This window comes from Gymnoscopelus microlampas (genome assembly GCF_963454915.1).
Source record: "Gymnoscopelus microlampas genome assembly, chromosome: 21".
In the NCBI taxonomy this organism is placed as follows: Eukaryota; Metazoa; Chordata; class Actinopteri; order Myctophiformes; family Myctophidae; genus Gymnoscopelus; species Gymnoscopelus microlampas.
This window is the reverse complement of record NC_139958.1, coordinates 15,000,854-15,129,831: the sequence shown is the minus strand read 5'-3', so window position 1 is coordinate 15,129,831 and position 128,978 is coordinate 15,000,854. Positions and strand designations below refer to the sequence as shown.

Genomic DNA, 128,978 nt, shown 5'->3' with positions numbered 1-128,978 from the left:
CCAGTCTCCACGCTAATTATTGTTATGTTATTGTAAAAAAAAGTACATATTTCTCTATACAGAAATTACTTTAACCTGATGCCCCTATTTTGATTATTAAAAGATGTTTGGAAAATATTAGATTTTTGTAATTCTTTTGCACATTTTTAGACAATAGGTCTTCAGTGATTAACAAGTAAAAACTGTTACCGTCAGATAAGGTGACATACAGTATCAAAGCTGTCTGTTTAAGATAACGTCACATACAGTATCAAAGCTGTGTGTTAAGGATACAGTCCCGTCCAGGGAAGAGGATTTTATGGCGCACCATTTCTCCCATAATGCACCCCACCGACCATATATCCACTGCCATACGGAGGAGGTGAGTGAGAAGAGGGAGAGAAAGACAATAGAGGAAAGTTAAAAACACAGTGTTAGATAAAGGTCTACTCCTCTGAGAGATGAAACAGTGATTAGACGCTCTCTTTTATTCAGCGTGGGAGAAAAAACATTATTCAGAAAGATGAAACACAGAGATATATTATTATGAAAAACAACAGAAACAGATGGTAGAAAACCGTGTGTGTGCATGTGCGTGTGCGTGTGTGTTACTGTTAAGACAGAAAAAGGACAGAGCAGCAGAAGAAAAGAGAAAGCAACAAGCAGCAGCACAGCAGAACTACAAGTAATTCCATCTCCCTCGCACATCCATATTAACATTATTGTCAGACAGCAGCAGCTAAAGCAGACTACTAAATGAGTGAAGAGGTAGGTGATTCAAAAGTATCTAGCAATTCAAGTGGCCGTTACTTTTTGCAGGGATGCAGATCATTGCAACAGTTGTTTAGCCTCAAACACCTAGAAAGGGTTTCAACAGATCTACATTATCGCGGCAATTATTATGACGTATCTGTTTGTCTGTCGCTCTCACACGTGTTACATTCTCATATACCGCAGGCATGACCTTCCAATATCAGAGCGCTGAGGTCCCAAATGACATCACAACACATATGTTCACTCCTTTTGCGTGAGTATATAAAAGGTAGGCCTGTCAAAAAAAATCGATTCATGAATAAATCGCGATTCTTAATGCCACGATTTTAAAAATCGAATCAAAATATTAAAATCAATTTTTTTATTATTTTTTTTTTTTTTTTTTTTTTTTTTTTAATTTTTTTTTATAAGTTAGTACCTTTTTCACTGGCACTTTGTCTGAAATCAATGTCAGAAAGACTAGATGTTCTAGTATAATTAAAGCAAAGTGATTTGGGGTAGAAAATCGCAATAAATCGCAGAATCGAATATCAATTAATCGCAGAATCGCAATTTTAATCGAATCGGCACCCTAGAAAATCGCAATAAATCGCAGAATCGAATCGAATATCAATTAATGACAGAATCGCAATTTTAATCGAATCGGCACCCTAGGAATCGATTTTGAATCGAATCGTGAGGTAAGTGAATTGTGACACCCCTAATAAAAGGGCATTCATTTACGAAAAAAACTAAAACATAAAAGGATGAAATATGGATGGAGATACAAGGTCAACAGCGACAATATGCACAGTATCACGTGAATATTAACAGTGTATGTACATACAGTACAGCACACACTCACCGTTCTCCTTGTATCCCATCCCCAAAATGACCTCTGGGGCTCTGTAGTATCTGGTCACCACATAGGGGGTCATCATGAAACTTGTGCCGGCGGTTCTGGCCAGGCCAAAGTCCAGGATCTTCAGGGTGCAGTCTGACTTCACTACTATATTGCTTGGTTTTAGGTCCTAGGGAGGACATTGAAATGATTGTGACTTTTAGGATCAGTGGAACTATACGCAGTACAGTTAAAGTTCCTAATTATCAGTATCACAATGGAAATTCATAACATGACATTTGTCATACATTAATTGTTTAATATTAATGGCACATTATTATCAATCTGGCAACCCATTGGCACATTTTTGCTGAATCTGTTTTGAGAGATTACATTATTAACATCTTAGTGTTTTGCAAATTATTTGGGGGCCCACTTGCACAAGCTCCCAGCCCATACCTCCAGTGTTTATTATGTCCTACCCTGTGAATGATGCCAGCTGAGTGCAGGTGTTTGATTCCACAGAGCATCTGGTACAGGAGGTAGGACATCCTCTCATGGTCTAACTCCATCTGAATCACCTGGCACAGGTTAGCGTCCATCAGCTCCATCACGAGGTACCTACCGAGAGGGAGGATGGACGGACGGACAGACAGACGGACAGACGGACAGACGGACAGACGGAAGACAGACAGACAGACAGACAGACAGACAGACAGACAGATTCTCATTTCTCTGCATGATAATCTAATCCAAGAGCTCATTGAATGAGATTACATATCAAATATAAAAGAAAGGATTTAACCTTGATAAAACAGATATTCGTATTGTTATGGCATTTGTATTCAATTATTATTATTCTTTTTGATTCTTTTGTTGTACTTACACATCCTGGAATTCCTCTAATGATTTCTGTTGCGTGAAAACATTTAATAAACTGATGATCTGTAAGAGAAGAGACAAGAAGACAGAAGGAAATGGTTCAACAGCATATTTATGTACATAAACATGTACACTTACTAGATTACTTTGGGATATATTTTCATTGGAAGCATTCAAGGAACTTTAAAGGAATATTACTTTTTGAACTGAAAGAGGGGCAAAAGATCTGGGTTTGCTAAATTTCTTCTAAATTAGAAGTGACTTCTAAATTAGAAGTCAATGCAGTGATTGTTTATTTGAATTGAATGATGAATTTGTTCGATACATTTTGGGAAAAGAAATTAGCATTTATAAAGAAATCAGTTTTGTGTTTTCATTTTCATTCATTTTGGTCTAAAATACAGAGTTTAATTACAGTATAAATATTACTCACACAGGTACAAGACCTTTATTAATTGAATGTAACTCAGACATACAATTTATGGTTCTGATTGTTATACCCTGACAAGAAACTGCAGCAATGGATGTCTCAAAGAACTCCTTCTCTCTCTCCCTCTTACAATTCTACCTCACTTGTATTGTGAACAGACTGCAAAATGCTGAACGTTCATTTCACCCTGAGGCTGTACACATTTTTTAATTAGCATTCAGGTTTTTACAGCATACTGTAGCTCTTAGACATTGGGTATGTGCCACAAAAAGGACTTAAACATCATTCCTCCACTCCAGGCAAATGCTATACTCTTTTGTTACTCTCACGTTACCAGACGACAGAGATCTCTGACCTACAATACATCAGTTGACATCTACTGTAAATTCAGTGTAGTTGCTAGAACAGTGGCGAGAATGGCTATTAATGTAGTTGTATACAACATAGGTTCAGGAGTAGACACCTCTGCTTATCACAGCCACTCCCCGTCCTTAATCGCTTCCTTGTCTACCACACCTACCTTCACTCATTAGCCACTCCCCATTCATAATCACACGTATCCACTACACCTGCCTCCACTCACCTCAGCCAATCCTTGTCGCAATCACCACAGTAAATACACCTGCGATCTCTCAACTGACTTGTTCACTCTGCAATGGCGGATCGCGTTAGCAATATTATTGTTCCAGTCGTTTGACGGGACCCTCGACCATCGCCCAGACACCCTTTGTTTACATCCGGGTCCTCGTGGAGGCTTACACAGCTCTAAAACGATCATCGTAAACGGTAAGAAACGCTGGCACTGGATGTACCCTGTTTTAAAAAACCTCTGGCACTTGATGTGTTAAGTAGAGGTGTGGTCTCTTACTAGTGAACAAACCTATGTCTAATGCTGTGAAAAAACAATCATATCACCGTCCAATAATGAATGATTGGTTCTGCCATGCATGCAGAGTGTTTTCATTTTATTTAAACTCTCATATTGTTTCCGCCCAGTTTTAGCAAAAAAAGCAGTGAGATGGTCCTCTCTAGTTGAGTGAAGCGTTTAGAGACTGAATTGTGAGTTTTGTTATCTATTGACCCATTTGCCTTTTCTTCCACACAGTTACTTACATTTTTGTGATTGACACATTTCATAAGCACCAACTCTCGGTACGCCCTCTTGGCATGGGTCTGGTTCTGGAAAGGCCGACTCAACTTCTTGATGGCGACGTTTCTGTCCAGGACGGCGTCATAGCCTGCACTGCAACACAACAACAACATCGAGAAGAGAAGGCAGGAGGACAACATAATAAATCAATCAGGAAGAGTGAGAGAGAACCTTTAGGGTGACATTGAGGGCGGAAAACTACAACCTCCAGCTGCCCTACAGACACACCTGCACGTTAATACTCCAATGCATAAGCAGATCGGCCATGAACATAAATATAGTGATGATGGGATAAATAAATAAAACAATCAATCTATCTTAACGTCTCCCTCTGACATTCAGAGAGAGAGAGAGGTAGAGAGGGAGAGAGAGAGAGAGAGAAAGAGAGAGAGCGCAAGAGAGATTTAATGGTGTCTGTCATTGCGTCACCAACCTTCAAGATGTCACGATCACGAGTGCAGCTAACTCATCTACACAATAAAATTCTCGTTGTTAATTTGACTCTGAGAGTGTACAAAGGTAACCAAATGGACCTGGTATGGTCTATGTATTCTTTTTTGCTTTTTAGTTTAACCCCCTTTTCTCCCCAATTTAGTCGTTATGGCAATTAATTTCTCCCCACACACGACACATTTGTGTGTTGTCGCTGCTGTTGTATCCTACTGACTCACCTACCAGTGAGGAGCCCCCACCGGGAGGACGTAGAGCCATCGCCCTACTCCTCCCACCCAACACTCCCTGCTGACAGGTGCCGCCCCCCAGCCCGTAGGAGTACATGCAGTGACAAGTATCGCCCTCCCAGCACGGCTTCCCTCCCCCAACCACGGGCCAATTGTGTTCGTATAGACGAATCCACAGACGTGCTGCCTGTAGCTGCCTGTAGGCGGCCATTGCTGCGGTGTCGCGTCCGCGGAGCGTTGACACCGCAGCAATGGCTGCGCGCAGGGCAGCGCTCCGTGGATTCGTGTATAGAGACGCTTGACAAAGCCAGACGCACCACGGTGCATTAGAGGTACTTTACCACTGTGCCACGTATTCTAAAGAAACCCCAAACATTATAGACTATAGAATTAGGAGGAATTTAAATGAATGGTTCCATGTGTACATTGATCCTTCTGGAGGAGGATCCGAAAATATTTTTCACACAATGATACGGTATGTGTGTGTAAATCCAGTGTCAAAGATCAGTATAGCATTCAAATTAATAGCATTAATTGTGTAATACTAATAATTGAAGCTTTGAATTGAGTGCAATTTCTGGACTCCAGTGAGAGTACGCAGCAGAGTAATAACAGTAAAATACAGTATACTTAACGTCACTTGTAGTAACATCTAGTATTGTAGTACTGCTGATATACCAACTTAGCACAAAATGATTTCTAGCTACAGGCGATTAGAGAACAACTGTTTCATTCCCAAGAGCCGCCACAGGACTAGAAATAATAAGTGACTCTTTGAACGCCTTGCTGCAGGGTTTTCACAGCTAAAGTAAATCGAACACATTGCAATTTCAGGGACAACAGATACTAACATCCTCTTATGAATTGCCAACCAGACATTATATCGGCCTGCCCTGAACTATACCTAAGCTATAAATTGCTTGCAGTATATAAGGCCAAGGAAAGTAGCTTTGTGATTTCTTTCACTATAATTTCACAGCTGAATCCCCGCGGTGCTCATTGCTTTTATCTGGAGGAAAGTGTCAGAACAGGATTCATTCAGTCTCTTTCACAAGGATATGGAACAGGAAGTCACGGAGAGTCATGACACTAATTTACTTGCCTCTCCAAAGGAAGTAGTGTAGATAGAGCAGTGATTCTCAACCCTTTTTTATTTCAAGGACTGGCAGTTTGATATGCATCAGGCCAGAGACCCCCATTTAAAACCTTTTTTTTAAATCTCTGGGACCCCAATTCAGACGCACATTATTGCATACACGCCTAAGGTTGGGCACAACTGGTCTCACCAGCAGCTTTTTCAGAGCACATTTGTCACTCAGAGAAAGCAGCCGGTGTCATATTTAAACCCTCACTATGTAACTTTTTTGAATGATTACATTTTTATTTTATTCAATCTTTATGGTAGAGTATGTCAATACAATATAACTTATACAATGGGGTGGTTGTATTTGGTCTCCTTGCTCTTGAGACATTTAGATCGTGTCAAAGGACATGTCTCACCTAGACACAGTATCTGCCACGAATTTTGACCTGATGGCCAAGATTCAATTTATCCCCGAGCAAACAAGCCAGAGCCGGCTCTATTAGCTCAATGGTAAAAAGTTCAGCACTTAAGCAGGAAACCAGGTTCAAATCTGGGGTAGAAGAGGAAAGTTACATAGTGCTGCTTTAAATGAATCATATCAGCACCTTTTTCTATTGTCTCAAAGCCTGTATCAACTGAATACGTCATAGACAAGGGAAAGTAAAGGTTTACCAATTAATTTCCATTCTAATCACGTAATACTTTGGCATGTTTAAGTGTCAAATTTTGAATGTAGGAATTTTACTTGAAACAGGGTATTTATACACTGTGGGATTCCTGCTTTTGCCCAAGTGAATGATCCGAGTACTTCTTCCACCACTTGTATTAGAACAGGGGTCTTCAACAGGGGGTCCGCCAAATCTTTGTGTGATATGATTTTTTTTTTGTTTAACCACTTGTACTCTAGCATCCCTTTTCTGAGGAGAACTTAAGCCAAAAATAGCAGATCTACAAGCTCACAACGCCTCGCACTGCGAGGCGTTGTGAGCTTGTAGATCGGAAATTTTTGGCAAAGAGTTATAGGTGTAGAGGGAAAAAAGAGCAGAGCACGTAAACAAAAAATGTTGAATCTGAAACACAATTTTATACGATATAGAGGGGGGTCCCTGCTTCATCTCTCTCTCAGCTAGGGGGTCCTTGGCCTGAAAACGTTGAAGACCCCTGTATTAGAATAAAAGGAAACAGGCATGAAAATATCAAACATATGTATTCACCAGATCACTTTTACTTGCCGTTTCTCTGTAATTCAACCTGGTAAAGGTTTGAAGCTGTTTTTTTCAAGCCAATGCTATGCTACGTGTGTGTGTGTGTGTGTGTGTGTGTGTGTGTGTGTGTGTGTGTGTGTGTGTGTGTGTGTGTGTGTGTGTGTGTGTGTGTGTGTGTGTGTGTGTGTGTGTGTGTGTGTGTGTGTGTGTGTGTGTGTGTGTGTGTGGTTAGTGGGTGGGTCTGTGGGAGTGGAGGATACAGTACAGTGCAGCTTCATCATCATATCTCTATGGAGAGATGCTGTGTGGCCATGGAAACAGCAGAACCTCTGGAAAAGCATTGAGCCAATAGGGATTTGGATATAAGTCCTCCTAGCTCTCCGAGCCTAGTGAGAGATGATGTCAGTACTCAGCTATAAACTTCTTAACGCATCCATCCATCTTACACGGCTTCATGAAGCTCCTCACCAGTGGTGGAAAGTAACCAAATACATTTACTTAAGTACTGTACTTTTAAGTACAATTTTGAGTTATTTGTACTTTACTTGGTAATTTCCAATTCCCAATACTTTTACTTCTACTCCACTACATCACGGATCCAGTACTTTTACTCCACTACATTTATTTGACTTTAGTTACTAGATTTTGATTATTATTACAAAACATACATTAAAAACTTCAAACATACATTTCGGCCATTTTCAAAATATTTTTTATAAATGTTAAACATTTGAAAACTTGTGAAATGGGACATTCTGCATAATGAGTACTTTCTACTTTTGGTACTTTTAAGTACATTTTTAAACCAGTACTTTTGTACTTTTACTCAAGTACATTTTTAATTCCGGACTTTTACTTGTACAGAGTTTATCTACATTGCAGTATTGATTTGAGTACTTCTCCACCACTGCTCCTTACCCTGACACAGATTATGCTGATTGTGTGGGGTCAATTGCAGATTAAGTCTCAGCAGTGTCAAAGACACAAGTACTGTATCTCTCTTTGTTTCTGTTGGGCGTTTCTTGGGCTTGACGTTACATAAGGGAAGCATGACGTGAGGCATAATGATGTTGATGTTAGCATTCAGCCTTTGCCATCATATCTTAGCTGGTAACATTGTTTGCGACAGGGCCTGATAGATTGTACTGCAAGACACTTAAAATGTCATGGACATTTTTTATTATTTATTTATTTATTTATCTATTATGAAATTATTGAAATCTGAAATCAGTTTATGGACATATACTTATGTGGATGTTGATAACCACTTGGAACCCAGCATGCCTATTCTGGGGGGAACATTCGCCAAAAATAGCTGATCTACAAGCTCAAAACGCGTCATGTTGTGACTTGTGACATATTGTAGATCGGCTACTTTTGGCAGAGATTTGGTGTAAATGGACAAAAGCAGTCCAATTTTACTAAGCATAGAGGGTGGTTAGACCTCAGATCAAGAAACTTAGAAAAACCCTGTTGGGTATAACAGTGGTTATTATTTGTTAAAGGACAAATTATAAGTAGTTTATGATTCTAAAGTTTTTGTTTGTTATATTGAGTGGATTTTTCAACATTTAAACGTGTGCAATATGGAAATGTCAGTGATTTGCGTTATTTCATGTTTGCCTACTTGTGTCTATAGCAGCACATCCTATCAGACGCTGTCACATAATGATGTATTTTCCCCTGGCAGTCTGCTACTGCAGGATTTCATCTATCTAGCAATTCTCTGAATTAAATGCACTTAAATTAACTCTCTCCTTAATGAATTTTCATTTTCTGGCATGAGTATCCAGACTGTCCACCATTGACAATGTTTCAGTGGAAATACCAAGCTACAAGCTCACACATGACATAGTGTGAGTTTGCACATTGGTTATTTTTGCTTATTCATTGTACAACGATGTACCGTACTGTATACTGCATTGGTTCTCAAAGTGGGGTCCGGGGACCCTCAGGGGTCCTTCAGGGAGTTCCAGGGGTCCCCAGCAAAATGATGGATAGTAAGGAACCAAATGGACCCTCATGGAACTGTAACTCTGAGAAATGGAACCGTTAGGGTCCATTTGGTTCCATTTGTACACTCTCAGAGTTAAATTAAAATTGATTTTACAATATAAATGTGGGTCCCAGAGATAGAAATGCCATTAAATAGGGGTCTGTAGCCTAATGCATGTCAAACTGGGGGTCCTTGAAATCAAAATGGTTGTGAATCACTGCTAGAGTCTTCTCTTATGGGGTGATATCTTTTCAAATGGGGGTCCGCGGGCTAATAAGTGTCAATTTGGGGGTCCTTGACATGAAAAAGTTTGAGAAGCAGTGGTATACTGTATAGTGCTTAAGTATAGAACCCTCTTTCCATCTAAATGCATATATGTCTGTCAGTCAGTGAGTTTTATCTAGTTTATGTCGTCCTGTAATACCATCACATGTGACACAGAATGACAGCCTCACGTATAACCGAGGGCAGCGCCGTCCAGAGCTCAGGCGGAGCAGAGGAGCAGAGAGGAGGTTAAATTAGATTTCCTTCTCTCTCTCTCTCTCCCTGCCATCCATCGCGCCGACGTCCCTCAGACCCGATCCACACATTAGCAGTCATAGCCTGTCTAAGCTCTTCAGCAAATGTATACAATTACTTTGGAAGGGGACAAGGAGATGGAATGAGGCCACGAGGAGAACGTGACGGGACGGCTGAGGAAGGAGTTATGAGAGAGGAGAGGAGAGGTGGAAAGCAGCAGGTTATGGGCTCATTTCTAACAGAGGTAGTCTGATATATCGGGCCGTTATTTGGGTTTTGTAGCATCTAGTCGGGAACGATGCAAGTTGGGAATGCATGCCCCACCCCAATAATATGCAACAACCATTGTACGTACTGTACTGCAGTGGTTCTCAAACTTTTTTATGTCAAGGACCCCCAAATTGATATGTATTTGGCCGTGGACCCCCATCTCAAATATTTTGTTCCAGGGACCCCTAGAAGCAAAGATTTTAGTTACAAATGTTCACTTAAAAGATATATATATATATTCATAGGTTTGCACACATTTTCCAGATAAAAATAAATTAGCAGATCTACAAGCTCATAGCGCGGCACTCGGTGCCGCGCTATGAGCTTGAATATCTGCTATTTTTGAGCGGTGCAACCGCTCCTATAAGAGGGTTTAGGACCCATCCGTGGCGAAAGTTTTTCTTTCCGTCGTGAAAATTTGTCTTCCGCTGTGACGCCATGCTGTGGAAAACACGCCCATAGGCTAAGCTCTGCAGGACGTGCTGTGATTGGCTAGCGAGACGCATGATGAAATTAATAACTCATAAATATCACCGCACCTATCAAGGTTAAAATTATTGTGATGTTATATTAACACATTTTGCTGGGGACCCCCTGGAACCCCCCCCAAGGACCCCTGGGTGTCCCCGGACCCCACTTTGAGAACCAATGCTGTACTGTACGGTATGTGTTTCCACTCATCTGAAAGCCCGGTGACACTGGTGAATAATAACTGTTATGATCATCCACCCACACAAGCAGGTTAAGCTAAACGCTAACTAGAGGGCTACATTTCTCCCATTATCTCAATGACGATGAGATAGAAAACAATCATAAGATGATACGATGATGATGATGATGATTAAAACAACAGTAAAAAAAATAATTCACTGTTGAATTCTTACCAGACGATCCCCTGAGCCCCAGAGCCGATGGGCTTTAGGTTCTGGTACCGTTTGAGGACCGTGAAGGTGGAGTCTCCCACTTCCACACTGTAGAACTGGTTGTCCACTTTGCTTTTACTCATGTTGTAATGCTTGGCGATGTACGACACATCCACTTGTTTACCAAAACCCTGCAATGAAGCAAAACACAACGGAGGACATACATTAAGATTGATTTATTTTCTTATTATTCTCTTTTCTGCAGTGATACATTTGTTAACAGTCAAGATTCAACTGACTTCAATCGAGTAGCTAGTTTACATTTAATTGAATTGCTAAATTAATTGGTATCACTTTGTGCACTAATACACGTAATGCGACTGAACAATATTGTAATATAGATTTTCCACAATAGAGCACAAAACACCCTATAGTCCATGTGCAACTGGCATGTTTTCTGCTTATTCCTCTCACTTATCAGCAACTAAATTGTTGCAGATTTCTACAGTATATAATAATATTTCTAACCACTTTTCATCATGAATGTTATGTTTTTTAATCAATTACTTATTCACACTTATTTAATTAATTACCTGTTAGTCCAAAAATCTAAGCAATAAAAAACAAACAACAGACAGATAAAACAATATTATAATATTGTTTTATTATACGTGTGCTGCGTGCAAACAATGGTAAAAACATGAGGGCATGGTCCCGGAAACAAGACATCATACAATTGACAGGACATACATAGGTGCAACACTTTTATTTATTAGACTTAATTCTGTAATAACCAGGCAGTGCCTCTGTTAGCATTATTTTATATTAGAGAGGAAATATTGTTCTGGTATGTCTGTACATACACATCAGCAAATCACAGCCTAAATAATTGCAAGATAGCTCACATAAGGCAGTATCACCAAGGCAAAACCATTTGAAATCATCTTTATGAAGACTATTTGAATTAATGTAAGGGAAAAATACATTTCACCATTATTTATTGCAATATCAAGTTCAAAGTTTGTGATTGCCAAAATATGCAGTTAAATACAGTGACTAACTGAAACGGAATAACTTTAGAATGACCTCAAGTCAGAGCAGGATAACGCAATTCCAACAGCACACCATCTCTCACACATGTCTTAATAGAATGTGCCCTTCATATAAACATCCTTACATTATGATTACACAGCCCACAATTCAAATACAGATCAACTTAAAGGGAAACATTCATGCTTTTTAAAGCACATTCCAGTTCATTTTAGATGATTATCATAGTCTATAGATAGAAACAACAATATTTATAATTACTCATGTTGACAGAAAATCCCCCCTTCTGTCTATTTTGGCTGTTCTCTAGTGTGTTCCTACAATTCCCATTATGCATTTTGTGGGCAAGCGCGGGTATGGGTAGTCCCATACGTTCTATGATTTAATATGGTTACATCATCCTGAATAATCTTTTCTGAAGTAAGAACTCTATTTTGCCATAAGCACACCGAGTAATTAAACAATGTTGTGACACTTTCTTTTTATAAATAAAGGTTGCTTTTGTTCAAAGCGCACACAGTGGTGGAAAAAGTACTCACATTTTTTACTTAAGTAAAAGTATCAATACTGCAATGTACACACTCAAGTAATCAAAATTTACTTGAGTAAAAGTACAAAAGTATTGGCATCAAAACATACTTAAAGTACCAAAAGTAAAAGTACTTATTATGTAATCATATGTCAAAAATGTATTAAAAAATCTTTTGAAAATAGCAGATCTACAGGCACACAACACGTGTTGTGTGCCTGTAGATCTGCTATTTTCAAATAAGTTAAAATAGGGCTGAAGTGGTTAATGTATGTTTTGTAATAATAATCCAAATCTATAAAGTAACTCCTAAATAATATTTTTGAATAATTGTAGTGGAGAAAAAACAAAACAATATTTTCCTCTGAGATGTAGTGGAGTAGAAGTAAAAGTATTGAAAATTGGAAATACTCCAGTCAAAATTGTACTCAAGTACAGTACTTAAGCAAGTAAATGTTACTTTCCACCACTGCATGACGCACATAACACATAACAATGAAGGGGAATGGAAGGGAATGTATACTGTACCTTATATTACCTGTACGGAACACACACCTGACAAAAGGCTATCTTCACATCCAGGATTGGTTGGCTGCAGTTATATAAGAAATGTCTGCTCATAAATACCTGCAAGACAAGACACAAGCACAGGAGAACACACCATTGTTCATTTGGATCAGTGGTTCTCAACCTGTGTCCCCATCTGGGTCCCCAGATGACAGTGTAGTGACAATTTATAGACTTTTAAGACCTTTTTAATACCTAAAAAAAAACAAAAAAAGACAGAAAAGAAAAAGAGCATTACTGCATCAAGAGTAATCAATCAAATCTCTTGTATAAAAATGGTCAAACATTGGCCTAATTGTCAAATAACATAAGAAAGAGGTGAAGATTGTGAAAAGAGCCGATCTACATAGAGCGAGACGTTGTGAGTTTGTAGATCTGCTATTTATAGATATATTTTTAAATATCTTTAAAAAAATAAAAATCTAATCAACTCGTAACTGAGGATTTTGACGATTGGGGTCCCAGAGCCAAAATGTTTTATCAAATGGGGGTCGGTGGCATAATGCATATCGGACTGGCGGTCCTTGAAATGAATGAAAAAGGTTGAGAATCACTGGTCTGGAGTAACAGCCACCAGGAACTTGTGTGAGTTGCAACGGTTATGGTAACTTTTTGTGTTTACTCTGCCATTTTTGGAAGTCATCCGATGCATCGTTAATTTATCTTATCTTTTTTTCTTTCATTTTGTTTTTACCAAAGGAATTCAGTGTCAGCAGCAAGTCAGCGTTTATAAGCCTTGAACTAGAAATTAATTTCGTTTTTTGGACAGACCTCAGTTGAATTGGATTGACCTTAACCGTGTGTACGTGCAAGCGTGTGTGTGCTCCTTAAAACATTGGTATGTTATGCTGTTATTAAGGACTTAACCTACATTGGTTGTTGTTAAGTGACACACTAGATGTACAATAATTGGCACATTGTTCATTTGTTCACAGTCATCTCACGTTTGTAATTAATCTATCATTCACTGGTCAAAGGTATCATCATTCTCCACCTGTCCTCTGATATTAAAGCTTAATATCTTGGTCAAATCCAGTGGGAGCAACAAGGCAGTTTTAAGAAAGTGATGTGGGGCAGATTTTTTTTCTGGCCTATTTAGGTCACCCATTCAATGAGACCTAAGCAGCCATTAAGTGTACCATTCTGAAGTTAAAGGAATATATACTTCACCCCCCAAATTACTTTTTTCTATTACTCACCACGTGAGAGAACAGCTTCTCCCTAAATTAAAGGCTTCAATTATATTATATTTTTAAAAGACATTTTTGGGGTGACGGATTCCTTTAAAGGAGTAGTTCACTAAAAAAAGTCTTATTTTCTATCAATTACACACCCCAAGAAGCCTTGAATTCATGGAGATTTTTCAGTTTTTGTTGCATTCCTAAGCCAATAATTCGATGACCGGTGGAAAGATGCTAATGTCTCCGGTAGGAGACTCCACAAGTCATCATGGTTGATGGTTAGAGGTGCTGGGCTAATCAGCTGAGAGGACGACAGAAGTATTTAACAGAAACAAACCCGTATGACTAATGAATATGGAGCTGTGGCATAAACAAGGGCAGAACATGAGAAAGTAAAGGAGGGGAGACATTAGAGAAAGTTGAGAGAAGGGAATAATGTAGACAAACAACCAGTCACGATGTCCCAGATAAATATTTTCCGCCTATAATGACGTTGCCAAAAATAGGGACACCAGGGAGGAAGAGGTACTTTATGTTGTGGGTCAAAGAGAAATGTCATTAAGTAGGTATTAGGCTATTTGGCTGCATAAATGCAGTGGTGGAGCACTCGAATGTTTTACTTAAGTAAAAGTATCAATACTGCAATGTAGAAATAATCTGTTACAAGTACATTCTAAATTTACTTGAGTAAAAGTACAAAAGTATTGGTATCAAAAGTAGAAAGTACTGATTATGCAAAATCTTTTGAAAATAGCAGATCTACAAGCTCACAACGTGTCGCATCGCGACACGTTGTGAGCTTGTAGATCGTCTATTTTCAAATAGCCAAAGTTTAAAGTGGTTAATGGATGTTTTGTAATAATAATCAAATCTGCAAAGTAACTAGTAACAAAAGTTTTCAAATAATTCTAGTGGAGTAAAAGTGCAATATTTGTCTCCGAGATGTAGTGGAGTAAAAGTAAAAGTACCTCAAAATTGTACACTGTAAGTACAGTACTTGAGTGCATGTACTTAGTTACTTTCCACCACTGCATAAATGTATTGTAATGCTAAAAGTCAGTTCCACTCTGCAAGCCTACAAGAGAATGTTGAACCACAGCTGTATGTGAGGCATGGCTAACAGTACCGTCACCACATTAGCACAGCTCAATATTTGCTGTTAATCCAGCGGGTCAACATTGACTCCACACACTGCACCATGTGTGGACATAAGATATTGAAACTCCTACATTGCTTGTCTTCCAAGATTATTAACTGGGAATGATTCAAATTACCCCTGAAAATCATCTCTGGAGGATTGCCCTCACCCAGGGTGGTCTAAATTTGTCCATTTCACAAACAAACAGAAACTAAATGTGATTTATGTCAAATTTGCACTTGCATAATATAATCACAAGAGGGGACGAGTATTGGCTTTATAAACCAAACAGGAGTATTGTCTATCATAGTTGGACAAGAGCAACGTTGATGTGTTCTGTACAACACGCAACATAAAGATGACTTTATGTTGCGTGTTGCGAAGACTTTTCTAAACTTGAAGATCAGCTATTTCTGCCATTTCTTATATTTTTTTAAAGTATAAAATGATTAAAGGTGTCAGTAATGTCTTTGTATATTCTCATCATATCTGCCCTGTGCAAATGTTGATCACAAAGCCAAAAAGGCCAAACAGTGCAAGGCCATTCTTTTTTTGGGGGGCTTTTATGCCTTTATTGATAGGATAGTAGTCTGACAGGAAATGGGGAGAGAGATGGGGGGTGACATGCAGCAAAGGCCGTCGGGATCAGGACTCGAACTTGCAACGCGCTGTCAGGCTACTTTGGAGCCTAGGTGCCTGGACCACTACGCCAGCGGTCCAGGCCATACAAGGCCATTCTTTGACCAGTAGGGTTCATCCTCCATCACCAGGAACAATTCCATGACAATGCAACCAGTAGATTAAGATGATCTTGTGTGGACCAAAGTCTGAACGGACCGACCGACCGACCGACCGACTGACCGACCGTCATCACCATCCCTATAGAGCCCTGCTGCTAGCAACCTATCGCTTCAAACATCAGATAAAATTAACCAGTGTGGTAATACAGAATATGATTAGAGGGTGTTAATGACTATCTGAAGTCGTATGACATTCTGCTCACACTCTTCTTCATGCTATATATCATCATCATGACATGATCCTCCCATTGACCACAAGGTCATCATGGACATTTACATATCTGAACTTGTAAGGCTGACGTACAACGTGACATGAATACTGATCCAGTACATGAATACGTTGATACTTTTCCTAGAATCCATAGAAAATGAATTTAGAGCTCAGGAAAGCACCGATTCATGTTCACAGCCATAGATAGGAGGTATTGATGCTGTATATCACCCTATAGATGTTTGATGTTAATACCCAATAAAATAAATTAAATGGACTTATTCTACTAAATCCCGCTTCTGAGGGGATGGGGCAAACAGTGAGGAGAGAAAGGCTGATGCCGCATGAGGATCACCACTGTAAGGAATTCAGTGGTGGAAAGTAACTAAGTACATGTACTCAAGTACTGTACTTAAGTTCAATTTTGAGGTATTGTTTTTACTTTACTTGAGTATCTCCAAGTAACTTACAGTACTTCTACTCCACTACATCTCAGAGGCAAATATTGTGCCAATTATTTGAAATCTTGAGTTGCTAGTTACTTTGTAGATTTGGATCATTAGCAAACATGCATTAACCACTTCAGCCCTATGTATACTTTAGCTATATGAAAATAGCCGATCTACAAGCTTGGACATTCTGCGTATGACTACTTTTACTTTTTGTACTTTAAGTACGTTTTGATGCCAATTCTTTTGTACTTTTACTCAAGTACATTCTTAAAACCCGACTTTTACTTGTAACAGAGTGTTTCTACTTGTGGAATTGATACTTTTACTTAAGTAAAACAGCTCAGTACTTCCTCCACCACTGAAGGAAATGCACAATGCACGAATATGTCCATGATGAACGGGTAGTGAATGTGCCGGGTCTTGAACCTGCATTTGTGTTAAGCTAATTGGCAGAGCTGTCAATATCCTGAAGAGTACAGAGTCATCTTTCATAAAGATCATTCCCAGAGCTCTATGTCTGTTCAGATTCATATATTCTGTATGGATAATATTTTTGTAGGGCCTGCTACCTTACATCTGTTTATCCTAATAGATCACAATGTTATGGACTGATGGAATTACACACCGTGAAGCTGGAATAAACGCTGCTACACAGATCATCATCTGCTGCACTAGTCTGAATGCACATTGTAAAGTAGGTTAGGACGACCTAGTAATGACCAAAACACTGTACTGAATGTATATTTGATCTCTGGTATGAGATAGGACATTGTAAAATGCTGTGATCAGAGAGAGAGAGGGAGCGAGAGGAGGATACAGGATAGGGATAGAGAGAGGGACAATAACCCTGAACATGGTGATTGTATGTTGCTTTGCAGAAGCATTTTCAGAACAATAACCCCGCAATGCTGGGCAAGCTGATACGAAATGAAAAGAACAATAACGGATTTAGCTGTGTGCTATGTCTGGTATAGGTACAATCCTAATGTTTTATCAGCTAATTCTCTCCATGTCTCACAAGATACAGAATGAAAAAATAAGTACAGATAGGTACTTTCCCCCCATTTTTTTAAATCACCTATCTATCACCTTTACAGGATGATTCATTTACAGCTTTATCACCAAAAGAGGGTCTCTACTCAAATCAAAAGAGCCTGTTCATCATCCAAAGCATTCTGGAGATATACAACCCAACACCCATTCATCATTCCCCACGCTTCAATCTCATGACAGCGTTATCTTCCCTCCCAAAAGCAGCTTTATTCCCAACTCAACCAGTCCCTGAAAGTGTCTGATCCAGACCCTAATGAATATGCACTAAAATACAGAAGGAAGGCAGAAGGTTTGCCATGAATTAGAGTAGGTATGAATTATATTCACGAATCGATGACAGTTCTGGTGTTCCTGTGATGGGTGCCAGTGAAGATGACTCTCAGACTGAAGTCTCATTTTAATCAGAGACTTCAGAGTTTTTTATCAGCCCACAGCTCAGAAGGTGCTCTAAAGGCTTTAGTAAAGACATGTCATAATGATGGAGGTGTGCTATGGACTTGGGGTGGTTTAAATCAAAAGTATGTTCTCACTATAGACCTGAAGTTGATTCAGATTCTGTTTTTGGCAGTGGTGTAAAGTAAAGTGCTGTACTTAAGACCAATTTTGAGGTGCTTTTACTTACGATACTTTATACTTCTACTCCACTACATCTCAGAGGCACTTTTTACTCCACAATTATTTGAAAACTTTGGTTACAAGTTATTTTGTTGATTTAGATTATTACAAAACATACATTAACCAATTAAGCCTATGTTATACTTTGTCTAATTTGAAAATAGCCAATCTACAAGCTCACTAGCCTCTATCTCCAGGCTTTTATTGTTTAGTTTTGCTAAAAAATAAAAGCCTGGACCAGCGCGTTGGTGTACCCGGCATAGGAAGTGTTTCATTTCCCCAACCAACCAGAGTGCAGTGGGCGTCGCTCGTAATGTTGTGTTGACGGGGCGGGGGCTGACGGACAGATCGGTGAACCAATGGGATCACACGCATTCTCTCGCCGGAGATGTTAAACCCGCCCCTCTAGGCACGAAAGCAGGAGGGCTAGTGCAGCCTACAAGCTCACAACACTGCGATGCAATGCATTGTGAGCTTGTAGATCGGCTATTTTCGACTGCAAGTACATATATTTTGATGCCAATACTTTTGTTGTTTTACTAAAGCAAAATTCTGAATAGAGGACTTTTACTTATAACAGAACATTTGTACATGTGCTGGTATTGCTAAATTCACTTGAGTAAAAATCTGAGTGCTTCATCCACCACTGTGTTTTGGAGGGGAACACAAGGTGATGCAATTCCACTCTACGACAAATGATTAGCAAATTGATGAATCCTCTTGTGCTCTGCTTTACCAGGATATTATTAACTGACATAATTAAAGTACAAAATCATGGCCTATTATGGACAATTGCCCACTTTGCAATTTTAATGTGACCTTGACAGGTGCAGTTGGACTTATAGTTTACGCCCAGCGAAAACGGCATCAACATTAAGCGTAAGAATTATAGGGGAGAGAGAGAGAGAGAGAGAGAGAAAGAGAGAGAGAGAGGGAGAAAGAATAGACTTAATAGAGGAATTAGAATGGTATTATTACGTTGCCTCAAATCAAACATTGTACCTTACTTTATAGTCATGACAATGTATTTTAGGGCTTATGGGTTTATGTATAGCCGGTCTGTTTTGGACTAGATAAATAAGAGAATGGGTTTATATGAATCTATTATATTGAGCATGTGCAGTGGGGTAATGCTGGTCAAGATGGAATCCGTTCACAGAGAGCAATCATTCAATATCAATAGATTAGCAACCCTCTATGAATATGTAAAAACAACAAAGTACAGTGATCAGCAGCCTAGAGACAGCTCAGGCTGCTGTTGCCATTTCCTCCACCAATACCAATATTGGTTTTATGTAAATTAAGCAGTATGGTGTAAAGTAACTAACTACATTTACTCAAGTGCTGTACTTAAGTACAATTTTGAGATACTTTTACTTTACTGGAGTATTTCCAATTGTCTATAGTTTTACTTCTACTCCACTACATCTCAGAGGCAAATATTGTGAGCTTGTAGATCGGCTATTTTCACAATATTTATGTGTAGAACCGAGAGAAACTAAATGTAATGCCTCTACTCAAATATGATTAATTTGGAGGGTCCCCAGTTAAAATATGATTATTTTGGGGGTCACGGCCTGAAAAGGTTGGGAACCCCTGTTCTAGACGGCTGCTCTCCTAAAGAGCCACGCAGTGAAAAATTGGCTAATTTAACACTGTTTAATCCATTAAGGCTCGTAAAGCATTTACTAGCGTACAGTACACACAACCGCACTTTGTTTACAAAATGAAACCAACGAGTGGATTCATTTGGTTATGGGTGATATTTCATCGCGAGCACATAATAAAAGCGACGATTCATAAAACGCCTGTGATTGTGAGAAGCTGTGCTGAGATCAGGGGGAAAAGTAAAGATACAGATTATCTTCAACTAGATACAGCTGGTAGTTATTTTAATTCACACACACAGTACAGTAACCCAAAACCATCCAACTCCACCATTTTAGAATGATGCTTAGGGAGGATGGATTGATGCTTTGGGATGAGAAGTGAAGTTAGTTACATTAAGATGTTTCACAATAAACATATGTCAAACAAAAAGACAGCTAGAATGATGTCTCACGTCTCAGGTATAGTGACCCGCAGACCTAGTTTCTTTCCTTCCGAATGCTGATTCAGTCTCATCAAAACACACCAGGTGGCTCGTTTATCCCTCCCTGAACTAAAACCTGCTGACTATTGTCAGAGTTTAAGTGCTGGTCTGGTTCTCAGCACCATGCCCCACAATGCACATTCATCATTCTGATTACACGGTGTCTAATCAGGACAAGCTGAGTAAATACAAGAAGAGAACAAAGTATAAAATAGGGCTTATGAGAAAAGAGACTAATACAGGCTATTTACTATTTAGAGCTACAGCTATTTACTATTTACTTTTTGCCTCCGCCAGGAGAGTTTGTTTTCACTTTCTGAAACTGGGACTAACATTGGTCAAGCCTCACGTGACACGTGACAATACGGTGAAATAGTGTGATCTGATTGGCTAGTGACGTATAGCGGCCTATAAATACATGTGTCACTTTGAAAGAGTCTGTGCCTCTTTCAAAGTGAGGTAAGACAGGAATAATCACGAAATGGCTGAGAAATGGCGGATACTGTAACAATTGGATAGGACACTTACACAGACAGGACGGATAGGACACTTACATAGACAGGACGGATAGGACACTTATACAGACAGGACGGATAGGACACTTATACAGACAGGACGGATAGGACACTTGTGTCATGTTACTATGACACAGTAACATGTTCTATTTTTTGTAAGAATTAGAACATAAGAATTAGAACATTCCCAACATTCCCAACACAAGTCTGCTGGCGGAGACTTGTGCTCCGAGGAGCACTTTTTCTAGTTCTTACTTTTACTTTTACTTTTTTTAAATTGGCTTAAGGGAGGCCGGCGGGCGGGCGGACGGACCTCTGACGTCACGCTCATGTCACCATGACTCAGTCATTACCATATAAGGAGCTCCAAATGCAGCTACGCACAAATATGGAGTGTGTTGTCTAACCTCAATGTGTATACTGATGACATCAGGGATCTCCATATATGGGCATAAAAGGGACAAGGACTGACAGTTACAGAGATCTCCATAATACAAGTATGGGCATTTCAGTCGGTAGTTTATATATGCGATGAGATGCGAGAGTGTGGACTAGTCAACACCAACTCCTGGATCGCTGTCCTCCACTCCCTATATCAAGCATCAGGGTCCGGAGCACTGCAGTGTTTCTAGCTCCACTGTCACACAGAAGTGGGTCTACAGTACGTAGGTGGGGCGCCTACATGTATTTCCCCTCCAAGTGTTGGCTCCCGGTGTCGGTTCGCTCGTTACCAGTTCCGGGGGCGGGGTGCCTGACACAGTGCCCTGCTAGCCTCATCCTTCTCTCTCTGACCTCGTCTGTGACCCATGCCGTGGAGAGCCTCCGTAGAGGTCCACGTTTCTGATACAGTCCGCCCATGTGACATCAAGTGTATTAACACACTCTGTCAGTACAGTATACAGATTGGTTAAAATACATTTTTAAAAAGTTATAGATTGCAGGAATCCCCTGAAATGTGTAAAAGAAAGTCAAGTTAATCAAAATGTAGTCATTATGGAGAATGCCTATATCACCAGCATGATACTGTAGGTCAATCACTGGGATTATTACCTATCTGCCACACCCCCCATGATTAAATGGGATTTCTTCATAATCTGTCCAGATGGAGGAACATTTTTTGATATAATCACATTACTAGATCAAATATAAAATTATACTGCCCCCAAATCCTCATTTGGTTTGGAAGGTCATTATAGTGCTTAATTATTCATGACATTATGTAACTCTTGCTAAACTAAAGTAAACCTTTAGAAATGGACGAACAAATTCAGAAAAACTAGACAAATGTGGAGAAACTGCCAGATATGCATGATACTGAGGTATGCACATTGAATATAACTTTCTACAGTTTCATTATATGTTTACCTACCACGTAGATGTACACACACACACACACACACACACACACACACACACACACACACACACACACACACACACACACACACACAGTACATACAAAGTGTGAAGTATGGGGTATCATTAATGCTTATATAAAGGCGCTCATTCATTAAAAGATTGAGGACACGCTAAATCTTTTATGATGAAAAAGACATGCTGTTTGTTTATGAAAGTCAGATTTTTTTTTGCACAATTGTGAAGAGAATGTGCTAAATAAGCATTGTAATTACTTGTCGAGTCTACAAACAACCACACATAGCCAGAAAGACCAATGGGCACTCAGAAGCCCCAAAAAAGCAAATACATTTGATTAACTATGCTAAAAGGGATCCATCCATTTTGAAATAATCATGTTAATACATGAACAATTTAATATTGCCGGTCCTAACAATTGCATGCCAAAATCTGTATACACTGACAAGTGGCTTATGAGGAATATCATTCATTCATCAACCGCTTTCACCCTGGTTTCTCTACTGACGGCATGACATACTGTAGGTGAAAAAGTGTTAGCTCGTAGATTAGCTATTTTTGAAGCCGATAAATCAGTCCCAAGTGGTTCAATTCATTCATTCAAGAATGTACCTCAGTCACCCAACCATTCCACTTCCAGAATGTAAAGACACACACACACACACACACACACACACACACACACACACACACACACACACACACACACACACACACACACACACACACACACACACACACACACACACACACACACACACACACACACACACACACACACACACACACACACACACAAACAAACACACACCTGTTAATGTCCCAGTATGCATTCACCCATTGAAGACAACAGCTTTTGTACGGAGTAAAATAAACTGAGCGAGAATGAAGTGAAAAAGATGAAGGACCTTTTAATGGTCCTGGATCAAGTCAAACCCTATTACTAATGGAGAGGCCCATTAATCTTTAAGTGTAGGCCTGCCAGTGCTGAGTAGCAGAGAGAGAGAGAGAGAGAGAGAGAGAGAGAGAGAGAGAGAGAGAGAGAGAGAGAGAGAGAGAGAGAGAGAGAGAGAGAGAGAGAGAGAGAGAGAGAGAGAGAGAGAGAGAGAGAGAGAGAGAGAGAGAGAGAGAGAGGATCCTGGTTACTTGCTATTCAGATTCTGTCCTTACTAAAGAGTCTAGGAAGTAAACACCGGAGAGCACGGGAACAGGACACTGCGTTACACCATGCTAAGTGCTGGACACACTAAGTCATAGCATGGCTGGAATATCACAGTGACCTAAACCAGTTATCCTCTATGACAGTGGTTCTCAACCTGTGGGTTGTGATGATTTTGGGGGGGGGGTGTCCCCAGATGATAGCGAAGAGACAATTTAAGGACTTTTTTTTAAGACCTTTTTAATACCTAAAAACAAAAAAACAAAGAAAAGACAAAGACCATACTGCATCAAAAGTATTCAACAAACTATACTATAAAACATCGGCCAAATTGTCAAATGATATAAAAAGAGGCAAAACAATTGAAAATAGTTGATCTACAAGCTCACAACAAACCAATGACTTAGTAAAGAAGCATTGGGTCCATTGTAGGACATCTGCTGATTAAGATGTGATCCCAAAAAACTGTCCAGCTGGTATGAATCTACACTCTATTCTGTGTGAATAAACGTATGTAAATGAATGACTCTTGATAGATTAAAAGAACAGTATTCATAGTCCAAAAATGCAAAAGCCTGTAAGTATGGAACACACCTTCAGAAAAGCCTTTCTGTCATTTTCCTGCATCAGAAGGCCTGTGTTATTTCTAGGGACTATGTGCCAGTATGTACTGTACATGCAATATACAATGTACAAGATACAGTACAAACATTTATAATTGATTTATTTTTCCAATCTGTCTCATAATAGAAAACAGTGTGGTAACAGTGCTGCCATTCATTAGCAGCATTCAGGTTTATGACATTCATAAAGTGTTAAGTGTGTGCATTCTGCACACATTTAGCAGACTGTCTCTAACACAGTTTGTCAATTAGACTTTTGTCAATATCTTTGTCATTGCCAACCACTCTGGGGTTTGGCAATCAGATGATTAGAGTAGTACCATACTTTACTATACACTATTTCAGCTTTACTGAAATCACTGTAATTTATACTCGTCGTACAATGAAGTATGAATCAGCATGTTACTGTACCCGGCCGCGATAGCCAGTCAGCTTAGTCTCTGCAAGACAGACAACTCTTCCACAACCTTCAAATGCTACAGAGAGTCTGTAACTATCCCTCCTGAAAGTCACAAATGGAAGCTGGAAAATGTTTTTTATTTTTGTTCAAATATCTTATATATAATATATATTTGTCCATTTCTGCTAAGCAGCAAGCTAGATATTCTTTGACTAATTTGATTTACACTAGAATTTATTTACGCGACTGTAACGACAAACCAGACGTGTGTGTGTGTGTGTGTGTGTGTGTGTGTGTGTGTGTGTGTGTGTGTGTGTGTGTGTGTGTGTGTGTGTGTGTGTGTGTGTGTGTGTGTGTGTGTGTGTGTGTGTGTGTGTGTGTGTGTGTGTGTGTGTGTGTGTGTGTGTGGGTGGGTGGGTGGGTGAGGGGGGGCACATCCGCTGTAGTTTCTGTTTCTTTGCATTTTCAGCCCTTCCGTTGCACAAATTGTTAAGCGGAAAATTATGTGAGCCAACATTCTGTCTTGGGAGACTAGACTAATATCAGCTTATTTATCAGCATGTCAACTGATCGTACAAGTCTTACGTAATATTGTTCCTAGACCGTAAATAAGCTGATAAAGTGCTAGAAAGGTGGAGGGGAAAGCACACTCACTCACACTGTCTATTCCAAATGCCTGATATCAATTCTGCAAGCTGCATGTTGTTTTCCTCCTATCTTCTTTGTTCATATCCCTCCAATCTCTTCTCTCTCTACATGAGTGACAGACACACACACACACACACACACACACACACACACACACACACACACACACACACACACACACACACACACACACACACTTGAGGCAGAGCTAGGCTCAAAGGCAGCCGGCAACACATTATTACATGAATGTCAAAGAATGTCCCCGGCTACATTCTCATTATTTATTTCTTCATTCATTCATCCCTCTCTTCATCCACAGCTCCACACAGAGCCTCTCCCTTTGCCCACCCCCATCCCACACCATCCCACACCATCCCAGGTCCCAGCTCCCACCCCTGACTGCAACCCTCGCTCTCTCTCTCCCCTCCCCCCCCTCGTTCAGCATTCCATTGTGAGTGCTTGGTTCAGCAGCTCTCCTGCAGTATGCAGCCTTCCCCTTCCACTGAGTGTGCAGTCTGTGAGGCAGAGCCAACCACGCCGCACAGCCTCCCATCTGGGCTCAGGGGAGAGGGGAAAGGGAAGGGCTTCATCAAAGCTGTAGGGCCCAGTCAGGAAAAACAACACACATAACACACTGACACTCACACAGTTGCTTGCTTGCCTCATCTACATGCAGTGGGAACCAGAATGGCCACCATGTACCGAGAGATCTATTGATTTGTTTTGTTTATGAGTGGAAAATAAGAACACACAAAGGATGACTGTCTGACTGTCTTCCTCTGTTCCATCCTTTTGTTTTCCGCTTACGGTAATTAACCCGTTAAGACCGGGAACGCATTTGTGTTTTAGATTTATTTGGCTATTAAAAAATAGCAGATATACAAGCTCATAGCACCAAGTGCCGCACTATGAGCTTGTAGATCTGCTATTATTGAAAAATTGTGAAAATGGGAGCAAATCTTCGAATATATATATTATTTTAAAGCGAACATTTTTAACTCAAATCTTTGCTTCTGGGGGTCCCTGGAACAAAATATTTTGAGATGGGGGCCCGTGGCCAAATACATCATTTTGGGGGTCCTTGACATGAACAAGTTGGAGAACCACTGATAATGCAACATTTTATTCTATTTTTTTCAGAAAACTGTAGATAGAAGACATTTGTAGAATCGGCCTTAGGTCTAAATGGGTTAAAGGATTTGTGTGATGAAAACTTGCTGACATTGCAGTTTCCAGATGGTTTGGATGGTTGACATGCCGAGCACAGTGGCGGAGGAGGATGCTTGGATTCATTTATCCAGTATCTAATCTGCAGCACCTCTTAATCAACAACAAGTTGAGGAACACAGATTACACAGTGGGAGTTGCAGGCATGGTGCTGAGACTATTCAGCCCCTTTCTGGCACAGCGTCTTACACACAGCTCAAAACAAAGATGAACATTTTTTAATGTTTTTGTAGTGATTTCTGTTGTTTTAAAGATTGCATGTACTCGATAAACTAATTGCAGTAGATAATGCATTCTAAAGCAGTACTACCACAAGGGTAGGGTGCTTTAGTATTCAATCTTTTACTCATTGGGCTAAAATTCTTGTCAGACTGTGGCATGATGACAAAAAGATCATGATTTCTCGACATCTACTCATTGGCACGATGATAGAAGATCACATTTTCCCAATTAACTAAGGATTGGTTAGACATTCATAGGTAACCAAACCCAATTAGCAAGCACTGTATCACAGCTCGTTCAGATAGGCTAGTACACTGCAGTAATACAAGGTAGATTTTCAGGGTTGTCATTAGTCCAGGATTACTACTCCCCGACTGATAAATCCTTTGATGGCTTCGGATGTCGCTACATTGTTTGACCCTCTGTGACTCTTAATTCTCTTTACAGATGTGCTGCTTTTTGCAAAGGGACTGAGCTTGCATTTGTATCAGCAGCACAAGCTTAACGTCCTGCCCTCAACTGACTACAGAGAAATGAAAGCCGCACATACATCAGATCAAATCCATTTATGTAACTATGCGTCTGACTCTATATAGGCTGGGTTTGTCCATCGCAGTAAGCTGACCTAGACTGCATTACTATATTATGCAGACTGCATTACTATGCAGTCTAGGATAACAGTTGCATGTCGTACGATGCAAGAAATTAATTTAGTTTGCATGCATTTTGAAAGTGTGTATTAACATCATAATGATATGGTAGAGTTTAGGCTATACAGTAAATCAGGCCAAAAATCGTTGTGCAGGATGTTCATAAACATAATATGACAATTTCAACAGAACCGAACTTTGAAGGCCAATCGTAGCCAATCGGAATGGAATCTGAAAGATCTGACAGATAGTATACATCTTGATCACTTGACCACAGCTATAAAATGTACAGATTTGTGTGAGTTATGGACAGAAAATCTTGTCGGGCAGATATGGGCGTGGCCTAAATAATTAATAGCGTCATGAGCCAAGGAATCCAGAGGAAAATGTTCGATTGTACGCGCTACGGAGAGTTATAGGCCAAAACGTGAAGCACCACCATGAGGCCAATTTGAAAGATAGAGAGCAGAGGCTCTTCCTTGGCCTACTGGGAGTGTGTGTGCAAACACTGGTCAGTCCAACAGTGCCAGAGATTAACTGATCACAGACACACACACACACACACACACACACACACGTGCGCGCGACGGACGGACAGGAGTGAAACTGAAAACATAGTTTCCGGCCTTAGGCGGAGACTGTGGCGGAGACATTGATATTAGGGAAGGATAGTCGAAACTAAGATAAAACACTGTTCTTACTGTAAACAGCAATGTTATGAAATGATTTATCGACGACATCCATCATTGATACGTTGGAAAGCACACATGAAAGATAATTAACATTATATTATTTACACACACACGCAAGTACGCATGCACGCACGCACACACAGTGTTACACAATACAAACAATATTACCTATATAATGGGCCTATAATACAGTATCTATATGGACCTGATATGACCTGACCATGATGGAGCTGCTGCTATGGGATTAAAACTAATATTGATGCCATTCCGTTGACGATAAAGCAGCACTGAGTTTCCTTGTGTATGAATGAATGCTTAGTAGGTACGGTACACTGTGTGTTAATGCTCCTTTCTCAATCCCTATTATTGCAACCTTCCTTCCCCTGTAATTCTTAACCTCTCCAATGTGAAAGCTAAAGAACACTGACTGTAGCACCAGCTAGTAGCAGAGCATCAACAAAGTTTGGCCTGCTGTATAGGGGCGCAACAGTTAATCAAACTAATGATTTGATCAATTATTTAAAAAGAAATGTTAATTTGATAAAAGAATCTATAAATAATTGATCCCTATTTTGGGCATTATAGGCAAAAAGTTTCCAACATTTCCCCCTAACCATTTGCGGTTAAGCGCATTACTTTCTTTTTACATTTCTTTTTTAAAATGTCTGCTTTTTGCCCTTCTCTTCTCCCCAATGTAGTCGTTATGCAAATGGTTCCTCACCTCACACCTCCGTCCTATACTCCTCCCGCCCATCAATCCCTGCTGACAGGTGCCGACCCAGCCCGTAGGGGTACGCTCAGTGACAAATATCACCTGCCCGGCTTCCCTGCTCCCCCAAACACGGGCCAAATGCGTTCGTAAATAGACCCTCGCCAATGCCGGATGCACCACAGTGGATTCAAACTCCTAAACTCTGTGGTGTTGGGCGCTACGTACAGTGGATTCCTTACAAAAGTGTTAAATGATGCCTCTCTACATATGTTACATTTGACTTATATTCTATTATTCCAGAACCCATACATCTGATCTTTGCTTCACTCTATGCATATATCCCTATTCCTTTATTTTGGTGCCTACCCGAGTGTTCATAGCAGTGCTGTGATTACTATATGAAAGGTAAAAACGTATATCAGTGGTGGACAGTAACTAAGTACATTTACTTGAGTACTTAAGTACATTTTTCTCAACTGCAATTTTCAATTGCAGTTGAGTAATAGGAGTATCTATACTTTGACTCAAGTACTGGGGTTGAGTACTTTGTCCACCACCACTGAATGTCATACAGTTAAGGGTATTCAAAGGACTATGGGGATATTACGGTCGGTAATACGTAGCTATGGAATGGAGATTGAGAAATGCTATAATATGCCAGGATTCTCAGTCCCTGACCCTGTATAATCATCCCTCTCTAATGAGCATTTTGTCATTTCATGTCACTATAAAACACCACACAATTACTGCATTCATTAGCTGCACAGACATCTATGTTGACACCCAAGACCCCCCCCCCCCCCATATGGGATCAAAATGATTGATGACAGTCTGACACTGTTTTAAGAAAGCACAGTCTGGACACGTTAATAAAATAATCACCCTCATAATTATGGATAACAGCTGATTAGTATAATGGTATCAGGTTTTTTTCTGGTTCTGATTCTGCTTCTAATCCCTTAAGTCCAGAGATATGGTACAGTGCAAAGGTTAGAACATTTATAAATATATAATATATATAATAATAATATAAATAAATATTTTCCAACATCTCACCTATCTCACATGCCCAAAATAGGGACACCAGGGTTAATGTGCATGATAATATTCTTGAAAATTAGGTCTTGATTGTTAGTAAGTGGTGTGTGAGTTGAAAAGTTGCCGCTGTGTTCCAAGACATTTTTATATAACTTCTCAGACAATTACACAACACATCAATGTTTTACTGCTGCCTATCTACTGTACTCTACCGATGAAGTTCCCCTCACTCTTTAAGCAGAACATGGGGGGGGAAATGCATTATTCATGTATTGCACTGGCTTGCATCCTCCCATTCCATCATTATGCCATTTTACAGGCTACATCATATTATTTTAGTTATATAACAAAGCATTAATATTGCGATGATTATCCCATAATCCTGATTCCCAGCAAAAACACAGGCCTTTGACTACTGTGAGACAACAACAGTCAACAACAGTCTGACCATTTTCATTGATGATGCTCCATTTGATAAACAAGCAGCCTACCTCAAAATCAATATCAGTGATCAACAGATGTTTTGTATAAACCTCCGAAGACCAGATATTGTCATTTTTTTTGCTGAAATACTTCAACACTTTACCAGGCAATTAGATTTATCTGCAACACACAACTGATACATTCAGAATGAGGATGGTGTGAATGAAGAGGAGGAGGAGGAGGAGGAGGAGGAAGCTAGCTAAAACACATATTTGCTCAAGCTTTGTTTTAACCCATTCAATCCGGGAACGCTTCTGGCTATCTTGGCTATTCAAAAATAGCAGATCTACAAGCTCATAGCGTGGCACTCGAAGAAATCTAAGAAATTACACAGATGCGTTCCCGGTCTTAATGGGTTAATTGTCAAGGGTGTTTGTTACTACAGCATAACAGTTATGGGAGCCTTGCTTCTCAGTCAATTAACACACAAGGTCACAGTTAAAAAGAAAACCTCTCTTTTTACCAAAGGGGTTGGTGACGAACACCTTGAAACCTTTCCTGACTTTGTGGCATCACACTCCATAGGTTTATTTGTGAATGACTTTGGGGCATAAAGCAAATGGGGTCTGGGGGAGCCCCAGGGGTCCTTGAAGCAGTTCCAGGGGGTCCCCAGCAAAACGAGAAACAGCTTTAACCATGTAGGGCCGCCCTAAGCCCTACTTTGTACTTAATCAAAAAAAAATAGAGAAAGCAGCCAATTTTGTGAGCTTGTAGATCGGCTATTTTCTAAATAGGGATGCCAGACTGAAAGTGGTTTCATTATTGTTTCACTGGCTAGAAGTTAGTTCAATGAGAGAATGTATAAGAATGACTTCTCTCTCTCTCCACCTACAGTTTGACAGCTGTATTCTCTACTAAATCTAATCTAACAACAAACATCTTCTCTGATGGGGGTTTCTCTGGCACAAAATATTTTCAAATGGGGGGCAGCGACCTAATAAGAATTGATTTGGGAGTCCTCTACATGAAAATATTTGAGAACCACTGCCACATAAAAGTGTGACAAATGTTGAAATTTGCAAACGTGTTTTAATCAGCTAAACAGAACCCAGATGTTGTTCTGTTCACAGTGTTCCTGTTCACGTACCTGTGCAATCTACATAAAAACTAATGACAGACTGTCCTTCCTATGCATGTTGAACAGGATTTTGAAAACCAAACAATTGCCAACGTCAGACTTGACTCTTCCTTAGCATTTGAATGTCCTGTGGTTGTTCCATATGGTGGTGCATTAGCAGCACTGGGTATTATTAGGCCTATGTAGATCTTATCTGGTCTGCAGTGTGTTAACTTCTACCTCCTTTAAATAATTCTAAAGGCAGCTCCATCCCAAAATCTAGCCTCACTTAGATTTGGATGAGGTTCACAAGAAGACACAGCCTGGCACTTTTTTTTCCTCCTTTTTTTTTTACCTATAAATCATGCAAACTTTACTTTTCTTTACAGGCCCATCATGCAGTCTTATCACCAATATTAACCAATGATGCCAATGATGATGAATGATAATAGATCGGAGTCCTATGCTATATCTACGTTTATGCAATGAGTTAGAGGCTATGTAGGCTACATCTTCCTCTATTTAAGGTGAGATGGGACCGGGAGAAATAAAGACTGCATGATGTTCAAGAAAGATACGCAGCTGACTTGTGACTGTGAGGGGGAGGAGGGAGGAAGAAGACCTTGATGGAAACGATGGCTGCATGTTGTTCCCTTTTTATGGAATAAACTAAAGGGTCGTATGGCTGCTTACGTTTTGGAAGAGCATCACATTCTCCCACTCATCCACTCCTACCTATACAGCATAAGCACATTGCTCATAATAACGCCAGGCTTCATAACATCCTAGGAACATATAGGCCAAAAAAAGCATGATGCAAAATTCAGGGGAGCAGCCAAACGAAAGGTGTTGGGTTTCATTTTGATGGGAATTTATGACAAAAACCGAATTCCCAAAGTGAAATAAATAACTAAATAAAAAATCCAAATCAATGTCTCATCATCATGATGATATTTGATGTCCTGGATGTTTAATGAAACATGTCAGGAAATAGCCTACTAAATGATAATATAGGCTATTTTATGAATATTTTGCCTTGTCTTTATAGGATGGATAGAGATTGAATAAAGCACTATTCTGCCTGCCGGGTCAAGACAGTTCAACGCCACCCTAAAATGTCCTCACACTAGTCCTTGTTGTTGCAATAACAACATAATCTACTCTACGCGATGGAGTTATCAAAATGGGGGTTATTATTATTGCCGCTGTCCCTTTCAACTGTCAGCCGACTTCATTAACCTTCGTTGTAATCAATATTCATCACCCCACCCTCCTCCAGCCAGAAAGGCTATACCGCATCTAGCTCTGGTCCATAGCGTTAGAAGGAGTTCTCCTTAACGCTATATGTTACTTTCCATGCGTTGCCCGCACACCCCCGGTAGCGCAGCGGCCGCAGCCTCTCGTTTGAAGTAAGAATAAAAAGTACACTTTCGCTACTCACCAAAACAAAGACGGGTTTAAGATGTTGAAAGCCTACTTTCCTTAGTGGGAACACTCGGCGCCTCCCACCTCACGTCTAAAATACACTTTTTTGCCAGAAAAGAAAATATTTCACTGGAAGGAAAAAATGTTGTCAATAGAAAAGTCCCATTGACCAGATCTGTAGGGGGTGCAGTGGAGTAACTAAAACATTTTTCCCTCCGGTGAAATATTTTCTTTTATGGCCAAAAAGTGTGTTTTAGACGTGAGGTGGGGGGCTCAGAGTGTTCCCACTAAATAAAGTAGGCTTTCAACATCTTAAACCCGTCTTTGTTTTGGTGAGCAGCGAAAGTGTATTTTTTATTTTGACGAGAGACGAGAGGCTGCGCAGCCTGCGCTACCGGGGGCGTGCAGGCAACGGCTGGGAAAGTACCATAGCGTTAAGGCGAACTCCCTCTAACGCTATGGACCAGAGCTAGGCTATGTACCGCATCCACGGACCGACCTACCATTCCGTGCCAGCTGGTTATACGATCCGGAGTCCGGTGACAGAGTCCTGCTCGTTCAAAACATTCCGACGGGAAACATGTTGGAAAAAAAAACACTTGTCTTGTCTTCTATGAATTTGAAAAAGCAAAAAAAGATGGAGAAGAAACCCGGAAAACAAGTAAAAACGGCGACTAGTAGGAAACAAAAACGGAGGAGGGGGGAGAGAGGAACCGAAGCGATGCTGAATCACTCCCCGCTGCGCTGCTGCTGCTCACACCACCTTGCAACCATTGTGCTGCTGCAAGATGCTGGCGGCGTTGCCAGGTTGTGCGAGAGAAACAAGCAACCAGGTCTAAGGAAAACAAGCCCAAAATCAATCAATCAATCAACTTTATTTGTGTAGACTCAGGGGTCCATTAAGAAAAAAATAACAACAACAAAAAAACTATACAAACAAAAGAAAAGAAGCAACTTAGGCCACATGAGTACTTTAAAGTAAACCTATATGCGTCGGCTTCGGCTATTTGAAAATAGCCGATCTACAAGCTCACAACACGTTGTGATGCGATGCGTTGTGAGCTTGTAGATCTGCTGTTTTCAAGAAACCCACGTGGAATATTTGGAATGTTTTTGAAACATTCTCAACACAAATGCTCCATGGGAAAAAAAAATCATGAAAATATCTAAGAACCACTGGTTTAAATAATAATTAAACATTTTAGAAGAAAGCCTACATAAGCAAGTAGACTTTAGAAACAAGCCCAAAAAACCGCAACCCAATATTTTCAACCGACTTTACAGAAAAATAAGCCCAAACTCGCTTATAATAAGCCGACATGGCAACACTGGATGCTGGCTGGACCATTGTGGAGCTACTGGAGGAGAGAGGGAGGGAGGGAGGGAGGGGGGTTAGGGAAATATGTTGCCATGGCAACCGAAAAGGGAGCACATTCTGACGTCAAAGCCCTGGGAAGAGGAGGTAGAGATCTGTGTGGATTGGATGGGATGGGAGGGCAGGGAGAAGCCTCTCGTCTCTCTGATCCTATACACACACCGTCCCGCTGAATGTGAACATGAATGCATTAGTAGCAGTCTTCCAACGTTTTTCAGGCCAAGGACCCTCTAGCTGATGGTGTTGCAGATTAAACCTTTTCATATAGATTTCATAGATGGCTTCATAGACCTGTTTGACAGCATCAGTGTTGGTTCATCATGTTAATGTATATATTCAGACATTTAACCACTTAAACCGTCAATACTTACCAAACTTGACCTTTCTCTGCTCTTTTTTCCCTCTACACCAAATCACTTTCCCGAAAATAGCCGATCTACAAGCTCACAACGCCTCGCAGTGCGAGGCGTTGTGAGCTTGTAGATCTGCTATTTTTGGCCAATGTTCTCCTCAGAATAGGGATGCTAGGATTCAAGGGGTTAATGTAAAAAAAAACATCCTATCACCCAAAGATTTGGCTGACCCCCTATAGTAGCTCTGAGGACCCCCTTGGGGTCCCGTACCCCCTGTTGAAGACCCCTGGCCAGGCTGGCCTACAGTAGAATTCGCAACCTTTAGTTTCAAGGACCTCCAGTTTGATAGGCTATATGCGTTGGGCCACTGACTGACCCCCATTTGATACGATTTGATCTCTTGTTTGACCCCAATCTATCTATACTGTATAGAACTATATAACCACTATTGCTTTAACTCTGAGAGTGTAAAGGCAGGTGTCTGAGAGTGTAACTCTCAGAGTTACATGGTCCATTAGGTTCCTATGGCTGACAATCATTTAGCTAGATGGACCCCTGGAGGAACTCTCAAGGGCCTCTTGGGGTCCCCGAACCCAACATTGAGAACCACTGCCTTGGCTATACTACCTTTTACGTTGTCCATCACAGGAGCAATCCTCAAACAGTAGCCTACGTGCACACACCAGCTAGTCCATTAACATAACATATAGTCAAATCAAAATGAACCACAGCATAACAAAAATTCACTGACATCAAATGGAAAAGTTTTTTTTTTTTTTTTAACTTACAACAGAATTGACTGATAAGCAACCACATCAATAATGTTTTCATTGTGTGCTTGCAATATTAATATTAATATGCATATCAAATCATGTACCACTGCAACTCTGCTGATGACAGAGGGAGGACATGGACTCTCAGTCTCTCACAACAGAGGGCGAAAGCTCATTCACTCACTACCACGAGCAACTGGTAATACTGTTTATATAATCCACTGAATGCAATGCTGTGTGTTAGCCACTAGATGGCAAAGGCTGAGTGAAAAATGGAAGAATGGGACAGTTGCATAGTTGCATGGCACTCCAAGAGGAAGGAAGTACTCAGCAGTGAATTGCTTCCTGACTGCTGGGATGGGAACTTGCCTGACTCCCAAACAACAAAGGCCCTTGATGTGGTTTTGTGGTATGCCTTTAACATGGGCAGTGTGCTCGTGTTCTATTGGGGTTGAACGATGGGGATTCCCGTATACAGCTTTCCTTTAGATATACAAGTACACTTGTTATATAATATAACTTATTTATTTTCGCACCCTGTCTTGTCTGAAAGGAATAATTGTAAACAGTTCAAATGCTTGTTACTGCAATATTGTAAGATAAATCATAATATCAGCCCTTACTGAGAAAAAACATCGCATTAGGCACATGAAAGGCATTAAGGTTAAGTGTGAATAACACTGAAATTCAAAAAACTTAAGCTTCTTGTGTTCTTACAGGATCACTGAATAAGAACAGACTAAGTCCACTCATTAGTACTGTGCAAGGAACTCTTATTTATTCATTTATTTATTTATGGGGGTGTCCTTTCGGCAGCAAAATAAGTCTATATACCAGCCTCGGTCACATTGTTCAACAAAAAAACAATACATAATACTGTACAGTTTTCTCTTCATGTGTAGTACACCACACTGCTCAAGCTATGTTATGTTTCTGATTCTTACAAGAACTGCAAGGTTGCAGAGCTCACAGCTTAATACTGGAACAAAAACGCTGTGGCCTCCTGCTTGAAAAATAGCCCAGACTTTGCCTCCCAGTCTTACATTTCTAACAAAGAAAGTGTAGCAAGGGCTTAACAAAAACTGTCGGACTCGGGTGTATTTCCCCACCAAATTCCATTGTTTGTGGTACAAAACAAAACAAAAATCTCCTCTGAAGTCATAACTTTAGTGAAAACTTGACAGTGGACTCTATTTAATGCTAGTCACAGCAGACCAAGAACATTTGTGCCACTATAATTATGTCTTGCTATGACCCATGATTATGTGTATGCCAGTGGAATGAAGGGAGGCTAAAGGCGATTGGCGGGGGTGGGAGGTGAGGCAGAGGGAGATGGTGAAGGGCAGAATTACCTTATCACCCGGTCATAACACTTTTATGGCCTAACACAGGATTTGAACCCGGCTCTCTCCTGCACGAGAAACCACATTTCTACAGCACTGACCAGACAGAATGTCCATTCCCCATTTGATCAGGGGAGATATTTCGTCAGGCAGTACTGTTTGTTAACCACATGGGTCATTGTGTCCTACATGACACACAAGGGTCTAGAGTATGTGTCATTTTGACCAGATTGGTAAAAAAAATATGCTGTATTCATTAAAATAAGTTCCGGATTGCAGCTTTAATTTATCCATACACCCTCAGAGTTAAATTAATAACAGTGACAAACTGACTATCTTTTTTTACTGTGTAGGACAGGTGTCTTCAACAGGGGGTCCAGGACCCCTAGGGGGTCCTCAGAGTTACTACAGGGGGGGCTCCAAATCTTTGTGTGATAGGATATTTAGTTTTTTACATTAACCACTTGAACCCTAGCATCCCTATTCTGAGGAGAACTTTAGCCAAAAATAGCAGATCTACAAGCTCACAACGCCTCGCAGCGGGAGGTGTTGTGAGCTTGTAGATCGTCTATTTTCGGCGAAGTGGTTTATTGGTGTAGACTATAGATCGAAAAAAAAGAGCAGACCAAAAAAGCAGACAGAGAGGTCAAGTTTACTAAGAATTGGCGGTTTAAGAGGTTAAATGTCTGAAAATACACATTATCACAACACTACACAATGACAGTGCTGGCAAACAGTCTATGAAGCTATCTATGAAATCTATGGAAAGGTTTAATCTGCAACACCATTTTCTACAATATGTAGTGGGGGGGGGTCCCTACTGCTTCATCTCTCTGTCAGCTAAAGGGGTCCTTGGGCTGTAAAATGTTGAAGACCCCTGGTGTATGATAAATACAGGACCAGGCTCTCTCAGTATTATTTTCCTCCTGGTCGCAGGTTACTATAGAGACGCCACGCCTCTTGTAATACGCTCCTCCCCCAGCAGAGAGCCAATGAACGGTGGTAGCGGGGTGTCTGGTTACTCCCAGTCACCAACGAGTACATTGAACAAGGAGAGGCCATACAAGTCACGTTCTAGGCCAGTGGTTTTCAACCCTTTTCATAACAAGGCAAGGTCCTAGACCTGTCATACTTAATTCAAGAATTGTTTTTTTGATCAACGTTTGCCTGTTATCTCTCCTATGGTACTACATCAATACAGCATGGAATTGTGGACAAAATCGTATCCAACGATAAGAAATCTCTACTAAATCTCATCAAATGGTGGTCCATGGCTCAAATGCCGAATAATTAATGGACCTCCTAGGAGGATTATTTAACAATAATGTAACTCTTGAGAGTGTAAAATAAAACCAATTTGGTTTAATTTTACACTCTCAAGAGTTAAAGATCTATAAGGTCCATTTGGTTACCAACTCTCCATCATTTAGCTGGGGACCACCTGGAACCCCCTCAAGAACCACTGGTGGTCCCCGGACCACTGTTTGAGAACTACTGTTCTAGGCACTGGGAGCTAAAAGTCTGGGATCGAGGCAAACTGGCGTTATAAGTTTGATGGAATACATTGAAGTCAGTGTGAGGACCACAAATAAAAAATCTTTTAATAAAAAAAGGGGGTAAGCTACAATAATTGGCTACTCTAAATACATTTATTTTAATAGAAATAAATAAAAATACTAATATTAACACATAATAATAAATAATAATAAAATATTGTTTACACATGTCCACTTCCAGGTCCAGTTTGCCTCCCATTGCCTAGAACGTGACGTCTACGTGTCCTCTCCTTGTTCAATGGTACTCCCGTCTGCAGTCAGAGATGCAGTCAGACGTTCCAGAGGGAGGGAGCGGGGAGGGAGGGGTTAAATGCTACTCAGAAACGCAGCGGTAATGGGAACTTTTGCTGCCAGAGGAGAGTAGCTCGCTGTGTTAGAGCTCTAAAAACGAATTTTTTATTCAAAACTAAAGACTTTTATTCGGTTTCGCTCGAGCGAATACTAAAAACCATAACAGCTTAATAGAATATATTCTAAAAACGCTACCCGGCGTTTGTTTTTAAACAGCCGAATGTGCTCACGAAGAAGGTAAACCTGTTGCCTGTTCCAAGATGTTTCATTGTGGTGGATGGGATGGCGCTGCGCAGCATTCCTCCTCCTAGACGAGCAGCGCTTCTCTGAGAACATTACTTGCCTGGTAAGTTTTGTTTTCGTGCCAAAAAGTGTCAAATAATTAAAGACAAACCACTTAAAGCTCCCTTTTTGTTTTTTTGGAAGAAGTTCCATTGAATCTGCTGTTGAAGCGAAACCGCCTGCTGGCTGCCACTTGGCATAATGAAAACACATAGACAGACAGACACAGTGCTGCTGTTGCTCTGTTGTTGTAATGTTGATAAACAATGCGTTTATTTATGGGTGTCTTCGTCATAATTACAGCTATAATGTGCAGAATAAATACTGCAACAGTGTCTGTAGCACAGAAGGCATCACAGAATTGACTAAAGCTGATGTAATGTTTTTTATTTATTTATTATAAAACAGGACAGCAGTTGCAATACAGTTTTCCTAAGTTTTACATAGCAATGGACGTCATACTATTTGCAGAGTGTAAGTATTCAGCCTTCACAATTATGAATATAAAAAAGAATTGATGGCAAGTTGGTTAATCTATCAGTAGACTGTGTGTGTATGTGTGTGTGTGTGTGTGTGTGTGTGTGTGTGTGTGTGTGTGTGTGTGTGTGTGTGGTGGTGGGGGGGGGGGGGGGGGGTGTAAGGTGCCAATTTGTGTGACCCCCCCCCTTCTTCATTAACATGGGAAACTGTTAAAGTTATTTGGAGCCAAAGGTCATTCAGCTATTGGTCTATTTTTAGTCTATTCAATGCTAGGTGACCATGATGAGATGATGGCAGTGACAGACTAAAAAACACAGGTTTATACTGGACACAATAAATGAGGCATTAGATGTTTTCATCTTCTGGAGTGGCTGCCTGCACTGCGATGAAGACTCTTGTGAGAGTTGGTGAAGAAAGAAAGGGGAGTTGAGGAGGAGTGTGGTGGTGGGTGGAGTTTGGGGGGGTCGGAGTGTGGTTTAGTAAAACCATGCTGTGCATGTCACGGTCCCCATAGCAACCCTGTGATTAGCAGGAATTGGGCGGATGAGGTTGAGACCAAAATGGGAGCTGCAGAGGGCTGTCAGTCCAGAGCTGCTGGGCTGATGGGGTTAGAATAATCCTCGATCTGCCTTTGACTGGCCTGACCCGGGCTGCCCTTGAAAACACAGGGAGACACAGGGATGACACTGACCATCAAGATGTCTCCCTTTTCTATGGGGGGGGGGGGGGGGGGGGGATTCCACTATGTGAACGTGATGTTCTTCTCTCTCTTCCCTTTTCAAGATGACTAATCCAAAGAGCGTTCAGTCAAACAGAGACAGGAGCAAGTTCTCCTTAATCATCACTGTGTGGCCGGCAGGCAGCGCAGAATATACATTTAAAAGTGAATCGTATTCTTTGTTGAAAAGGCACATTTACAAGCTTTCATACCGCCAGTCATCTTCTTCAAAAGATAATTCTTTGTGTGTGTTTTGAATTTGAAGAGATTGTTTGCAGGCTGAGGCAGCATTCTATCGTTCTGGGAATAGAGGTTCACTCAGAGTGTGTTGCTGAATTTTCCTGGCAGGAATGACTTCAGGGAGATTTTCACCTCAAATTTGGCACATAAGAATTTCTTTCTTACTGGTTCCTCCTGGCCCAAATGTCTTTGCCAGCTGAGACCACAGCTCTAATGTATGGAGGAAATTAACCAACTCTCTCTCGTTCTCATATCTTGGAATTATGCTGTTGGAAATAGTCAGTTGGAGCTTTGCTTTTTCACAGCTGATTGTTTCAGGAGGAGTTGTGGCTCCTTAAGTTCTCAAGCGATGTTGAGGTCGGAAAAAAGAGGATTTGGAGAGAGAGCGTGGTATGTGAGTTTCCTATGTCTTTGGTCTCAGAGAGATACAGTACAGAGCGATGGGCTCTAGAAAGAGGACTGTAGAAAATTAGTTGCGGTAACTTTTCATGAGATGATCAGCCAAAACGCAATTTCTTTTAGAGCTTGTTTTCAGATCCATTTCATGTCTTAACGGCTGCATCATCATAGAATCGCAGACTGGGAAGGAAATGTAACGAGTACCATCACGTTTCCAGGATTATTTTCTTTAAAGTCCTTGTGACTGTGGCCGAGACTTGGAACACTGAGCAGCAGCAGCCTAAAGCTTTGTTTGTGAAAGAAATCTGTTAGTGCTGCTATGCGTGGGTTGTATGACTGTCTCCAAGGTCTGTTTTAACATGCACATGTATAATGTTTTTTATATTCGTTTCATCATCAAGTAGCCATCTAAATATAGGTATTTTCCTGTATTTTTTTGCCAGAAGAGTGGCTTTTATCTTTTGTTGCACTTTTGGATTCCCTACCAAAGAGCATTTTTGGACTTACAAGCACCAAAGAGATTTTTCAGTTTTTATGAAGTTCATATCTGGGAACAACAAACAAACATCCCAATTGCAGGAAAAAAGAAAGGCGTAGACGATGTGAACAATGTCTGGTCTTTTGGTCCACTGCTCCCTAAAGCCCGATTTTTATGTTTAGTCGTACAATGGTGTCCCACGTCGAAAACAGACGATCTACAATCTCACAAGGCTTTGCATTGCAAACGCATTGTGAACTTGTATATCGGCTATTTTCTGCGCGGGACACAGGCACGCAACAAACTATAAATCACGCTTAAGCCCCTTCAATAATGAGCAGCACCGCACCACAGGCCAATGTGAGACAAGCTGGCCTCCACACCGCAGCAGCATCAGTGTGGATAAAAACATTCCACTGTAGGTCTCTGTTGAAATAACAAGGGCCGCAAAACAATCAGCCTTCACAGCGCCCCGCTCAGCCCATTCTCATGGGTAATGAGCCGGATGGGTAGTAACCCACTTTCACCCTCACTCCTCACTCACGCCTCCCATTGACCAGAGTGGTTAACATGCATTCCTGCATAAACATGTATGACATGCTTATTCATAAATCTTCTAAACTAAGAATGACCTGTAGGGCGGCTGGTGTTGTCCCATCTCACTCATATAAAAGAAAGACGGCCTACGTGGGAATGAATGAGAATCGGGGAAATAAGTCCCAAACTTGGTCAATAGGAAGTTTTATGTCCAGAAGTTTGATTGTCAGAATTAAAGATCCGCTGTGGTCAGAATATATTAAGCCTTCCATTGTAATCTTTTTAATATCATTTGATCTGAACTTGCAAACAGCATTGACCATTAGCATATGCACACAACCATGACGCCTGTTTTTCACTTTCCCAAAACCTTTGCTGTTTATTACAATTCTGTTGTAAAACCGGAGATTCAGAGTCCGGCCTATAGGATCTGTCGTCATGGTTACAGCCCTGCAGCCTATGGGATCGTAGCCGCTGGCCAGACACTGCCACACAGAGAACGCCACAACACACACACACGCAGGGGTGAAACAGCGAGACTACAGGCCATTCATCTGAACTGTCACATTTCCTATATAGCCTCAATTTACAAGCCGGATGCTAGCCCCTTGGTCCACACACACAGACTGTGTTTTAAGAGCGGGAGGGCGCTTTTGATATCATCTTCATAGCACTAGCACGCAGATTGACACGTGCAATGTTCGAATCCAGGTTGTGTTATTTGCACACATAGCTTAGCTCAAACAGCTTAGACATCAACTTCTCATGGTTGTGGGAGAGAGAGAGAGAAGATGTGATTTCATACGTAATTAGGCTATTGTTTCATACTCTAGGTTTAAGAAACTGAACACAGTTATAGCAAAGGCATCATGTATGTGAGTGAGCGAGTGTGTTTGCTTGCAAGTGAGTACACAATAGAAATGTGTGTGTGTGTGTGTGTGTGTGTGTGTGTGTGTGTGTGTGTGTGTGTGTGTGTGTGTGTGTGTGTGTGTGTGTGTGTGTGTGTGTGTGTGTGTGTGTGTGTGTGTGTGTGTGTGTGTGTGTGTGTGTGTGAGCAAGAATAGTGTATTGTTGTTGCATTGTTTGTTTGTGTGTTTGTGTGTTTGTGTGTGTGTGTGTGTGTGTGTGTGTGTGTGTGTGTGACTATGTGCATGCATGTGAATAATTATAGTCTTTTATTGTCTTTTATTGTATCTACCATTATGTACCTATTGTATGTTTTAGTACTGTATTTATTGTCTATTGTGCACGTTTTACTTCTACTCTACTTACTCTCTGTGCTGCTGTACCCCCCTGAATTCTACCCTGGGGTAAAGTGTGTAAAGTCACCAAATTCATGGCCGGTAATTTACAGTTTACTTCAAAACAGATTTTAAAACTCATTTTGCAGACAAAATATTATCAATAAGAGTTTTTTGTATGCGTGTCAATTGCCTGAAATGTACATCTGAAATAATAATTCATGAAGAATTATTAGCTTGTTTCTTCTTTCTTTTCTTTTTCCTTTATTTATTCAGGGAAACCCATTGAGAGCAAGCTCTCTTTTTCAAGGACGACCTGTAACAAACATTTGAATCACATTACAATGTCACAACTAATTTAAACAATAAAGCAAAAAAGAAAAGCAGAAGCATAAAACAACATTAAAATAATCGCAAAAGGCGGTGAATCAGACAGTACAGTGAAGACATAGATACTTTTGTGAATTCACCCAAAAAGCTTCATAATACCTACACATAAATTAGTCATTACACAGTGGCTATTTCTAACTTGTCAACATTGGATAACACATGGCCACATTGTTTAATGTAACATTCTAACTGGAAAAGTGCCTAGTACCCAGGGCTGAGTCAGTTGTTGGGTGCAGCCGTCAGGACACGAGGAAGCCGAGATCAAGTGTACACAGACAGACAGACAGACAGACAGACAGACAGACAGACAGACAGACAGACAGACAGACAGACAGACAGACAGACAGACAGACAGACAGACAGACAGACAGACAGACAGACAGACAGACAGACAGACAGACAGACAGACAGACAGACAGACAGACAGACAGACAGACAGACAGACAGACAGACAGACAGACAGACAGACAGACAGACAGACACACAGACAGGGGTGAAAACACTATCTCACTCTCTACATTCACTTAACCCTTCAACCCATTTTGACCTGAAACCCCATTACGTAACTATACCTTTCAAGTTTTTCAGAAAACTTAGGTCAGAATTTAGAAGACGTTTTTAGAATTGGCCTCGGGTCTAAATGGGTTAAGAGTAAGACCTGAGGCCGATTCTACAAATGCCTTCTAAATCAGTAGATTTTTCAAAAAAATAAAAAAATAGCAGATGTACAAGCTCGCTGTGAGCTATTTTTGATATAGCCAACACTAATCTAAATGACACAGATGCTTTCCCGGATTTAATGGGTTACGGGAAACGAATCACTAACTCCTAGTCAATTTGACCACATTTTCCTGACACTGTATTTTTAGATTATGCTCATGTTCATGTCTGGAGATGTTTATTACAAAATGAATAGCTTACACTTTTGACCTCCCCTTCTACGGTGATCACCAGCTGTCAACATTATGACATGTATGTATTTAACCCCTGCTATCGTGACCGTAAATACCCTCCCATGAGAAGCCATGCTGGTGATATGCCCCAAAAGTGAACATTTCTCACCACCACACTGCAGTAGTACACCACAGTAGACCATCAGAGAAGCAGCCCTGTGACACACACACACACACACACATACACAGAGACGCACGCAGCTATTTAGGCTAGGTGCTGATGGTTTTTGCCTAGTCAAATGTAATCCTTTAAAACCAGAGCTTCCTATTCCTCCCTTGCATCCCGTCACGGTGGGATTGGGTGGATTTCGACATCATTGTCACCGCAGCACGGCAGCTGTTGTGTTTTAGGGCCACGCGGTGACAGATGAGGGGTGAACATATCTCGTCTATCCCATTCCATCATCGCACGGCATTTCATGGTTGATTGACTGCCTGCCTGGTTTATATGGGCACTTTTAGTCAGCAAATCACTTGGTAAACATGGGCTATTTTAGCTTATCTTCTGGGACAGGGGTCTTCAGCGTTTTTCAGCCCAAGGCTGAAAGCTGAGAGAGAGATGAAGGGACCCCCTCTATATTATATAAAATTGTGTTTCAGATTAAACTTCATTTTTTTAGTTGGTCAGCTCTTTTCCCCCTGTACACCTATTACCTCTTTGCCAAAAATAGCAGATCTACAAGCTCACAACGCCTCGCAGTGCAAGGCGTTGTGAGCTTGTAGATCTGCTATTTTTGGCTAAAGTTCTCCTCAGAATAGTGATGCTAGGGTTCTAGTGGTTAATGTAAAAATAAAAAATCATATCACACAAAGATTTGGCGGACCCCCCTGTAATAACTCTGAGGACCCCCTAGGGGTCCCGGACCCCCTGTTGAAGACCCCTATTCCAAGAAGATGAAGGATAAATGCCAAAGCTAAAAATGTTGGATGAACTTCTTGTGTCTACACTAGGTCAAGTCTTATAAAACAGCCTGCTGTGGGGCCTGATGAGTGAATTCAAAGAGATCTCTCCCTTGAAGCACAGCTTGTTGTGGCATGCCTGTAGTCTGAAGGTGTGTGACGGTGCTCCTGTAAATAAAATCGGGCTTCGCCTCCTTTCAGCCAAACAGAACAACAGAACTGAAGCTGCTGTATTATTACTCTTCTCTGCAAGGTGATAATTGCGCTTAGTTTAACCACGTGAGCCCTGTATACTTTTATCACACGACAAATGGCGAAAATAGCTGATCTACATGCTTGTGAGCTTGTAGATCCCTAAAACAACTGACACGTGAAAGCAAGTTGAAACGGAATAAACAGTGTTCGTTAGGATGTTTAAGTAAGTGGCATGATGATGACTACATTGTAACTTCTTCTACTTCAAGGTGACTCCCATGAGTGATATCTGGGCTGTCACACTCATGTAAACAACAGTAATGTCCTCTGTCGTCAGAGATCACATTTGTAATATCTTAGAAGATTTAGTCATTTCAAATATCCGGTTAAGTGAACTGATAACAAAAGAAGCACTGTTGGAAGCTGCTGTCCTGACAATAGAACTGGAACTTAGAATAAATAATGAGCAGTTACTAAAGAATCTATGAGTAGTTACTAAATAATCTGAGCAGTTACTAAAGAATCTACGGAGTTACTCAAGTAGAATTGTGCAATTGTGTAAAGTAACTAAGTACATTTACAAGTACTGTACTTTTGGTACAATAATAATATTTTCATACCAATACTTTTGTACTTTTACGCAAGTCAATTTAGAATTCCGGACTTTTACTTGTAACAGAGTATTTCTACATTGCAGTATTGAAACGTTTACTTAAGTGAAACATTTTAGTACTTTTTCCACCACTGGAATTGTGCTGTACTGTGTGTGTGTGTGTGTGTGTGTGTGTGTGTGTGTGTGTGTGTGTGTGTGTGTGTGTGTGTGTGTGTGTGTGTGTGTGTGTGTGTGTGTGTGTGTGTGTGTGTGTGTGTGTGTGTGTGTGTGTGTGTGTGACTTTGAATCAGTGTGTGTGTGTGTGTGTGTGCTCACATCATGTGCTTGCACCTCCTCAGCTCCAGAGCATGACTCACGGCTCAGATGTCAAGGTGGTGGGAGTTGGCCTTAGAACTGACATTGCGAGGATTTTATTTTTCTCAGAAATAACTGAATAGTCTTCTTTATCTTTATTAACAAAGTAGCTCGCCTAAATGCCTAAGACTGATAACCAGAATCCCAGCTAGTGATGAATGTTGGTGTGATTGGAGTTTTTGTAACTGTATGCCATTCCTAGGTTATCAGACGGCATACTGAAAGGTTTTTCAGACATCAAGCTCGATAGTGTTGTTTTTGCGAAAATGCTGTACATTTGTTAACCCATTCAATCCAGGAACGCATCTGTCCTTTTAGATTTCTTTGGCTATTAAAAAATAGCAGATATACAAGCTCATCAAATCTTTGAATATATATATTTTTAACACGAACATTTGTAAAATATTTGGTTCCAGGGACACTCCATAAGCAAAGATTTGAGTTTGCTTTAAAAAATATGTATTCAAAGATTTGCTCAAATGTTCAAGATTTTTCAAAAATAGCAGATCTCTAGCGCTATGAGCTTGTATATCTGCTATTTTTGCATAGCCAAATTATAAAATATGACTAAAATCTAAAATGACACAGATGCTTTCCCGGATTGAATGGGTTAAAGGTGATGTAAGTGATATGTAAGTGTTCATTTTGTATAATAGTGTCTATGTTCTGATGGCTATCATTCCTATAGTGCATGTTTAGTAACAGGGGTTGGGTCTCTCTGTCTCTCTAGTAAACAGAAAAGGCATTTTCAGGTTGGTATACCAATTGTATCCAATCAGCAGAAAAAAATCATACAGGATAAAAAAGTGAAATTGGAAGGTGATGACTGACTAGGCAATGTGCCAGACAACACTGGAACTGGGACACAATCAGATTGAAGCTGATCTTGGATACTGTCTCCTGATTGGATGAAATTAGCTAGCAAACCGTCTGAAAATGTGCTATTTTCTGCTTATCAAAGATCTGGAGAGATGAGGAGAGACCCCGTGTTATTGAGCAAACACTGTAACAACGTTTCTTAATTGCTGATTCTTATGAAGGTAATTTTGAGTGTTTTTGCTTTTAATGTCGAACAGACAATTATGAGGCATTTGTGAATGTAGTGCGTAGTTTATACTGTCCGCCACAACAGATAGGCAGATCTACAAGCTTCCGCAAGCTCACATCCGCACATCAGTATTGTGAGCTTGTAGATCGGTTAATTCTGGTGAAGCTACATCATCGCACGACAAAGTGTAAATCAGGCTTTCAGGGTATGTACTGGAGTACTTCTGTGATGTACTACAGATGCTATTATTTTTCATGATTTTCACAATCTCTCCATGTGCACACACAGGGAAGATGCACGTGTCCCTGGCAGAAGCTCTGGAGGTGCGAGGGGGTCCGCTGCAGGAGGAGGAGGTCTGGGCGGTCCTCAGCCAGAGCGCAGAGAGCCTCCAAGAGCTCTTTCACAAAGGTATGCACATAACTGTTGCCAGGCCAACAATAGACCGTATTCACATGATGGCAGACATTTTGCTCTGGCTGAACTTCATACAACATGCACGTTCACAAATAATATATGTCTGTTCATATATTAAAATCATATTATATCGTCGCTTTTGGGTTGGAAATCCCCTTTTACTTTTCAGGAAATGAGAAAAAAAACGGTGTTCCAATGGATCCAGTGGAGTTACGAGATTTATTCAAAAGCTCTTGTTATTCATTTTCATTACATATTTGTGAAACCCACAGACGGACGTAAAGGGTGACCAATGATTTAGGAATTGATTTATGAACACATTTAATGAAAAAACAAAAGAAAACCTAGGTTTCTACCCCACAGCGATGATATAATATTAATGATATCCCCGTCATATTGCATTCTTATATGGAGTCTTCTACTCTCCCTCTTTTGGTTGTGAAATTAAATTGCTGAACAAGAATCTGGCTCAGCAGCAGCAACCATGTTGTCCCTCAGGTCAGCAGAACTAGGCATCATGGTTACCTAGTGATACGTATGCAGCTCTAGACATCACACAGGGACTAATAGATCTGACACACCACCTCTCTCCATTTGGCCCTGTGTTGTTTTTTTTGTTGTGGTTGTTGTGTAAGGCATTGGTTCTCAAAGTGTGGTCCGGAGGACCCCAAGTGGTCCTTGAGGGGGTTCCAAGGGGGTCCCCAGCAAAAGTAGTTAATTTAGCATCACAATCATTTTAACCATTTATACGTTGGCTATTCAAAAATAGCAGATGTACAAGCTCACAGAGCCACCGCTGCGAGCTTGTACATCTGCTATTTTTGAAAATATTTGAAAAATATCTAAAATGTTTGGAAGAATTTGCATTATTGTTGAATTTTTTGTTGAAACACAAATCTTGTCTTCCGGGGGACCCTGGCCCCAAACAATTTTCAGATGGGGGTCCGCGACCAAATACATATCAATTTGGGGGTCCTTGGCACGAAAAAAACGTTGATAACTACTGGTGTAGGGAAGGTGAATAAATGTCATTCAGGCTGTAATGACAAACTCTAACTCTACTTCTTGTTTCTTTCCCCCTTGTTTTTGCTCGTTTGAAAGTTTTTAAATGCTTAATTCCTGAAATTCTAACCTTTTCCAGAGATGGCTTTTTAGAGATGTTTATGTGACAACAATAGCATGTGGTTCAGCCTGTCTCTGGCGGTATGCCACATAATCCTGTTCCCTGTTTAGCTTCCGTGTTGTTATTGGATGAGAGAAGTAACAATTTCAACCCTCCTAAATGCGTTGGTCACAATCCGTGACGCCTTGATTTATCTTTGCGTGACGCCATGTCGCCATCCACACCCACTCACACTTACAGTATGTGTCATCGGTGCGGTTCTTTTGAATGGCCAGTGTCACCTGACTCTGAATATTTAGACAGGCTGTAGGAAAACAATTCAACTCTGTGTCTTTGGATTCAGAGAGTGACGTGCGAGTTCTTTCCGTTTCTGTTGCATCAGCTTGATATAAGATCTCTGTGTAGTTCAAGGCAACTGGTTTTCGATATGTAATCTAGTTGTTTTCTAATTGTGAGAGAACATTTCGTCAAGGAAACTTTCCACATCCTGCATTTTGTGAGGCAAAAGGCCCACACTGACTTGTAGGATAACCATTATTCTGTCTTGTTTTGTCAGAGACATTTGTAACTCAAATCTTTGCTTCTGGGGCATACCTGGAGATGGGGGTCCACGGCCAAATACATATCATTGTGGGGGTCCTTGACATGAAAAAGTTTGAGAACCACTGATTATAGCAACATACCTTTTTTTTCAAAAAACTGTTAGGATTTAGAAGACATTTGTAGAATCCCATTGGACATTTGTAGAATGTAGATTTGAGTTACAAATGTTCACTTTAAAAACATATATTCAAAGATTTGAAAACATTTTTTTTCCTTTTTTCCCCCAGATCCACAAGGCCATAGCGAGGCACTCGGTGCCGCACTATGAGCTTGTATCTTGTATCTGCTATTTTTGAAAAGCCAAACTATAAGATAATGGTTAAAGTGGTTAAAATCTAAAATGACAGATGCTTTACCGGTCTTAATGGATTAACTGTTGTGTGAACTTTGAGGCTAATCAGGGAAGGTGTTAAACAGAATTTGTCAAAGGCATTACCAATACTCAAATGTAATGTAAATAAGCAGACTGCAGCTATGCTGCCTCACAGCCAACGAGAGTAACCTCAATACTGTATTGCACAGTTGAAATATTTGACTCATGCATTGCTAAATAATTGCCCCGTTTGAGATAGCTTGGTTATTGTGGCTTTTGAGTCTTATCTTTCACATGCCTCTTGTGGGGTTTAGAACTATTTGCTTCCTTTTTTAATGGATTTTGGTGTTCAAGGTATTCACTGTCTTTAGGCAAAATCTTCATGGAGACCTACACCCCGAGATTGGTGTATATTGTGTTTTTTTGACATTTGACCCATTTGGACCTGGAACACCTATACGCTGTTATACCTTTTCAATCCGGGACAGCGTCTGTGTCATTTTAAATGTTAGATGAAGTTTTTCAGAAAAAGTAAAGGTTAGGATTTAGAAGACGTTTTTAAAATCGTCCTCAAGTCTAAATGGGGTAAACGGCAGTGTAAAGAGGAAAGAGGTGTTCTAGAGACGGGATGATATTTTACACGGGTCATGAGACAGATAAATATAGCAAATTAAATAAAAACCTGTAAAAAAAAAATATATATATATGGCTGTATTGACAACGCCAGGTTGAAGTACAAACCGATTGGAAACCACAAGCGTGCAACCATCTAATTTATTAGATGACAGAACTTTAGTGACTGCTTTAGCCACCAGGCTTCCCAAAATGACCATTTCCTCAACATGAAGCACATTGCTGTCCAGTCATTTTATTCAATGAAATGTATTGTAGTTCACTGTCTGACTCAAAGCTCTTACGCAATAAATGGGAGCATTGAGCATTCATTGTCTTTTGATTTATACCCCAAGCTGTTCTGCTGGACAACGCAGTGTCCATACTGGGTTCCCAGATAAGGCTTTAATGGTCATGGCTCTGGAGCTAGCATGTTAATCTGGAGACAATAGCTTCTTTATTGTTCACAGATGGACAGGATTCTCATGGAAGACGTTCAAAGCAACCAAAACCCTCTATCGTTTAAGTTTCTTCTAATCTACGGATGGCAGCCATCTCAATCTCAGATTGCTCACATTTGAGAGGGAGTCCCTCACAACAACCTTCAATAGTTTCATCTACAAACTCATAATGCATCGCGATGCGTTGTGAGCTTGTAGATCTGCTATTTTTGAAGAAAGTTGCCCAGGGTAGGAACGCTAGCATTCATGTCGTTAATTTTCAAACTGTAAACTTGACTGGAAAAAGTTTCATGCCTTCTGATCTGAAAGAGAATTGGGCCAGACGGGAGCCAAAGAATACATAAATCATAAAAAAAAGCCTAGTGTTTTGAGATCAGCATGATGCATTTTGTACTAGGAAATAATATATAATAGCAAAGCTGAAATGTATGTAAAATGGAGGTTAAATACTTGAAATAATAAGCCATCGCATTTTCCCCAATACCCATCAAGCGCATGTTCAGGAGGCACAGTTGAACTTTACATAACGGAACAGGATTAAATACTAGGAGAAGGCTAAGTGTCCTTTAGGGAAAATAATAATCCTTGTTTTGAAATCTGGAAATTGACTACTGTACCCTAGTGCTATGCCATGCCAACTCTGTGTAAACCAGGGAACTCATTATTGTGGATGTGGACTGAATTCTTTTTTCATACTTTAATTCAGAACATTTTCTGTCCAATAATATAAGGACATCTTAGTTCAACATGTCTAACCTACCGACCCCTCGCTTGAATTGAGGGATTTTGCACGTGCGCAGGCACACACACACACACACACACACACACACACTGTCTGTCTGTCTGTCTGTCTGTCTGTCTGTCTGTCTGTCTGTCTGTCTGTCTGTCTGTCTGTCTTTCTGTCTCAATCATATGCTGTATATACAGTACTGTATAGTGCATGACAAATGACATCACGTCACCCAAAAAGAACACACACTTTGTGTACAACTAGACCCAGCAGCAGTTTTGTTTTGTGTCTATACTATTGCATCGATCGTCGTCTCTTCCGTGTGTGTGTGTGTGTGTGTGTGTGTGTGTGTGTGTGTGTGTGTGTGTGTGTGTGTGTGTGTGTGTGTGTGTGTGTGTGTGTGTGTGTGTGTGTGTGTGTGTGTGTGTGTGTGTGTGTGTGTGTGTGTGTGTGTGTGTGTGTGTGTGTGTGTGTGTGTGTGTGTGTGTTTGATGATGCAGCAGTAGCAGGCTTGGCATGAACATAAAGATTGCCACTATCCTGAGAATGTTGGAGCTGGCCTCAGGCCAATAGCTCCCGACTGGTCCTACTGCAGACATCCTTGACATACACTCTGACTCTGGACTATGTACTTTCTGCTGATGTCACAATTTTTGGTAATTAAGGATTCCACTCCAAGGCCTAGTATTTCAGACTCAAAAACCCAAGGTTGAGTCCTTGGAGCATTGCTTTGAAAGTCTTCACTTCAAGGGCCATTTCCCAATAATGTTGTTTACATGGCATTTAGCATGGTACTGCATTGATTGCGTAGGCCGCTCTGTCAGCTAATATTGTTAACTCATGTTGTTGCGTAGCCATATTGAATAGATTGTGGTCTCTCATGTGCACGGTTTAGGAATGCTGAGTGAAGCTTAAATGTGAAAAGCAGATGTCAGAAGCAGTTCTTTTCATGCAGCTGCTTTACTATGTTAAGGCATTTGTACCTACAGATTAAATTAACGGTAACAAATGTTTTAATCATGCAACATCATTTTTTGTGATGTCATTTTAAGTTCTGTGAATATAATTTCTGTTGTCCCGGTCTTACTTATACAACTTCATTTATAGTACGTTTCAAATCCTAATTGATACTTTCAACATCTGTCTTGAGACATGACGTAAATGCTATAGCTTCTGCTATATCCAAGCCATTCCCACTCGGTAAAGTCCTCAATGTTAATTTAACTGTTAAAGCTGCAATCCGGAACTTATTTTAATAAATAAAATGTTATTTGTATGTTAATACAACACACCTGCAGTGGCTGTGTACTGCAGTGGCTGTGTTCCACTGAAAACATTAAGCCCTGCTGTTTGGTAGGACACCTACTGTGTTGACAAGCAGCACTACCTGAAGCTCGTGAGCGCGATATATATTGTATAGGCCGAGCAGGCATTCAGAGATGTAGGATATCATCATGTCTCTCACATGGGTCAAATCCTGGGTAGGACATGACACTTACGGAGTGCAGCTTTAAATTTTATTTTTACTGTGCAATATGACTTGGCAGGCATGCATGTGTGTGGATGACACCCTGTGGGTGTCACATTGTATAAGTATTAGCCTCACACTGTCCAAACACTAATCCACCACCACAACGGTCATGTGTAAATAGCAGCGGTTAGCTACTGTGTTTGTGTAAGAATGATTTGTTTGAATAAGTTATGTCCCGAGTATTTATGATTCCGCAGAGAAATGCCTCTCCATCCATAGTTTCCGCTCTAGTTGGTTCGTATGTGAAACCAAGTGCCTTTCTTTCACATGATTTGCCTGTACAGCATGTTTGATCTTAGTATTTCCTGTCATTCAGCCTGCAAACTAAGATCTTCTATGTTCGTTTAAAGCTGTAACCGTAGGTTTTACACCCTTCCCAGTGCCCAGGTTTCAAAACTTGGTCTCCTCATGCATGAGAAACCTTATTTCTACCGTTCATCCAAGAAGCAATCCCCACTTGGCCAGGGGGAGTTATTGCACATGATATGAGCTTCTCAATGGAAGAGAAGGAGATGTGCTAGTTAAATAACATACTGCTCCACCATAAGTTATTTTTCAAAGTGAAGTGAGTTTCATATTGGAGCTTTAATTATTATTTGTTTGAATTATTACTGTGACTATTACTATACTATGATTATGTTTTTCTACATAAATGGCTTTGGTGCAGCTGAATGTCATTACATACCCTCATAGCCAGGGATAAGAGAGCTTCAGATTCATAAGGTTTAAAATAAAAATACAATCGTTTTGTTCATTAAAATAAGTCGGTGTACAAATTGACCCATAATCCTTGCTTTTCTGTGTCGCTGCCTGATTCTCTACTCTGCCCAAAAACTGTTGCACCTCTGCCTCCCTGCCTGCCTCCCTGCCTGTCTTTCTGTTTGTCTGTCTGTCTCTGTAATTCTGGGTTTGGCTTCAGAGATAATGCATCCCGCACATTACAGTTTGTATATCTATTTTTAGAGGACAACTCCCTGGTCTAGGGGGCTGATAGTAAGTCAGAGAGTCCCCTTATAGCATTGGTTCTCAAAGAGGGGTCCTTGGGGGGTACCAGGGGGTCCCCCAGCAAAATTAGTTAATAAAGCGTCACAATCATTTGAACCCCTTTATCCATATTTTATACTTTGGCTATTCAAAAATAGCAGATATACAAGCCCATAGCGCTATGAGCTTGTAGATCTGCTATTTTTTTTAAATCGTGAACATTTGTGCAAATCTTTAAATATATATTGCTTAAAGCGAACATTTGTAACTCAAATCTTTGCTTCTGGGGGGTCCCTTGAACAATATATTTTGAGAAGATGGGTCCGTGGCCAAATACATATCATTTTGGGGGTCCTTGACATGAAAAAGTTTGAAAACCACTGCCCTATAGCAACAAGTTAGTGGAGAATCACATACAGTACGCTTGTTTGGAGCTGACAAATATGCAAACTATAGAGTGCTGTTCTTGGATTTATAAAGTATTGACGCAAGGAACAAGTAATTGAAGCAAATGGTCATTCTAAAGATGGGAGTTTGCCCCAAACCATGGTTGGTATTGGTAATCATGGTTTTAATCACTTAAGCGCTATACTTCATCATATGTGACATGTCGATCAGTGAAACAAGCCGATCTGCAAGTTCGTAGATCAGCTATTTTAGCAATTTTCAAAAATGCTGAAAATGTCAGAAAACGTTCGCTTATAAAGACGTGCCCAAAATAGGGACGCCAGGTTGAAAGTGGTTCAACTTTCACAGTAGAGTGGATGATATATTCCATTGCCAAAATGAGGTGTACAGCTTGTACTTTTGTCTACATTTTATTGAGACCTTTCGACATAATTTGAACATCAAAGAGCGATATATATTCCCCAACGCTCTGGATGTGCAGTGTGAGTTACATTTAACAGAATGTGTGTAACCCCATCTTTTTCTTTGCAGTCAGGTCTCCTCAAAAACGTTCACGGTTTTTAAACAGGAAACATTTATTTACTTGGTAAATTCCAGCTTTTGAAAACATTATTTTGGTACCTCAAAACCCCCTTTTTCTGTTCCTCGTTCTGTCCCCGTTTCGGAGTGAAATATCAGTCAAAGAAAGGAATTTTTGCAGAGCTGCTCAAACATTCCTTTGTATATTTTTAAAACGCTCGACTGTAACCATACCACTGACTGTGGCTTTCGGAGGAAAAGAGAATGACTCTTGTTTCCCTGTGTATGATCCATTCCTCTCTGTGTCCGATGCCTCTTCAACAGTTATTCTTTGCATGGCTAAAGGAAAGGGACATGTGTTTTTTGTTTACTTCAGTCATCTTAACCCATTAAGACCGGGAACACATCTGTGTGTCATTTTTAGATTTCTTTGGCTATTCAAAAATAGCAGATCTACAAGCTACGAGCTTGTAGATCTGCTATTTTTGAAAAATCTTGAACATTTGTGCAAATCTTTGAAGATATATATATATTTAAAGCGAACATTTGTAACTCAAATCTTTTCTTCTGTGGGTCCCTGGGGGTGGGGGTCCGCTGTCAAATACATGTTAGGATTTAGAAGACATTTTGCAGAATCGGCCTCAGGCCTTCATGGGTTAAATTCCCATAAAGCCTTCCAAGAAATGTATCTGCTGTGGTTCGACTCGTCTACAGTCACTGTAGTCGTGTGTGTGTGTGTGTGTGTGTGTGTGTGTGTGTGTGTGTGTGTGTGTGTGTGTGTGTGTGTGTGTGTGTGTGTGTGTGTGTGTGTGTGTGTGTGTGTGTGTGTGTGTGTGTGTGTGTGTGTGTGTGTGTGTGTGTGTGTGTGTGTGTGTGTGTGTGACTGTGTGTCACTTTACGACTAGTCTTATCATGTTGTTAATCTAGAGCTTTGGATTTTGTACATGCAGATTTACTGCACTGCATGCAGCTCAACATGCATACAGCAATAACAACAATGTGTATCAGGGTTGTGTCTGTTTTTAGAGCAGCTGGAGGTCTTTTTAATTTCAAGGACCTCCAGTTTGATTTGTATTTAGGCCACGGACCCCCATCTGATCAAATGATTTTTGACTCATTGAACTGGTGATTTAATAACAAAAATAGATCCAGTAAGGGTTCTAACTTTTGTATCACCCGCAGTAATGATAATCCTTATTTATATTGCACCTTTCATACATAGAGTGCAACTCAAAGTGCTTTACACAAAAAAGAAAGATAATTTAATTTGTTTTTGTAAAAACAAGTACATAAAAAGAAACAAATCAAATGAGGAGAAAACTAAAAACACACAAAAAACAACAACACACAGAAATCTATCAGATTAATCATTGAGATAAGCAAGGCAAAAATATTTATGTCTTAAGATTATGTTTAAAAATATCTACTGATTCAGCCATTCTGATATTGACTGGCAGGGAGTTCCATGTCTCTTAGAACTGACATCTCATCTCAGAGGATCTCAGCGACCTACTAGGTTTATACCTACAGATCATATCTGACATGTATTTCTGTGCATAACTATGAAGTGATATCTAAGTGAAATCTTCTGTTCTAGATGTGACAGGTAGTCAATGCAGAGATCTTAGGACCAGTGTGATGTGTGCTCTGCTCTCTAGTTCTGGTGAGGACTCGAGCTGCAGCATTCTGTATTTATGCCATTTCTTTCTTTGGCAGACCAGCTAAAAAAAGAATGGATCAGCTTTTCAGTATCAGCCTGACAGAGAAACTGCTGCACCTTAGCAATGTTTCTGGTTATATTTTGGTTATATTCTTTTATGAGTCTCAAAATGTCAGTCAAGTATGACCCCTAGATCTCTGGCCTTGCTCTTAGTGTTAGGTGAGCAGATACGTTTTTCTCTCTGCTCTTTCTCACCAATCACCAATATCTCTGTTTTATCAAGGTTAAGTTGGAGAAAAGTCTGTGACATCCATGAATTTATTTTATTAGGCAATCGGTGGGACTACTGTATATAGTTATCTGGTGTTACTGAAACATAGAGCTGGGTGTCATTTGCGTAACTATGGTAATTGATGTTGTCTCTCTTTATAAGATTACCAGTACAGGCCCTAAAATAGATCCTTGATTAACAACGAATATCACCTTCTAACTGTTTTAACTTTTCACTGAACACAAGAACAGAAAGTAAACAGAATGATCCCATCATTCCTGCCACTGCTAAGTCACATTATTTTTGAATACATGTGATTTTAGTTTTCTTTTGTTTTCAGTTAGTCATTATTTGATACACGCTAGCATAAAAAAAAAAATATCCGGGATCTAATAACATCTTTGACATCTGCAGCTTCTGGTGTTTGTGTTTTTCTGCATCAATATTTCTGTGCTTTGCATGATTTGACTAGCGAGGCATTGTGTTGCAGGCAAAAGATTATATTAAAGGCTCATGCACGAACAGACAGGCACGCACGCACGCACGTACGTACATGCACAGACAGACCCTCTTCTAGATGGTTAGCTCCCACAGACCCATGCACGCTGTAAAAAGGGTATTTTAGAACAGATGTGCATCAGAAAGAAACCATAAAGGAACAAATAACCAGATTGTGTGTGTTCTTACAACATAATCCCAATTGTTCTTCTCGGTATTGAGATCACGATTATTTAACACGATTACTCATTGGCTTTGGAAACGTGCATTTGAACCAACATTGAATTTTCTTGAACGCTTTATTGTTTGGTCATCGTAGACCACTTTAAAGTCAGACCATAGACCATTTTAATTAACAAATTGGTTGTATTGCCTTGTGGTGTAGACACCACAGTGTATCTTACACAATATTTGTTGCTGTTCCACGTCAGACTCGAAACCAAAGTGTTTCCAAACTGAATTGGTTTTACATTTCATGTTCATGACGACGTTGGCTTGAGCTGAACTGAATAAAAACCTGCCACAGTCTAACTGAGACTGAGAGTTTGGACTTTCAGGGAGGGACAACAAAGTGCACCCGCGATCGAAAACTCCGCAAGGGTACAGATGGAACCAAATGGACGCATGGTCCATGTATTTGTACCACCTGCCCATAAGCATTTAGCCAAAATATGTTGCTAATTATGTTATTGCGAATTTGCCGAAAAGAGGGATGCCACGTTTCAAGTGGTTAAGACAATAGATTTTGTCTAGTTGTAAGCGCAACATGATGTGCAGGATTGTGCTTCCAGTCCTGGTACTAAACTGTTTTATGTTTGTGTTCTCTCTCCAGACCCCTCGGCCCTGGGCTTCATCATCTCCCCCTGGTCCCTGCTGCTGATGCCCTCTGGAAATGTCTCCTTCACGGACGAGAACGTCACCCAGCAGGACCTGAGGGCCTTCACAGCTCCAGAGGTCCTGGAGGGGGTCGCCCTGGCCTCCCTCTCTGACATAGAGAAGGTATAGGAGCCAACGCATTGATAGACTGGTCGCTCAGAGTATATAATTGATAGTTGTAGCCCCTTGTTTACATCTAAATTCAATGTAGTTTTTTAACCCATTGATTAAGACCGGGAAATTATCTTTGTTATTTTTTGATTTTTTTTTGGCTGTTCAAAAATAGCAGATATACAAGCTCTATGAGCTTGTATATCTTCTTTTTTTTTATCACGAACATTTTTGGATTAGGATTATACATTTCATACATGGATTGCTTCCTTTTTTCCCCAAAAACAAACAGACATATACACAAAATAAACAGGTAAAATGAAAAGAATACTCTCAAATTTAAACTAAAAACTAAAGGACCCCCCCGCCTCCCTCACCCCTCCCCTGAAGTGCTGCCCCAAATTACGTGCGACACGGGTCATCCACAAGGATTAGCCTAATTCAACCTTTAAGAAAGGAGACTAAAGGCTTCCAAATCTTCTGAAAACCTTTCAGTTTGTCTTTGAGTATAAATCTGATTCTTTATAAATGTAAAGATTCTGTCATCTCGTTGAGCCAGAGTTTGATTGTGGGGGCCTCTTTTTTTCTTCCAAAATAAGAGTATACATTTTTTTTCAGCGATAAGGCCGTATGAGAGCAGGCGCTGTTGAGTTACTTGTAATTTCTTCATCCCTTCTGACAGATCTACAAGCTTGTATAGCGCTGCACCAGGTGCCGTGCTGTGATCATGTCACCAGATTAGATCCATGTCACCAGATTAGATAATGTCACCAGATTAGATAATGTCACCAGATTAGATCATGTCACCAGACTTATCTGTAGGCGAAGATCTCTGATCGTCTGGCAATGTGAGACTACACTCTTCCATATGACTGCTTAGTAGGGCTTAAAGCTTCTGTGATTAGATTTTTGTAAAGCAACAAAGTACATTTACTCAAGTACTGTACTTAAGTACAATTTTTAGGTACTTTTACTTTACTGGAGTGTTTCAAATTGTCTGAGTTTGTAGATCTGCTATTTTCAAAAGATTTTGTGCTTTTACTTTTGGTACTTTAAGTACATTTTGATACCAATACTTTTGTACAACCAATACTTTTGTAAAAGTACATTTTTAATTCCGGACTTTTACTTGTAAAAGAGTACTTCTACATTGCAGTATTGATACTTTTAATTAAGTAAAACATTTGAGTACTTCTTCCACCACTAATTATCAGTGACCCCACTTACTCCCCATCCCTCCCACACAGCCTGTTCTCCCTTCTGCCCTCTGGCAGGAGTCTGCTGAGTCGCACTTGAACGTCAGGTTCAAAAACGGCTTTTACCTGAAGACCATTAGACCGCTGAACAAAGAACAACACACACAAAAGAATTGACCCTTGATTATATTCCAGTGGAAACACACATGCACTTTAACCCATTTAGACCTGAGGCCGATTCTACAAATGTCTTCTAAATCTTAACAGTTTTCTGAAAAAAAAACTTTTCATATCAAGGACACCCAAAATTAGATGTATTTTTACGCAGACCCCCATCTCAAAATATTTTGCAATGGGGACCCCCAGAAGCAAAGATTTTAGTCAAATGTTCACTTAAAAAAATCTATATATTCAAACCATTGCACTAATGTTCAGGATTTTTCAAAAATAGTAGAGTGCAGCGCTATGAGCTTGTATATCTGCTATTTTTGAATAGCCAAAGTATAAAATATAGATAAAGTGGTTACACAGATGCGTTCCTGGTTTGAATGGGTTAACATAGTATGTGCAATACTGTGAAATCTTATGGGTCTAAGGTTTTATTTGTAATTTATGTGCGTAATACTTACTCAATTTTAATATACCGGTCTATATATATGTTTGGAAAGTTATGAATGACAATAAAAGGAACTTGAGAACCCCAAGAGAATCAGTTTTCCACCCTTGGCCCTTTGGCTGAGTTGCTGAGTTCTTTCAGTTTACAGATGAATTATCTATCTTTTACAATACATTATATATTTTTCTAATAATCAGAGACTGCGGTTGAATACATGTCATCTTTGATCAGTTCAAATAGCATTTCTCTGTGCAAACAATTGGGATGGTGAACTATAATACGGGCCGGATTTAAATTTCCACATTTACCGAATGCGAATATGCCTTCAAGTTTGTGGGGTGCTCTCTGTTCCTGAAAGACCTTGAAGGCTATGTTGCATTCTTTGGCAATCCCTGAGTTATTCTTTCCCCTACCAAGACCTACTTACAGGGGAAGTGATTTCTCTCCCATGCACTCGGTGCAGAATAGCGAGGGAAGGAAAATGGAAAAATGTTTTGGGATTTAACCCATTCAATCCGGGAACGCACCTGTGTCATTTTAGATTTCTTTCGCTATTCAAAAATATACTATAATATACTATACTATAAGCTTATAGATCTGCTATTTAAAAAAAAATCTTGTAAATTTGTGCAAATCTTTGAATATATATATATATATATATATATATATATATATATATATATATATATATATATATATATATATATATATATATATATATATATATATATATATATATATATATATATATATATATATATATATATATATATATATATATATATATATATTAGTGCTGCACGATTCTTGCTCAAATGTGAATCACGATTTTCCTCCATAAGAATTGAGATCACGATTCTCTTGTAAATATTTAAAGAAAAAAATAATAATAATATTGAAATCAAGATTGCATAGGTGTCTGATTCGATTAATTGTGCAACATATATATATATATATATATATATAACATTTTTAACTAAAATCTTCTACAGTACAAATGTCTTCTAAATCCAAACAGTTTTTCTTCTTTTTTTTCTTTTTTTTTTTACTTATGTTGCTATAATATAAGTGGTTCTCAAACTTTTTCATGTCAAGGACCCCCAAAATGATATGTATTTGGCTGTGGACCCCCATCTCAAAATATGTTGTTCCAGGGACCCCCAGAAGCAAAGATTTGAGTTACAAATGTTCGCTTAAAAAATATATATTCAAAGATTTGCACAAATCTTTGAGATTTTTCAAAAATAGCAGATCTACAAGCTCATATCTTTTAGCCAAAGTATAAATGAATGGTTAAAGTGGTTAAAATCTAAAATGACAGATGCTTTCCCGGTCTTAATGGGTTAAGAGAAAAAGTCTGCTTTCTGCTCTCTGAAGTAGATTGAATTGTACGTTCCTTACAATCACAAAAGAGCTTTAAGATGAGACCCATGTTACTTCATCAGCTTTAAGGTTCAGAATGGTGTTGCATCACCTACCCCCTAATTTTGTCACCAACTTGACATGCTGACCCCAATCACCACCATGTCCAACTAGGGCTGTCACGATTACAAAGTTAAGTTGACGATTAATTGTCACACAAATGCCGATTTAACGATTTTAATTGTGTTTTTGGCGTTGAACATTGGAACATATGAATGTTTCATAATCACACATTGCACAGGGCAAATAACCTAGATAGATATACAAAGAAATTACTGACACATCTACTAATCTTTTACTTAAATTTTTTTTTTAGATAGCGGAAATAGCTGATCTACAAGCTGTAACCTTGGAGATCAGCTATTTCTGCTATTTTTGCAAAACCTTTGAAAATGTTTGAACATTTTTCAACATGCAACGCTTATGACGATTATGCAAAATAATTTCGATTATGTAATAATTGTGACAGGCCTGATGTTATGGTGCTTGTTTAACCCCAACTGGTGTTCATTTTCACAGATGCACATGTACTCCTTGGGGATGACTCTGTTCTGGGGAGCCGACTACCAGATCCCCCAAAGCCAGGTACAGTAGATCCACTACAGCAGATCAACCTGTCCTGATATAACGCCCATAAGCCGTTACATTATATAATGATGTATGTAATGCCTGCGTGATTTTACTGAGCATGACGGGTGGAGAGATAACTTGTACAGTGTGTTCTGGTTATTAATCCTTGTGTAATGGTGAGGCGATGAGGGCAATTTACAACAGCTGACAAAATAAGATGTTTCATCATTACATAATTGTAAAATGTAAAATCTTGATTTTCGATTATTTTTTATATATTGTGCAACCCAGATAAAAATAGATAGATAAAAAACCCAAATACATAATGCCCATCCAGGTCTGTCCAGGTCCTAGCTAAGCCAGATAGCATCTGCACCAGTCTCTGGTTGTGTTTATCAGCATTATAAATATGTTAATTCTTAGCATTTTTCAGACTGGTGACAGTGTTGACAGGCAATGAGTTTCTACCTTGCAAGTTTTGGCCCCATTTCTCCTTGTGTATCTATCTACGAGCAACACAAATATGTCAGCCAAACCACAAATCATCATGGGACTCCTGAATGAGATTATAGTATGCTAAATCTAAAGGCAAATTTGTCAAACCACCCTGAAAATGTCATTGCTTTTCATTTCAACCTTTTCATCAGTTGAACATACATTGTTTGACATAATCTTTGGGGCGGCCGTGGCTGAGCTGAGCCGGTTCGATCCTCTGCTCACCCAGTCTGTGTCAAAAGCTGAATTCCAATACCCCAAATCTCCGAGCAAAAAGAGGGACGGGTCAGGATTCCATTCATAGTTTGCGCATCCTGGCGATTCATTCACTATTTCACGAATAAATGGCTTTGCACAACAATGTTAACTATAAAGGAACATTGAGGAATTGTCTATTCTTCTATTCTATACCTGCATATTATTCTATGCATGTATATTTTCATCCACGGCTCATGGTTCCAGTGATCCAGCTGTGTGACACGTCATAAGTGATCGTGGAATTTGCCGTCGTTTTCAAATGACGCTTGAGTGCATTCCAATCCTATGAGGCCAACCGGTCGACCACTCCGTCCTCGCATTTAATCCTCTCCTCCTCGCAGGGGCGGGGCTTAGGCGGTAGGCGCAAGTGGAGGACTCGAGGAGAGTAACCGAGTGTGAATTTGGAATTCAGCTGAAGTGTTCCTAAGCAAGGCACTTAACCCCTAACTGCTCCCTGGGCGTTGTTAAAAAATAGTCTGCTGCGTGGCGCCCGCTGGCCTAGCGGTCCAGGCGCATACCACATACGCTGGTAAACCAGCTTGACAGCGTGTCGCGGGTTCGACTCCCGATTCCAACGACCTTTGCTGTGTGTCACCCCCCCAGCTCTCTCCCCATTTCCTGTTAGCCTACTGTCCTGTCAAGGCATAAAATGCCCTGCTGCTTTTAATTAGGATGGCTAAATGCAGAGGATGAATTTCAGGTATATGCAAATGTATTTGACAGAAATTCCCATAACTAAACAGGGCACAATTATTATTATATTGAATAGAGATATGCATGCACATTGTTACATGTACAAACTCAATTCAACCTTACAAACATTACAAAGTTACAGGTGTAAAATGGTGGATGAAATTCTTTCTCATACAAGCTCTGTGGTTAAAGAATAGAGAAAGAAGCAAGGGAAACAGTCGGATAGCAAGAAGACCCATTGTCAAATATACATTGTGTAAAATATACATAACTTGATACATGGTCAAAATAGAAATAAAATGGGGCAGAAATGCTTCTTGTGCGAGTAGAGAAACATTTGCAACAGATATAAATAGCAGCAGGTATAGAATCACAGTCTCTTGTGCAGGAGAGAGACATCACTTAGCAGCAGATATCAAACATTTTAAGTGTATATGTAAGTGATAGTGTATTGATGATTGTGATGTTTTTTTCTTTTTCTTTTCATGCACAATGCAGCCTATGAAACTAGGTGAGCATCTGAACAGCCTCCTACTCAACATGTGTGACGATGTGACGTTGAGTCGGATGTCGGTGCGTACCGTTCTGGACGTCTGCAGCAAGCACATCAGAAACTCCAGCTGTGAACCCCCTTTCACCTACGTCCGGAAACTGGTTCGTCTGGTACTGGGCAGCCTTTCCCAGGTACAATGCAATATACCATTTTGTGCATGTACTATGTGGTATGTACGTATATTAATAATTGATAGTCATCTGAAGCCAATGGATTGGATACAGCTAATCTCATTATATCAATGCTTAATTACTACATCGTACCGAGGTGTTGCTCGCCGAAAATAGCGTATGATGAAAGAAGAAACGAGGCTTAATTCAGTTGTTACGCGGTTCCCATTAAGTCTCTCGCACTCACCGTAATCTCATACCGTCTCAGAAAGTTACCATATCTGATTTTAAGCTGGTGTGTTGCTCAGGTTTCTGTGCCACGCTGCACGGCATTATCTCAGTAAAGTAGTTTTCAGTGGAGGTCAAACAACCTTTATCTGCCCCATCAAAGCACAATAGGCATATGACAGCACGTATATGAATTCATTTTTCATAATAGATCATGTCTCAAACAACCACAACTAAGACATGATCTCCCCCTCAAGCTAGAAGAGGAAGAATGACATCCTAACCGTAGCTTTTGTCATTATTATTTCTGCCTTGTTTCCGTCTCTATTCTTCTCTGACCTTTTGTACTCTGCCTCTTTTATACTCTCTCCTCACTTCGTCTTCATTTTTGTCCCCCTTCGTTCTCAGCTGGATGGCCTGCTGACTGACAGAGAGTCTCTGCCAGAGCGAAGTAAGGAGATTCGAGAGAGGCTGCGGGGCAAAGGACTTCCTTCGGGTAAGTTGAGTGCAGCTGACATAACCTTACTATAAAGCCCTTACTGAAACACACTGAGGTTCTATACTGAAGCCCTTACTGGAACCCACTGAGGTGGATATATCTTCTCATATTTAAGAAACTATGTTGCAAAGGCTCCCTCTTGGTGTAGAAACACTTGAGGGCACTAGGTTACTCACTGTTTTTCAAAACGTTTTGTCTCCTAGAGCAAGGGTTCCCAAACTTTTCAGGCTGCGACCCCCCACAAAATAATCATATTTGAAATGGGGACCCCCCACCCAGAAAAGCACTTGGAATTGTTGGCATGCCATTACATTTAGTTTGACTCAGTTCCACAGATAAATATTGTTAAAATAGCCGAACTACAAGCTCACAGCGCCTTGCACTGCGAGGCGTTGTGAGCTTGTAGACATTACATTACAGTCATTTAGCAGACGCTTTTATCCAAAGCGACTTACAGTAAGTGCATTCAACATAGGTAGGCAAGGAAACTACTAATCACCAGAAGTCTTAAGTGCGTTCTCTTCTAAAACAAGCAACTAAGAGTATACCTAGCGCTAAGGTAAAAGTGCAATACAGTATGTCAGCTACCGACTTTCTTAGATGAGACAAGTAGGAAAATCAAATGAGCAAGAGCTAAAACAAATAAGTATCGAATAAACGGGAACCACTAAGACAAGAGCACGTAAAACTAATTGACAACAAGTAGGCAAGGCAAAGAGGAAGGGTAGTGTTTCCTGAAGAGGTGGGTTTTCAGCCCTCGGCAAAAGATGGGCAGTGACTCTGCTGTCCTGACATCAGTGGGGGAGTTCATTCCACCACTGTGGGGCCAGAACAGAAAAAAGCTGTGACCGTGTAGATCGGCCAGAAGGACTACTGAGCGACGAGGCAACCAGTCGCCCGAGGCTATTTTCGGCTATTTTCACAGTGCCTCTTTCTTACGTAATATTTGCCAATTTGGTATTGGTCTTTCACTGCCAGAATTCTCGTCGGTGGCAGGCAAAGAGTTAAAAAGGTCTTAAAAGTCATTCAATTGTAACTTTAGAAAGTGTATACAGTGTGGCTGTATAAGCTAATTATCCGGGCCCCCCCTCCCCCCATAATTTGGAGACCCCCAGTTTGGGAACCAGTGTCCTAGAGCAGGGCTGCACAATGGACAGAGAAATGCATTAAAAATAAAACTAAAATAAAAATGTTCACCCGCATAAACGTTTCCATTGTTAGATATGATTTATTATTGAACCATATCATTGTCTATACCTGTAGGGTTGGTAGATCCAAGTGGAACCTGATCAGGAGAGTTAAGCAACTACATTGCCTTGGGGTGTTTGTATTGAATGAATTATTGCTCAAATTAATTAATCTTTTTAGCAATAAATTAGCAATCAATCTGTGTCATGATCCACACATAACCAGCGCTCAAGAGTATAATGTCTTGGCACCCTGCTTGGGGAGGGAAATGGTCAACTTCTCCCGGTTGATTTTCTAACTCCACTGTTTGTGGCCATTAGCGCAAGTGCAGTGCAGTAGGCAGTAGGCATCATGCTTTTTTTGGTAACGGGAGGCTTTTTTTTTGGTATAGAATATACACCATACACCTGATGAAAGAAAGCCTGCGTGGACTTTATTCTGTTAAAGCAATGTATCACATTTCAGCTGCAAATGGTCTGTTTTACGGTCTGAGTGATGAGTGGTAGGACTTATAGTGCATTCAAGACAGCTATAGGATAACTATTTTCTGAACATATAGCCTGATCTTGATGTACGTAGGTACATGGCAAATATTTATCGCTCAGTCAGAGTGTGTAATTTTCTAAGATTTGATTTTAGTCGAGCTCTTGCATGTTAACCCATTCAATCCGGGAACGCATCTGTGACATTTTAGATTTGTTTTGGCTATTCAAAAATAGCAGATATACAAGCTCATAACTCGGCATTGAGTGCCGCACTATGAGCTTGTAGATCTGCTATTATATCTGCTATTAGTAACAATAATCAAAATCTACAAAGTAACTAGCAACTAAAGTTTTCAAATATTTCTAGTAAAAGTATAATATTTGCCTCTGAGATGTAGAGTAGTAGAAGTACTGACTGAAAATTTGAAATACTCAAGTGAAGTAAAAATGCCTCAAAATCGTACCTCAGTACTAACAGTACTTGAGTAAATTAGTACTTAGTTACTTTACACCACTGTAAATATGCACAAGGGAGGAAGTAATTGAGACTATCGTTACAGTAGTTTTGTGTTTCACCAGGTTCAACTAACTCTAACCCTAGCACTGCCTCTGATCAGATCAATGTACAACAGGGTTTGTAAAGCCGTCTTAAATCCGTAGCGAGCAGGAACTCAGACTTGTTAAGTCTGAGTAGAAGGTTAACCACTTAAATCCTATACACTTTGTTGATCGTAGTCCCCAGGGATCTTTACTGGAACCCCTCCTCCCCTCTACACCAAATTTCTTTGCCAAAAATAGGCGATCTACAAGCTTACAACACGTTGCAACGTGTTGTAGATCGGCTATTTTTGTCGAATGTTCGCCCCCAGTATAGGTACACTAGGGCAGTGTTGATTTTGACAGTAAATTTTGATTTACTTTTAGTCATAGTCTTTTGACTATTTAGTTGTATTCACATTTTAGTCATCTGAAAAGTTGTAGTTTTAGTCGACTAAATATCATAAGATTATAGTCGGCTAAATATACAGTTGATTTAGTCGACTAAAATTTTGGCGGGCCTTGATGCTGTCGTAATGGCAGATTTGACACTTGGTTGCATGCTGAATATAGCAGATCTACAAGCTTGTTGTGAGCTTGTAGATCTGCTATTTTCAGAGCGCGACACCCGAGCGCAACCAAACATAAAATTACATTTTAGTCTAGTTTTTATTTGTTGACGAAACTGTCAATAGTTTTAGTCATCATAGCTTAGTTTTCATTTAGTTTTCGTCAATGAAAAAAGGTAGTCGACGAACATTTTTCGTCATAGTTTTAGTCGACGTAATCAACACTGCGCTAGGGTCCATGTGGTTAAGCTAGAGACACTGCAAAAGTAATGAGAAGTTACTGCTTTCCACTTGTGTGAACAGGTTACAGGGGGTGTGGTGGCAAACATCAGGGCCCATTTTCACAGATCAACATGAGCAGCTTTAGTTAGTAAACAGGATTAGAAGTGTTTGGGATCCTAATACAAGTTACGTTGCTATAGACCATTACTCCTGAGCTGTGAAACAAGAGCAGTGTTGTGTGTTGTGCGACGCGTCCCGTGACAAAAATAACATTTTCTTCTGTTGAGGATAAATCAGGCGTTAGCTAGGATACAGACCAGGAACATTGTACATGATTGCTAGTGCGCTATCTTGGCGTTTTGTCGATGTCAGCACCCAGGGAGAAACTCTGGCAGACTATAGCGTGGGCCTGTGGACAAGTCAGAACATTACAGAGGGAGTTTTGAAGATAATGCTTCTGTTTGACTCGCCTATTGTTCAGCTAAAGTCCTGGTTTGGTGCTGCAGTACCAATGAGTCTGTTTTTTTTCATGCCATCTGAATGGTTCTTACTGTAGGGTGGAAAAGGTGAGATGTAGTTTCAGAATTGATTTATATACTGTATCTATAATTTATATATTCAGGAATAAGTTGTTGATTCATGCATCTCAATGGCTCTGGAAAATCTCTGAGCACTGAGAAACTGAGCTCTTGCCACACCGAACATTGTTATTGTTATATCAAATATTTACATATCCGTCTCACAATAGACTGTTCCAGCCCAAGGTGTTTGGGTTCACCAAACAAAACCTCTGTTTCAGTTGAAAACTATTACCCCAAACCCCAGCCAGCAAGATTTGGCACAAATATTTTTACCCAGCATTTGCTGAGGAAGCTTTTGTGCCAAAACGCATTATGTTAACCTGTATGCTGCCCGTGCCAGCTAAATAAAAGTGCCTCAGGGTGCGTTTACACCGAACTTTAATTCTGCCTATGCGGCGGATTCTGCCAATGCTTTTCAATGGGAACGGAGCGGTTTGTTGCCATTCGCGTATTTCCGCAAAAGAAAAACGCTCATTTCCCATTGAAAAGCATTGGCAGAATCCGCTGCATAGGCAGAAATAAAGTTCGCTGTGACCGCACCCTTAAGGATATTTCAGTGAGTGCTGGTATTCTCCTTGATTGTAAAAGTATTATTTTCTCTAGACCTTTGCACCCGGTAAGAAATTATCAAATTAAATTAAAAGAAAGCAGTTGTGTTCGCATTCTCTTGCCTCTTTGTACATTTTACCACGCTGGCTGTGAGGCCTTCCTAAACCCAGTCCTGACATCTCCTTCTAGCCAGTGGTAGAAAAAGTACTCAAATGCTTCAATTAAGTAAAAGTATCAATACTGCAATGTAGAAGTACTCTTGTTACAAGTAAAAGTCCGGAATTCAAGATTGACTTAAAAGTACAAAAGTATTGGTATCAAAATGTACTTGAAATTTGAAAATAAGATCGGCTACTTGTAGATCGGCTATTTTCAAATAGCCTAGGTATAAAATAGGGCTAAAGTGGTTAATGTATGTTTTATAATGTAATAATTTATATCTGCAAAGTAACTAGTAAAAGTACAATATTTGCCTCTGAGGTGTAGTGGAGTAAAAGTACTGGAAATTAGAAATACTCTAGTAAAGTAAAAAATACCTCAAATCTTTACTTAAGTACAGTTCTTGAGTAAATGTACTTAGTTACTTTACACCACTGCTTCTAGCTCAGAGCGAGGAGAAAAAAAATCGGGGGCGGGATATTCTGGACTGTCTGACTTGAAAAAAAGAAACTGAAACTAGACATGAAGCACCACACAGCAACCCAGAGTGGGATTTAATTTAGGAAAATATGACCAAATCTTCCCAGTGGTTTTCGAGAGAACTCTTGATATTTCTCTCAGGCAATGGGAGAAGGAGAGCAGAACACAAACATGGCCGTCGTTCTGGTTATGTAAGCGGCCCGGCATGGCATTGATTACAGATATACATATTTTGGAATCACCAGTGAAGCTGCTGGTCTGCTGTTTGTATCAGTCAGTGCTTTGTTTTCCAGGTTGAGCACCAGCCAGCCCTAGGGAAAGTACATGCAAAGAGAGTATTACTCAGTTCTGAAGTGTCTTTCTTTCCTTCCCAAGGAGTGGTTCTCACTTAGTAGTTCAGTGGCTCCAAGCTTTAACCCATTTAGACTGGGGAAGCATCTGTGTCTTTTTAGATTTCTTTGGCTATTCAAAAATAGCAGATATTCAAGCTTGTAGATTCTGGGGGAGTCCCTGGAACTAAATATTTTGAGCTGGGGGTCTGTGGCCAAATACACATAATGTTCGGGGTCCTTGACATGGAAAAAGTTTGAGAACCACCACCAGATATAGAAACGGAGTTTTTTTTTAAGACTATTAGGATTTAGAAGACATTTGTAGAATACCCTAGAAGCAAAGATTTGAGTTAAAAATGTTTGTTTAAAAATCTATATATATTCAAAGATTTGCTCACATTTTCACGATTAAAACATTTTTTTTTGCAGATCTACAAGCTCATAGCGCGGCACTCAGTCCCATGCTATGAGCTTGTATATCTGTTATTTTTGAATAGCCAAAACAATCTAAAAATGACACAGATGCGGTCCCGGTCTTAATGGGCTAATTGTCGCTGGGAGAATTATGTCTTTGTTTCTTCTGTTCGTGCTAGATGTTTTATGCCTCATTGCTACATCTGTCCTGCTTAAGGACAGCAACGTCACAATGCTAATGGTTGTCAAACGTCTGGCAACAATTCAGTCAAAACAGTCGAAAACTGAAATTTAGGTCAGACTTTTTGTTCCGTAACATTTTATTTTTCAATCTATTCCTTCCTGGTCTGTTTCCACTGAGTTCCTGGAAGAGTGAATTTCTTTGATGTTGTGTACATAAAGAACTGACATGCTTTGTTCTGTAGATTAAAGGACCACGTGCAATGTTTTACAAGCGTCTACCTCCATTCATGAGTCTCTCGCACTCTCGTGGTCTCTCTTCATTTATATCTCTCTCAAGCTTTCTCACTGTCTAGAAAAGGTCATATTGAAGGTGTCTGTCTGTCTGTCTGTCTGTCTGTCTGTCTGTCTGGTGTGTATGTCCAAAAACAAAATGCTTGGGACATGATGGAGATTTGCGCCTTACTGAGCGCACCTTTCTAGCATATTTTGCTTTGATACACACACATCAGTCTCTTATAGTGGCTGTGGCACAGTGTTTCAAGACGAGATGCCTAGATCATCCTTATAAATATTATAATTGTTTTTTTTATTTTTATTTTTATTTATACAACTTTATTTTACAGTTTTTATGTTACATACACGAATATACACGTATAAATGTATAGCATTTTATACAAAAAAAGAGATCGCGTTGATATAACATACAAGACTATATAGACACACATACAACCCCCCCCCCCTCCCCCCTCCCCCCTTAGGCTCCAAAGAAAAACAAAGAAAAAATATAGCTGCAAGCAGCGATAATACGGGGCCAGGAGAGAGAAAGAGAAATGATAATTCCTTTAACAGGTCAGTTCATGAAAGTCCTTGCGGTCTTGTTTCCAATGAGGGCCTGTGAGCAATTAGGGGTTAAGAGTCTTGCTCAGGGACAAATTTCATTTCGTCGACACATTTGCTGACCTGGCCTGGAATCGTACCTGGGTCAACCAGAGCCTCTGGCTCCCTAGGCAGGCTCACTAACCACTCAGCTATGGCCGACCCTCAGAGAGAGAGAGAGAGAGAGACATGGAAACGGAATAGATTGAAGATAGAAACGGAATAGATTGAAGAGACAGAGAGAGAGACATGGAAACGGAATAGATTGAAGATAGAAACGGAATAGATTGAAGAGAGAGAGAGAGCCATGGAAACGGAATAGATTGAGTCATGTTTTTTGCAATTCAACTTAAATGAGTCTGCATCAAGTGAGGCTTGAACCGGAAACCTTGCGATCGTGAGGCACTCTTAGGTAGCTGCAACACTACCTATAGTGCTATAGCTTTGTCTAGGCTGATATTGTCTGTTGAGGATCACAAACTCTTGCCTTCTGTCATGACCCAAGCCCCTGTTTCACTAACACAAAGATCACTCGTTCACAAACCATTTACCAATGAAGAAATTGTACATCTCCTCAGAACCAAAACTAGTGAAAGTAGCCGATCTACAAGCTCACAAACCATTAAAAGTTGTCAGATTGTACATCGGCTATTTTCACAATGAAGTATGTTATACATTGAAAAAACATACTCTCATTGCTATCTGAAAAGTTGTGAGATTGTAGATCAGCTGTATATAAAAAACACTCAATTAAGTATTTCATGTTATCTTTAACAATTGCAGATGTATTCATTGATAGTCATGTTGTGTGAAATGCAACTTAGATGAAGTCTGCACCAAGTGAGGCTTGAACTGGTGACCTTCAGGTTGTGGGGCACACATTTAAGCGAGAAGCCACCAACAGACAAGAACCTGTGAAAAAGGAGATCACACAGATCATACAGTTTCACGCAAATAGCTGAAAAATCCTGGGTTTAAGTGTTTTTCAAACTGCTCAAGATTGCGGACAATCTAAGGGCGGTGCTTACTGGTCAACGTGATAGATGTGTTCCTCATTAGTCAAGGCACATGTGTAAGCAGGTCTAATGGCTGTCGGCCAAACGAGGCATGACTTTTGCCTGTTTAAAGTTTCAATTTTCAAAAAATTGCTATAGCGCCCCCGTTTGACCAATTGGAGTAAGATTGGTTTCAGTGATATTTGGAATGGCCCTTTACATTTCTGCAAAGTTTCAAAGAATGGTAAGTCTGCATGTATGTGTTAGGGGCAGATGAATAATTGTCATAAAACTGCAATATTCATTGGCTCATTAAAGCTTCATTTTTTCACTTATGGAAGATATTTTGCAAACGTTTTTTGGTATAGGTCCAAAGTTCATGTGTAAAAAGTTTCGTGCAGATTACTCAAAAATCCCAGGAGGAGATAGGTTTTAACTGTTTTTCATATAATTCGAAATGGTGGGAGATCTAAGGGTCAGAGGTCAAAAGTCAGAGTGTGAAAGTTGTTCATCATGAGGAGACGCATGTGTGTATTGAAGTTTTATGGCTGTAGGTAAAACAGGGCATGAGTTGTACCTGTTCAAAGTTGGCATTTTCAACTGAGTGCTATAGCGCCACCTTTCGACGAAAGATTGTGAGATTTATTTTTTGATCGTTTTTCATGACCATCTATCATATGGCCGAGTTTCATAAAAAGCGTATGCACGGTTCAGCCAGAACTGGCAAAAACGGCAGAAGAAGAAGAAGAAGAAATGGAATAATGCGAATAACAATACGGGTCCATGCTGGAAGCCTGGCCCCGTAAAAACAAAGCATTATAATTTATATTTGCCCATACACAAAATGTGTCTTCTGCATTTACACATCCTGACTATGAAGCAGTGGACAGTATTAATACATCGCCACAGTTGGGGTTAAGTGTCTTGCCCAGGGACACTTTGACGCATAGACATGGCGGGGGGGCCAACCGGCGACCTAACTACCATATGGCCTCTCTACCCACTCAGCTGCAGCCGGCTAGTAAATACGCTGACCTGGCATCCCTATTTTTTGCCACGTAATTATAGGCAAAAATATAAAAAGAATGAAGACATGAATAAATAAAAATCCTAAAATGTTACAAAAAGCAGATCTATAAGCTCACATGCAACACGTTGTGAGCCTGTAGATCATCTATTTTCGCTGTGTGAGAAGTGGTTAATTTGTACTTAAATACACAGTTTGAAGTGCTGACGTTAATGCTTGTGATTGTCCAGCGGTTTGTTTACTTTACAAATTGATTTAACTTAATTCAATTTAATTCATTCCCTATCAATGGCTGGTTGTTGTGAGGCTCCATCTCTAGTCCAAAGAGGTTGGATAGATGGGAAACTGAACCAGATAATTATTTTAGAAGTCATTAGAAGTTGAGTTAGCAGCATCTGGGTCGTAAATTGTAATGCAAGGTGATGACATTTTGGCCCCTAGTAATAATACAGTTATGGTACATGTAGGTGGTTCTCAAAATAAAAGTGCTCTGAGCCCTTTTTCCTCTGTATGTTGGGTCAAGGCTGAAGAGGGGACTGGAGTCCTATCAGCTGTGTGTGACAAAGCTGGAATTGCCTAGCCTAGTAGCCAAAGTCATCTAAGACTGCTAGCATAGGCATGTCTTCTAATCATTAGAAGACATGCCTATGATAACTGCTCTGATTAAAGAACTTATTGTGTTGCACGGATTTAGTTCAAATCCACGTTTACGGGCATCTGGGTGGCGCAGGGGTAAAGTTCCTTCCCAGTGTCCACCACCGTGGAGACTGGGATTGAAATCCAATTGGGCTGGACGTTCTGATGAACACAACTGGCCATGTTTGTGTGTGTGGGAAGCTGGGTGGGTAGGGCCTAAGTCGGGGGTGCCTACAAAAGTAAGAATTATAGTGTTCCTCTGCATGTGTTATGAAACAGCTCACTGTCGCATGAAAACAAGTTCTACTAGAGAAATCACATGGTTGTCCACACCCTCCACAAGACCAACTAGTAAGGATCAGCAGTGAAAGGGACTACACGGGGGAATTGGGAATTGGCATAATGACTAAATTGGGAGAAAAGTGAAAAAAGATATTGATAACAATGTTTAATACATTTCAAATTGACAAATTGGATCCACTTGTATTTGTAGTTTAAGTTTTTGTTGCGGATGATCACTCAATCGGTTTACTATTATGGGAAATAATTTTGATGACGTAACTTAGTCTATTTATTTTCCTGCTGAGAACCTGTTAAATGCTGTTAAGTCTGTGAGTCAATTATGGATGTCCATGGTTCTATTATGAATGCTTTTAGTTTTTTCTATTTGTCACAATTCTAAGACACTCAATGATCCGGCAAGTTGAGAACAATGCTCATTATTTTAATATGCTTTCACTCTTCTCAGGGAGAAGTGCCGCACCCAGGGTCCTAGAACGCTACCGGGCTCGGACTCAGGAGCAAGCGTCTTTGAACCGGGGTCTGAGTCGCTCCATGGGTTCGTTGCCCATCCAGGACCTCATGGAGGGGGACGAGGCCGCGGCGGACTCGCAATACTCTCCGACCGACTACAACCCCGGGTCGGAGTTCCCCACTGACCTCTACGCCAAACCCCACACCCACACGCTTCAGCACCAGCACTCCCACACCCATCTGCAAATCCAACATCAACAAAGAGCACGGCCTGTGGAACTAGACCAGAGATCTTTACCCTATCGCAGCGGAGATCTAGGGCCGAGCCAAGCCAAGAAGAATTGGGCCTCCTCTGTGGATTTGGCCTGCATAGACCCCGACGCCCTGCGCTTCGGGGCACTGGAGGACGCGCGTAGGGGCAGCAGTGCCTTGAGCACCCATTCCGTTGGCAGGCAAAAGACATCTACGCAGGCGTCCAGGGCTTCTCGGTACTCTGAGTTTGGTGGACTAAAGAGCAGGAAGCCCCATTACCACTCGGCCCTATCTGTTGGTTCAGCCCTCAACAGCGCTTATGACAAGATCAAGGAGAGACAACGGAAGCTGCAGGTACTAAGGCAGGCGATAGATGGTGAGTACCTCATGAAGTGTTTTCAAGGTGCTCTTTAGAACCTTGTTCGCTGCTCCTTACAGTAGACTGACTGTAATCCTGATCATATGACCCTGATGTTCTGACATTACATATTATTTATGGCTCAGACTGTTTTGATTTGAGCTATTATGTGATGTTGATGATCAGATCTTGTATGTTTATCTCCGGGAGCCTGGCCTGAGAGATCAACACAGAACTTCTTAAAGGGATTGTTCACCCAAAAGATGACTTATTTTCTATCAATTACACACCCCACGAAGCCTTGAATTCATGGAGATTTTTTTTGTTTTTGTTGCATTCCTAAGGCAATAATTTGATGACCGACAGAAAGATGCCAATGTTTCCGGTAGGAGACTCAAAGTTGGCAATTTGAGTCTCCTACCGGAGCCACTGCCTGTCATTTTAAATTATTGGCTTAGGAATGTGACAAAAACTAAAAAATCTCCGTGAATTCAAGTCTCCATGGGGTGTGTAATCATAGATAAAAAGTAATTTTGGGGGTGAACTATCCCTTTAACTCCTCAGGAACTGGAAGTTTCAATTATATTAATTTGATCCATCCTGACTATTCATGTCATGTGGTTCACTGGGTTGCAGCGTCGAGTTGGTTTGCCTCTATAAATCAGTGCTAACCTTTTCAAGTATTATTTACATATGTACAGTCTAAACAAAATAGAAGGAACCCACGGCGGTTTGAATGGAAACAGATAGTGTGTGTGGCTGTCAGGTGAGCTTATCTGAGAGGTTAATGTGATACCGGTGTGATAGGACGAGGTTGGCACAGAGGCACTCTGTGTTACACAGTTGAACCTTTTACAGGTCAATTTGTACACTCTCAGCGTTAAATTAACACTCTGCATTTTATCGTGTCCATGTGTATAACTGCTGTGTGGGATGAAAGCTGGCTGCTGTGCTTGAACGAAACACCATCGGTGGAGGCGGTGCAATAATGTTTAGACAGAATGTATGAGTCAGGGGTTGCAAAGTCTCCCAATAGCTGATTCTAATTACAGGTTAGGCTTTATTCTAACCTGCTGCTAACTGTCACACATGCTGTATGGCCCAAGTCTGTCTCTTTCTTTGTGGAGACGCACACACACATACACACATACACCGATTCTACAAAATCTCTTCTAAATCCTTTTTTGAAAAAAACTACGTAGTAGTAGTTAGTTGGTATATCAGTGGTTCTCAAACTTTTTCATGTCAAGGACCCCCAAAACATTTTTTTTTGTATTTGGCCGCCACCCCCATCTCAAAATATTTTGTTCCAGGGACCCCCAGAAGCAAAGATTTGAGTTACTAATGTTGGCTTTAAAATATATATATATATATTAAAAAAATGTTCACGATTTTTCAAAAATAGCCAAAGAAATCTAAAATGACACCGCTGCGTTCCCGGTCTTAATGGGTTAACCAATTCAACCCTATATATACAGTTGACCAGGGTCCTCCAGGACTATATAATTGGTCTTCTCCTTTTTTTCCCCCTCTACACCAAATCTCTTCACCGAAAATCTGAGTTTGTAGGTCTGCTATTTTGGCCGAACGTTCGCCCCCGTAATACTAGGGACGCTAGGGTTTATGTAGCTAAGGCACACAAACGCATTATTCCGAGATATTCTCACGCTTTTTAAAACCCAACATGTGAACCAATAGCTCACCAGCAGCTCCTCCGCAGTCAAGTAGCCTGTAAGCTACTCTGGAGCGCTTAACTAAATTCTCAGAAAAGTCCTCTTAGGCACAGCCCCGGCTATATGCAACGAGTCACATGTGGAACATAATGTTTACATCCTCAGTTAATATTTTGTACGGTGTCTGCGGGCCATCTGGGGACGGCGTACACGAGAGGAGAGCGTGTTAGATGAATGGCCTCATAAAACTGCTTGTCATCCGAACCCTTCTTCTTCTTCTTACTTACTTTTCCTCCTCTCTCTCTTTCCTCCACTCTCCCCAGTCTCCATTTCCTCCTAACCAGTGGTGGAAGAAGTATTTTTACTTAAGTAAAAGTAGCAATACCACCATATAAAAATACTCTGTTACAAGTAAAAGGCCTGTGTTCAAAATGTTACTTGAGTAGAAGTACAAAAGTATTGGCATCAAAATATACTTAAAGTACCAAAAGTAAAAGTACTAAAATGTTTGAAAATAGACGATCTACAAGCTCACAACGCGTCGCGATGCGACGCGTTGTGAGCTTGTCGATCGGCTATTTTCAAATAGCCTATGTATAAGATAGGGCTAAAGTGGTTAATGTATGTTTTATAATATAATAATTTATATCTGCAAAATAACTAGTAACTAAAGTTTTCAAATAATTGTAGTGGAGTAAAAGTGTAATATTTGCCTCTGAGATGTAGAGGAGTAAAAGTATTGAAAATGGGAAATACTCCACTAAAGTAAAAAAAATACCTCAAAATTAAGTAAACGTACTTAGTTACTTTACACCACTGGTTAGATGAATGGCCTCATAAACTGCTGTCATCCAACCCTTCTTCTTCTGCTTTCTTTTCCTCCTCTCTCCTTCCTCCACACTCCCCAGTCTCTCCATTTCCTCCTATAACTGCACCCTCCCAGCTTTTTTGGGCAGCTATTTTTAATTCTGACCAACCAAGCCACCAACCCAAGGCATTCTTTTCCCTGACAGTATGGCTTTTCATCCCCAGCAAAGGCCTGCCTTCCTTCTCTCTCTCTCTCCTTTACTTCCCCTCTAACTGATTATAATCAGACGCACTTGTTTTTTCTTTTGTATTTACTGTGCGGGTGTGAAGAGGAGAGACGCGCACTGAAGATTCCAGCCCACCAGAGAGAGAGAGAGTGTGTGTGTGTGTGTGTGGTATTCAGTGGTGCACTGTACTTAAGTAACATTTCAGATCAGTTTTCAAATGTATGAACAGCTTCTGAAAATAGCAGATCTACAAGCTCACAATGCGTCGCATCGCGACGCATTGTGAGCTTGTAGATCGCCTATTTTCAAATGGCCGAAATGTAGGGCTGTAAATCTACAAAGTAGCTAGTAACTAAAGCTTACAAATAATTGCAGTGGAGTAAAAGTACAATATTTGCCTCTGCGATGTAGTGGAGTGGAAGTAAAAGTATTGGAAATTGGAAATACTCAAATAAAGTACAAATGCCTAAAAAAATGACTGAAGTACAGTACTAAGTAAATGTAAATGTTACTTTCCACCACTGCGTGTGTGTGTGTGTGTGAGAGAGAGTGACTGACTGACTGACTCTCCTTGTGGACGAGTGAGTGTGTGTGGAGCCCATCCAATAGTGACTCTCCTTGAAAGGATGCGGGCCCATTGTCTATTATTTCATCGTTTTCAACAGATAAGAAAACGGACGACATTAAGAGACCCCGCTGCTGATGCAAAGGAATGTTCACTTCCATTAAAACAAAAGGGTCTGAATATGATGGCTTGAACCAAAATATTTTCATATTCCGCCCCCAGAGGCTGTTCTGCAACAGTATGAATGGGGCCTAATTGAGCACAGACCATTCGCAGGGCCTCGTAGATGTGTTACTTGGCACAAATATTCTTTCTTCTCTTTTCTCTCTTACTTTTTTCTGTTCTTTTCTGCAGGAAAATGATGGCGCAGCAGTGGTCAATGCTCTCAGGTTTCCTCCAGTTACACGGTGCTTGCTCGCTCCTGTCTTCCTCTCTCTGCCCTGTGTGTGTGTGTGTGTGTGTGTGTGTGTGTGTGTGTGTGTGTGTGCATGTGCATGTTTATACCCTCCCACTCACTCACTCGCCCCCACCCCCTCCCCAATCCCCTTTTTTCTTTAGTGCCAAGGTGCCTCCGTCTGTAGAAAGTTTCCTAGCAGACCCTGAAAGTCTGTAATTGGAGTCATGTGTAGCGGATGAGGGAATTCCAAACGTTATTGGACTTTCCGGTGCTTGGCAGCGGGTCATGCGGCTCTGGGGCTGGTTTGGGCCGGAGGAACCGTTGTGTTGGAATACTGTAGTCCTAACAGAAGGGGGAGGGGCCTAATATAAAGCACAGCCCCCCAAATGTTCATACTAGTCTTTCTTTTTTTCTGTTTGGTTAGTTAACTTCAAAGGCCGCAGGTATAACAGTAATTGGGTGCTTGCTAACGACCAAAAAGCTTCGGTGGAAGCTTGTGGTCGTGAGCATGACCGTTTTGTTTTTTATCAAACTGAACTACCCTGAAGAACTCTGTCTGCTTCTTCTCATTAAAGCTATTTGTCATTCTAAAAGCACAACAACAATGTTCTTCAGCTGTAGTAGATATACGATTTTTGCAGTGTCGTGCAATTTGTTATTTCCACCCCAATCTTCGCTTGAGATGGGTTTTTGTACAAAAGCTACATTGTGTGGAGTTTTGTGCTGAGTCAAGCAAAACACGGAGGAAACATTAAGTTGCAGTAAGCTGTCATTATCCACTTCAGCATATGTTTTGGTGGGAGTTCCTCCTCCTCTCTCTCCCGGAGGCCACCAGACTGTCAATAACTTCAGTGTCTGAGCTTTGTGTCCCCCCTCTCAGCTGGAGCTGCCCTTAGAGGCCAGACTGTCACAGTGGTGGAAAAAAAGTACTCACATTATTACTTTAAGTAAAAGTATCAATACTGCACAATATCAAAATAGTCTGTTACAAGTAAAAAGTCTGGAAATTCAAAATGTAAAAGTGTAAAAGTATTGGCATCAAAATGTACTTAAAGTAACAAAAGTAAAAGTACTCATTATGCAGAATGTCCCATTTTCAAATGTATACAAATATTTTGAAAATAGCAGATCTACAAGCTCACAATGCGTCGCATTGTGAGCTTGAAAATCGGCTATTTTCAAATGGCCGAAATGTGTATAGGGCTGAAGTGGTTAATGTATGTTTTGTAATAATATCTACAATAATACAGTAATAAAATCTACAAAGTAACTCAAGTGTTCAAATAATAAAGTAAGAGTAAAAGTACAATATTTGCCTCTGAGATGTAGTGGAGTAGAAGTAAAAGTATTGGAAATTGGAGATGTAGTAAAGTACAACAAATACCTCAAAACTTTACTTAAGTAAATGTACTTAGTTACTTTCCACCACTGCATACTGTTTATCTAATCCTAGAGAGGGAGTAACACCTCATTTATATTTGGTCGCCCGTCATGTCGCACACCGAAAATAGCCAGTGGTGGAAGAAAGTACTCTGGATTTGTTACTCTGTTTGTTACAAGTAAAAGTCCTGCATTCAAAAGGACACTTTAAAAAATATTCTTACATTTCTACTACTGATATTCTTACAGTACCAAATGTAAACGTTCTCATGATGCAGAATTCACAATCATATCGTTTGACTGTAATTAATAATAGTGCATTACTGTGTTCATCGTGGTTAGCTTAATAATGCCTTATAATTCATAATCTAAATCTTCAAATAATTGTAGTGAGAGTTAAAAGTACAATATTACCTCTGAGATAGATGTAGTGGAGTAGACGTACAGTATATAAACGGATACAAAAAATACTTAAGTAAAGTAAAAGTGAATGTACTTGAAAATAGCAGCTCTATAAGCTCACAATGCATCGCATCGTGACACGTTGTGAGCTTGCAGATCTACTATTTCTGCTGAACGTCACTGGCAGCTATACTACTACTACTAAGTGTATATAAATCAGGCTTAGACAGAGCCATCTCTTCAGAAAAGAAACATTGAGAGGAGGAGGAGGAGAAGAGAGCGAGGAACCAAGGGAATGTGATGGAAGAGACAGGATATGTAGAAGGAAATGAGGCATTTGCAATGCATCAGTAAGACTGTTCTTGTTGTTGTGCTGCTCTGTGGCTCTCCAGAATGAGATGGAGCCAGTGTAGAGAGACCACTTGGAAAGCAGTTGGAGTGTTAAATCATTGGATGAGCCCCTGGCTGATTGCTGATGAAGGCTATAGTATAATATAGTAGATGAAACAACTGCTGATAATGACTAACATCCTTCTCTGTTCCCTCTCTGTCTGTCTGTTTCTCTGTCTCTGTCTGTCCCTCTCTATCTCTGTCCGTCTCTCTCTCTCTCTCTCTCTCTCTCTCTCTCTCTCTCTCTCTCTCTCTCTCTCTCTCTCTCTCTCTCTCTCTCTCTCTCTGTCCCTCTGTCTCTGTCTGTCCCTCTCTATCTCTGTCTGTCTCTCTCTCTCTCTCTCTCTGTCTCTCTCTCTGACTCTCTGTCTCTCTGTCTCTCTCTCTGCTCCTTGCTCTCTGTCTCTCTCTCAAGATCTGTGTGTGTGCGTGTGCGCGCATTTACTGACTACACCCCCTTATGTGGAAGAATAGTTTGCTCAGCAGAAGCGCTGTTGATGCCTTCTCGTGAATTAGCTGTTAATTCGGCCATTAATCCTTTGCCAATTTTACCATTGTCGAGCTGCTGCTTCTGATGTTCTGCTTCCTCCTGGCCAATAATCACATTCACAAACCGACAACAGGCAAGAGTAGGACAGACAATCATCTCTTACAGTATGTGTCTCTCTCTCTCTCTCTCTCTTTCTCTCTCTCTCGTTCCCTCCCTCATTCCTCTCCTCTGTGCCTTAAGGGTAGGCGGTGTAAGCTCATGTTGAAATGTTTATTCCAGGTTAGCATGGTGAGTGTGTGGGTGGTTAGGACTCCTCCCCTGGGGGAACTGGGATTGACCAACAACCAGTGATGACTAAACCAGTGCTTTAGTTCTCCTTCACTGTCATGCACCATTCATTTTACTCCTGCCCTCCTTCCCTTCCTTGATTGGCTGACTTGCACGGCAGTTTGATTTAAAAAACAACAACAACAACGTTTGATCATCATTCTTTGGGGTGTGTGAGACAGTTAATCGAATTAATGTATTGAAATAATTGCTCTAGTGATGTCTGTGTCATGTAAATATTTCTAATATTTGCTAAACCATTATGTGAATGCTTGTCTTTGTTTCATAATATTTACTGAATAGTTGTATTTTCGTCTGATGGAGCAATAATTCTATAACATTTACAGTAGCCGGTTTACCCCTTTTTTCTCTCCCAATTTGGTCGTTATAACAATTAACTCTCCTCACACATATCTGTGTTTGTACCCTACTGGCTCACCTGCCAGTGAGGAGCACCCACCAGGAGGGCATAGCGTCTCCTTCCTACGCCTCCTCCGTAGGAGACGCTAGTGCAGCGACAAAGATCACCCTCCTTCCCACCTGGCTTTCCTCCCCCCCAAACACGGCCAGTTGTTTTTGTATTGTGCTTGGCCAAGCCGGATGCACAGCTGTGGATTCTAACCCCTAGACCATTGGTTCTCAAAGTGGGGTCTGGGGACCCCCAGGGGTTATTGGGGGGGTACCGGGGGGTCCCCAGCAAAATTGGTTAATAAAGTGTCACAATCAATTTGACTCCTTTATCCATATTATATGTAGGTCTGCTATTTTTGAAAAATCGTGAAGATGTGTGCAAATTATATATATTTTTTAAAACAAACATTTTTAAATCTTTGCTTCTGGGGGTCCCTGGCACAACACATTTTCAGGTAGGGGTCCGCGGCCTCATATACATATCTATTTGGGGAAAATGTTTGAGAACCACTGCCCTAGACTATGCGGTGATGGACACGTACTTTAGCCCTGCGCCACCCAAGTGCCCATATTAAGCAGGTTCTGTGATGTGCATTTAACATGCACACAATCAGATGGTCTCCACTCAAGAACAAGATCTAGTATTCCTAATACCGGAAATAGCACATCTACAAGCTCACAACGAGTCACAGATGTGACGCGTTGTTAGCTTGTATATCTGCTATTTGCGGTGAGCGACACCGTTGTACGATGGAATATAAATTCCCCTGCCCTCATCATGACTCATCTGAGAAGCCATTAGCTGGGTGAAACTGAAACTGAATTGGTTTGGTTTGTCTTTTAGACTGGTGCAGCACATAACTGATCCTCTATGATTGGTGAAAGACGCAGATGTTCCTGACCAAAGCTTATTTTTAGATTCATTCATGTTTTGTATCAGGAAGCTTTCCTGTGTCAAATATTACTTTTAAATAACAGGCAATTGATTTCATTTGATTACATTTAAATGACCCAGTTCTCAACTCCTTCACAAGGTCAAGTGTGTGTGTTTGTATGCATGTGTGTGCATGCAGACATCTGTGCATGTGAATGTGAGTATGAACAAATGTCTCTGTTTCTCTGGACTTACATGTGTGTTGGTGTGCCTACGTTACTACTGTGTGAAGTTAAAGCACAGTCACAGAAAGCACAACTCGTCATATTCGAGCCCGACCGATGCCAGATTTTGCGTCCGATCACGATTTTGGAGAGTCCAGATTAACCATAATCTTGGCCGACATTTTGCAAAAAGCACAAAATGTTGTAATCAGTTTGAAAAATGTATTTGTCCATTTATTTGAAAACATTTATAATAATTGTAAGCTAGAAATATATAATATCTTTTTTTTTTTCTTTTTTTTTTATACTTTAAAAATGATCTGGGACACATCTGCTGCATAACTGCTGATAGTTACTAATGTCAAAAAAGAAAATAATGGAGAATTGATCAGCCAAGGCTATATATTGGTCGGGTACTACATATTACCTGTAATACATGTACAGTAACACTGTTCATCCAAAGAATTTCTGACACACAATGACGCCTCAGAGGACTTACTGGCGAACAATGACATCTTTCAGGTGACAGGTGACAGGACAAGACCAGTCCTCCTCATCGCTGCTGATGACACACATAATGTAGCTTACTTCGGATGTTTACAGAGACGGAATATAATGGGGTGAAACCAGTTGTTACAAAAGAGCATCTATGAAGCCAAGTCTCTGAGTAATGACTGGGGAATGCCATTTATCCGAGCTATGTAGGTGCGATTCATACTCGGGAGCCGGACTTTCAAGTTCGTTGAACAAGGGAGAAGAAGGCTTGACTTTCTTAACCTTTACCAAGTTAAAGGTTGAAATAATTGGTTAATTGCAGTGAAAGTTTTACCATTCCATTATCATTTTTACACTTGGTTAACCACTTAACCCATTAAGATCTGAGGCGATTCTTAAAAAAAATCTAAATCCTAACTTTTTTTTGAAAAAAAAGTAAAGATTTTTCAAAAATAGCAGATCTGCAAGCTCATAACCGCGCTATAAGCTTGTATATCTGCTATTTTTGAATAGCCAAAGGAATCTAAAGTGACACAGATGCGTTCCAGGTCTTAATGGGTTAAAGGAACATTTCACCCATTTTCAACCTTATGTATAAAGCAATTATAGATAATAATTCAGTCCCATTCAGTTGTTTTTTTGTGTGTGTGGGTTGGGTTGGGGGGGGGGGGGGTTTGTCACTGTACTTTTACAAATGTGTGGCATGTGTCCCCTGCATTTAACCCATCCTAACTATTAGGAGCAATGGGGAAGTTCCATTAATGCATTGCCCACGGAGCAGTTTAGTGTCTTGTTCGGGGACACTTCCATACATGGACCAGGCCGACAAGGGTACGAGCCAGCAACCTTCTGATTACCAAACAGCCGCTCGGGCGGCACAATCAATCCTATTTCTATCGCGATCACCATGTTGGCTTCCCACAATGAAACGAAATGTTCGTTCGATAATTGACATTTAAGATGTGTGCTCCGCCCATAGAACACTCCGCTGCAGTCAAAGTCAAGCACTTCCTAAACGACTGGCTTCAGGGCCTGAATTTCAATGCGGGTTGTCTGGATCTTGTAATTGATTCCTGCGTGGGACAGTCCCGCACACATTCACAGGGATATTGATAACCTGAATGTTGAAGTACTGGCTTGGAAGTGATGTATTCAGTCTTCCATCCATGCGCTGTCTCTCTCCCTCTCTGTACAAAGCTACGGCCTGCCTCACCCACTGCAGGCTGTTATTTATGCTTCGTTGTACCATGGTGTCACGCAACCACATTTTGCAGATCTACAAGCTTGCAATACATTGTAAGCGTTTAGATCGACTATTTTCTGCATATGGCACCTTCGTACGGCGAAGTACATTAAAATGTACAGAGTTGCGCTGTTTACCAGCCGATGTTATAAACGTCAACTTGAACGAGGTTGAAGAGTTTTATTCACATCCATGCAGGTACAATGAATGGAGTGGAAGACTTTATATTTTGCTTATAGGATCAGGAGATGCACTGAAGTGAATATAAACCGTAATTAAGTTTTGGTATTTATTCTGAGATGCACAGAATTTTGGTGAATTAGGAGACCAATTTTACAGTAGCAGACCATGAATGTGAGTTATGTTTATATGACTGCAATAAACTAAACTCAATGAATAAACGTGATAAATAATCGTGATCTCAAATTATTGATCAAAAATAATTGTCTGAGACACGGACCATGTCAACAGAAATGACACCATGTTGAAAAATGGCAAAAAGTTCATAGACATTTTGTGAACCATTTGGAAAGTTTTTCACCTAGAATGTAATGACCAAAATAGGGATGCCAGGTTGAAAGTGGTTAAATGAACACTTTCAAGTAACGTTTCGTGAATGAGTGGCACCGTCAGGTGAAAAGAAGTGGACTGACGGCACCACATGTATGGAGGAAATATGCTCTTCTAAATCCGTTCTAAGATCTCCATTTTGGGTCAGCAGCAACAAGGGAACTTCTGTGCAAAAAAAAAACAATTCAAGGCATTATTTATTTATTTACTTTTTAAGAAACTAAAGGGTTGTCAGAAAATGAAAATAAATAATTGGAAATGGAAATAAGAGTCAGAGCGATCCTATATGAATGAAGATGTTCTATGATCAAACTGAATTATTTTCCTAACTCATGCACTGCTCTGTGCAGGGATTAAAGTTCTCAGTCCTGGGGACTGATTTCAGTCTTGAGGATTCCATGTGCCATGTTTAAAAATCAAAAATCACATATTGGGACATGGTCTGAAAATAATTTTCAGTCTTGGGATTCTTTTTTGCTTTAACCCCTGTCTGTGGTTGTCTTTTCTCAGATCCTATCCACAGCCACCAGAGATATCACAGTGACTACAGCTCCTCCAGTGAGAGTCCATCAGTGACGTCATCTGACCCAGACTACAGACAAGGTACATAACCTAGTGTTTAGATTAGGATTTGGGTTTATGAGGCATAAATCATGTAGCACAGTGTTCTGTTGTACTTCAGGTTTTCATAACATAACATTTAAGTGAATAAAACGTCAACATAACTGCAGTCGTTGTAGTTGGTCTACCTGCATTTCTGTTGAGAAATGTACATCCTATGGTCCTCTTGACAAGAGGTATTGCATAAAGGTCAAAATTGCAATATATCCTCTACCCAAAGGGACTTTCTGTTATGGATCAACAGTAGAAATGTTGGCACTTGCGCAGGGGACTCGGGTTCGCACCCCGGGTAGGATATACCGTAAAAGTGATGGATTGCAAGGTTAACCCATTAAAACCAGGAAAGCATCATCTGTGTCATTTTTTAGATTTTAGCGTTGGCTATTCAAAGATAGGAGATATACAAGCTCACAGCAAGCATGTACATCTGCTATTTTTGAACATTTGGAAAAATCGCAAAAATCGTGTGAGAACTACTGATTTAGAATCGTCTTCAGGCCATAATGGGTTAAACTGAAAGCAGTGTAGTCACAGTAGACTACATCCTCAGAGAAAATACAAATTGGCTTTACTGAGCAGTGACATGTTTTAATGGTTTAATCAGGTCAAGGTGACGGTAAGATAATGTTGTACCAGTTCATTAGAATAATAGCTACTATTGCTATTTCTTGGGATAATAATTGTATGCATAATCTAGCTTGATGGGGGTTCCGTGATTTACGTTTCACAACTTGGCTAGACTTAGCTAAAGCTGGTCACATAACACTGCTGCAACAGAAAGGATTTAACTGTTATTGATTGTATACAGCAGTGGTTCCCAAACAGTGTGCTGTGAGACAAGTCCACGTGTTCCTTTTGGGATTTTGTGACAATCACACATTATTATTACAATATATAAAATCATTATCATTACTTTCCAACACAGAGGCAAATTTTCGTCTACTCTATGAAAAAAGAAAAGACTTTAGGGTGTCCTTCATATTGGGATGTTATCAGGATTGGTTTTCCCCAAGCGCTTCCCCCAGTCTGACAGTGTTGATTTTGACAGCAATTTTTTATTTAGTTTTAGTCATAGTCTTTTGAATAAAATGTAATTTAGTTTTAGTCATATTTTAGTCATCTGAAATATTTTAGTTTTAGGCTAGTTTTAGTCGACTAAATATCATAAGATTATAGTCGACTAAAATGTATTTCGGCGGGCCTTGATAGCCTCGTAATGGCTGATTTCACACTTGGTTGCATGCTGAAAATAGCCGATCTACAAGCTCACAACGCGGCGCGACGCGTTGTGAGCTTGTAGATCTGCTATTTTCAGAGCCCAACACCCAAGCGCAACCGAACATAAAATGACTTGTCTTTTTGTTCTACTGGATCTCTTCTCCACTAGTCCCTCACTAACATTTTAGACTAGTTTTTATTTGACGAATTGTCAATATATTTAGTCTTAGTTTTAGTCATCGTAGCTTAGTTTTTATTTAAAAAAGGTAGTTGACAAACCTTTTTCGTCATAGTTTTAGTCGACGAAATCAACACCCCAGTCTGATGCAGGAGGTAGTTACAACCAAACCGGATCAGATGCATGGTATAATAAATTAAGGAATTGCAGAAATTGCTTTCCCTTTTTTACCCAGCAGATGGTTGCTTAGATGGCTCAGATTAGCGCATGGCGGCAGTTGTTAGGGCCTTAAGTGTCTTGTTCAGGGACACTGACACGCTGACCGGGTGAGCCAAGGGTCGAACCCGGCGCCTTTCTACTTCCCGTAGTCGGCCTCTCTACCCATTCAGCTACGGCTGCCAATTAACAGCCTTACAAAATGTTATCACAATTACTGGGGCCAAAAACAACGTAGTATAAGCCTGGAGCTATGATGTTTGAATGACTGATGAAGTTCTATTGACCAATATTGTGAGCTTAATTTACTGTGTGCAGATATTTCTTCCTTATAGCCTATACGACTGCCTTTATACAGGTTTGAGAAGACATTGTGAGTATAGTACTGAAATAGCACTGGTCATAAATAACATAGTACTAAAGAATTGTAACTGGTATAAGATAAGCTAAACCTTTATTGATCGCCAGGGGGAAATTCTGGTGTCATGTGTGTTTATAGACGGATCTGTAGGGGTGAAGAGGAGGATGTTTTTGTCTATGACGTATGACTCCTTTGGACAAGGTTTCAGCCTAATCTGAGCCCCATTGACTTCCACGGTACAATTTAAGTTAAATTACGTTAATAAAATATATGGAGGTACAAAGTCAGTCTAATGTCAGTGTACACAAGAAATCTGGCACTGATCGATCAAGCAATTTGCGAGAATTGCTCCGTCCACACAGAGCGACCCTCTCACGCTACCTAACCTCCGACGAGAATAGTAATATGGTAATATCTGTACTTTTCCTCCTGTCAGTGTAAAGAGGTCGTAGATTTTAAAGCAGATTTATAAATGTGGCATTTTTAAGGCCACTGTTCATTGTTGTGAAGCTCATGGACAAAACATGAATGACAAATTTCATTTGACGTGGCTGAACACCTTTAAAACTGCCTAGTAGCCAGGAAAACAACACTTCCAGTAAAAAATGACTCATGTTTTCTTAAGAAACTTCAAGGCTTTTCACATCCTCAAAGGCAGCCATTCTGACCTTGTGTTTTGTTTCATATATTAAATTAGCATATGATTTGATACTTGTTGGGTGTGGAGCGTGAAGCTGTTTGCATCGTGTCAGACACCAACGGAGGGCTTATCTCTTGAGATAATGCCTACACATTAGTCACTGTTAACCTCTTATGATCCCATTTCTCATGCGTTGGTGTTGAATACAGTGTAACTTGTCTACATCTTAACTGTGTGTGTGCTGCTCACATTCAGATACGTTCATTTGTAACCACTGCACATGTCATTCTGAGTGTGGTTTTATAGGTGTGTGTGTGTGTGTGCTTGGCTGTAGAACTAACCAGACTGTCCCTTCTCTCACAGTTAAGAAGCCAGAGGAGAACAGGCGGTACAGCTCACAAGTGGCCTTGTCCTCAGATCATGATGTCCTGTCGTTGACGAGCCACAAAACACACAGGCACAGGTAAAACACATATACTCTCTCTGTCTCTCTCTCTTTGTCTCTCTGTCTGTCTCTGTCTCTCTCTCTCCCTCTCACACACACACACACCACAGTCAGTAGCAGGCAGTCTCCCTTGAGTTGTCAGGGAGTTTTGTCATTTACATTCCTGTCCTGTCATGCATGTTGCAGATGCCTGCATGCCCAGCGTCGCATGTCGCATGGCCTAACCTTGCAAACATCTTCATTCAGGTTACTCAGCTGTTAATGTTCAACCGGTCCAGGTAGAACAGGATGAGCTCATTCCCACGGCACAAAACTATCACTATTGCCTGTTTTTGAGTCAGTGGGGGGAAAATGTCAGTACGTTTCTCTATCTCTTAATTATTAACATTTAAACTAATTCATAAATCAACCTCTTTCAACCTGGCCTCCCTAATGTCTTTATAGGCCGAATTTGTCCACAATTGTCAAAGCAATTTTAAAAAGGACTAATCTACAAGTTCACAACGTGTTGCAGACTTGTGAGCTTTTAGATCGGCTATTTTCGCTATTTTTAATACGACAAAGTATATAGGGCTCAAGTGGTTAACTTGTTCCTGTTAGCTATGTAATGAATTTATGTTAAATGTAGTGTCTGTAAGTCCTGTAATGTCTGTATGTCTTTGTCTTGCTTTGTAGCTCTTTTTTGCCCCCTTTTGGTACAATTCAGTACTTCAAGGCAAGCTCCATTCCAACATGGATAACAGGTGTTTGCTTCTGTTTGCATTAGTGCACAGTGCTGCATACAGTACTGTAGGTGGGTTTATAATTGAGTGGGTGGGCCTGTATTTCCCCCCTTGCCTCCATGCACGGTATTGTGCATTTTATTGTTTTATCTTTTTCTTTTCTATTGCCTGTCTGGCTCTTAATACTACAGAGCCAAACATCCCACAGGCCACAGGAGGCGAACAGATCAAGCTGTCCCGTCCGGTTCTTTGGGCCACACACAGCTGGTGTGGCTTGGCAGGGCCATCACCATGCTTCCCCAATGAGGTCACTCTTAATTCCAAAACCACATTCAACTATCTATCTCTCTAATCTCTGGCATAACAGAGCAGAAGTGCCTCCTGTTGCTAGGCTTGCCTGTTCCCACCCCCTGCCACTGTCTAAAGAGCAACCTAAAGCTGATTTTTACCTCTGGTGTTAAAAGCAAAAAAAAAAAAGCATGTATTCTGAAGAAATAGTTTAAGGGAATAGAAACAGGCGCCACATGGATGCCAAACACAGCTGAGCACTACCGGAATTCAAGATGTCAAAAACCATGCAAATCTGGACCAGTCCATTATAGGCGAGCCAATAAGCACCAGCAGCACCCCACATCCACCACACACCAATGACAAACCAGGAAAGACACAGCTCAACCCATCAGCAGTGCAATCTGCGGAGCACCTCACACCAGACCAGAAAGACATTTATCGATGGACATCTAAAACAATTACAATTACCAGAGGAGGAGTTGTACAGTCTTAACCCATTCAAACCGGGAAACAAATTTTAGATTTCTTTGGCTATTCAAAAATAGCAGATATACAAGCTCATAGTGCAGCACCGAATCTTGTAGATCTGCTATTTTTGAATAGCCAAAGAAATCTTAAAATGACACAAATGATGCTTTCCCGGTCTTAAAGGTCTTAAAGGGTTAATACTAGTAGAGTGTGAGCCTGGTAAACTCTAATGTTGATCAGAAGCGTAAGAAGTTCGAAACTTTGACAAACAGCTCGATTCAGCACTGTTGGCACTAAACAAGTCAAGAAGTCTCCAAATAATGGGGAAGAGCGACATCATATTTGTTTGCCAAGTAGATATGGTTGTCATTAGTCAAACTTGCACATTATAAGTAGAACATTGCTGACACACTCAACATCAGGAACCAAAGATCCACAGTGATGGTTTCTGCTCACAATACTGATGAGCTGAGATTCCCAGGTTGGGAATCAGAGTGGGCCTTTTTACCACTCGCAAACTCTAGACTCAACCACACTAGAGTAGTTTGGTCTGATCAACCAACTGACTATCCATGCTAGCAGGGCTAAAAAGCTTTTCTAATATATCTGTCTGATAAAGGCTTACTTCATGCAGAGACATGATTGTAATGCTTAATTTATACTCGTTGTACTACAATGTCACGGGGCGAAAACAGCAGATTTTTCACCACGCACCGCGATGACATACGTTGTGAGCTTGTAGATGGTCTATTTTCAGCACGCCACACAGCACGCAACTAACTATAAATCAGACTTGATGTGTTATGAGTTCACAGAATGAAAGTAACCCGTGTATATTAATGCTCTCCATGCTGCTTCTCCTAATAGACCATATGAGGGGGCTTCAGATGAAGGTGTGGTTGGTGCTGAATTGCTCCTCCAGAGGCAAGAAGAGGAGGTTCAGCGTCTCCAAGTCCACCTGGCCAACAGGTTGTCTAGGGCCAACCTCTACGGTACAGACGACCCCCTAACGCCATTACGCACCTCCATGCTGGACCTCCGGGATCCTCTAAGTACCTCTACGTTACCACATGCCCACCGCAAACCCAAGGTAATAAAAGCATAAATGATGGGTTTCTATCTAGGTGTGTATGATTGATTGGTAATGAATATGAAATGACTTGAGGGAGTCATTTTGTTGTCTACACACACATTGCAGAACTTCTATGGCCCCGAGTTTGTGAAGATGACCAGTGAGCCGTTTGTCAACTTGGCTGTTCCTTCGTCAATAATGGTGAGAATGTGAATTGATGATTATGTATTTATTTATTCATGATAGTTATGAACCAAATGGACACTTAAAGGGATAGATGGTTCACCCCCAAAATGACTTTTTTCCCTATCGATTAGTCACCCCATGGAGACTTGAATTCATGGATACTTTTTAGTTTTTGTCGCATTCCTAAGCCAATAATTTGATGCCCGGCAACATGGGGTGACTAATTGATAGAAAAAAAGTTTTGGGTGAACGATCCCTTTTTAAGGGTTTTTCAAAACTCAAAATTAACACGGTGTAGATAGGGGGTCCCAGAGTTAAAATTGTATCAAATGAGGGTCTGTGACCTATAATGCATTTCAAACTGGGGGTTCCTGAAATGAAAGAGGCTGAGAATCACTGTCTCGTAGCTCCCGCTGACATTTCTCCTCATGCGTTTGTTCTCCTCTCTCTCCTCAGAACAAGCGTGGTAAAGTGGAGGAGGTTCCCAGGAAGGTGGGCGTGGTGCTGCTAAACGGTCAGAAGCTGGAGCTGAGCTGTGACGTGAAGGCCATCTGTAAAGACGTTCTGGACATGGTGGTGGCTCATGTTGGCCTGGTGGAGCACCATCTGTTTGGCCTAGCGTATCTTAAAGGTATAAAAAGTGTGTGTGTGTGTGTGTGTGTGTGTGTGTGTGTGTGTGCATGATTGTAGTAGAATATGAGAAATGGACATTGGAGGAAAATCTGTCCTTACAAGATAAATGGTTGTTTTAACCGGTTGTGGTTAGGATTAGGTATTTAGAGGTTAGTTGTTCATCTGTATAATTTTCAAATGTTGAAAAATTGCGCAAAGATCAGATCTACAAGCTCATAGACGCGACCTTGTGAGCTGTTTCTGCTATTTAAAACAAAATTCAAAGTACAAAAGGTTAAGTAATTAAATATGGTCTGTTTTGGCCATAGTATATTATTTATTTTGATTAGTTTTTTATTTATTTTGTTAACGAAGCAGGAAAGAAAAAAACGATGTTATTTTTATTAAGTGTTCAGTGCCAAAAACAACTAAAAATTCAGGATGGTGACCTACTCCTCTTCCTCACTCTGGTGTCCTCGTCTCCCTGCCTCCGTAGATAACGAGTTTTTCTTCGTTGATCCCGACGCCAAACTTTCCAAAGTGGCACCTGAGGGCTGGAAGGATGATCCCAGGAAGAAGAAAGCTGATGTGCCTTTTAACCTGTTCTTACGGATCAAATTCTTTCTGGACGATGTCAACCTCATCCAGTAAGAAAATATGATTTACGATTAGTTGAAATGTCATCATGTGACAAATGACAAAAAATAAAAACTGTTAAGGATATCTGAATAAGTTATCATTTAGAACTCTTATGTGTGCGTCTGTATTAGTTTAACCAGTTTTGTAGTTGAGGCCTGTTCCAATTGATCCAATGTAGTTATTATTTTGTGACATTGTCTTGTTAATACTTTTCATTGTTTTAACATTTATAAAACTCACAGACAGACAAACTTTTAACCTTGCGTCCCTGTTTTGGGCATGGCATTATAGGACAATTGTCCGAAATTCTGATCTAAAAAATCTGATCTACTGTACAAGCACACAACATGACACGTTGTGAACTTGTAGATAAGCTATTTTTGCTACTTTTGCACGACACTGTCATACGACAAAGTATGAAATAGGCCATTCATTTATGAAAAAAAACACAAAAAGATGAAATCTGGAGGTACTAGTCGTCTGCCTGACAGGGACGATATTTCGGATTACTTTAATACTGTGGCGCTTTGAATAAACACGTGAAATGTCTCTTCTGCACCGCTGAAACCAGGCACACCATGACAAAACACCAGTACTACCTTCAGCTGCGGAAGGACGTCTTAGAGGAGAGGATGCGCTGTGACACAGAGAATGCCATGCTCCTGGCATCTCTGGCATTGCAGGCTGAGTTCAGTGACTATCAAGCTGAGGTACTGTTTTTGTACAATAATTCCTCATGTTGGTCAACATTCAACTTTATTGTTATTGGGTTTACAGATGTAAAACTTTTGCAGTTTCAAAGGTAGTCATAAGAATAGAGAAAGAAACTAAGTCAAATAAATATCAGAAATACATGCATGGTAAAAACGGAAAGATTGTGCAAGTAAATAGGATATATAAAATTATATATAGCAGCTGATATCACCGATATCTGCTGCCAATTGATGTCTCTCACTTGCACAAGAGACTAACATGTTTGTTAGAATTCCAAATAGAGTTGGAAGCAAAGATCTCACTTGTACAAAAGAACAAGACCTGGAATAATACAAGTTTGGGCCTCGTTCGCTGAATGTCATTTTGATGCCTCTTTCAGCTCCATGGGAAGACGTATTTCAGACTAGAACACTACCTACCAGTTTCTGTCCTGGACAAGCTAGATCAGACCACCATGAAGGAGGAGCTGCCCAAACTCCACAGCAACTATTACGGTGCCTCTGAGACCGAGGCAGAGCTTGAATTCCTTAAGGTTTGTAAGTCCAATAAGCAAATTAACAGAATTACTACAGCATAATGAAATGGGTAGAATTGTTGAGGATTTAATGCAGGCAAGTAATAATGACTACTTAATTTGAATATTTTGATTACTAATTGTACTATTTAGGAATGCATATCTGTAATTTTAGTTTTTTAACCATACTCCATTATTATTACCGGTACATATATTAGATTATATGACTGAATGTTGAACATACCACAGTGTTTTTTTATGTCCAATTTATATATCCGATTTACAGTATATGTCCCATGCCAGAAATGGCAGATCTACAAGCTCACAAGAAGTCGCATGGCACGCATTGTGACGTTGTAGATCGTCTACTTTCTTCATGGAACACCGTTGACGTATACATTAAAGCATTATTATAGCCCATTATGTTGTTCCTCCTGAAGGTGAGCCAGAGGCTGACAGAATACGGGGTCCACTTCCACCGCGTGCTTCCTGAGAAGAGGTCCCAGACAGGAATCATGCTGGGGGTCTTCTCCAAAGGGGTGCTTATCTTTGAGGTCCTTAACGGAAACCGAAGTCCAGTGCTACGGTTCCCGTGGAGGGAGACGAAGAAGATCTCCTTTACAGTATGTATTTGTGTTTAATGTTATAAACGGTCACATTGCCATATATCCCTACATATATAGCAAGTCAATCTGTGAGAAAAAGAAAATATTAAAATCCTGGCCTTGTCTTTCCAAAGAAAAAGAAGATTTGCCTCCAGAACACATCAGATGGGATCAAACACCTTTTCCAGACAGACAGCAATAAGACCTGTCAGTATTTGCTGCAACTCTGCTCCGATCAGCACAAGTTCCACTTGCAGATGAAGGCTCGCCAGAACAACCAGGAGCTGCAGGACCTTGGTATGATTCCTTCGTCCACCTTTTGCCTTACATACACAAAATGGTAGCCTGGGATCCAGCCTGATTCACTTCGCTTCTCAGTCTGGAAATGTCCAAGGGAGGCGGGACATGCCATACGGCTGAAAACGACCCGTGACTTCTGATTGGTCTGTGGTACTGGGCGGGACAAAAACACCAGTGTGATCGGTGGGACACGCGGGGGGGGAGGGGAGGGGGGGGACGGGACGCGCGGGGAGGACGCGCGACAGGACGTGCAATAACCCCACATTTGCAACTACTTTTGCCTGCGCACTTCACCGGGTATGGTCTAGTAAGATTAACTTAAACTAGCTGTAAATGAATCAATATTGAGCATCTGGCACGTTTCTCACCTAAAACTATATTCAGAAACTGTTTTTTGAAAATCAAAATTCATAACAAAATCGGGACATTTTGAAATCATTTGTTTGACACAGTAATGTTGATGTCATGCGGTCACAGCTGTGTGTTTTATAGAGCATTTTACAACGGCTTCAACAGCTCAGCCAGAACCGGAACGATCGAAAATCAATGTTTTGTAACCATTCCCAGGTTAAAACATTTATTTCCCTGTTCTTCTTTTTGGTTGGCAGAGAACTGCCCTTTGAGCAACCTCCAGTATTCCCACGAAACAATGAGTTCAGATGCGATGGGACGGACTGTGAGCTCCATCAGCCTGAGCCCTAGCTCCTCTTCTCGCTCCAACCCGGACCACCTGAAGAGGATATCCTACTCCGAGGTGGCCCTCAACAAGGCTCCCTCTGGCCGGCTCATGGTCCAGGATGAATTGGTTTTCCCAGGCTTCACTCCAGGTGCCGGAGTTCTCACAAACCCGCGGCTGAAGAGCCGGTCCCACCACAACCTGGGCCAGGTGCCCGAGTCTCCAGAGCATCGAGTCGCGTTGCCAGCCTCAGTGGGGGGTTCATATGGTAGCCAGTCACACGCTGGACTGAAACAGGACCAGCTCAACCTGCTGGCCTCTCAACAACACCATCATCCTCATCATCATCATCGAGCCAGTTCTGACACAGGATCCATCTCTGTCTCACATCAACAGGACAAGTGAGTGTTTATCAAAATGACTTTGTAAAAGCACTTAAAAAGGAAGAGGATCCAAGCACTCAAAGAATGTGGAGGGGAGGAAGTAAAGTTAAAGCAAATTTTATTCTATAAAAATGCCAACATGTTTCGAGATGTTAGGGTCTTCATCAGGCCGAGAACGTTCTCGTTAACTCAGAAGCGCGTACAAATGAAACTGAATGGCGGGACACGTAATACGGTGGTTTTATATGTGGTTTTAATATGGTTTTCATGTAATTAATATTAACAAGCAGTAATCGGTACACATATCTCTATAATCATGTGATTTCCGGCTAACAATTACCTACCTGACCTGGCGGAGACCTTTACTCCGAGGAGCACTTTTTCTATTTGTTGTTGTTGTTATTATTATATTATTTATCCATAAGGGAAATTGAATTAGTATTTGAACTGAGCCTCGTTGGCATGGCTGATAGTCTGTGTGTCATACGGTAGTTGCTAAGCTCATCGTAGAACAGGAGTTACTGAGTGAGCTTGTTAGTTACTATGACTGTACAGCACTTCTGCCTAACTCTACCTCCAGTGCATTACTTTCAGCTTTTAATGGGCCCTCTAGGGGTGTGTGTGTGTGTACACTGTCTACTTGTGTATATTTATGTGCATTCTGCAGTGTGCGTGTGCTCTGATGTGTAGCTGGCGGGCCTGCCAGGTCATGTCCGACCCGATCATTAGTGGCATTCAATTCCAAAGTCGGCCAATAATATTCTGTGTGCATAGATTACTGTAAGTAGTTAGAAAATAATTGAGTATGGGTCTGGCATTTTGTAGTGCGTTTCAATTGCATTTAGTAGTAGATGTTTTTAAGACCGCTCTGTGGCATGTTTTGGGCTGCTCTGTGTTTCCCCTATGCCCTAGTGTGGGAGAGATGGGATGATAACAAAAAAACATCTTAGTTGGCTTTTTTTTTTGCTGTGGGAGGAGAACTTTTTGCATTTTAAAGCTAACCTCCATCTCTCACTATTCCTTCTCAGAGCATTTGGCAGCGTGGCTCATAGCAGCCCAGCGTGGAGGCGCAAGAAGGAGTCTGACTCTTCTTCTATAGAGGATACTGGCCAAGCTTATGTAGTAGGTAAGGTTGTTCACCTGTGTGTACAAGGCAAAATCTTCTGTTTTTATTGGACCCATAAGGGTGTAACTCTGACTGTTATAATTAAAGCTGCAATCCGGAGTTATTCAGTGAAATATATATATATATATATATATATATATATATATATATATATATATATATATATATATATATATATATATATATATATATATATATATATCTATACCGTATATATTTTTTACCAGTCTGTATGGTAAAGTATGATGATAAATACAATATAACTTATGCAGTGGTTGGAGGTGGTCCCTCCCTACTCTTCCGGTATTGCCTGAAGCTCAAAGCGCAATATATCCCCTGCCAAAGCAGGCATTCTAATCCCACGACGAACAATACATATTTATGAATTGCAGCTTTTAATACATTTGCAGTGTGAGATGGATTTATTTTGTTAAATGTGTGTTAACATTTCAATTTCAATTTCCACTGGAGTCAACACATTTAAATCCATACACTCAGTCAGTGTATAGTAATTGTTCCAGAGCTATAAGGAGTCAAATCCACCGAATATAGCAGATGTATCCATTTTTACTACTTGTCATATGACAAAGTAAAATAAAATATGTCTTAAGTGGTTAAACTGTTCTCTTTTGTTCTCTTCCCAGGGGTTAGTATGCACAGCTCCTCTGGCCTCTCTTCAACCCCTGCCTCCTTAACTGTAAATGGTAGGCATGAACAACTACATGTCACCACTTTGTTTTATGTTTAATGTCATACGCTTCTGTATTTACAGCTCACTTAACCTTGTCCAGTCTATTGAACAGCATATTGGCCATATAGCATACCTAACTATAGCTAACCGCTACAAATACAACATACAAAGAATGTCTGTCTTGCTCTCCCCCCAGATCAAAGACTAAATCTTCATTATATAACCCAGTGTAGAGTCTCTGCCTGCCTGTGGACTATAATTCTGTCCAGTCTCTCCGTTTAATACCATTATTCTTGGCACAGAACTCATGACCTTTTCTTTTTATCCAGGCTTAGCTCTTCTGTTCAGGGCCATTAGCCAGCAGCGCTAAAGTACATCAACACTGCTGGCCTCTGTTGTATTTAGCCTGACGCTGGGCCTGGGCTGACTTACTGTGTGATATATAGATCTACTAAAAGCTCTCGGTGCCTGTGAAACGAATTCACTAAAGGCCTACTCTGTGTAATGCAGACTGGACTGCATCCTTGTCTTTCACTGCTCTGAAACTAAAGGTAGTTTAGTTTAGTGGAATTTAGTTGAGAACGCTCGCCCCAAAACAGGCTTGTCCCGGGTCAAATCCGGCGACCTCGGAATGGTCGCCACCAGGTATTCCTAAACGTAATCTAACCTTATTGCTAAACGTAACCTCAGTAAAACTATGCCTAAACCTAACCTTCTTCCTAAACGTAACCTCAGTAAAACTATGCCTGAACCAAACCTTATTCCTAAACGTTAACTCAGTAAAACAAATACAAGAATACAAGAACCGCTGTGGGGGCGAGCAGTCTGCGAAAAAAACGGGGGCGAGTGTGTTTTGGGGTGAGCGTTCCGGTTACATTTGGTCTTGCTCACTTATACCGGGTGGACAGATGGGTGCACCAGTGACCTTCTGATTAGCAGACGTCCTCTCTGCCTCACTAAGCTACAGCAGCCCCTAATGCTCTCGGTCTTTTGATTCACACAGACTCATTAAAGAAGAAATTGAATGCCTTGCCATCCCCACAGAGAGAAATCACAACTGTAAAGTTGAAAAAAGATGTCAAATATGGTCTGGGTAAGTGGCTAGATCCATGATGTGTACATGTGCCTTAAAAATAATGCCTCCTGTCCATTTCACACTATCTATGGCTCAGAGTCAGAGTTGGCACCAACGCTAAACAGAGTTCAAGGCTTTTGTTCCATATCATCATACCCCATGTCAATGTGTTCGAAAGTTAGTTTATTCTTGCATTTTTGTGCCTGTAGGGTTTCAAATTGTAGGAGGTGAGAATTCTGGTCGTATGGACCTAGGCACCATCATCAGTTCTATCACGCCTGGCGGCCCCGCCGATGTCAACGGGTGTCTCAAACCTGGTAGGCCACAGTTCAGTATTATAGTCTAGCATGTTCAAGTATACCCAACTGGTTACAAAATCAGGGATAGGTTATATGTTTTATAGATTGATTGATAGTTTATGTGTAGCTATGATTAATTTGATTTAACACATTGAGTGCCAGGGGTTTTTCAAAACAGGGTACCTCCAGTGCCTGGAATTTTAACCATTTTTGGACCTTTTTCAAGTAGTCACAAAACATTTTCAGTGATCACCGTCCTCACGGTGATACCCTCATTACACACATAGAGGTCTCGTACAATCCGGGGAAAAAGATTAAAAACATTCGGTGATCCGTTCCATAATTGCAGCCAGTTGAAAATAGTCGAAAATACATCGTAAAAACAAAAAGTACCGGTACACAGGATCCGAGATACAGGCTTTTGAAGTCATAACTTAACCAGGAGGTGGATTGGAGTCTAAATCTTCGTAAAATGATATCTCCTGGTGCTGTGAAGGAAAAAAAAAAAAAAATTGGCCAAAAACGGCTATAACCGTTTTTGGCACACCATGTTAGGATTATGAAAAACGGTCCGGACTGTTTTTGGCACTCAATGTGTTAATATGTATAATTTTGGTTAGTTTTAGACGTGAGACTGTAAAGAGACAGGAAGGAGAGGGCAGAGAGAGGGGAAAAAAATAGGCAAGACCAGTCTCCAGCCAGAATCGAACCAGTGGCATTGCAATTACGTGTTTGATGTACTATCTAAAGAAAAAATAACACACATCCTCCGTTTCTTGGTGCTGAGACAAACTGTAAAAACAGAATCATGAAAAGGCAGTTATATTTGTGTCAAACAGTAGATATGACGTTTCGACCCTTTCGTTCTTTTTCAAGTATGTACCATCTAGTCATCTACCGGCGTGCCCCCGGTAGATGACTGATATACTGTACAAGGGTTCACGCCGGTAATTGACTAAATAGTGCAAAAAGTGCATCTAGTCAAACATTGTGTGTTTGGTGCAGGTGACCGTCTGATCTCAGTAAATGACGTAAACCTGGAAGGACTCCCTCACGCCGCCACTATAGAGGTCCTCCAGAACTCCCCTGATGACATCACTCTGGTGGTCTCCCAGCCCAAAGAGAGGCTCTACGAAGGTATAGTAGCAGAGGATGCAGTGCATTTTATTTGGACTTTACAGTGTAGTGACTGGATTAGTTACGAGTAAAACAAAAATAATGTTATTAATTTTAACTCGAGGTTAAAGTCATCCCTACCAGACATGGTTAGGTGGCCATGCTGATGTTAACCTTTTGCTGTGAGAGATCAGTATTCAAAAGGGTGAGGGTGTAAAAGTGTATTTTAATATCTGTTGATTTTGGCAAAATTAACATTATAATTGTTGGCTTTTTTTGGCAGAATCTCCAGCAGCCTTTCTCCCCTATCAGGCCACGTCTTCAGTGATGGCGCTTCCCTCTGGTCAGAGACACGAACTAGACTTTGAATCCTCATCTGAGGAGCAAGCTGGAACGGGAAGCCCTAGTCCTCCTCTCCACAGCGCCGCCAGCCCCCCGTCGTCCTCCTCCCCGCTCCACCAGCGTACCAGCATCTCCTCCTCCCCGCTCCACCAGCGTACCAGCCTCTCCCCCTCCTCTCTGCTCCACCTGCGTACCAGCCTCAGCTCCCTGGACTCGAGGAAAATCAGTACTGCTGCCAACACCACCACCCAGGTTTCTGCCAATGGAATAATACCCCGGAACACTGTCGAAGCCTCTCCTGATGCAGCCGCCGTTTCTGCACCTGTAGTACATCAACATAAGCCAGAACCACCTAGCCTCGGTCTGGACACTGCTGCTCCTCCAGCTCTGCCACCCAAAACCAGGAAGGCTAAAGTCCCCGAGGTTCCTAAGGTTTCGGAACACTCTGACTGGGGCGATTCAGACATGGACGAGGAGACTTACTCTAGTAGTCAAGAGAAACTGAAGCTCAAAAAGGTGCGACCCTGGGTAGCATGTCTGTGGGAACATAATCAAGTTCACTGGAGTTAAATTAACACTTTAAAACCGGGAACGCATCTCTGTCATTTTAGATTTCTTTGGCTATTCAAAATCAGCAGATATATATTTTTTAAAGCGAACATTTGTAAAATATTTTGTTCCAGGGACCCCCCAGAAGCAAAGATTTGAGTTACAAATGTTCGCTTTAAAAATATATATTTGCACAATTTTTCACAATTTTTCAAAAATAGCAGATCTACAAGCTCATAGCGCAGCACTCGGTGCTGCGCTATGAGCTTGTATATCTGCTATTTTGGAATAGCCAAAGAAATCTGAAAATGAAAAATGTGTTCCCGGTCTTAATGGGTTAACACTGAGGATTCTTTAAATTTGCACCAAACTTCTGAGCTTTGCTTGTCTGACCAGGTAGCCCGTAACTCCAAAACGTCAAATAATATGAAATGGGTCTTTTCATGGTGCGAAGACCAGCCGCAGATCCTCAAAACAGGATCTTAGCTTGACGTAACTAACTGCCTGCTATCTATGTATAATAACATTTGCTTTGTCGTTGCATTTATGTCAATGCAAGGCAGATTTACGCTACGTTATGCCGCATGTCATGTCATGTCATGTCATGTGGATGTATGATCTAATACGTTTCCCACTCCCTCTTATTTCCTTATCTCTCGTTCTCCTTTTGTCTCTCTCCATCTTCTCTCTCTCTCTGTGTGCATGTCACGGCGGGTGATATCTCCACACACTCATGGCCCTGTTCTCCGTTTACAGGAGTGCATCGTGGAAAGTTTAAGTGGTAATGCCCCAGGGGTCAATAGCCTCCGTCCAGGAGAACTATTTGACATTGAGCTGTCCAAAAAGGACAGTAGCCTGGGCATAAGTGTCACGGTACTGTTCGGCAAGGTTTTAATCCTCTCTTTGTTTTTTCCCCTTTCCCCCCTTAATTTTGTGTCTATGTATTCATATGTTCTATGTTTGCTGTTGTTTGTGTGGCTTCCTTTTAGCTGTGTGCTGCTACTATCTGATCTTGAAGCTGTGTCTGGCTTTATGTGGGGATAGAACACCACCCCTTTGCATGTCACACTTACTTAACCACTTTAAACCCTGGTGACCCTATTTTGGGCATGCCATAGGCGAAGGTTTTCAAAAATATTTGAATCTTGAAAAATCTCCAAGCTGAATCTTTTCGAAAATAGCTGACTTACAAGCTCATATTGTGAGCTTGTAGTTCGGCTATACGACACGATGCAACACGTTGTGAGCTTCTATTTTTGGATATGTTTTTTAAATGTTTTTAAAAAGTCATTTGTTTTTGTTATAGGGCTTAAGTGGTTAAGCATTTTGATTTCATTACATCTTGTAGCATGCCATTTTTCATATCATTTCATTCATTGAATGAAGAATCATTTTAATGTTATGGACTCTTGGAATAAAAGCACAATAGGGTCATTTAGATTTAGATTAATCAATTAAATAAAATGTAATTCTAAATGGTAAAGTTGTACAACCAGTACAGTTGCAGCCTGATACCAAAGGCTTACGTATAACTAGACTACAGTGATTTGGACCGTGACAGGTACAATTTTTCTCTGAATATGTCACTGCTTGACTTGGCTTCTCTTACCCACAGGGGATAATATTCCTCTATAATGAATACAATTGTGTCTACAGACAATGTATTTGGCCTGTTGTGAGAAATATTTAAAACTCTGTTTGGCAAATACGGTTTGGTCATCTTAGTTAAATCATCATCAAGTAACCATTACATTTGCTTGGTTAACAAAATGTCACTTATTAACACCATCACAGTGAAATGAGAACTATATGGATTCGCTTTTGTGCAAAGATTAAATAGATATTCAATTATGATATAAACACCATATATTAGTCTATTACTGCACTTACTCATGTGATTATTTATAATATCATAACTGCATATTTATTTGATTTTGGCATAAATGGGATTCCATATAAGTAGAAAAGTGCACTTGCCTCAATGGTTTCATTGAATCATCATTTGTAAATAACACATCACAAAGTCACCCAGTCACCCATCATCACCACCCCATTAAAAATCTAACATAATGAAGCATGGTTGCTCGTTACCCTAAAACCGCTGTGGTTCTTTCCAGGGGGGAGTCAACACTAGTGTCAGACATGGAGGCATCTACGTCAAAGCAATCATACCGAAAGGAGCTGCTGAGCTGGATGGAAGAATACAGCGGGGTACGAATAAAACTAAATCATGTTTCAAGCAAACAGCAATTTAGAACTTACCCAAATGAGTAGAAAACATCGCCGCTGACTACGGTGTCTGTTATTTTATAAAACACATATATGATTGTTTAAAAATGTTGGGACCTCCATGCATTTGAATAGCAACGTCCTTGCTTGTGCAGGCAGTCTTTCTTGTAGAAATTATTCTTGTAGTGAAATTGTTATTAAAAACTGTTTTAGTTGGTGATTTTCATGTAACGACTAAAGGGACCTGTAAGGGTCCATTTGAGTTAGATTAACACTAAAGATTTTACTGAGTAGCTGCAGTAATGAAAACTTGTAACTGTTGACTTGCAATAATTGTCATCGTCTGTGTCTAGGTGATCGTGTGCTGGCAGTCAATGGAAAGAGTTTGGAGGGAGCAACTCATAAACAAGCGGTGGAGGCACTTAGAGATACTGGACAGGTCAGAAATTACATTTAAACGGAGCAAGTTTTATCAGACGGTACTCAACCTAATCTTTCTCATAATTTATTAGAAAGTACAACAATATTTCCCATGTTTTAATTAGAAGTTTACTCAACCTAATCTTTCTCATAATGTATTAGAAAGTGCAACAATATTTCCCATGTTTTAATTAGAAGTTTACTCCAACAAAGTTAGTCATGACTCATGTTTCAGAACAGCCAATAATATTATTTTCCCCCAATACTCAGACTGTTCACTTGCAGTTGGAGAAGGGGCAGCTTCCTGCCGACAGTGTTCATGCACCAGTCACCCCTCAGTGCACGCCCCCTTGTGGTGCCAACGAGAGCCAGACGAAGAACAAAGATAAGCTTCTGGAGCTCAAACCCAAACCAGAGTACGGCTTCATTACAGATGGTGAGGAAACAATAAAGTACAAAATGCACTTAGAGAGCTCAAGTGTGATTTACAGTAGGAGGTGACAGCAGTCCATGGATGTCATGTTTCCATATTCCACATAGCTTCCACGTAGCTTTTGTCCTGAAACTTGACTGAAAGCATATTAGAAGTAGAACGTTTTAGTTCTGTTTGAGTTTCTCAGGGGACACTACACTCTAGTTAGGGCCGGATTAAGGCTTTTTAATGTCTAAACATGCAACAATGTTTCAGAACACAGACAGGGCTTCATTTTACCAAGTTAGTCTTTATCATATTTTCCAATCACAAAATTAATTTGGCTACATTATATCTCTCCAGTACTGATCATAGAATAAAATAATTACACAATAACAATCAATGAAGGAAAGGACAGCACAGGCATCTGTATGTAACATGATGTTACATGATGCATGTAACACTATACAGGCTGTGGTGATTAAGAAAAATCCTTTCGTGAACTTTATGCAGGATTGGTCCTGCCACCAATCCCGATTTTCAGCTTAATTTGTTCCTTTTTAATTCCATCAAAACCATTTGTTCAAGGGTCAAGTAATTTTTTTTTGCTAGAATACAAAAGTATGTTGAATTGGCGCCCTCTGAAAATACACCTGACTGTAGTCCCAAGAGTATAAACATTGTTATGAGGTATCCACCACTGCAACATATTGAAAGCACAGCTAAATAATCTTCTGTCTCCAGACAATGTATTTGAGGTTGGCTTGCTGAAGAACTCTTCGGGACTGGGCTTCAGTTTTTCTCGGGAGGAGAACATACCCGATGAGCCCCCTGGCTCCAGCATGGTCCGTGTCAAAAAGCTGTTCCCTGGCCAACCAGCGGCAGAGAGCGGCCGCATCAACGTAGGCGACGTCATTCTCCGTGTCAATCAAACCCCCCTCAAAGGCCTCTCGCAACATGTAAGTCACGTATCTCCTTGGTTGGGAATCCCAGGGGGGGGGGGTCAACTAACAATGATGCATTTACCCACTTTTCAACCTGCCGTCCCTGTTTTGGGCATCATTATAGGCGCACATTAAAAAACAAAGATTAAAGATTAAAAAACAAGCTCACATTACGGCCCAATGCAACACACTGTGAACTTGTAGATCAGCTATTTTCATTGTGTCACAAAGTATATGAGGTTTAAGTGGTTGTTTCACATGTATAATGATTCGGAAGTTATAATTGCATGCATGAGTTCTAACACGTATGCATACTGTATGTGTCTGTCTAGGAGGTGATCTCAGCTTTGCGGGGAACAGGACAGGATGTAACTCTGCTCCTCTGTAGACCAGAACATGGTGTTCTGCCTGAGTTGGATACTTCGGCCCTGGTGAGAATCTACAAGAATAATTTATACATAATGCACTGTGTTCTGTGTGCCAAAACAGTTACCCACATTGTTCTTCACAAAGCCATAACTTATACCTTCGTCTTTCTGCTGTGCAGAGATTTCAGATTCTCTAACCAAAAAGTATATTTGACTGATAGTCTACAATTTAAGATTTAGGAATTTAGCAGCTCTAGTCAATAATCAACTGGGCAAATAGTCAGAAAGTGCCGAGAGAAAGATAAGGGTCCCTGGAACAACATTTTTTGAGATGGGGGGGGGGGGGGGTCGGCGGCAAAATACATATCGTTTTGGGGGTCCTTGACATGAAAAGGTTTGAGCACCACTGATAACATAAGTTTTTCAGAAAACTGTTAGGATTTAGAAGACATTTGTAGAATCGGCCTTAATGGGTTAATCTAGATGAAATCTTTTCCTCCAACAGACGCCCATGTGTTCCCCTCGTAAGGAACCGCTCACCCAGGCGGAGTCGCCCAGCCTGAGTTTGAGCGGGACGGCGTCTCCTTCGGCCAGCGAGGGCGGCGGCACTACGAGGGCCCTGGGTCCCGTGGAGGAGGCCCTGGAGAGGCTGATGCTGAAGACTCCCGGCGGCCGCCGCAACAGCTACAGCGACAGCACCGACGGCGACGAGGAGGTGGAGGAGGCCTTCAGCCCCAGCGCCCGGGAACACTGCCGACAGACCTGGGACCACAGCATCTACCAGACCCCCAGCAACAACCTGGGCCTGGGCCGCTTCGACAGCCCCGGTCAACTGGACGACACCATCCACTCCATGTTCTACTCCACTAACGCGTCCATGACCAGATCTGACCTCACCAGGAGGTAACGTTTAATCAATTACAGCAGGGGTCTTCAACAGGGTGTCCGGGAGCCTCTAGGGGGTTCTCAGAGTTACTGCAGGGGGGCCACCAAATCTTTGTGTCAGGATCATGTTTTTTAAATTAACCACTTGAACCCTAGCATCCCTATTCTGAGTGGAACATTAGCTAAAATTAGCAGATCTACAAGCTCACAACGCCTCGCAGCGCGAGGCTATTTATTGCAAAGAGGTTTGGTGTGGAGGTGGGTTAGACTAAGTATTGACGGTTCAACTGGTTAAATGTCTGAAAATACACGTCTGAACATACACTGACGATAGTGCTGTCAAAGTCTATGAAACTGTTTTTTTTTAATCTGCAATACAATTTTAGACAATACGTAGTGGGGGGTCCCTGCTTCATCTCTCTCTCAGCTAAGGGGTCCTTAGCCTGAAAACGTTGAAGACTCCTGAATTACGGCATTATATAGCAAGAGTTATGGCACCTTGGTTGGTACTTGGAGCGAGAGCAAAGTGTTACTTAATAATTTAGCCACTGATTTTAAAAACAGATCCAGAGTTTAAAGCCGGTTAACCACATGAACCCTAGCGTGTCCTATTCTGGGAATGTCATAATAGACGGACGTTCTGTGAAAATAGCAGAGCTTGTACAGAGAATACAGATTTTGGGGTGAAAAGATTCAATAAGACATCTCATGAATTGTTAGATTCATGAGCTGATCGAATCAAATAATTTAACCGTTTTGCAAAATGTATCCGGGCCTGGCCATCAAAGCCCAACCTAAATACTCCCGGATTTAATCACAACAGGAATGACTGTCAGATGTGGCATGGATGGAGGTTCACACAGTCCTATTTTTACACACTTCCATTTTTAACGTATTAATCATATTCAAATGTTATATCCAGATGTGTGCCATTATTTATCTCAGTTTGAAACGGCATTCTGTAAGATTTACTGCATGTCCTACCCGGGATTCAAAACCTATGTCTCCCACGCGAGAGACGACATTTCTACCACCAAGTTACGACGGAACTCCCGCTTTGGGTAAGGACGTTATTGCACTTGAGCTTCAGGCAGTACTACTCGTCAACCAGTAGGTGTCCTACCCAGACACCAGGTTCTAAAATGTCTCTATGGAAGAGTAGGGACACCACCGCCAACCACTGCAGTTGGATGTTATATTGTATTAATGGGTTAAACACAAAGTGGTTTAAAGGTTGACTTTCACAAGTGACAACGTGTTATATGAATGTGTGTTTGTGTGGGTGTTTTGTGGACAGGTGTCCTTCATCTCCCCTGACGGCTGAGCTTGACTCTCCCCCTCAGCCCATGGTGACGTCTCCTGCTGCCCCCAGCCCAGAGCCCCTCCCTCCTCCACTGCCCACACCCCTGAACCTCACCATGCCGGGCAACGGACAGGACATGGACGACTTTGTCCCGGTAAGCAGTGGTGGTAAAAGTTCTTTAATTTTTCCCATTTTTCTACTTAAGCGAAAGTATCAATACTGCACTGCAGAAATACTCTGTTACAAGTAAAAGTCTGGAATAGAAAATGTACTTGAGTAAAAGTACAAAGGTATTGGTATCAAAATCTACCAAAAAAAAGTACCAAAAGTAGAAAGTACCCGTTATGCAGGATGTCCCGTTTCACAAGTTTTCAAATGTATAAAATGTATTAAAATCTTTAGAAAATAGCAGATCTACAAGCTCACAATGTGTCGCGATCTGACACATTGTGAGCTTGTAGATCGGCTAATTTCAAAATGGCCTTAATGTATATAGGGTTGAAGTGGTTAATGTATGTTTTGTAATAATCAATATCAAGTAACTAGTAACTTAAGGTTTTCAGATAATTGTAGTGGAGTAAAAGTATAATATTTGCCTCTGAGGTGGAGTAAAAGTACTGAAAATGGAAATACTCCTGTAAAGTAAAAATACCTCAAATCTTTACTTAAGTACAGTACTTGAGTACATGTACTTAGTTACTTTACACCACTGCCGGTAAGAACTGAGGAACGGGGAAACTCATGTGGTCGGAAAGCTGGAATTCTAATAATATTTCTGACAGAGTCCAGAAACTAGAGCTTAGAGATGTGGTTTAAAATATTAAAAGTTGTATCTGTACAAACCATTAGCATGGTTTTAATGTATTCCTATTACTCCTATTGCCCTCTCCTTTGGTCAGGATGTGGAGCTGAGGGTCTCCTTGGTGAAGTCGGAGAAAGGGAGCCTGGGGTTCACCCTGACCAAAGGCAATGATCAAGGATGCTACATCCATGACATCATTCAAGACCCGGCTAAAGGAGACGGTCGGCTCAGGCCTGGGGACCGAATGATCATGGTAAATAAACCCCAGGATGTTTTGAAAAAAGTGACAACACAAGTGTTTTTGTTGAAAGGAACTTGTCAAAATGTGATGAACTATGAATTTAGCCTTATTAGCTCTTTCTCCTAACCACTTTAAACATGGCACCCCTATTTTGGGTATGTCATTATAGCCACACATCTTTAAAAGAGATTAGATAAAACATAGTGAAAATAGCCAATGTATAAGCTCACAGCGTGGCACAATGCGTCTAATCGTAATTATTTGAGATAATCGCAATTATTTTTGCATAATCGTCATCAACATTTTCAAATAGTAAAAAAGCAGAAATAGCAGATCTACAAGCTCACGCGTTGTAAGCTTGTAGATCAGCTATTTCTGCTATTTTCTGCTATGTATGAAGTTATTAAATATGTCAATAATGTCTTTGTATATTTCAGTTATTTGTCATATCTGCCCTGTGCAATTCTTTTTATTACGAAGCCTATAAAAGTCTTCATATGTTCCAATGTTCAATGCCAAACACACAATTAAATCGTTAATCACAATTATTTGAGTGACAATTAATCGTCAACTTAAATGTTTAATCGTGAAAGCCCTACGCATTGTGAGCTTGTAGATAGGCTATTTTTGCCATTAGGCATTTGACGGAGTACAGTATAGGGCTCAAGAGGTTCCACCATTGTGAAATGTTTCAAATCCCATGATCCTGTGCCAGAACGACTTCTATAGATTGCATTTTTTGGTGTATATTCAAAACCAGGTTAAGTGAAATGATTCATCACTTGTTCTCGCTACAGGTGAACAATTCAGATGTCTCTAACATGGGCCACACTGAGGTGGTCAACTTGGTGCGAGCTGCTCCCCGGGTGGTGGACTTAGTAGTAGGTAGGGTTCTGGAGGCCCCCAAGCCCCCGATAGAAGCCCACCTGCTGCCGGATATCTGCCTCCAGGGGCCCCAAGAAAACCTGGGTAAGAAAAAGTTCATCGGTACATTTACTCAGCATTTATTTAACACGACAGGAAAAATGCAGTGAAGGTGATTATTGCCAGTAGAAGATGTATAAGACCAATTTATGCTCTTGTGAAGTTTGGAAGGGAAGATGGGCGTTGGGCGGGGCCGTCCGTGCTTTCTACGCTCTCTGCTGCAAGCCCCATAGCTTAGAGCAGGGGTCTTCAACATTTTTCAGGCCAAGGACCCCTTAGCTGAGAGAGAGATGAAGCAGGGACCCCCTCTATATTGTATAAAATTGTGTTTCAGATTTAACTTTTTTTTTTTTTACTTGGTCTGCTCTTTTTCCCCTTTACACCTATTCCTCTTTGCCAAAAATAGGCGATCTACTCTGCTATTTTTGGCTAAAGTTCTCCTCAGAAAATGGATGCTAGGCTTCAAGTGGTTAATGTCCCGGACCCCCTGTTGAAGACCCCTGGCTTAGAGCGTAGTAATGTTCGCAGAGACACCCCCCCACCCATTCGGCTCCCTCTACAAATTCTGCAGGTGTATAAAATGGCCTTCAATGTGTTCCTCGAACAACCATTTGACCCGAGCCTACGAGGACATGTATCTGAATTTCCATCTGGTTCTGTCTCTGTGTGTGATTTAAGGACTAGTGGGAGAGAGTTGTTTTAAAAGCATAACTTTACACACATGTTTTCCAAACACATGCACACTTTTGAAAACCCTTCATGAATCTAGGGTATATATGGCACAAACACTGCCTGTCTATTGTTGTTTCATCTTCCAAGCCTCCTCTGTTGCTCCAGAGCTTTTTCAAAATCGTACACATACTGTAATCATTGATTTCATTGTTTTGCTTGGTATTTCTTTTGTAATTTCCCCATGTGTCTTTTATTATTCTTTGAATCATTTAATGTTTTATATGTAAATATCACTGGACTGGACACCAAACATTTATTAATTTAGCTTTGATTATGAAATTGTCTTTTTCACACAGATGGCTTATAAAACTAGTCTTTCTTCTGTGAATTGAGTGTCAAAATGCCTTCCAGTAATAAGGAATGTCATTTTGACGAGTCATCGTCCAAGATACTGATCTGTAAACAAACCCGAGACCAGGCTTAAAGAAGATTGACATGGGAAAATACCTTTGTGTTTATAGAAAGATGCCTGTGGAGTGTAGGCTTTCATTTCACACATGTGATTCAGTTCATGACAAACTTCCTCAGTATAGTCCCAGTTCATAGATACTGTAGGGTTGTCCATCAACATAATGTTAAAGCTAGCCAATAAACTATTACTGTTCTGGTGCCAAATCTCTTCACCAGAATGTCTTTAAAGTGTCTTCATTAGTCTCTTAAAAGACTCCCTCCCTCCTTTTCCTCAGGCTTGATGCTAGACGGTGGCAGTGACAGTGTGTATGGAGTGTTGTTTGTGACGGACATCCAGCCTGGTTCTGTGGCCTCTGAAGAGGGCAGCCTGAGACCGCTGGACATCATCCACTACATCAATGGAGCTCCCACCCTGGACCTGACTCTGTGTGAGAGCACCAGACTGCTGGAGCTCTCTGCAAGAGACCTCACGCTCAAGGCAACACGGTAGTGAAATGACAATACTCATTTGATGCATTGACTATCAGTCCTGTCATTAAAGGGGATGTAAGACTGTTAGAAAGGCTCCAAGCAGTATCATAAGTTGACTATTACTTATCTCTCTGGTTCCACCTTAAGAGTAATATTCACCTGCCCACCTTAAGTGCGCGATGCATTCTGGGGCGCTTTCATTCATTCAGCAGCCTTTAGAAGAGCGGTGAAATCCACGTTCACCTCACTGCAAACATACTACAGTTGTGCAGCACTGCAGTGCCTATATGCGTCATTGATTATAGTAAGTTCCTTATTTAGTACAAAACCGTCAGTCACTCAGATAATCATGGTAGATGACACTGCAGACATTATTGAACTAAATAAGGAACTTACTATAATCAATGACGCATATAGGCACTGCAGTGCTGCACAACTGTAGTATGTTTGCAGTGAGGTGAACGTGGATTTCACCGCTCTTCTAAAGGCTGCTGAATGAATGAAAGCGCCCCAGAATGCATCGCGCACTTAAGGTGGGCAGGTGCATATTACTCTTAAGGTGGAACCAGAGAGATAAGTAATAGTCAACTTATGATACTGCTTGGAGCCTTTCTAACAGCCGCCCCCGAATGTACCGGGTACATTCGCTCCAAAGAAAGGCGACAGTCTCTTATGTATTACGAGGGGGTGGTGGTGACGGTAGCGCTGTCCTCCTGTTCGCCGGTCAGGACAGCTGGCAGGGGGACCAGCCTGGCTACTGGTCTGGTGTAGTTGCGATATCTGAGCCTCTCCTCTGCTGAGTGGACTTGGGCATCAGTGCTGGGGTGGAACTTGGTGACATGGCCGATGGGCCACAGAGTCTGTGGAAGCTGAGGGTCCATCAGCATCACGACAGAGCCCTCTGTGAGGTCGGCTGGTGTAGAGTGCCACTTCTGGCGAGTCTGCCGGCTGGGCAGATAGTTACGGAGGAAACTGTACCAGAAGCTATCTGGCGGAACTTGGGGGTGCCTCCAGCGACGTCGGTTCAGTAGCTCGGTCTCTGGATACACGATCTGGGGTACGGATCCATCCGGCCGCCCCGTCAACAAGACATTGGGTGTCACAGGATCGGGGTCGGTGAGGCAGGACGAGACGTACCTCAGCGGCTTAGTATGGTGCAGATGACTGTCGAAGTCTTGAGTGAGGAGTCGGCCAGGATCCCACACGATAAGATGCACTGCCATCTGTTCGAGGTCTTCGGCACGACGGAGTCTGCCGCCGACACGAATGAGCCTCTCCTCTTCATCGATCTCAGGTGACAAGGTGAGCAGTCTACTACTGGATGGGAGAGGCTTGCCTGCTTTCAGGACCCGCAGCTCGTCTGGGGAGCTCTCACACTGGGCTTCCTTGAGTATGAGCACCTCTGCATTGGGGTAATCTTCAGCAGTACAGCTGCTGCTCTGATCTGCCGCCCCATGCAGCTTCTGCGCTGTTGCTTCTAGCAGCTCTTTACAGGTGTCACCCTGCTTTGCCTCTGTGTCTAGTGAGCTGGGTGTGGTCGAGGTGACACCACAGAAGGTTGACTTCTGCAGCTCAGAGGCGTCATTGTCGCGTTCGACATTGGGCTCGACAGTCCACCCATCTGGGGATTGAAGGAGGAACTGAGGCCCTTGACTCCACCTGTTGGGCTTCACAATGTCTTGCAGGGTCTTGTCCCTTGTGACATTGTCAGCGGGGTTCCTCGCTGACTCCACGGATTGCCAGGCATGTGGGCTGGTTAGTCGCTGTATTTCTGCCACTCTGGTGGTGACGAAGAACTTGAAGCGGCAGGACTCTGACTGCAGCCACGTCAGCACCACTGTGGAGTCTGTCCACAGGATGGTCTTATTGATCTTCGGCGTGAGCTCATTCTCTGTGGACTTAGCCAGTTGGGTTCCAGTGACAGCTCTACACAGCTCGAATCTGGGTGGGGAGAGGAGTCGCTTGGGTGCAACTCTGGACTGGGGCAGGGGGAAGGGCAGAAGGACTTGGCCTCGACTGTCCTCATGATTTAGCTTGGTGACGGAGCCTGCATCCCCCAGCTTCTGGATCTCTGTGCTGTAGGCTTTGGCACGCTCTGGATCTTCAGCCAGTTGTCGTTCTGTGCTCCACAGATTCGGCATGATGGCTTCTTTGGGGGCATGAAGGAGAGGCATGTCTCCCTTGTGCGGAAGGGGCGTGGCATAACACAGGACCCCTGCTACCTCCACGTGGAGGGTCTTCTCTTCCAGCAGGGCTACCACTGCGTGGTCTTGACTTTGTGCAAACTCACGTGGGTCCCGGTGGCTGAAGTTGGATACGGTCGGGTGTGGGCCCCTGTAGGTCTGTTCTGCTGTGGCTGCTGTGTCACGGCGCAGTGGAACAGGAATCTGCTGGCCCCGTCCCTGCATCCATGAGGCTTGTGTCATGGAGACTGGAAGGTGCTCAGGCTGTTGGAGTGTATAGGTTGCTGCATAGGACAGGGCTCTTGGAGGTAGAGATTGTGCATACACCGGCTGGTGGTGGTTTAGAGGCTGCTGAGGGGCATAAGCGGCTGCGTAGGGCGTAGCTTTGATGGGTAGAGGCTGGGCCGCAGGCTGGTAATGGTACGGGAGCTGCGGCGGCGTCGACACTGCCATGTAGTGTGTAGGCCTCAGGGGTGGAGGCTGCACGGCAGGCTGAAAGTGGTGTAGAGGCTGCTGAGGTGGGTAACCTGCTGTGTAGGTCGAAGCTCTGTGTAGTGGAGGCTGCGAGGTAGGATCCTCCTGATGGCGCCGAGGCCCGGTGAAGGAAGAAGCCATGTGGGGAGGATAGGGCTCTCTGCTTAGCTGCCGGGGTTGGCGGTGCAGTGGTTGACTGCCGCCCTTTGCCGGTGACTGTTTGCAGCAGCTGGCTGACATGGCTGGGCTCTTCATCAGCTGTAGTTCCACCATCAGCTGATCTACTCTGTCCTCGATCGGTTGAGCTGACGGCTCTTCGAGGTCCGCTATGTCTGGCCATGGCGGGGGGTCTGACCAGTCCTCTTCGTCCTCCATGCGGACAGGATGGGGGTCACAGTGGCTGACGGAGTGTGGCGTAGCATGCTGAGGGCTGACTACTGTGTTGGTTAGCCTCCTCATCTCAGCTTGAACTTCATGAGTGAGTCTAGCCACATCACCGTGCATGACCTGCTGCGTCTGCTGTAGCATGATGTGCTCTTCCTGTACGTTCCTGAGGTCATCTCTCAAAGTGCGTTGCTGGGGTGCATGATGGAGTGAAGGTGGTTCTCTAATCTCCTCCCTAGGCTCACTCTCTGGATACCGTAGGTGGGCTAGCTGGGTTTCCGGACTGTACCTCTGCCGCTCCCGGTAGTACAGGTCCGCCTCTTGTAGGACAGCATCCCACCTGTGGTGATCGATGTAGGGAGTGTGGGTGGAGTAGAGGGGGGTCATCTTGGCCGCTCCCTCCTCGTAAGATGGCCACTCTTCCTCGTGCCCATGCCTGTTTCGCTGCCTGTGCCACATTAAGTAGTTAACTTGGTAATTATTGAAGGGGCTTGGTGGGCGTGTCTGACGCCATGCTCGGTGGTCTTCAAACTCCATATTGTCCAGGGGTAAATGAAACATCCGGCTCGAAGGACCAAATGTTAATGAGGGTTTATAAAAGGACTGTATATGGGGGACTGGTTCTATGGGTTTCTGCTTCATTCACCCCCGGGGCGTCGATCAGGACACAATTGACAAGGAGATTTGATGGTAGGTTTATGACCGCTTTACTGTTGTTGTAGGCACAGGTGATACAGGCATGGGATGGATAATGAAGGATGGTACAGGCACTGAGTGCGACTTATTGAATATGGTTCTGCAATAAACCCTCATTAACAAAGACTGTTTTTACTAAAATAAAGTGAGATTTCCATTTAAAAGTATATAAGGCAAAGACAATAAAGTGAAAGAATGGTTCCAACATGTGGCTTTAATTTTCTTGGCTAATTTCTGTTTTTAAGTTCTCCTTGATTCCTCTCCTCTTCCTCTCAAGGGACGGAAAGCCAGTTTCCACTGAACAGAAGAGCGTCTCTTTTTTCAACAATAACATCAGTCCTAAGGTCTCCAGCAGCCTGAACGGTACGGATCACATCTGAAAAACACTGCTAATGTCTGGCATTATCACCCATAGTGTTCTGACACTGTCACAACATGCAAAATGTATGATGCTACTCTTTTATTATTTGTTTCAGGGTATCTTAAAGGGGGAGATCAAAGAGACAATTGTCTGTCAATTTGTCCTTTAGAGGTAAGTACCACCTCGTAAAATTGGCAAATAACCTTTTGGAAGAGAATACATTTTCTTTATTGTTTTTCAAATGCCTAAGACAAAGGAAAAGAAGGGTCAATCGCTGGATCAAATGGCTCAGTTTATAGGACTATCCTCTAGAAATACTACATCCATTTTATGACATAAGCTCTTTAAAAATTCATGAAGTGACAAAATTACCAAGATCTGTATCTGTTCACTACTTTTAAGTAAAACATGTACAGTATGGGTCTGAAACATTTGTGTGTGTACCAAATGTACCTTTTATTGAGCCCTGTCCTATTGATTCCCTACCATTTTAATATTTATCTATGACCTCTTGATTCAAGCATGTGTTTAGCACCACATTTTAATCTTTAACCATGTGAATACAATTTTAAATTTACCACAATGAATATCAAAACATTCTGGTTGACTGAATGTTACACATAGTATATAGGGCCAATTATTACAAATTTGATTGAAATCTTGGTTAGAGTTATTATACACACACACACACACACACACACACACACACACACACACACACACACACACACACACACACACAGTAATGTAATGGCTTGTAAGGTGGGTTGAGTGAACATCTTAACATTTGAAAATGTTTAAACATATCAAGCTCTCTGATGACAATTAATTGATTACATGTGTGCAATTATATTAATGTTAAGGAGGAGATAATTAAGCTGGAGCTGGAAAAGCCTCCCTCAGGAGGCCTGGGTTTCTCTGTCATTGGAGGGGAGAGGGGGATTTTTGTCAAGTCTATCACACCAGCGGGAGTAGCTGACGCCTCAGGAAATCTGCAGGTTGGAGACAGACTGCTGAAAGTGAGTTTGTTATGCATTGGGGTGGGGGGGAGGTTTCTGTTTTAGCCAGAAGTACAACACCTTGCTTTACAACAACATGCTTTGGGATGAAGGGGGCAAAAACAACTTGGGACACTTACGTGCACATTGGTTGGTAGTGTTATGACAATAAAATGACAAGATCACCAGCACTATTAACCCATAAGACCGGGAATGCATCTGTGTAATCCACTTAAAACCATTTTTTTTAAAATAATTTGGCTATTCAAAAATAGATATACAAGCTTGTAGATCTGCTATTTTTGAAAAATCATGAACAAATTTGCAAATCTTTGAATATATATATTTTTAAAGCAAACATTTGTAACTAAAATATTTGCTTCTGGCCGTCCCTGGAATTAAATATTTTGAGATGGGGGTCCGCGGCCAAATACATATAATTTTGGGGGTCCTTGTCATGAAAAAGTTTGAACACCACTGATATTATAGCAACATAAGTGTTTCAGAAAACTGATCTAGAAGACATTTGTAGAATCACCCTCACGTCTTAATGGGTTAAGGGCCTTTGTTTCTCCATCTTCAATACTGTATATATTTCACTGTCTGTAGGTGAATGAGGAGGTAATGACGGGTGTGTCCCACACCAAAGCTGTTACCACCATCCGCAAAGCCAAAGGTCTAGTACAGCTCATCGTGTCAAGACCACCGGACCAACATCCTACCACATACCTAGCATACCTACCCATCAATACTGACAAATGCAATGGTAACACAGGTATGAACACATACAGTAACCTGCCCATCATTTCAGATACATGCAATGGCACTACAGATATGGAGACACACACCCATAACATTTAGAAATGCTATTGAACGTATTCCTTTTCGTATTTTCATATCTTCTGGAAATGTTGATTATAAACATTCATACCCATTGTGAAAGGAGAAACCTTCCAATAATAGTTGATTTTGATGACTAGTGCTGTATTTCTGTTTCTGTTAACCCATTAATGTTGGAAACGCATCTGTTGTAACCACTTAAACCATTATTTTATACTTTGGCTTTTCAAAATAGCAGGTATACGAGCTCATAGCGTGGCACCGAGTGCCACGCTATGAGTTTGTACATCTGCTACTTTTGAAACTTGGTGCAAATCTTTGAATATGTTTTTTTTTTTTTAAAGCGAACATTTTTTACTCAGATATTTGCATCTGGGGATCTTTGGAACAACATATTTTTGAGATGGGCGTCCGGGGCCAAATACATATCATTTTTGGGTTCCTTGACATGAAATAGTCTGAGAATCACTGATTTATAGCAACATATATTTTTCCAGAAAACTGTGATGATGGAAAACATACTGTATTGTAGAATCGGCCTCGGGTCTTAATGGGTTAATGAACCGTGAAGTGACCTTGAGTAACCGTGAAATACACGTCTTTTGTCTTGGTGTTGGTTCTCAGATATCAGTGAGGACAGTGGAGTAAAGACCAAGCCTTTTACTCCCCATGATGGACTGAAGTCTGACAGCCTCCCTATCATACCACCAACAGGTAAAACTATTACACTCATTGGTCCATGGAAACATGCAGTTGATTGAACTTCATACTTGAAACCCATTCCTGTTAACCACTACCACTTGGTTTATAGACCGTAAAAAAATATGGACAGAAAATACATTTTCAGGTCGGGATACCAATTTTATCCATTCAGGAGAGATAAAGATTATTTGTAAGTGTTCCAGTTCCAATTTTGTCTGCTTGGATTTTTTATTTTTATTGGCTATGTTTGCTATAGTAGTATTAAAAAATGTGCTTCTCGATTATTCAATTAATCCAAAGCGTAATCAATAGAATAATCGTGGAGAAGATATAATGGATAGTTGCAGCCCTGATGTCTACTTGTTGTGTTGTACAGATTATGAGGTGGGTTCTCCAGAGCAGAGCACAGAGCTGTCAGAGGACACAGATTGTGATGGTTCATCTCTACCTGAGGATTCCCCTGAGGTAATTAATCCTTATGACCTGCCTCTGCTTTTAATATGATGAGTAGTACACGGCAAAATCCACTGTTCATTTTATTTTGTGTAAAATGGAATGGTTTTTACACTCTTTGAGTTCAATTAAAACTCAGAATGTCACTGTGTACACTTAATCTATACAGTGTCAGTACTTCCATCTGTACATATCGGTTTCTTTTTTTTTTTTTTTTTTTTATATACCTGCTAATCTGATGAAATTACAGAGTTCCCGGAAAGCAGAATGGAAAGAGGAGTGTGTGGATGACCCCCTAAATGAAAAGTAAGCTTTATTTTATTGACATTTGTTTTCTTCAATTATTTTCTTTCTTTTAACTGGTTATCCTTAACATCCATGTGTTGTTTGTCACTGGATAGCAGCTATCTGCAGATGAGCGCTGGCCAACCTGAGGACGATGACATCACATGGGGCAGTGATGAGCTGCCCATCGAGAACATGAACTCCAAACAGGGAGAAGATGGTGAGACTTTATATTTGTTCTGCTCATTCTTCTATACATTATCTACACATATTGTCCAGGTACAAAAAGGCTCAATCAAGAGCAAAGGCCAATATAAAACTCACAGGGGTATTTTTCAAAATGCACAACTCCACCCATTAAACACATATTGCTTCTCAAATTCTCTCCATGAAATGGCATGACGTTCCTTATCTGGTAGTGCTAAATGTTTTGACACACCCATCATTGAGTGTTGGAGTATCCTCCTCAAAATGTTGCATTTATTTGACCCTTCCCTAGAGGGAGCTATCATCACAGAAGATGAGCTGACCTCCCTGCCCCTGGTCAAGGTGGTTCCTGATGGCCAGTACACAGGGTCCAAACTCAACACTGTGGTCCGCATGATGAGAGGACTTCTGGAGCAAAAGGTCCCTCTACAGGAGTTTGAGGTAATCTTCTCATTCTACTCATTCTTCTCATTCTACACAAAATTACCATTGACTGTCTATATAAACTGAATACAGAATGTCATTTGTTGTTTTTGTTCTATAATATGCCCTCCAGAATCTTCAAAATCTTCAGCCACTGGACGACTGTTTAATAGGTCAGACGAAGGAAAACAAAAAGAAGAATCGCTACAAGAACATTGTTCCCTGTAAGCCAATTACAGAATTCCTGCTTTCATTATGTATTACAATAAGAGATTTTTTCCAAGAGAGTAATCGATGACTAGCGCTAGCCACCATATTTAACCTCTTTCAATTTTGGTGTATTCAAGGGTGGATAGTATTTCATGTGAGTAAACAGCATTCTTTGGTTTACTTTTCTTTCTCAGTTGATACCACTCGAGTTGTACTTGGAAAGGATGGAGGCTACATCAACGCCAACTTCATCAAGATGCCAGTGAAGGATGAGAACTTCTCCTTCATCGCCTGTCAGGGACCTCTACCTACCACTCTGGGTGACTTCTGGCAGATGGTTTGGGAACAGAAGTCTAATGTAATCGCCATGATGACCCAAGAGGTAGAAGGGGGGAAAGTGAAATGCCAACGTTACTGGCCAGATACACCGAGAACAGCGGAGATGGTGGACGACAGGCTGCAGATCACGTTGGTCAAAGACCAACACTTGGACAACTTTGTCATCCGAATGATTGAGGTCAAAGATATCAAGGTGAAATCAAATCCTGATTTGCTGTTCAGTTTCATATGATATCGAAATGACAATTCATGAATGTTGAATAGCTCTATATTCTGATAGAAATCATTGCTAGAGTGTGTTTTCACAATATTAAATAAAAATATTGTATCACTTAACGTTTGAATTGTTCTCCACTCCAGACCAGTGAGGTCCAGCTCATCACTCATCTGAACTACACTGGTTGGCCAGATCATGGAACGCCTTCTCAGCCAGAGCAGCTGCTGACATTCATCTCCTACATGAGGCACATTCACCAATCAGGACCCATCATCACACACTGCAGTGCAGGCATTGGCCGTTCAGGAACGCTCATTTGCATAGACGTGGTCCTGGGCCTCATCAGTAAAGATGCTGATGTAAGTATACCAACTTTTATTTTGAATAGGAAGGTCTGTTTTACGTAGATGAAAGTTCACTGCATCATTTTGATTTGTGCTCCGTGTGATTGTGTCTCTTCTGTAGTTTGATATTTCAGATGTTGTGAGGAATATGCGACTTCAGAGACAGGGGATGGTTCAAACCGAGGTGATTTTCTTACGCTTGCATTTAAAAGATCATACTAGCATCGATAAGTGTCATGTATATTATCATAGACTGTTTCTGTCGTTTGCATACGTTTTGTTCTCAAATCAATAGTTTCTCCAGGGGCAATTTTTTTGGCAAGTCTAAATAATCCTTGCTTTAAAATGCATTAAAAAGCAAGGACAACATATTTGACGAAAGATTTGTCGATTAAAAAAAAAAGTCTATTACCTATCTAAAAAACGTCTTTGCAAGATTATGACTCAAGTCGTAATCAATAATCAGTTGATCAAGTCATAATCAAGTGGTTAACCACTTAAGCCCTGTATACTTCGTTGTATGGCAAATAGCAAAAACAGCCGATCTGCAAGCTAATCGCGACACGTGAGCTTGTAGATTTGCTGTATTTGCTATTTTTGAAAATGGGTGAACAAGTTTGCAAATTTTCACCTATAATGACCCAAAATAGGCTGGTTAACCCAGCCAGACCGCTAGTATGGCCCTTTATGTATTACGCCTTCTAAAGTATAATACAATGATTTAAACAATATTTGTTTTCACAATCTTTTGACTGATATAAATATATATTGTTTTACAGGAGCAATATATTTTCTGCTATCAAGTGATCTTATATGTGCTAAGATGTCTTCAAGCAGAGGAGAAGATCTCAGGATAGTGGGGACAGTGGATTATATCATGAACTTTCTGAACAGAAAAACTCAAACGGAGGACAGTTGACATGGGCAGATATTGCCAAATCACAATTCCAAGATTCTTTTTTTTAAATCTCCTTAAACCTTAATTTCTTGAGAGTAAATCCTAGAAGTCTATATATTTTTATGTTTTATGCTTTTTATGTTCTCCCATCTTTGGCTGCTATGTCTCTTAATGCATTTATGAGAACTGTTGATTGTATGTTGTCTTTTCATCTACAACAGAACATAAATATTTTTTCTCTCCAGATTCTTGGATTATGCTAAAATAATTATGAAAATGATGAATGAATTCATATTTTATGTGGAACAAAATTATACTTATTTGGAGTTTTAAGTATAATTGATGCTGGGACTTGCCTTGACAAAATACTATGACAGTATTTGCTTTGTAAATCTATTATACAGTAATTGTTGACTGCCTTGGGTAATTGATGAAATTAAAAGTGTACATATTCATCTCCTTTAAAATTAAACTGTGGATACGTTTTAAATGTCATTAAGGAAACTTGTCTCTTTTGTAAATATATGATTAAAACATTTCCATGTCGTCTTATCACTTCAATAGATGCAACTTTGTGGCCAACAGAACCAACTTAGATGCAGAAGCTGATTATGTACAGTATGTCTCGGAGTAATTTTGGGGTTTCAGTGTGTGATGTAACGTCACCAGCAGGGCCCAGCAGAGGACACAGAAAATGGGGGTCCAGTTCACCTCACCTCGGCCATCATAGTCTGTCTTCAATGTGTCCATCGCTGTCTGGTTCACTGCCTCCACTTTTAAGGAAAAGGCCAGTTCATTATAACATTTGGTCATATGAGTCATTGATTTATAACCTGAACCTACTACCTGCATTACTGCAGTCAAACCCAAAAGGGTTTGACTGAACAGATGACAGACTAAACATAACCTTGTCCTTTGAATGTTTCAATGTCTATGTCCCTTAGATGGACAGTAAAGGTCTTAAAATATCTGTGAGTGGATGGATGCAAAAACGTGTGTCTGTGTCAGCTGCTAAGACTATTCTTAGAAAATGAAGACCAGAACCAGGGTAAGAGTTTGCAGTGGAGCTTTTAGAACAACTCTATTCCAGCTTTGCTTGTTGAAATGGGGGGATTTAAGAACGAGGAGGAACTAGGTGGTACTCCACTATAACATTAACAACTGAATGTATTTGGAGGATTGGTGGAAGTTCATGGCTAAGGAGAACTCACTTTTACCCCCACATAATATAGCTTGTAAGACAGTGACTTTTTTTTAAATCTGGTCTCCTGTTCCTTTCTGGTTTCTCCCTGAACCTGAGGTTGATCTTTGCTTGATCAGAGTGGAGAGCTACAGAGGTACTGTACCGCCGAGAGCATCCTGACTGGCTGCATCACTGCCTGCCTGGTATGGGAACTGGACATCTGGAATCTGCATCTTTTAACTGCCTCATTTTATAGATTTTTCCTTAAACCATGCACCTTATGTACATATGTCATTACATTACTGCTACCATTTTACTGCCTCATCCCACTGTTATTAACTATAGTATACCACCTTATGTATATATTTCACACATTTCGCCAAGTTTGATATCTGATCTGTTCATCTGTGTCTTTTTATGCAATGAGAATGACACTTATTCCACAGTGATTTCCATGCTTGATTGTGTGTTTTGTATATTTAATATGATGATCCACCACACACAGTGTAATTAAAAAGGAGAATTCTTCCTGAACTCCATGAAATGTGATTATGTGAGGTAGTGTACTGTAGTGGAGTAGAAGTAAAAGTACTTACTTAAATCCACTTGGTTACTTTCCACCACTGAGTGTGTGTATATATATATTACATTCCACAATACCTTGACCTAACACCCTTTATAACACTAACACATTACTTCCTTTTAAACACGTTGAAACAGAGACCATACCAAGAAATAACCCCAAGATTTCTTATAAGAAATCACCTTAAACACATTTACAAGTACAATGGTCAAACTATTCTATACTGTATGTTAACTATTATTACTATTAATGCTGCTGCAATGTCTAACAAAATAATTGTACTCTTTTGAAACTGTAACACTTAATAAAGAAACCTTAAACCTTGAAGATACATATTACAGACACATTTTTACATTTTAAATCATTTTTTATGCATTAAATTGATATTTACAAGTAAGTTATGAACGGTACAATATTATATTTCATAAGAATGATTGAGGTATTTAATTAATATTTACAAGTAACTTAAGTACATCATTGTTTAAAACCAATGTGTTGACGTTCTTGTCCTCTGGCAGAAAGTCTTTCCAGCTAAGGCCCGCCTCCCTCCACATGTCTCCCAACTTTGCCTGGCTCATTGCTTTGTAGAGTAGAATGAGGATGCGGAGCAACAGGTTTCCAGCCATACCCAGAGGAATGAGAGTCTTGGAGATCTCCTTGAAGAGCTGTCCCATGGGGATACCTCCCTCGTGGACCATGGGAGTGATCAGCTCAGCCATGTACAGCCAGAAGTGTGGCATGTCTGTAGACATGTCCTCTGCCACGTCTAGGATCTCTTGAAGCCCTTTGTAGTACTGCTGTATGGGCATTATGCCAGCCTTGACGAGCTGATGCAGCAGCTGCCCCATGTGGTCTCTGGCGATGGCGCTGCGATCTAGCGTGGACTCCAGGCCATTCCGCACAAACACAAAGAGCAGCTGACCGCTGTTCAGCTCCTGTACACACTGCAGTGCCTCCTTCATGTCGTTGAGATGGAGGTACTCTTCGATGATGGCTGTGGATTTCTTCTCCACTTCCTCCTCAGTCAAGGCGGGCTTGGTGGGAGTCCGGGAAGGTGGGGGGTTAGGAGCAGCCTCCTGCTTCATGTTCTCTGTTGTGCTCCTGGCATGCACTCTGCTAGGGCTGTTGTCCTGAGCCAATAGTCTGTCTGAGTGAAGAGTGGAGCCTGAAGAGGGTTTCTGCAGATCAGAGAGTCTGTTCAGGGTGCTGGTGGCTGGGTGGATGCCCAGCTCTGAGTCAGCAGGCTTGACACTGGTTCCAACGCTGCTGCCTTTATAGCCTTTGTTTCCTGGGGCCAGCAGATGGTTGTTAAAGTCAAGAACATGAGTCTTGGTCATTTTGCTGAGTAGTGAAGGGTTGGGTTGGTTGTTGGTGGAGCTGGAGTAGCTGTTCCAGCTCTTGGCCACCCTTCCCTGTCGTGGGGTGTATGAGCCCCGTCCGCCGGGCCGCCCTCCACCCAATCTGTCGCCTGAGCCTCTGACTGACTCCTTGGAGATGAGGGTCTGCTGGATCTTCAACTGCTCCATTTGCACCTCCATCTCAGCATCTTTGTGGATCTGCTCGATGGTCTTGGGACCCTGGTCTCCTCTCCTGGGCACCCAGTTATTCTGTTGGAGGTCCAACACATCCTGCAGCATGAAACGGATCCTGGGGGAGGTCTTCCTCTCCTTGATGATCTTCTCCATCTGGCCCATGCAAGGCTTGGCCATCTCAAAATCCATGTCCTTTCCAATGGTGGAAATAAGTGTACACAGGCACTCCAGGGACTCCTCGTCATGTGTTATGAGCAGCTTATTGATGATGCACTTGTCCATGGTCGCCGCGGTCATCATCTTGAGCTTGAATAACTCCCCAATGAACTTAATATTGCCCAGGGAGCACCTCCTGGCCTTGTTTTTGTAATGGTCCAGTTCCTCTTTGCAAAGCTGCTTCTCCTCCCCCTGGGCAGCATCCAGCTCTTTCTGCTTCTTGTCAAACTCTGTCTTGCAGCGGTTGAGCAACAGCCTGCGGAAATTCACGCAGACTCCTGGCTTATCTGCGCTGGGGACCTTGAGCTCCATAAGGCAATGGCACATTTTGGCATAGACCACAGAGAAGCTGGGCTCTGAGATGGCCTTTTCAAAAATGATGTCCATGACTCCCTTAAGCCGGCCCTCCGTGTCGATGGTGAGCTCCCTCACCTGCTTCGTCAGCTGTTGGAACTTCTGGAGGGTTAACTTGTTCAGGATGCCACGCACTCGGTTGAACAGATCCTGGGTCTTGGCCTCCTCTGTGTCGTCGACCTCCTCACGCCTCTGCTGCTTCTTGCCGGAAGGCTTCCAGGCCTCCTTGGCCTTGTTAAGCTGCACGTCGACGGACAGGGAGAAGTGGCGAAGAGGTCTGTCTCTCCAGCCTGTCTCTCCAGTGGAAGGCCTGAAATCAGAGCCACGGTCCATGCCTCCTGGTAGATGCCGGCTGGTGTTTGGCTTTCCCAGGGGCTTCCTGCTGCTGACTCTGTCCAGGATTACATCAGTGATGACTGGTAGGCCCTCGGGTTTGATCATGCTGACGTTGATGAACTGTAACTGTAGAAGGAATCCTCTATCGTAGTTGATCTTCTCCATGATAATGTCCATCATCACCATCACCATCAAGCAGAATGAGCTCTCCGTCGCTGCGTCTGCATTTATATGCGACGTTCATCCAGAACAGCGCCAACGACTTCGTTGTCGCACATTGGCTGTTTCATTTTGAAAATAAACACGCGCGTGCTGTTGTACACAGACACGCCCACCGAGCTGAAGCAACGTCAGAGTTAATGTCAGGTACAGCGTTGCCATGTCGGCTTATTATAAGCGACTTTGGGCTTCTTTTTCTGTAAAGTTGCTTTTAAATATCAGTGGTTGCGGTTTTGTGGGATTGTTTCTAACGACGAACGTGTTCTTGGTTATTTAGGCCTGCTTCCCATTTTTGATGTATTTATTTAAACCAGTGGTTTTCAAATATTTTCATGAAAATGTGCCTCAGATTTTTGTTAGAATGTTTCCCAAAAAAGAATTCCACATTTTCTTGCAAGAGTTTTTGAAAATAGCAGATGTACAAGCTCACAACGCGTTCCATTGTGTAGATCTGCTATTTTTTATAGGTTTAAAGTGCTCATGTGGCCTACGTTGCTTCTTTTGGGCTTGTTATTCTAGACCTGCTTGCTTATTTCTCCCACAAAATATGCCAACACCGGTCAGGTATGGACATTTAAATACAAATAATAACATATTTTACTGCATGTGTTGTGATGGATGTTACGATGTCTGTAGGAGAATCCTATTAAATCTACTTAAATTCAGCTGAATGACGTTACTGTAACATGAAATCAAGGCAACAAATAAGACTTCATGGAGTTTTAAACTCAGTCAGTTAGATTCAGTGGTGGAAGAAGTACTCACATTTTTTACTTTAATAAAAGTATCAATTCTGCAATGTAGAAATAATTTGTTACAAGCAAAAGTCTGGTATTCAAAATTTACTCGAGTAAAAGTACAAAAGTATTGTTATCAAAATTTACTTAAAAATTATCAAAAGTAAAAGCAGATCTACTTAGATCTTATTATCTAAGGTCTATTGTCTCACACAATGAGTTAGAAATGATTATTCATGCCTTTGTATCCTCTCGTCTGGACTATTGTAACTCACTATTCACATGTCTCAGTAAAGCATCCATAGACCGCCTCCAATTAATCCAAAATTCTGCTGCCAGACTGCTAACCAGGTCCAGGCGAAGGTGTCACATCACGCCAATCCTGGCCTCCTTGCATTGGCTTCCTGTTGCCTCCAGGGTTAATTTCAAGGTCCTTATACTTACGTATAGAGCTCTGCATGGTCAAGCACCAGCATATTTAACCGACCTGCTAGAACGACATGTGCCAAGTAGGACCTTAAGGTCAGCCGACCAGGGTCTGTTGGTCATCCCCCGAACCAACTTCATAACCAGGGGCGACAGAGCTTTTCAGGCCGTTGCTCCCAGACTCTGGAATGCTCTACCACAGGCACTGAGAGCTGCAGCGTCTGTAGGCATCTTTAAGAACCAATTGAAAACCTTTCTGTTTGGTCATACTTTTTCGGAATATCTTTGATTTTCTTTTTTATTTATTTGTTGTAATATGTCTTCTGTTTTTGTATTATAATTGTACTGTTTTGCTGCTGTTTTTGGTTACATTTGTTGGTATGTAAAGCACTTTGTGAGTTTTCTCTGTGAGAAGTGCTATATAAATAAAATTTACTTACTTACTTACTTATTGTAGATCTGCTATTTTCAAATGGCCCAAATGTATGGGCTGAAGTGGTTACTGTATGTTTTGTATAATAATAATAAAAATCTACAAAGTAACTAGTAAATAAAGTTTTCAAATAATTGTAGTGGAGTAAAAAGTACAATATTTGCTTCTGAGATGTAGTGGAGTAAGTAAAAGTATTGAAAATTGGAAGTACTCCACTAAAGTAAAATAAATACCTCAAAATTGTACTTATAAGTACAGTAGGCTACTTGAGTACATGTACTTCGTTACATAACACTAAATTAATGTTTTTGTTTTTTCTGATGACTAATTCAGTTATAACTGAATTATTGGGTTGTGGGAAAAAAACATCAACAAAAAAGAACCGATATATTATAAACAAACAAAAAATTGTTTTATTTAGAAAACTGTAGAATAATTTTTCATTATGCATGTAAACAAACTTCGTCAGTTTGGCCTGGCTTGTTGTGCAAACAAGGTGAATGTATAAATCGCAGATCAATTATAGAAAACATTATTTTCTATATTTGCAGTTCTCTTTCATATCAATTTAGATAGCTAGATAGATACCTTTATTATCCTGCGGATATGTATTGTTATTTATAATGATTCTTTTTTATTAACTATTTTTATTTATTGGCATCTGTAATTAGTTTCACTGGCTGCCAGAGCCAAAGTGGCACCGTTGTGTTTGTCCACATTCACTTTCCGTACTCGGAGCAGCGCAGTACCAGTGTTGCCAGGTCTGCTTATTATAAGCGACTTTGGGCTTGTTTTTCTGTATAGTTGCTTGTAAATATTGGTTAATTGCGTTTTT

At 41.0% G+C, this 128,978-nt stretch overlaps 3 protein-coding genes across 16 annotated transcripts in view; 1 reads left to right on the top strand and 2 right to left on the bottom strand.

Annotated features, from left to right (window-relative positions):
* The window catches only part of mapk10 (mitogen-activated protein kinase 10), a gene marked incomplete at its 5' end in the record, with an annotated part of 28,032 nt that extends 15,177 nt beyond the window's left edge, over positions 1-12,855 (bottom strand). For 3 of the 9 annotated variants that reach the window (XM_084046510.1, XM_084046502.1, XM_084046503.1), the window contains 7 exons: positions 274-345; positions 1,598-1,763; positions 2,056-2,194; positions 2,460-2,518; positions 3,999-4,128; positions 10,674-10,843; positions 12,787-12,852. In XM_084046510.1, the coding sequence (XP_083902636.1) occupies positions 274-345; positions 1,598-1,763; positions 2,056-2,194; positions 2,460-2,518; positions 3,999-4,128; positions 10,674-10,843; positions 12,787-12,852 (802 nt within the window). Of the gene's footprint in view, positions 1-273; positions 346-1,579; positions 1,764-2,055; positions 2,195-2,459; positions 2,519-3,998; positions 4,129-10,673; positions 10,844-12,786 lie in introns of those variants that run through there. The other 6 variants (XM_084046505.1, XM_084046506.1, XM_084046504.1 and 3 more) reach the window with 4 other exon arrangements.
* Positions 12,856-38,303: 25,448 nt separating this feature from the next.
* Positions 38,304-122,619, top strand: ptpn13 (protein tyrosine phosphatase non-receptor type 13). 6 transcript variants are annotated; one of them, XM_084046722.1, is made up of 49 exons: positions 38,304-38,602; positions 47,373-47,492; positions 58,044-58,210; positions 61,952-62,017; positions 63,947-64,132; positions 64,748-64,835; positions 74,820-75,452; positions 86,420-86,512; positions 89,507-89,606; positions 91,937-92,159; positions 92,268-92,342; positions 92,784-92,958; positions 93,436-93,586; positions 94,150-94,288; positions 94,672-94,824; positions 95,247-95,429; positions 95,546-95,708; positions 96,320-96,788; positions 97,799-97,896; positions 98,541-98,600; positions 99,591-99,680; positions 99,872-99,979; positions 100,967-101,098; positions 101,361-101,935; positions 102,725-102,841; positions 104,086-104,179; positions 104,551-104,636; positions 104,888-105,053; positions 105,774-105,988; positions 106,306-106,404; positions 106,847-107,244; positions 108,524-108,683; positions 109,429-109,584; positions 110,370-110,541; positions 111,915-112,125; positions 116,125-116,210; positions 116,324-116,379; positions 117,072-117,227; positions 117,816-117,981; positions 118,671-118,760; positions 119,125-119,213; positions 119,452-119,507; positions 119,606-119,706; positions 119,986-120,134; positions 120,250-120,340; positions 120,521-120,858; positions 121,026-121,241; positions 121,348-121,410; positions 122,006-122,619. In XM_084046722.1, the coding sequence occupies exons 2-49, from the start codon at positions 47,378-47,380 to the stop codon at positions 122,081-122,083; spliced, it is 7,851 nt and encodes a 2,616-aa protein (XP_083902848.1). In that variant the 5' UTR covers positions 38,304-38,602; positions 47,373-47,377; the 3' UTR covers positions 122,084-122,619. The 6 variants fall into 6 exon arrangements, with proteins under 6 accessions (XP_083902848.1, XP_083902845.1, XP_083902844.1 ...); XM_084046719.1 differs by having other exon boundaries at positions 119,603-119,706; XM_084046718.1 differs by having other exon boundaries at positions 102,725-102,856.
* Positions 122,620-124,205: 1,586 nt separating this feature from the next.
* LOC311037826 (eukaryotic translation initiation factor 4 gamma 1-like) lies at positions 124,206-126,514 on the bottom strand (the record flags this gene model as incomplete). The annotated part of the gene is made up of 2 exons (XM_084047116.1): positions 124,206-124,211; positions 124,379-126,514. 2 exons carry the CDS (start codon positions 126,512-126,514, stop codon positions 124,206-124,208), a joined length of 2,142 nt encoding a protein of 713 aa, XP_083903242.1.
* Positions 126,515-128,978: the final 2,464 nt, after the last annotated feature.

Bases quoted from the DNA above. Each gene is read 5' to 3' on its own strand.
- ptpn13 (XM_084046717.1), top strand. From the start codon at position 47,378: ATGCACGTGTCCCTGGCAGAAGCTCTGGAGGTGCGAGGGGGTCCGCTG. The intron at 104,637-104,887 runs GTCAGAAATTAC...CCCAATACTCAG, and splicing joins CACTTAGAGATACTGGACAG to ACTGTTCACTTGCAGTTGGA. The intron at 116,380-117,071 runs GTAAGTACCACC...ATTAATGTTAAG, and splicing joins TGTCAATTTGTCCTTTAGAG to GAGGAGATAATTAAGCTGGA.